Source organism: Leuciscus leuciscus, assembly GCF_965113295.1.
Source record: "Leuciscus leuciscus genome assembly, chromosome: 18".
Lineage (NCBI taxonomy): Eukaryota > Metazoa > Chordata > Actinopteri > Cypriniformes > Leuciscidae > Leuciscus > Leuciscus leuciscus.
The window spans coordinates 31,787,736-31,899,836 of NC_138742.1; the positions used below are offsets into that span (position 1 = coordinate 31,787,736).

Consider the following 112,101-nt stretch of genomic DNA (forward strand, 5'->3'; position numbering starts at 1 on the left):
TACTTTTTTTATGAAGTAATTTGTAACTGTAACGGAATACATTTTTAAAGTAACCCTCCCAAGCCTGATGACTGCATATTAACAATGACACTACAACGAGGTCCAACACTGTCGGATCATGCCACGATGATTACCTGTATTGCAGCCCAGAATCATAATCTTACCATATTCCTTCATTTGGCCGGAGGAGAACTGAGGAGAAAGTAAGCAGATGCTTTCATCCAAAACATTAAACACGTTTTGACCTTGAAAACACGATGTGTTCATGGTTCATTGTATGCTGTTTTTAACTGTTTTCGATATGCGTCGTAAATGACTAGATAATAAGGAGGGGAAAGTAATTACCTTAACCTTATTGTTAAAGGTGCATTGCGCAACTTTTCATGTTAAAAATACCCGTTTTCTAACCCATACATGCTTAAACAATTGCCTGATGGGCTGAATGAGCCCTTCTCTGATCACTGCGATTGTCTCTATAATCCTGTACAGTAAAATAAATAAGAGGGATTCGGGTCGGAATTTGAGACTGGGCGTGACGTCATGCGCGTTCACGGCACGCTCACCTGGCTATGTCTGGCAGGTTTGTGTATTCGCCGCCATTCTCCGTAGAAGATGGATTCTAAGAGACCGGCTTGTAGTTCATTTCAAACACCAACGCAAACTCCACGTAAGATAAAAAAAAGAAAACTTTTGTCTAGTGCAACCAAAAGGGCCAAATTGGAGTCAGACAGGCGTCGGACTAAGACGCAAGTAAACATAGGGAAGGCTTTCAACAAATGGAGAGATCTCCGGTCTGCTCTAGGGCTCAAACGGGATCCTCAGTTGGCTTTTTTCTTGATAAAACGGTAAGATATATCCCATTCTCTAATGTCTGATACGGCCAATATATGACAATAAATGACGTGAGCGTGCACACCTCTGGTTGCAGTTTCGCTTGCCACCAGAGGGGGCATAGTTCTGCAAAAACTCAGAGACTTGCGCAATGCACCTTTAAGGTAATACTGAACAATAAAGCAAACTTGGAGAAACTGTGACAAGACTGTTGACAATATCAATAGATTTCTCTCCCAAGCTTTTAATGGCGGTTGGAAAATCTACTTGCGTGACAGCTGATGTAAACCAAAGGATCTGGCATAAATTTGAGATACCGATCAAAATGCTTAATTGGCCCATAGAACCCATTATAATCACTGATTCTGTCTACACTTGATACAGTATACAGATGCCGATCACTTTCTGGCTTACTCCACACGCTTGACTCTAAACAAATGCTTTGACACGTCCTGTTTAAACAGGATTAGGATTATATGTTTGTTCAGAGAATTTGCCCGCGGATTGTTTTGTAAACGAGGCACAGTGTATTGAAGAGTTTGTATAATACAGATGTACTGGGACTGGATCAGCTGCATCACAAACCGTAAGTAAATGATTTCATAATGCTTTGTCTGTAAATTACAAAACACTCGTGTGCAATAGCCAGCGGGCGATGATACTGTTTCCTATGACATTAGCCAATTACAGTGACCATTTACTAAAAGGAGTCGCCCTTTACAAACCGATCATTTCAGTCAGAATGAGGGGTTGAAAATAATTATTTTTCCACATGTTTATTTGTTGTTTTTTCCCATGTCATGACCCCTTTAAATGGCTTTGCATTTCCAAAGGTCAGTTGTACTCTTCAAAATCTTGTTAATCCTCTTCAGTGTATTGTCTTTTAATGGCTGCCAGGGTGAAAAAGCTCCTCATCCTTTCTGAGACAAATCAATTGCTCACTAACCTCTCTTTCCCAGACTATTCAAAATGTCTTGGAGTTGGACAAAGAAACGTATTACTTTCAATGTTTCTGATCTGATTCCAGATTCCAGATGGCAGTATTTACAGCCTTTTTCACAGAGATAATGAACATCTAATAATCGTCAATGGGAAATACGTGCTTTGAAATGATACCAATTAAACTACTGGAAACTTAAAGGGGTGGTTGATAATGATTTCACTTTTCTAACTTTAGTTAGTGTGTAATGTTGCTGTTTGAGCATAAACAACATCTGCAAAGTTACAAAGCTCAAAGTTCAAAGCAAAGGGAGAGATTTACTTTTAAAGAAAAGGCTGGTAGAGACTACACCACATTCCTCCCGGGTTAGTGACATCACCAACCCTAAAATGTACATAAACCCCGCCCCCTGAAAATGATTTAAAGATTATCAAGACAGAATATGCTAATCAATGACTAGAAGATAACCACACATAGGCTACATAAATTCATCAACTAACCATTCAGAAATGTCCTGTTGCTTCTACATGTTGTCACTTCTTCTTGAGTCTCTCCATCATTGTCTGACTCCAGTTTGAACATAAAAGGCTATACGTTTTTGAAATTTTCAGTGCATGTCTGTGCGAGTGCAAGCTGTTGAAGCTCCGGCCCCTGTGCCGGGAGCAGCAGCTGATTTGGATTTAAAGGAACAGACACAAAACGATGCGTTTTTGCTCACCCTCAAAAATTGACAACTTTAACATAATATCTGTGGGGTATTTTGAGCTAAAACTTCACATACACACTCTGGGGACATCAGAGACTTATTTTACATCTTGTGAAAAGGGCATTATACCACCCCTTTAAGAAGCCACTAAAAAGCATTCAAAACACAAACAATTTCTTAGCAAATACTGTGAAAGTTTAAACAATGTGTTTCCTGCTTGTTCAATGAACCATACCCTTACGAACATTAACCATGGTTTTACTACAAATAAAATCATAAAACCATGGTTATTCCCACATAGCAAGCGATCTTGGCCCGAATGTGGCCTCAAGCTGCCACTGCTGGCCTCCTGTAGGCAATGGCATGTGTCATTTCAGCCAGAGCTGGGCCATATGTCTCAATTATAGCACAGCATGAACACGGCAAACAACATGAGGGCCGATTGTTGCTAGGAGGACGAGGAGTGTGGCCCAGATCAATCCAGTGATCATCTGCTCCAAATCACGATTCTGTCCTTGGGCCAATTAAGTGCACTTTAATGCAGTTGACTTGACTGATTTACAATGTACTTCATTTGAAATGAAGACATTTCATTCTGTTATGACTTGGCATTTCAAAGATAAATTTTAAACAATACAACCTTTTAAAATATTGAATTCAATAAAATTTCTGTGACCATTTAACCATAATAATGCTATATTTCATTAAGTTTGTTTATCATGGGGCATACTCTTATTAATATGCTGTCATAAAACACACCGTATTTTATTCCTGTGCTACAATCCAAATCTTGAGGATATGATGCTTTGTGTGAGGAACTGTTGCAGAGTGAGATTTATTGTTAAACAGTCAAGGGTCAAGAGCCCAACTAAAGCAAACACTAATCACCATAATGGTGACATTAAACTTTATTATTGTTTAGGATTTAAAGGGTTTCTGTTGAGTTTTGTGGGTCACCACTGTGCTGAAGAGTAGAGCCTGTACTTTAGTCCAGGAGAAGACCAACATTGATGATTTGTTACATGTTGCTTTATTTAAAGAGGCATTAACTGGGGTAGTTGCTGATTCAGTGACATATAGTTACATTAATTAACGTATGTAGTTCACTGCAAGAGATTCACATTTTACAGTGAATTTGTTTGTTAGTAATAATTCAGGAAATACCTGTTAAAGGTTTTTGCATTTTACTTCAATTAGGATATTTTACGTTTTTTGTTTGGCAACCGTAGTGTGGATAAGGCTCAGGTGTGGCTCAGTTTTGGGGGTTTCTGGTTTACTTAAGGCTGAGAATCGGTACCAACACTGAAACCTATCCAGGCCCAGTCCAGTTATGGGTTAGTAATTGGCTGAGACTCAGGTCAGTTGTGGCACATGTGTGGCCAATGTCTTTAATCCAGATGTGGGCCACTCCAGAGCCGTCATTCTTTGTGGCATGTGGGATGTGGGAAAAGGGGCTGTGTGGACCAGAGCTGGGGGTTGTAGTTAAACCATGGTAACCACAAATTAACCATGGGTTTCAGTGCATTTTTTAGGTTGTAATTAAATGTGCAAAAAATTTGATATTATTTATCTTTGTTTCAGTTTTTTACATCACACAATTTTTATATCCACTGTAATTGCAACTTTTTCACACTTTTCATTTTGACACCCCTTATTGCTGATTGGCTGCAAGGGTGTTGTGCTGTTCCGTCTGAACGGTCTGATCCACTTTTAGTTTCTCCTATTTACATAGCCAGGACTTATGTACAAACACAATATTTCAACACAAACACAGAGCAAATATCTAGCAAATATTCACAGAATAGTTTGTTTGGGTGTTGATTTAAATTTTCAGCAGTGTTTCTCAGGAATCACTGAATGCACCAGTGTACAGAATGTTTTGACTCTACATGCTTTTACTTTTTCTTTTGCTCCTTAATTTGATATGTGTAACCGTGATTTGCCTCGCCGGTCGTCCTGCTGCAGGGTAAATACAGCTTCATTTCACACCTCTTAATCCAATTTCACACTGTTCACGGGGTCATGAAGAGAAAGACTGTTGTGCCACAATCTCTCTTTCCCCCATTACATTTTCTCTTTCGCCCTCTCCACTCTTCCACCAAACTAGTTTCCATCCTGCGGCAAGAGGTTAGTGTATTTTGGAGACACGGGGCGGGTTGTGTGGTTTGGAGCACACGTGTGGGAAACTCGAGAAAGTAAACACTTAAATGAAGGTCAAGTGAGCAGGATACTGGTGAGGCCAAAGCAGGTTAGTTCTCAGATTTAACATGCTCTCACATGTAATGAACACACATGACACTTACAATATAATACTGATTGTATATAATGTCCCTTGAACTGGCCTTCAACCCTGTAATATTCAACCATTGAAACACACACACACACACACACACACACACAAACATGTGGGAAAATATGATTTCACTTGAAGTTAAGCACTGACCCCTTGAAGTGAAATTAATAACATGAAGAATCCTGTAATTTCCAGGCATGAATGGCAGTTTCCTGAGAATGGGCCAAAAGTTACCCAAAGTCCTTAACACCATTAATTTACTACTCACAAAATACAACACAATTACTTATTGCCTCAAAAAAACTGCACTGTGTGTAGCCGAGGGATATATCTTTTGGCCGATAGGCTGAAAATATAATTTAAGCATTTAACGTTAGCAGTAATGAATAATGATATGGACAGGAGAGCAGAGGTCAACACAGGAGCGTAGAAGCTAGAGGAATGCTAGCAATACTAATTGAACATGTAATTCACCTTGACACCCCAACTGTCTAAAGCAGTAACAATAAATGTGAAAATCATTGTTGATCGTTTAAACAGTTGTTTAAACAACTGGGATTTTTACTTAATTTTCAATATTAGGACAGCAACAGATGTAGTCATTTATGTTGTTCAGTCTGCAAAATGGAAGATTGCTGTATAAAAATAAAGTTCATAAAAACAGTGTTCTGCCTCTTTAACTTAATTCTCAAAGGTGCTTATTATGATTGATTTATAATTTGTGCTATCGGGTCAGATTTCAGACAACACAGTCACAGTGACTTTTATTTATAGCAACCTATAAAAACATGAAATGTGCTCAGCAAATTTTAAGCTTCAACTGGAATGTAGATGTAGGTATAGAGTGTGTTGGATAAAATTTAACTGAAACAAACAGTACTTAATCAACAGAGGCATTCGAACTACTGGAAACACAGCACACCAATGCTGATTTCACATGTACTGTGTGTGTAATCCAAAAGAGAGAAGTGGGACGCAGAATGAAGAATACTTTTAATAGAGGATCAAGAACATGAACACTACACATTAAATGTTTACAACGCAGAACAAGGAACTGAGGAAAACTGAAGGCTTAAATGTAAAAGGAAATGTAGGTGGGGGGAGTGAATGAACTGCGCTTTCTTCTACTCTCATTAAACACAACTGAGGTGCTCTTCAGCCAGGCATCTAACCCCCAGTCGCTCCCTGGCGTTACAGCAAAAATGGCTGCCCACTGCTCCGGGTGTGTGTTCATGGTATGTGTGTGTTCAAAACTCACTACTGTGTGTGTGCACTTGGATGGGTGAAATGCAGAGCACAAATTCCAAGTATGGGACACCATATTTGGCAACACATCACGTCACTTTTTTCAATTTAAATACTCTGAGAAGGATCATCAACAAAATAGGGAACAGGTGTGAACTAATAAGAAACCATGACAACAAATTAATTAACTAGAACTCATGCAAATGGAGGCAATGACAGAAGGATGGGCTCTGGAGGAGGATTATGAGCAGGCAGAGGGAGACCCCAAGGAGATGACCAGGGAAAAGATGAAGGTGGGAGGAGCCAGAGGATGACATGATGAAGGCCCACGGTGGAACTGATGGAGGGGGAGCCAGGATGGAGTCAGGAGCCCGAGCCAGAGAGGTGGAAACGTGACCATAGGGCCGAGGAGATGTAGAGCCAGGGTGACGCTGAAGGTCTGTAGGGCCACGGGGGAGCTGCGGGCGGACGTGACAGAGCCAGAGCGATGATGGACCAAGATGGAGCCAGAGAGATGAGGGAGTCCAGCGGATCCTGAGGGATTACAGACTATGGTGGGAACCGAGGGAGCGTTGAGCCAAGGTGGAGCCGATGGGTCGGGAGGGTCGAGGTGGAATCTGGGGCTAGGAAGCTTGAGATGAAGCTGAGGGATCCACAGGACAAGGCAGAGCTGATGACTGGGACTGGACGATGAATACTTTGTGCTGGGCTGAACCTGTAGAGACAAAGCTGTTGCCACACACCTGGTCAGACTCCACATTGTGCTCGGGCTCCGGGACCAAATTGGCCAAAAAGGTCTGGCTCTTGCTTCGTGGCCTTCTCATGCTCAAAGTCTGCGGTGGGCTCTGGCTGTTCCACTGCAGGCATGTCTGAAGGGTGGCTGGGCTCTGGGTCCAGAGTGGGACTGGTGTTGTCCTCATTAATGGGGCAGACAGCGAATGGAGTTCCACATTGAACCAGCACCAACTCCACAGTGTTATAGAAAATGCAAAGCAAGTGGTAGGGATAGTGGTTTAGGCACACCAGATCTAGGAAGTCCCGTTGTTTGATCCTCAAGGGTGTGATCGCCCTGTACCAGCAGGAGACAAACAGCAGGAATATCCATTGCTATTTACGCCGTTTCAATCTTCTCTAGGTTCTGTCATGTGTATATAATCCAAAAGAAAGAAGGATTTAAATACACTGAGAATGATCATTGACAAAATGGAGAACAGGTGAAAACTAATCAGAAAGCATGACAACAAATGAATGAACTAGAACTCAGGCAAATGGACACAATGAGAACAAACAGAACAAGATAATGCAACTAAACAGAACAAGACATGAACGTGACAGCTGAAGGACTGGCTGGCCGGCTAGTTTTGAAAGACCACGTGAGACCGTTTCAAGCGGGATTCAATGGGGTCTCCGCCGAGGGAAGCGGGTGCGCTAACAAGGACACTAAAGACCGCAGCTACTAGCATCAGTCGCTAGCGCACCTCTTGAGGCCAGGGGAGTAAGGTTTACAACCACAGCTCTTACTGGCCTATGTCCGTTACACATACTAACGCAAGACATAAAGTAATGTTATCATCATGTTAGCTTAACACAGTTTACAGTTGACCTACTACTTCCAGTGAGATTCTGAAGTGTGCATGTTCTTTACTATCCCATCAGGCATAGTGAAAGGGGATTTGTTTTCCTTGACGAGAAGGTATTTAACCCAGTAGTGCTTTCTGGTGGTCTGGAGCCAAGAAACATAACTAAGACTATCAGTTATTAGTACACTTATTCATCCTGACTGTGACCAGGATTGCCAACACTCATGCACTTGGTGTGAGACACGCTTTCAGGCTCTGTCTCATACCCTCACACTGCCCAACTAAATTTCATGCCAAATAGCAACAGCAAAATAAATCCATAAGTGTGCTCATAGGATTTTACCACCAGCAAGTGGCTTGATTGGTCTAAAACAGATAGTTTGACTGGTCCGATGATAAAGCAATGAGATTATACACCAATCAAACTTCTTGACTAAATAGCAAACCTAATGATTATAACATAAACTTCAAGGACACATATTCATAGAGTCTTATTTGAGCTGGTTATGGCATCAAGTGCAGGGAGAATTCATATTGTGTGAATAAGGTACTTGAGAGATACAGTCCCTGTATTCGTATTTGTGTATTTCCATCTTTCAAAACAGTTTGGCATAATAGCAAGGGAGTCCCAGATCAAATTCATCTATGCATGTGAATGCATGTCAAAGAGAGAAATGCGCAACAGAGAACAATAGCACAATCATTTAGACTAGAAAATGCATTTTCATGCATCATTTCATGCATCAAATTATGCAAGAAATGATATCTTAAATAACTGTAATGGGATCTTAAAAAAGATTCACTTACATTCTATAGGAAAAAGTAAACAACACTGCGTTCCTGTTAACACTGCATTTGATTTTGTTCTTAATATATCATAATACATCATTTAGTTATTTTTATATACACCTTTTTCCCACACAATAAATCTGACTGATTGGTAAATTGTCAGAGCGTTAATATTAGGTAGCTACAGCTAACCAGTGCAAGTTTCTAAAAAGTGCATCAAATACAATATTAAGCTTAAGCATTTGGGTTAATTGCAGTGTAGAGTTTGAGAACTTAAAAATGAAGTGTTGGATCCTTAATCCTCAAACAGGGGCATGTGATTAATATGGCCCATGTCATCAAAATCTCACTCCAGCTAGGTCACCAAATCTGGCAACCCTGCGGCACACAGGACAAGGCTCATGAACTCATCACCCTACTGAGAGGCACTTGTGCATATTTCTCAAGGTGAGAAATCCATTATAGTCTGTTTGAACCTGAAAAAAGACAGGAAAGTATAGATTACAAGATGATAAATACTCAGAACTGACAGATAATATGAGTATCTTAACAAAAACTACAGCATTGTTTTCACAGGTGAGGTCCTGTTTGTTTAGCTGAGAGGTTTATGTTACACTATATACACACTATATACACACTATCGATTTATCCATGAAATTATATAACTATGTTGCAATAAAATGTGGAATGTAAACAAGCAGAATACAAATGCAAGAAGATTATCAAACACATGAGTAATCAAGTGACAAGTTATGCTTGAGACTTTCCCAGAGTCTAAACATAAAAGCCTGATAATTTTTTTAACTTGCTTATTGAAAATGTGGCAATGTTTAAATGGTCCTATATTAATAAAGGATAAACCAAAATAAAGGCTTGTCAGGAACCAATCCTGGTTTTCTGAATTATTCCTCAGGAATACATACACAGGAATGCACCCAGAAGTACTGGGATAGGGGGCCGGGGGCTTGAGTTTGGGCCCTACCTACGCTACAAATGACCTCAACTAGAATATTATTATGGAGTAGCATACACAAAAATGTAAATATGCTTTGAAGTTCCTAGAACAATTAATATGCAACATGTCTAGCATAGTCAAAGTTTAGAGGTAATATTAAATAGTCATTATAACACAATTAAATACAGGATGTGTTCTCTTTCGATTGAGAGAAGATCAAAACCCTGAAATAACAATAAGTTGCATGCTCTTGATTGCTGATCGATCACTCAGCACACATTTGGATCAAGGCATAAATATTTAATTTGTTCTTTGTGATTTATATTATTTAAATGTTTAATTATATTCATTCGATACATTTACTTTATAGACATCCTTCTCTGATTCTGCACTCTGCTCTGTTGTTGGTGTTTCTTTGTCACAAGCACTGTTGTAAACGGTAAATGGTATAGGAGCTTTGTAATGAGTGCGAGTATAAGTAAACGAGCGCAGTGCATCCCTATTCAACAAATATAATGAACAGTTATTGAGCAAGTACATAAGAAATCAGTTTTCAAAACTGTTTTCCTACTTTACCCTGATTCGCAATGTTAAAGATACAATATGTAATTTTTTCGGCGCTAGGGGTCGCTAACCTCTTACAATAACAAAGGCGTAGGTTGATGACGCAAAATTTCCTGCGGAATTATGGAACTTGTCAAGCTGAAGGATCTAATAATGTTTATGGATGAGTGAATACATTGATGTTTTTATCATGACTGTGGTTTGAAGCAGGGCACGATTGCTAATAAGAGACAGGTATCAGCGCCACACGCGCGTCCCGCGAGCCTCGCGGATAAAGGAATAAGGACATTTCATTTCACCAAACTACCCGCAAGTGCTGAATTAATACTCACACAGGTTAGTTTATTAGACAAATTAAACTTGTGAGGTAACGCAGCACTGTTTCTACACTATCACACTAAACTGCATTTGAGTGTGTTGAAAGTTATAATGTTATTCTATGTGTTAGTTTGGCTGTATGAAACTAGCAGTGAGCTAGATCAACATTAGAATAACATACTGATCATATTCTAACATTTCATCATGTTGAGCTGTATAACATTGATTAGTTTTATGTACATTTGCTCACCTGTCTAATAAAATACATGTAAGAGCTCTGTCAAGTCGAAGTTAGTTGCAGACGTGGAGCTCTCGGCATCTCGAAAACGCCACGCTGATATTGATCCTTGCTTTAGTTCTCCTTTTTTCCCAAAGTCTGCTTGCCATGATCCATAATGTTTGAACGAAACAACAACAACAGCGTGAGCGTGCCGCTAAACATAACGCTGTTGTCCACGTCTGTCGCCATGGTTACTATGGCAGTACGAGCGGAAACCAGGGATAACGCGGATATTACGTCAGTGACAGGCGACAAGTGAACAGGTTTTCCGGGACGGCCAATTATTTAAAATTGGAATTTCTCTGAAATTAAAAATCTTTGGGAACTTTTGGGATATTGTAAGTACACAACTGCAGGAAAAATATCACACTGTGCAAGTGATTTTGGGATATTTTATTATAAAATTCTTACATATTGTACCTTTAAGCTTCTAAAAATTATAATTTGAGCTGTTGGGTCTAATTTTATTCTAATCATTCGTCTTTGTGTGGTTACGTCACATCTGTAAACATGAAGAAGATTTGGCTAATATATGGTGTGTGTTGTATTGTATTTATAGTGCTGTCTAGTATAAAATACTCAGGCTTTTGTGTATTTCCTTGGCATCTAAACCATATAAACATAAGGAAACCCGATTTCTGGCCACTCAATGTCCATGGACCACGGTTCTTTGGTAAGTTGATAACTGTCGCGTTTAACTTTCTTAAGTAGATAAATGTTTGTTCTCTTACGAGAGGTCTCTCGTACTGCGTAAGATATCTTACGCTAGGGGAAAATCCTTTTCCGCGAGATATTGAAGCCAAAAATTATCCTTAATTTTGTAATAATGCAAAACGCGTTGCAGCAGCAATGCAGACATAGGCGAGACAGCTCGCGCGCCTATTGGCTGCTCTGCGGCAACTGCAGCAGCCTATCGAGCGAGGCCTGGCGTGACGTCAGACCCAATCAGGGCACTTCGCGCCCGCTGCGTCACGTCCCGCCGAAATGGGCGTGGTCTAGGCCTATAAATATCGCTCGCAGGCAGCTATTATCTGATTTTTCATCCTTCAAGCGAAGCACACGCATCGCTGGAGCTGGATTAGAAGCCGCGCCGTCTGACAGAGAGCACCTTCAGCGGGACGAGTCACTGAAGTCGCTGGCCGCGCCGCCTTCCTTGCCTTCCTGCTGCGCTTTCCGGCATTATATCCTTTCTCTGCTACTGTGTTTATGTATGTGTGTGTGCTCGCCGCCGCGACACACACTCCCATTGCACTAAAAGAGCTGGGCGTCTTTTTCAAGACGCCCCTTTTCCTGATCACGCAGCTCTCGCACTCGCTGACGGCGACTGCCCTCACTGCGAGTTAGGTACTGCCTATGGTGACTCTGAGGACTCACCTGGCATCCTTCTCCGAGACTGCTCCTCCGCCCCCCCCCCCAACCCGCAAAGCTTGCCGGTTCGCCCGCTTGCCTTGCCTGCTTGGGGGACGATACCTGTTCTCCCTCTGTTCGAGCCGCGCACACCGCGCCGCTCACAGAGGATGTCAGGAGCGGGCGGTCACGGGGCTAGCTTTCTCTCTCCCTCTGTTCAAGCCGCGCAAACTGCGCCGCTCACAAGGGAGGCTGGAAGCGGACGGTCGGGGTTAGTTTTTCTTTACGTTATAAGAAAGCTACCCTTCCTTCTGCGCCCCATTCATGCATCACTCACCGGCGAAAGGAGAAAGATGTGTTTTTTAGTCCCTCCGAGGATGGACTGACCTTCAATTTCTCATACATATTCCCAGTTCCCTGATCATGCGACTGGAAATATCAATATTGCAGCAGGCGAGCCTGTTTTAATACAAGCGCGCCTGCAAGCATACGCCGAAGAAAGCATGTGACGCTCTTATATGCTCGTGCATTCAAAAACCTTTGCGTTCCCCCCTGTGGCTCAGTGGCGGAATCATTGTTTTTTCTCACGAGAGACCGGAGTTCGAATCCCGGTCTAGCGGCAGTTTAAATTATGCCGCCAATGCTTCGCTCTGTCAGTTCCCTGAAAAGCGACTGCAGACGTGCATTTTGCAGCCAACGAGCGCGTTGCACAACCCGCTCGCCTGCACCCAAACACCGTTTCTATGGTTTCCGTGCGTCACTGGCGAAAGGAGAAAAGAGCGTTTTCTGGTCCCCCCGCGGACGGACCGACCTCCTCTTTCTCGTACATTTCTCATTCCCCTCTGAAGTTCGGGCGACTGGAAATGTCAGTATTGCAGTGAGCAAGCCTGTTGTATTACACGCATGCCTGCAAACAAACGCCAGCACGTTGACGCTCTCTTATAATACTCGCGCTAACTGAGTTACAATGTGTCTCCCCCTTTGGCCCAGTGGCAGACTCTCAGGTTTTTGCACGCGAGAGACCCGCGTTCGATCCCCGGGTCTACCGGCAGATAAAATTATGCCGTCAATGCTCGCTCTGTCAGTTCCCTGAAAAGGCGACTGCAGATGTGTATTTTGCAGCCAACGAGCGCGTTGTACAACCCGCTCGCCTGCACCCAAACACCGTTTCTATGGTGTTCCGTGCGTCACTGGCGTAAGGAAAAAAGGGAGTTTTTCTGGTCCCGCTGCGGACGGACCAACCTCCTTTTTCCTATACATTTCCCATTCCCCTCTGGAATTCAGGCGACTGGAAATGTCGATATTGCAGTGAACAAGCCTGTTGTAATGCACGCAGGCCTGCAATAAACGCCAGCATGTTGACGCTCTCTGTTTCTATGGCAACTTCTCGCTCGTTCAGTTCCAGTAAATGTGACTGTTCCAGTGTATCCTGCAGTAAACAAGTCGGTTCTGTCACCCGCTTGCCTGCACACAAACGCCGTTTTTACGGCTACCCAGATAAATCCCATAAGTGTGTATTTTTCTGGTGTCCCGGCCACGGCCGATGGTGCTTTATGTGTAAGAAGAATGCCCACTGCCCAGTGCCCATCTCTACACACAAGCACAGCCCGTCACACAGGGCTCGCGCACATGAATCGGCTCAGACCGATTGCGCTTCAAACATGGTGAATGTGCCCACTAACACCACGTTATGCATGTCTCACGGTTTCTGTAAAAACGAAACCAACGTGCACTCGCTTTCACGCAAGCGAACGATGCTTTCGGTGTGATAAATGTGCCCGCTGTCCCGCGCCCACATCCACACATAGACATGACAGTTCCCACGGGAACCGCCCAGCCCTCCCCCTCGCGGTTAACCACCGCAGAGGAGTCGAGCGCGGGCAATCTGCCCGCTGTCATCAGCGCGCCCCATGCCTCAAATGTCACGAGCGACACGCTTGTGTTACAGCACACCGAAGCTTCCCCATCGCTGAGCGAGCGGAGCGCGCTTCGTATTCGACCCCTAGCTATCCATGCAGACGCATGGGCAAAGCTACCCGGGGTTTTCGGAGTGGGTGCTGAACATTATAGAAAGAGGCTATTCGCTGCAGTTTCGCCGACGCCCTCGCCGCTATGTGGCGCGCGTCGAGACCACGGTAAAAACAGAAGTAGCACATCTACTTCGAGCCGAAGTGACGAAACTATTGAGCAAAGGGGCCATAGGACCTCTCTCTCAAGATCAGAGCGAGGGAGGGCTATACAGCAGATACTTCCTGGTACCGAAAAAAGACGGGGGTCTCAGACCCATACTAGATCTAAGGCAACTGAACAAAGTGCTTGTGAAGCGACAGTTCAGGATGCTCACGACCAGGCAAATCCTTGTGCAGATTCGCCAAGGAGATTGGTTTGTGTCAATAGATCTGAAAGACGTGTATTTTCAAATACAGATAGCGTCACGTCACAGGCGATATTTGAGATTCGCCTTCGAGGGCCAGGCATATCAGTACACAGTCCTGCCGTTCGGTTTGTCCCTAGCACCCCGTACATTTACGAAGTGCATGGATGCGGCGCTCGCACCCCTCAGAATGAGAGGCATGCGAGTGCTGAACTATTTGAACGATTGGCTGATTCTAGCGCAATCTCGCGCAGTGCTCATAGAACACACGACCATTTTACTCGATCACCTCGAGGATTTGGGTCTGAGTGTCAATTGGGCAAAGAGCTCCCTGTCACCCAGTCAGAAAATATCTTTCCTGGGCACAGAACTGAACTCACTATCCATGATAGCGCGACTATCACAACAGCGCGCGGTAGACATTCGACGCACAGCGAACTCTTTTCGCTGCGGCGCGTCTGTCCCGCTCAAGAAATTTCAGAAGATGCTAGGTCTCATGGCCTCAGCATCGTCAGTGCTCCAGCTGGGTCTGCTCCGCATGCGCCCGCTGCAGTTTTGGCTGAAAGCGCGAGTCCCACGCGAAGCGTGGGCACCCGGTTTGCTTCGCCTCAGGGTCAATCAGAAATGCGTTACAGCTCTGAAACCCTGGAAAGCGAACGACTGGTACCAATCAGGTGTAAGCCTGGGGACTTCCTCGAGGGTGAAAGTGGTGTCCACGGACGCGTCCACCTCGAGATGGGGAGCGCTGCTCGAGGGCAGACCGTTCTTCGGCCAGTGGTCAGAACGGGAGAAGCTCCTGCACATAAACTGCCTCGAAATGCTGGCAGTAGACAACGCGCTGACGCGTTTTTGTCCCCAAATAAATGGTCACCACGTCTTGGTCCGTTCGGACAACATGTCTGTGGTGTCCTACATAGATCGCCAGGGCGGCATCAGATCCGAGAAACTGTACAGGCTGGCAGAACGCCTCCTGGTATGGGCTCAGTGCAACCTGCGCTCGCTCAGAGCAGCGCACGTGCCAGGGATCTTGAATTTAGGACCGGACAGACTGTCCAGGAACAATGTTCCGGCAGGCGAATGGTCTCTACACCCACAGACAGTCCAACTGCTGTGGAAGAAATTCGGCAGAGCGGAAGTGGACCTGTTTGCGTCTCAAGAAAACGCTCATTGTCAAGAATTTTTCTCCAAGAGCAGGAGCGCGCTGGCCCATGTGTGGCCCCGCCGCCCGCTCTATGCTTTTCCCCCCGTCTCTCTCCTGCCTCAGGGGATAGAACGGATCAGGGAAGAAGGATGCTCAGTACTGCTGGTAGCACCGTTCTGGAAAAACCAACCTTGGTTCCCAGCCGTGATGCAGTTAGCAAGTACTGCCCCGTGGCCAGTACCAGTGAGGAGAGATCTCCTCTCACAGGCCCGCGGCTCGATCTGGCATCCTCACCCGGAACTATGGTCCCTTCATGTCTGGGCCATCAACGGGTACATGTTGGACTCCCTAAAGGAGTATTAAACACGATCACGCAGGCTAGAGCTCCGTCTACAAGACGACTCTATTCTTCGAAATGGTCAGTGTTTTCGGGCTGGTGCACAGCCCGTGGTGTGTCACCCACAAATTGTGATGTGACGGAGGTGCTTTCCTTCCTACAAGAGCTATTGGATGGGGGCAGGGCCCCCTCCACGCTCAAAGTTTATGTGGCGGCTATAGCAGCGTTCTCAGAAACAACGCTTGGTCAGTCAATAGGAAGGAACGATTTAGTCATCCGCTTCCTTAAAGGAGCTAAGAGACTGAATCCTCCCAGACCTCCCTCAGTCCCCGTATGGGACCTTTCTACGGTTCTGGAAGCCATGAAAGGTGCGCCATTTGAGCCTTTACAGTCAATCGATTTGAAACACCTGTCTTTCAAAACGGTGTTTTTGCTGGCTCTCGCTTCGGTGAAGCGCATAGGGGATCTGCACGCGCTCTCTGTGAGCGCGGCGTGCATGGAGTTTGGGCCCAATGACTCAAAAGTTATACTCAAACCTAAGCACGGTTATGTTCCAAAATCCCTCAACACACCGTTTAGGGCGCAGATTATCTCTCTGTCAGCCCTACCGGTCCCTGATGAGGAAAGAGACGCGAGCCTCCTTTGCCCGGTCAGGGCATTACGAGCTTATGTGTCTCGCTCGTCTGTTTTCAGACAGACGGAACAGCTCTTTGTTTTCGTTTAGCGGACGTTCTAAGGGACTAGCCGCGTCGAAACAGAGCCTATCCAGATGGATAGTTGATGCTATAGCGCTGGCATACGCCTCCCTAACCCAGTGCCCTTTGGGTGTCAGAGCGCATTCCACAAGAGGCATGGCCTCTTCGTGGGCTTGGTCAAGTGGGATTGCCTTGCAAGATATTTGTATGGCGGCAGGCTGGGCCTCCCCGTCTACATTTATAAGGTTTTATAACCTAGAGGTTCCCGCCCTGCAGGCCAGGCTGCTGTCGGTCTAAACTACCAGTATTATCTGACCTGATGCGTTCAGCTCAGAATGCTGCGTTTGCTGAGCACAGCTCAATTTTCGACAGTTTAAAGCTGGGCAAACTGTGTAAGACCCACATTTTTTCCCATCAGTTCAGGCCGTACCCCGCCCTGTCTGTATGATGAAATTTGCGTCCCTTCGACGCTACTTTATGTGGAAAAGTGAGGCTGCACCCCTCCTTCCCGGACTCTCTGTGAGTTCACTGAGTGATTGTGCACTATATGTACCCCGGGCTTTCGCCCTTGGGTCTTTGGTGTCAGATCTCAGCATGCACGGCGTTTTACACTGGGTCCCCTAGCGTAAGATATCTTACGCAGTACGAGAGACCTCTCGTAAGAGAACGTACTCGGTTACTAACGTAACCTCGGTTCTCTCTAGAAGAGGGAACGAGTACTGCGTATCTTGCCGTGCATCCACACGCTCTGGTTGCTTCGATGATGAAAAACCAGATAATAGCTGCCTGCGAGCGATATTTATAGGCCTAGACCACGCCCATTTCGGCGGGACGTGACGCAGCGGGCGCGAAGTGCCCTGATTGGGTCTGACGTCACGCCAGGCCTCGCTCGATAGGCTGCTGCAGTTGCCGCAGAGCAGCCAATAGGCGCGCGAGCTGTCTCGCCTATGTCTGCATTGCTGCTGCAACGCGTTTTGCATTATTACAAAATTAAGGATAATTTTTGGCTTCAATATCTCGCGGAAAAGGATTTTCCCCTAGCGTAAGATATCTTACGCAGTACTCGTTCCCTCTTCTAGAGAGAACCGAGGTTACGTTAGTAACCGAGTACGTTTTACTCCTGTTTTCACAGTTAGTGCCAGCCGAGCTACAGAATGCTCTGACTGACTGGGTGTTATCCAGCGGGAAAGTGACGTCAATGTATACCCTCTTTAAAGACGCTAATAATTTCAAGAATGGAACGATAAGATTCAACTATTTGTTTTCTTTGAATATGAAAATAAAGAGGGTTACCTTGCCTTCCACGTGTCTGTTTTCTTTTCATAATGTAAAGACTCAGAGGCTTCATCGTACCAACAGTGAACTAATAAACCTTCTCATCTTGTAAATCTCCCAGATGAAAATGATGGAATCGTACAGATGTCTGCTCTAGTACCACCACAGGAGCACATGCTCATGGCTTCAGAGACAGACGTCCCAAGACCCTTTCTAATCTCAGGGCATCAGTGCGATTTGTGTCCGGAAGGGAAAGGAAATCAAAGTCCCACACTGTAAAAAATAAAATCTTTAAAAAACAGTCAAATGACTGTAAGCAATTGCTGCCATTCAAAAACCGTAAAATTAATGTAAAATATCCCCATTTAAATAAAGTCAAGTCACCTTTATTTATATATTAACAGATTGTATCAAAGCAGCTTCACAGTAATAACATGAAAATAATAAAACAAAGTTTGTTTCTAGAAGAAAATTGCGTCATCGTCCACCTTAAAGGGACGGTTCGGAGTAAAATCAATCTAGGGTCGTTTTTTACATACATTTTTATGTAATTTAAGAAAACAGAAAAATACTGTATGAAAAATACAGTACATTTTCTGTATAAAAACTGTGAATTACTGCAATTTGTCATTTATGTCACATAACCTTAAATAACAGCTGAATTTTTATTTTACAGAAATTATTTGTAATTTTACAGAGTTTTGAGTCAAATTTTAAATTAAAGAAAATTAATGTAAAAAAATCACAGTTATTTTCTGTAAAATTCTTTTTTTATTATTATTTTTTACAGTGCAGGTTTTTCCAAATTACTTAAAAATGCATGCACTCTATATTGGGGGAATTTGACCTCAGCTTGAATTCACAGTGCTGGAATTACTGAGTAACAGCCTTATCCAAGGAAGAGATATAATTCAAGAAAAACTAGGTAATCTAGTGCTCTTCCAGTGTGGAAATATGTGATGACTTTATCTCTAACGTTAATTAAAAAAAGGGAAACTTTTATGTTTTGAGCGGCCCTGACAGTTCACTGTTCATTCAGAATCACTCAAGACAACCATGACTTTTTGCTATATTACACCAACAGATAAACATGTATTAACACCAACACTGGTTTATCTGAAATATTGGTGAGATTGCTAACTTGTAGAGCCTCTTCTGTATTATCGGCACAAGGAAGACACGAGTGTAATAAAATATTTTTTTATTAACAAAAGATAAACAAGAATAACTAACACAACTTCTAAATGAGTACCATGAATGATAAAGGAATAAAGTGCATACGACTCTGAACTGTTGTTTCTCTAAGGTGAATAAGGTAAAGAAGTTAATAAGGTGAAGAAGTTCATTATGCATCAAACAAATAAATTAATGATTATTTGTTATCCACTATCATCAGCTATATTACCTCTAATGTAAATGAGAAAATCATATACTGATAAGAACTTGGTCAATCTGCTTTTGTCTCTCTGGCATGGAGACTCGGGACACGCTGTAGTCATCACTGTCTCGCTGGACGAAAACAAACAAATAACCACATTTGGTAAGGGATTTGGTTTACTTTGCAGAAAACTATATCCCCTGATCATTTTTGTTTCTGGCTTTCTTTGCAACAAATTATGTGTTTTGGTAAACACTGTTACAAAGACTACAAACACACTTTAAAAGCCAAGAGTCAAACTGGCCAACGAAAGGAAAAACTGATCACCATAATGGTGACCAAACATTTTCAATAAAACATCAACACCTAAACCTTTGTTAATTCTCAATTAGATCTTCTATAGCCGTATGACCAAAATAAAGTCAGTCTGGTTAGTAATAAGTGAAGCTGGGGGGTATTCCAGAAAGCAGGTTATGTGACATACGTATGTTTAAGAGTAAGTAAGCGGATAACCTCAACTTTCGGTTCCAAAACCAGAGGTAACTTTCAGGGTATGTTAGTAGTCATAGCAACTCACTCTCTGAACTTAACCTGCTCCGGAGCAGGTTATGTTCCAGGGTTAGTTTGTTTCAGAGAGGTGACGGAGCATGGCGTGCCCTTTTGAAGACGATCCAGTGGATGTGGAAGCACAGATAATACGGAATCTTTTCCGCCGTGAGAGGGTGATACGACCACGTATCAATGTGTTTTCGTATCCAAATGAATATTTGCGGGAACGTTACCGTTTTTCAAAAGAATCGTTAATTTATTTAACGAAGATTTTGAAACCATACATAGCAAACGTGACACATCGCGGATTAGCGCTTAACACGGAGCCCATTTTGTGCATTGCCCTTCGCTTTTTTGCGACGGGGAGTTTTTTGTATAATAGGCGATGCAGAGCATGTGGGAAAGGCAACTGTGTGTAGGGCTGTTCGTACAGTATGCATTGCACTCAAACGGTTCCTACACACTTTTGTGCAGTTCCCTGGCCATAAACCACTGAGGGTCATTAAAGAGGAATTCCACAGAGTGGCGGGTTTGTCCGTTCTATGATATTCTATGACAGACCATTTTAGTTACATAGCACTACTTAATCTATCCATACTGTATACAGTCACAATAATTTTAAATGTTTCTAATTATATAACTTTCAATTTCAGGGTTCCCTATTGATGGAACCCACATTCCCATTAAAGCTCCTTCAGTCAATGAAGGAGACTATGTTAATAGGAAGTCAATCCATAGCATCAATGTGCAGGTGACAATAGATTTTTTGGGTGCTAAATGTTTGGGTGTTTAAACCATTAAATCACCCTCATTACTGGTCCCCACTAACTAGGTAATATGTTATGCAACCAACCTCATCACTAATGTTGAAGCCAAATGGCCAGGGTCTGTACATGATGCCAGAATGTTTAGGGAGTCATCATTGTGCCACAATTTCAACAGGGTATGTTTTGCCTTACACAATGTTTTTATATATATATATATATATATATATATATATATATATATATATATATATATGTGTGTGTGTGTGTGTGTGTGTGTGTGTGTTTTTATGCAATTATACACTTTAACTACCTTTATAGGACACTTCAGTGGTTACTTACTGGGGGACAGAGGGTACCCTTGTCTGCCCTATATGATGACACCCTACCCTGAACCTGAGCCTGGACCACAGGCACAATTCAACCTGGCCCACAGCAGAACACAGGTCAAGGTGGAAATGACCATAGGCATCCTGAAGGCAAGGTTTCAGTGCCTGCGTGGGCTCAGGGTCAGCCCAGAAAGGTCATGTGACATCACAGCTGCTTGTGTTGTTCTTCACAACATTGCCACACTGAGAGGTGAGAAGGCCCCCCCCCCTTCTCTTGATGAAGATGGCCAAGAGGAACCCCCAGTGAACCCAGTAGACCAAAGAGATGGCAGGGTGGTACGAGACATGATTTGCCAAAATCACTTCAATTTAAACCAGTTAACAGACAAGTGTTGTTCATTGTTTCTTTATTTCCTGTAACAAAAGACATTTGTATTTATTGCTTTAGATTTCATTCAACAACAAATGACAGATTAATGTTCACATACTGTTTCCCACCTTAAGCTGGTGCTCCAGCAATTTCAAGTCTGGCCTTTTTTAGGTTAAGCCTTTTCTCCTCCATTTGAAGCTGTATAAGGTCCATCTCCATGTCACTTTTTCTGATTTGCTTTTGAAGGTGGACCTTATACAGCTCTTTGGCAGGCAACTAGAAAGACAGAATAATTAAACATGACTGATAAAGTCTGTAATACAAACACAGACCAAATATTTATATGAGGAAGGAGAACTGCAGAACATTTCTTACACTGCTAAGATTCTGTGTGGAGGTAGATGGACACTCATCTGTATTAAAATCTCCTCCCATATTCTGTAAAATGACAATGACAATTTATTTATTCTCTTATGTAAAAAAGGGGGGATGCATTCTATGCATCATACCTCTAATGGGCCTCCCCACATTTTCTGTTTCTGTCACAGCAGAAGTGGTCTCTTCATCGTCATCCTACAGTGAAAATAAGAAAGGATGCTTGGTCTAACAAACAGAAACCTAAAGACAATAATCACTTACAACTGTGACAGAGTGTGGTGTTGCAGGAGGATCCAATAATACAATGTGGCCATCAGCAACTACAAGATAATTAAAGCAATAAGATAATCATGCATATTCAATACTCAATGTATATTCTTAAACAAATACAACTAATAAAGAAGGACATTAGGAACATCTAAGAGTACTAGTAATAAGATTACAGTACACAGCATATGCAGTCAAAGCAGCATGCATACTGAACAAGTGAATCAATGACTGTAAAATGCATTCAAAATGCCTTTTTAAAATGGTGACAGTGTTGATGATTTTCTTTATTAAAACACTGACAAAAACAGTGAAAACATCAATAAATCATAAGTATTAATATGGTACACCTACATTTTACTAAGCCACTTGTCTTGGTAGCTGAGTCTGACGAAATGCCCCCTTGAATCCCATCGACCACAGGTCGCCCTTTATTAAGGGACAGTGCCAGCTCCTCAGCTGGGGTGAGGGAAGGTGGAGGTGGACCCCCACCTGTTTTACGGGCCTCAGCCTTCTTTCTATTGGCTACATAGAAAACTAAATTACATGAAATACTAAATTACATGGCGTCAGTAACAAGTTTAGTAAGTTTAGAAAATATTACCTTGCTGGAGAATGTTTTTGTGTTTCATTTTGACTTGGCTCACACTTCTTCTGGCTCCAGAAGGATTAAACCTGATAAAACAAGAAGCCAACATATTACTAGCCAATTATGTGCATTACTACTGTAATATTAAGAAATGTATGGAGGCCAACAAGTAAATACTTGTCTATTTTTACTACATGCCCCAAAGAATTTTTGCGTCACAATGAAAGGGGGAAATAGGCCATTTATAATTTTATAAACTCACGCATTTACTCTGTCCGTTATTTTTTGCCAAGCCAACTCTCTTTCTTTTGCTGATGCAGCAGTATTGCTTTTTTTAGTTATAATGGGCTTATAGTCTTCATAAGCAAGCATTAAAACCTCCAACTCAGTTTCGCCGAAGTATGTAGCTCGCTTTTTTTCTCCCTGGGTTTCCATGGTGACTCCAGAAATCGGCGATCCATTGAAAATGTCGGTAACGCTTTAGATTACAGCCCGGAAAGTACTGCGTAATTACAATGAAATTACAGTGTAACTTTCGGTAATTACAGTGTACCTATAAAGTACTTACGTGTAAGTATAGGGGAATAATATGTAAAATCTTGGGAATAAAGGTGTAACAACCAGGAAAATACTGCGTAATTAAAATGAAATTACAGTGTAACTTTCGGTAATTACAGTGTACCTATAAAGTACTTACGTGTAAGTATAGGGGAATAATATGTAAAGTTTTGGGAATAAAGGGGTAACAACCAGGAAAATAACAAATTATTTAGGCAAATTATTTAGACTAAGTATTCCATGTAGTTACAGGGTAAGTATGACATTGCGGGCTGTAAATTAAAGTGGTGCTTCTTACCCTCTTGTTTCATGTAGTTACAGGGTAAGTATGACATTGCGGGCTGTAAATTAAAGTGGTGCTTCTTACCCTCTTGTTTCATGTAGTTACAGGGTAAGTATGACATTGCGGGCTGTAAATTAAAGTGGTGCTTCTTACCCTCTTGTTTCATGTAGTTACGGGGTAAGTACAATAAAAACACATGTACACACACAATCTGATATCACTTTGAAAACTTTATTTGAAAAACAACTTATTTCAAAACGGATTTACAGCACTTTGTTTCTCTTGCTTGGTTTCCTCCTCCTCTTGTTCCTCTTCTTCTTTTTCTTTCTTTCCACTGATGAATCTTAAGAAGGAATCCCATGACATGTCTCTTGCTATTCTGTATTATGTGTTAAAAGAAAATACAGTACAGAAATGTCCTCACCATTTACTCATCTTTTACCCTCATGACATCCGAGATGTATACGAATTTCCTTCTTCAGATTAACACCAACAAACATTTTTTGAAAAATAAAATAATCTCTGTGAATGCATATAATGCAAGCTCATGTGTTCCTAAAAGTTGACAACAGCACATATAACAATAACTACAGTAATCCATACGACCCCAATGGATGAATCAATGTCTTCTGAAGTGAAACGATAAGCGTTTGTAAGAAAAATACCAAATATTTTACATTTTTAAACTGTAGACTATCGCTTCCGACCAACTGTCACCTGCGCGTTCATGAGAGGGTTGAGTACGTTTATGCTTGAAAATTTAAAGCGTGACGTAAGCGCACCGAAAAACCGAATGTCGAATTTTTTTTTTTTTTTATGTTTTCATTATTGCTTACAACAAAATACAAACAATAACAGATAATAATAATAATGAAAAACAAACCATGCAGAAGAACAGACACCAGTTCTCGCGCGAGTTTCACATCAAACTCCCGTGAGAATGCAATGAACCCTTAAAGCTTCACCAAACGCGAAGCCATTCAAGCCGACCCTATGAAGCCGACTCTCATGCACTCGCTGGTGACAGTTGATCGGTAGCGAAAAGATGAGTAAATTATGAGAACATTTCTGGGTGTACTGTATTTTCTTTTAATACATAATACAGAATAGAAAAAGACTCCTTCTTAAGATTAGGCTAATCAGTGGAACGATAGAAAAAGAAGAGGAGGACCAAGAGGGACAAAAAAGGACAAAACATGCTACTTTCTGTCAGGACTTTAGTATTTGAAATGAAAAGTTGATTTTTTAAAAATAATAAAGAATAAGAAGTGTAATATGTTGTAAATCTGTTTTGAAATAAGTTGTTTTTCAAATAAAGGTTTTCCAAGTGATGTCAGATTGTGTGTGTACATGTGTTTTTATTGTACTTACCCTGTAACTACATGAAACAAGAGGGTAAGAAGCACCACTTTAATTTACAGCCCGCAATGTCATACTTACCCCGTAACTACATGAAACAAGAGGGTAAGAAGCACCACTTTAATTTACAGCCCGCAATGTCACACTTACCCTGTAACTACATGGAACAAGAGTATATTTTCCTAGCATTTAAAAAAAATTTAAAGTTGCAATAGTTTTACTTGCCTTGAAACTTAATCAGTGCACCTTTGCAATAATAACAAATTAGCCTACTTTATAAATGCACTGATATGTACCCCGCAATTTAAAAAAAGCCTTTATGTATTTTTATACACTATTATTACAAAAAGGTGCAGTGTATGTAGCCTACTCGCTAAATTGCTCCCAAAAGTAAGATTCTAAAATACTCAAATAATCTAAATAATTTGCCTAAATAATTTGTTATTTTCCTGGTTGTTACCCCTTTATTCACAAAACTTTACATATAATTCCCCTATACTTACACGTACATACTTTATAGGTACACTGTAATTACCGAAAGTTACACCTTAATTTCGTTTTAATTACGCAGTATTTTCCTGGTTGTTACACCTTTATTCCCAAGACTTAACATATTGTTCCCCTATACTTACACGTAAGTACTTTATAGGTACACTTTAATTACCGAAAGTTATACTGTACTTTCATTTTAATTACGCAGTACTTTCCGGGCTGTAATCTAAAGCGTTACCAAAATGTCTTTATGTACTCGCCGTGCGCGCGCATTAACTCTGGGTAACCAGTAGGAGGTTGATTAAACTAACTCTCCACAGGTGTTTTGGAACCGACATACCCAGAGTAAGCAAGTTTGGGGTTAACCAACCAAGAGTTCAAGGTTTATCTGACGGTAAGTTAACCTTGCTTTCTGGAATACACCCCTGGTTATGCTGTTTGTGGAGTTGTTTAATCCTCCTCTGCTGAGATCTTCAGAGATTTAATGTCTTTTTTTATCTTCAGTTCATCTAAGGCTGTGGCTGGAAGTTAGTTGTAGTTCTTGTGTTTCTCTTTCCTTCATTGATTCTGCTTGTTGACAGCAGGCGTTCATCACTAATGCTCAATCAACACTTAATTAATCACTTTATTATCTCATTAACCTTAACACGGATTCAGAGTTACTTTAACTCTCTGTAGAGTAGGACCAAATGTTCTCTGAGCAGAGTTAATTTAACTCTGGGGATTTTGCTGTGCATGTTAAATATTAGCCTGCACTAAATATTAGCACTAAATATTAGCATGAATTTCACGTGCATTTCACAGCAAGACTGTGAAATGGTATGTCAAAGATGCCTGGATGGTATACTCTTTCCAGTGGATTATGGAAGTGTTTATCCCTACATCGTCCACGACGGAAGAGAAGTTTACAACAGTTCTCTTTCAATATTTTCAGTTTCAATGAGATGAGCCACCAAAACTATAAACTAGCATCTAGATCAATTCCAAAAACTTTCAAATTCATAGTGTTTACATGTTAAGTGAAGCAGCATCACTCCACCCATCATCCGTAAACACTGAGGTCATCTCGTTCATACAGCACAAGCAAACACACATGTGAAGAAGTATATAAATACAAGAGTTTATAAGACCGGCAGAGAATATCCTGAGGTTTTCTCTATGAAAGAAACTTCTGATTTAATACTGAATTAATATTGTGTTCCTGTAGCTCATCTGGTGACTGATTAAACAAATATGGTTCAACTGATTTGACTGACAGAAACATCACATCACTGTAACCAAAGTTAGTTTGTGAACATATGTTAACATAAAAAAGTAATAAAATGTTGTGTCTTTATGCCATCACAAGCTTTAAAGTGCATATAATGTATATATGTTATTACTTATTATTAGTTAATATTATTAGTTTATGGTCATAATGTGAAGTAATTATGAAGAGACCATTGGTGTTCAGTGATGTATATTCTGAACATATGGCTACAGTCCTTCTTCTGAAATGCAGGTGAGATTGCAGTATTATTATTATTATTATTATTGATATATTCACAGACCGATTATACCTTGTGTAGCAGCTGATGTTGATATAGACATGTGACTGTTGTTACAGGTTGAGAAAACGGATGACTAGAAGTAAACACCTTCAGTCCGTTGACTCTGTCATCATTTGCTTACCCTCATGTTGTTCCAAACATGTATTACTTTATTTCTTCTATGGAATATAAAATAGATTTTGAGAAATGTCTCAGTGTTTTATGTCCATACAATAGAAGTCAATGGCCACCAAAACTATTGTGTGTTCTGCAGAAGAAAGACAATGTCTGGGTTCATGGGTCTGTGTGTTCATCCTTGCATGTGTTGTGTTTCTGTCAGTGGCCAACCTCACCTGACACTCATTATCTCTCTTTACCTTGTGTTGGAGTCTGTTCCTCACAGTCTGTCATCTACCACCTGCTATTGCAACATCTGACCTTCACTCTACTGTGTTTTCTGAGTTTAGTTGTACTTTAAATAAACTCTCATTTATTCACTCAAAAAGCAGGGTTTTTTAATTAAAAAATGTATCCCATCTGATGGGTTTGTCCATATTTGACCCAAATTTGGGTTGAAACAACCCAGCATTTGTTAGTGTTGCATTCGCTACTGGATCCCACGTGTTAGAAAATCATACAGGTTGGGAATGTCATACAGTGAAGTAAGTGAAGAGAGTCATACAGACCCTCATGTCATTCCAAACCTGTATGATTTTCTAACACGTGGGATCCAGTAGCTATATAAATGAAGAAGAATCTTTGTAACAATTTAGCTTTCTCTCCCAACGAGTCGGTATATTTCTTTCAAGACGTTGCGTCTCCTTCCGGTCGGTATATAGTGATCCACAGAGCCTCTGATGGCCTGACCAGCTCTGCGGGTAAGTCACTAGGCTTCAGCAGCTCCTTCCAATGTCTAATGTCTATGTCTCACACTGTTCGCTGCATTACTTACAAATAAAAACAATACACAAAAAGTAAAAAATAAAAAAATAAATTCTGAGTCGCTGCATCAGAACGTTTGCCGGAACGCTTATCTTGGGGGCCATCTTTTCAATGGAAGAGAATTAAATGAATGAAAGCTATAAAAGAGGGATATGAATAAAAACAAACTATTCATAGTGCTTTACATTAATGTGTCAGGCCAATGGAAAGATGAAAGTAGAGGTCAGTGAATCCAGATGAGTTAGATAACGCTGCTGCTAACCTCTTATGAAAGATGTTTGTTTACTGCTCTGATACTGGTCAGATACGGAAGTGAAGTGGAAAATTCCTAACTGAGTAAGAGAGTCAGTAAAGCAACCAGGAACTTGCTCAAATTTCTGTTATGTAAACAGAGTAACAGGCGAATGCTTTTTCGACAGCTTTTTGGAACCCAAGATCTTTGTGACCTCCAAGTTCTCCAGCCCAGTCACACAGCTCTCATATAAAAATCCCAACCAGGCCGTCAAATCGAGAGAGGCATGTTTGTTTTTCTTCCATGTGAGTTTTAAACGCATCCCAACGTAACCATGAGCTCAGACAAAAGGGACTGGGAAATTTTAAACCTCTATAAATTATTTTCTATAAAATAAATCAACGATGGCATTTTACTTGCAAATTTAATACAAATACAGGCATAAATCCATACACAGACATACACAAGTTCCATACACCTGAATCAATCATCAATCAAGTAAAAGTTTAGTTAGCGTTTAACATTTAGTTCAGCGTTTTAAACTTAAAGGGATAGTTCACCCAAAAATGAAAATTAGCCCAAGATTTACTCACCCTGAAGTCATCCTAGGTGTATATGACATTCTTCTTTCAGACGGATACAATCGGAGTTGTATTAATAAAATGTCCTAGCTCTTCTGAGCTTTATAACGGGAGTGAATGGGTATATTTTTTTTGGAAGTCCATCTATCCATCATAAAAGTGCTTGAAACAGCTCTGCGGGGGTTAATAAAGGCCTTCTGAAGTGAAGCGACGCGTTCGTGTAAGAAAAATATCCATATTTAAAACTTTATAGACTAAAATAACACAAATAACGGCCGTACACAAGTCGACTTTCGCCACAAGAGTAACACTTGAACTTGACGCACAACGTAATGAGGAACACGATATATGACGTAGATGCATGGGTGTCAGAAGAAAAAAAAAAGTGAGTGGGAAAAGCGAACAGACAAATGCGCTGAATTAGAAACAGTAAAAGTGAGTGGGTATAATATCATTGGTCTTAAAAAGTGGGTGGGATTATGTAATATCATACATAAAAAGTATGTCCCACCCATATACAATGGTTCCGACGCCCATGCGTAGATGTAGGAGTAGCGTAAGCTTTGACGCCTCTCGCAGTTCAAACACACAGAGCTGGGCAACCGCGTTCTTCATTACGTTGTGCGTCAAGTTCAAGTGTTACTCTTGTGGCGTAAGTCGACTTGTGTATGACCGTCTGCCAAAAGATAGTTATTTTAGTCGATAAAGTTTTAAATATGGATTTTTTTCTTACACCAACGCTTCGCTTCGCTTCAGAAGGACTTATTAACCCCCGCAGAGCTATTTCAAGCACTTTTATCATGGATGGATATAGGCTCTGATGGACTTCCAAAAAAATATACCCATTCACTGCCATTATAAGGCTTGGAAGAGCCAGACATTTTTTTAATATAACTCAGATTGTATTCAGTCATATACACCTATAGGATGGCTTCAGGGTGAGTAAATCATTGGCTAATTTTCATTTTTGGGTGAACTATCCCTGTAACAGGATTTATAGGTTCACAAAGATTTAATCCTGACATGCTTTCCAGGTATTTTAGTCTAGAAATGACCTTCAGCTCTAGGCTCTAGTCTGACCTTCGAATGACCTTCAGCTCTTGGCTCTGGTCTAAACACTTTTTATGCACTTTGGCCGTTTTGGGGGACTGAAAACGCAAACTTTTGAAAACGTGTTTCAAAGTGGAAGTTTTTAAAAACCGTCTCCGTCTAAACAGCAAAAACGCGAAGACGATGACGTCATGCACATGCGTATTACGTGTTCAGTCTATAATGTTTCATCGCCATCTAATGGCCTGACAGCAGAATACAGCGTTTTTTTGTCGTTTTCGTGGATCCGTGTGAATGGGGATTGTGTTGACAATGTCGTCTGTACCTGGAAACTCATAGGAAAAACCGGATCTCGTGCAGATTTTTGTGTTTATACGTGCAACAAAAGTCAGATGTGAGTAAAAAATGGGATATTTTGTGCCAGTGTAAACGCAGCAAAATAATTAAAAAACCCTTGTCACAGGAAAGTAAGGAGTGGAATAAAACAATGTCTTAAATGACACTCGACAACATGGTATTGCTTCCTACCTTTTGGTTTAGTTGGGGAAGTGTCTATGATGCCTATTCTGTCTAGGTTGCGCACAAGGCTTTGGAGAGAGTTAATATGTGCTGAGTATATTGACACAAGAAAAAAAAAACAAGAGCTGGACAGGATAAGGCATCCTGATGGAAAATAGTGAGATAGTGAAAGATAGAGAAGGGTGGAGGGTGGAAGGAAATTGTAAAAAAAAAAAAAAAAAAAAAAAAAAGGAGGACTAGGAAAATCGATGCCAAAATATGATATACGCAGTGAAAAATATCCAAATGTCTGTTATTGCATCAAAGAATTGGGAACAAGAACACTAATCACATTGTATCCAACCAATGATCCACAGCACAGTTTCTCTTTTCTCTTTTAAAGCCATTGTCCGTTTCTCCTGCATGGGTCCATGGCCAGAGAGGTGCGGCTTTGCCGTGACAAAAAGAAAATCATGTTGGATCTGACAACTTTTCCAGCACAGGGAGGATGGCTAACTTTTGCTTTTCACTTTCTAGAGCTCATAGAGCCAAAACAAGAAGTGAAATAGTATCTAACTCTCGAAGTTCTTCAGATCTTCCAGGCGTTGACAGGGTCTGCCAAAGTTTAGAGAGGGTTGCCAAAAGCAATAGCAGGCACCGTGGCAAACAGATCTCCCCTCCAACCAGACCGTTTGCCTGACGGACAAGTGGAGAAACTGGAGGAGAGAAAGAGAAAGGGAGAGTTTCCTCTTCTAAGTGCACTAAAGTCAGATTAATGTGATTACCTTTCACAGAGTGCAGCGAGAACTCACCAGAACATCAATTTACCTGCAGAAGGATGAAAGATCCTCCATTAAAGGAGTAAAATAAGAGGCCTTTTTACACACCCCTCAAAAAACGAGTCTCTTTTCCAGCTTCTGACATCACCTTACCAGGCAGCACCTGGAAGCATTTACCGTCAGATATGCGCTTCTATACAAAATTCATTTACACACTCAAATGCCGGGCCAACACATCACGCCAGTATCATCAAGGGCACAATTTATCAGAAGAATTAATGTAAACAAAGCAAAAACGACACCCTTTGCCCTGTCGGAGCAGGAGTTCTCCCGTTATCCACACAATAGGGCTCTTTGTTTGGCTTTGGAGCAGAGCTCTGAGAAGCTGCTGCTTTGAATGCCGTCATCACAATAATGCTGTTGTGTTAGAGACCATAAAGTCTCTGGTAACGTCATGTCAACTAACAAGCATAAAGTTTAGTTGCTACCATGCTGTATTTCTCGTGATAATTAGAAATGATTATGCTCTTAAACAAGCAATCAGCAGATTGCTGATCTCTTGCTTGGTCCAAAAAGTTGATGCTACTCCAACGACCCTTGAATCCTTCTCGTCATTATTGGTTCTGGTAGTGTGTTTAAAGGCCCACGGAAGTGCCTTGGAACGACCAGCTTTGTTTGATACGTTGACGTAATTTCCACTGAAACAGAAGCTGAGGCGGGAGATATTGAATGGCTCCTCCCCCTTTTCAAATAGTCAATAGCGTTTAGTTTAGTTTACCTCACAGACTGACCCCGAGCGCTGATGATTCGTTAGATTCAATAGTAGAGATGTGAATAAATTCTAGCCATTTCATTCTTAACCAACTTACAGTTGGAAAACTGGAGCGTTTGATCAACCAAACACACATCTCCAACACATATTGCTCCGTGACGTGTCAACGCTCGCTTCGGCCAGGTGGTGTTTATAGCACAGGGGGCGGAGCTTTAGATTCTAGAGAACATTTGATTGGACAGAAGATGCGATGAGGAGCTGAAGTCCGTGGTGACGTCATAAAAATCCCTGATTCATCTTAGCGGAAGTGAGAGACTGTAAGTTTGCTTATATCTCCTAAATGCGAATTTGGTCATTGTTTTGGAACACACCAGCTTATTCATAATCTTAATGCTTAAATAGTCATACTAAAAGCTAAAAAAATTAAATTTTGATGTCAAGGGGCCTTTAACTTTTTCCTACTCTTATTAAGTAAATGGCGTATAAAACAACGTTTAAGAGATAAGGTCTTAAATGCATCACAAGCTAATACTGCCAATACAATGAGAATCAAATCTGATGTCATTAGATATGGCAATAATATTATAATATCCAATAGCGTTATCAGCACCCAGACACTAGCAGACAATATCAGGCTTCCTTATATAAACACTGCCCGTTTCGTTCCATCTATACACAGGGCTCGACAATAAGGAGCGTTGACGGAATTACATCGTCGCGAAAGTTTATCAGTTGTTTTTAAGTCTTGTCAATTTAACAATTCAAGAGATTTTAAACCATTCAGACTCAAGCACGCACGCACAGAGAGAGTCATCTGAGCTCACGAGTGCTGGACTGAGTTCTCCTTCACGTCTTCTTGTGCTTGAACACACACAACAAAAGTATGTTTCCTGCCTAGTGGGCCGGTAAAAAATACTATATAATTATTAATATAATTTTGGCAGGGCAAGTAAAACTTGAAAAAATCCTTAGCACTGAGCATTGATACATGTCCATTGCACATGTTTGAATAAAAATGCAGTGACTTGACTTAAAATGCATTTAACTTTCTGATAAAACATGTAAAAATAATAAAAAATAATAATACATTTTAAAAAAAATTAAAAAAATTATGAGCTGTGGTACATATTCTAAGACGCCACAAAAAAACAGGCGTCATCATAATAAGTCACAACCCAAGTGAAAGTTATATAGTCTCAACAGAAATACATTTGTGGATATGTCTGCAGACTTTGTGATGAAAATGTCTGTAATAATCAGATTATTTTACTGATGTACTGATGTAACTGCATTCCTCCGCTGCAATGACACCAAAGGCCGTCACAATTTGAAAGATCATTTGAAAACACCCTTCATTTCACACTCTTTTGAGCAGGCGTGTATCCATCATGTGAGATGTGAGGGGACACAATGCCAAGAGTAGAGCCAGTTTTTCCTGACCTTTGTCTAAATGACGGGTTTTATTTTTTATAATGTACATAAAGGGAATAGCAGGTGTTTTTTTTTTAAAAGCCACTCGATCACTACACTACATACTATGGAAGATTTCGTTTCAGCTCTTTGTCTTATTTATTGAATCATATAATGTAAAAATGGCAGGGTTAAACATTATCTTCTTATGGACAAAGGTTATTATAGCAGCCTGCTGTGACTGAGTCAATCATTTCATTTATACACTGAAAATGGTCAATACTTCTATTAATATTAAAGCTACAATATGTAAGATTTTTGTAATAATCCAAAAATCACATGCACAGTGTGATATATTTCCTACAGTTGTGTACTTATAATATCATTTCAATTTTAAATAATGGTTCGTCCATGTTCACTTGTCGCCTGTCAATGACGTAATATCCGCGTTATCCCTGGTTTCCGCTCGTACTGCTATAGTAACCATGGCGACAGACGTGGACAACTACGTTACGTCTAGCGGCACGCTCACGCTGTTGTTGTTTCGTTCAGACATTATGGATCATGACAAGCAGACTTTGGGACAAAAGGAGAAATAAAACGAGGATCAATATCAGCGAGGCGTTTTCGAGATGCCGAGAGCTAGCGTCCGCGACTAACTTCGACTTCGCCACTCTTGCATGTACTTTATTAGACAGGTGAGCAAATGTATATAAAACTAATCAATGTTATATAGCTCAACATGATGAAATGTGAAATACTGAAATATGATCAGAATGTTATTCTGATGTTGATCTAGCTCACTGCTAGTCTCATACAGACAAACTAACACATAGAATAACATTATAACTTTAACACACTCAAATGTAGTTTAGTGTGATAGTGTAGAGCAAGTGAAACAGCGCTGCGTTACCTCACAAGTTTCATTCGTCTAATAAACTGACCTGTGAGTATTATTCAGCACTTAAGGGTAAGTTAGTTCGGTAGAATGAAATGTCCTCATTCCTTTATATCCGCGTGACTCGCGTGTGGCGCTGAGATCTGTCTCTCATTAGCACTCGCGCCCTGCTTCATCCCACAGTCATGTTAAAAACATCAGTGTATTCACTCATCCATGAACATTATTAGATCCTTCGGCATGACGACAAGATCCATAATTCCACTTATGTGTCATCAACCTACGCCTTTGCTATTGTAAGGGGTTAGCGACCCCTATTGCCGAAAAAAATAACATATTGTAGCTTTAAGATTCAACATTTACTAAAACGAATTTACGTTTCATTTAATCTACGTCCATGTTTTGAAGGATGTGTCAAGTGTATCTTTCGCATCCCCCAATCACCCACAATCCTTTGCACACATTCAAATCCATTAAAAGAACTGGTGGACAATCAATTGACACTGAGCTTGTTCAATTTCATAACATAATACAAGACAAAAAAGTATGCTATTTTGATTAAAGATTACAAGGGCACATTAATTTAAATAATAATGATGTGCAAAATCATTTATAACAAAACAATGGAATATTCCATGAAAATAAGAATTGTCCATTTTGATTTGATGGTTGACTCGGACTGGTCAAAGAAGGACACAGGACTGGGATTCATCCTTCTGTATGAGAAGTATCCATTCACTTCTGATCAAGCAGGAATAGTTTAGATTACTCTGTCAATTATTCATAGAAACATTATGTAATCTCCCTCCCCGTCTTCATTACGTCCTTCCTAGATAACAAGTGGTACATTTGAAAAAAAAAACTACCAAGTGAAAAGCAAATGGTCATGAATCCAGCAGTCAAATCCTGCATATTCCCACACATCTGAAGATCCTGCGGACCAGCACTGCTAAAGACATCACCTTTAGATGTGGCACACAGAGACCAAACTCAAATCATGTTAAAGCTCCACTTCCCAATGTACTGTGTGTTTTTATGTATTTTGGGGAAATAACACAGCTTAATGAATAATCCAGACACCTATCAACCTTTTTTATAGGTTTATATCAGGAAAGGCATGCAGCTGGCACTATAGTTTCTGGGATGGAGGGCAAGGCTATAGAAAGAAACAGCCATTAAACCCCACCCGTCTATTATAATCACAGGGATTGTGGGAAATGAGAGGGACAGAGGCGTTCGTCTGGATTACGAGCTGAGCTCTGCATGCAGGCGGTGATGGCTTTTCTTGCTCTTAAAGTGAGACTAAAGACTGCTGACTGACTGACACACTTCAGACCTTTAACCTGTTCACTCACATGACTGAATTACTGGCACTCACAAAGCAAGCCATGATTCAAAAACAACCCTTGTAAAAGCGTACCTGGAGTCAGGGGTGCAACTCTGGTTTGACAAGTGCATGGCAGGATCAACCTTTATTTGGTCGGTAATTCATTGTTTGGCAATATCTAGAAAGTCCACAAACATTTGCATTATAATGCAGCACTAGGACTCCAAATATTGCCATTTTTTATCTTCATTGCACTTGTTATTATGCCTGTAATTGAAATCAGTAATCTAGCAATAGTAACTATGAAGTTTAAAATCAGTAAAGGGAGACAGAAACACAACCTAAACGTCATTAAAGGGATACTCCACTTTTTTTGGAAATAGGCTCATTTTACAACTCCCCCAGAGTTAAACAGTTGAGTTTTACCGTTTTCAAATCCATTCAGCCGATCTCCGATTCTGGCGGTACCACTTAGCTTAGCATAGATCATTGAATCGGACAGGACCATTAGCATCTCTCTCAAAAAAATGACCAAAGAGTTTCTATATTTTTCCTATTCAAAACTTGACTCTTCTGTAGTTACATCGTGTACTAAGACCGACCTAGGCTGATATGGCTAGGAACTATACTCTCATTCCTGCGTAATAATCAAGAAACGTTGCTGCTGTACCATGAGTCCAGCAGGCGTAATGATATGACACAGCGCCTGAAAATAGTCCCCAGCTCGGTAACTTCCAACGTGACCGGGACTAAGTTTGTCTAACCTATTAGACCTATTTTCAGGCGCTGTGTCATATCATTACGCCTGCTGGACTCATGGTACAGCAGCAACGTTTCTTGATTATCTTGATTAACGTTACTACTCCGCCCAAGTAGCTGTGCTTCACCTTCTGAGAATATAGTTCCCAGTATGTATACGGTTAGAAGATGGCTGTGTCTCATGTGACCTTGTTATTTGTACACGCTGTGACTATACAAATCACAAATCACAACATGTAAATAGGAAAATGTTGGTGTTATTTTGTCACTTATTGGGAGCAGTGTGCTAGCTGGAGCCGTTTACCTCCAGTCTTTGTGCTAAGCTAGGCTAGCGGTGGGTGCGTCAGACAGAGTTACGGCACGCACGGAGATGAGAAGAGTATGTATGGACTTATCTAACTCTGGGGGATACGGTGAATAAGCTAAAGTCCCAAAAAGTCGGCATGTTCCTTTAAGTGTCCCACCGGTGGGCCCACAGCCATCACATATTTAAAACAGTAGTATCCTATACTAAACCTAAACTAATCTTGACAAACTATATATCATCTATATATCATTTGAAAGCTTACAATCTCTAGTTTTCATATTTGCAACAAGAATATTTTCATACGCTATAGAAATAGAGATGAACATGAAAAATCATGAAAGAATGGTAGAAACCTCAGTTCAAAAGATAACATCCATTCTATTTTTTTAGAAGAAATGGTCTGAAAATGTTTTAAATATAAAGAAAAAAATAAGAGTCACCATTTGTGATGTGGCAGCGAGCTATTACGCACATACGTGTTCGTTTTATGTTTATTAGAGGTTGAATTCATATCAAAATCTACCAAACTTCCCATACTACTTCTGAATAGGATGTCTACTTCATAAATTGTATCAAAATTGTGGGAATAATGGTTCAGATCACTCAAACCACTTATGGAAATGGAAGCGCCCTTATATGGGCAGTGATGGAGTCCGGTTGTCTCCTAGTGGAAGCGTTCGGGACTGCGCCCAAACAGAGTCTTACTGAAAGCTCATTTTTTGAGATATAAACCTAAAATTTTAAACACAACTTGTTCAGATTTTTGCCTTTCATTTTCTTGCAGTTTTAGAGTCCAACATGTTTTGAAAATATACATTTTATATAAAATATGAATAATAAAACATTTTCATTGTACATTTTCATAAACTCAAATATATAACTTTTTTTCTGTTTCACTTTCTTAATTTATTTCACTTCTACAAAAATGTAAAATGTCTTCTTTAAAACAAGACCAATCTTACGTCTATATTCCCAAAATAATTCTTGAATTACAACCATTTAAGTTCGGAATGTGCATTTTCATGTCCATTAACTTAAAAAAAATATGTTTTTTTAGGTTTTATTTGTAGTAAAACCATGGTTCATTTCATAAGGGATAGCTCTAGTATTTGAATGTGGATGGCATAACATGAGAAGTGTTAGGTTCATGTCATTTATTGCATCTTGTCTAATCCGAGCACAGTTTGAGACAGCAAAAAAACAAAACAAAGAAATGTATTTTATTAGGGGACACAAGATTATAGAGTTATAGAAGCATCTGAGAACCAGGACACTTCAGTCTATTTAATCTTTATTTAATCTCATTGCTGTCTAAAAGAGACAAAACTGAGAAATAAGGGGAGAAAAGGCACTGATCCAGCACTGAAAACTTTGGCACTAATTTCAATAAAATTCCACAGGACAGACATCATCTGACTAACCCGAGAAACCTGGAGCAAGCCACACCTGACCGGAACAGTGTGGTACAGATACACTCCAAAGACAGCTGTCATTGACCAATCAACTATTTAAATCAAAACTCATCTCTTCCATGAGCACTAAAAACTCATCACAAAGAAATCTGTGCTTTCACTTTCCTCTAATCCCTCCTCATTATATCTTGTGCTGCTCCGAGCAATGTCTGAAACTGTATTTTGAGCACTTCCTGTTTGTCTCTTCACGATGAATCGCTTGCTGTATTCCTCATTTGGAAGTCGCTTTGGATAAAAGCGTCTGCAAAATGAATAAATGTAAATGTACATAATTTAAACAGCATAAAGCAATATCAGTGATGATGTTTAAGTGTCAGTGCTTTGATATGAATCTAGTGACGATAGTATTATTATATGATTGATATTCCAGGGTGTTTTTATCATGATGGTCAGTGGTCTGATGGAGACTGAGGGGTGTGTGTTTGCTTTGGCAAACCCTGTGTGATGAAGATGAACGCCTCATGTTTACTCAGTTAACCAAACAGAAAACCTGATTCAAATACATGTGAATGATTAAATACATAATTGCTGCAAACTCATGCCAAGAAAATATTACGTTGAGGGAAGTGCCTAAAAAAAAAAAAAGATCATAAAAAACTATAATAAAACTGAAGCTTTTTTTCTTTTTTTAATAGCATGAATTTGTTGGCAACTGCTAGGAAAGTGATTGAAAAATGTCCATGAACGATTAATAGTCTATATTGCGTAATATCCTCTAGTTTTGCACCAAATTCTAGTCCTGAAATGGTTCTAAATCCGATTCTTTGTCCATATGATTTGTTCATCCAGCTGGATAATCTGGATGCACATCTCTTCCACGTCACATGACTCGAGGAACCACTCATGTCCAGAGCACAGACGTGTGGGACGAGTTACACGCGGACACTTAAGATTCTGGGTTTGTTTTAATCTACTATACATGTGAGCATTAATAATAGTAATGTGTATCTTGGCAAACACCTTTAATAAACAGGAAGACTTTGAAAGGAGTGACAGGTTTCTTGTTCCGATGATATTGCAAATACACACCATGAATGACAACATAATATGTGACCTGATCCAGCAAAATGAGTCACAGTGACCCAAAATGTGGTATTAATGGAAAGCTTTCAAATGATATCTTAGTCAAAGTCATACCTTGAATGGTTGTAAAGATATACACATTTGAATTATGGTCGTCTGCCCTCTTTTTCCAATTGAAAACCTGAGAAAATCGCTTTTAAAGTTTTTTGCCCGTTTTTTGTTGATATCTTTCAAAATCCATTGCATTTAAAGGGATAAACTATTTATTTTACAGCTTAATTTGACCAAAGATATATATAAAAAGGAACAACAATTATAAACAGCACGTTTCACAAAATATAAGACTGTTCGGTATTCTGGGTCAAGACAGCAAAATATGTGTACTAGCCTGCCCTCTAGTGGCTGTATATGGTGTTCAGGGACGTAAAAACACAAATCAAGAACAATGACGTGAAAGAAAGCTTTAATAAAAAATTAAATGGTCAAAGAAAAATGACTTCAGAAGAACAGGGGAATATCCAGATGCTGTAGTATGTGATGAATGTAGTCTGAAAAGATCCTGAACTGTGGTTCTGAATCCCTCGGGAAGCTCCTCAGTCCAGGGCGAGTCCCTCGGGAAGTCCAGGGCGAGTCCCTCGGGAAGCTCCTCAGTCCAGGGCGAGTCCCTCGGGGAGCTCCTCAGTCCAGGGCGAGTCCCTCGGGAAGCTCCACCACCACTGGAGCACATTCATCAGGATCCGCATCGAAGTCCCAACGGAATTTTTTGGTCAGATGGACTTTAAATTTTTCAGCTCTTTTCCGTAATGTGCTGTCGACCCCGGGACCGCTGGCAAACTGGAAGAAGTCCTGGAACGCACCAACAGGAGAAAAAGAGATGATTAGTTAGTTACATTAAAACACACACTCTGTTTGGCAAAAGCATCATGAAAGAGAGCTGACCAGTCCAGCTCCACATCGCCCATTCACAAATTATTATTTTTTTTGGTCAGCTGAACCCATTTTACCTCAAATATTTACTTGAAAGTAATATTTCAAAAAATGTACCGAACAATTATTAATAATTAAACGTTCACACCTTTACAGTTCTCTGATGTCGGTAATGGCCACTGAAGTGAAAGTAAACATAATTATTATTTTTTTTATTATTATTTTGATTGTTTTATTTTAAATATATAGTGTCACACACCCACGTCATCCGTAGGTGCGTCGGATAGAAGTTAAAGGGATGGTTCGGAGTAATTTCAACCTAGGGTCGTCAGCACCATGACCTCGAGCCAAACACCCGCACTAAATTACCGCACTAATAATGTCCAGAATGGTACCAAACTTCTACACTAGTATAGGTTCTACTCATAAAACGAGGCATTGGAGAGTTTGTAAGTACATCAGGAGTTTATTTAAATAACACTTGTCTGATGGCTAATGCTACCACTAGCCCGGACACCGACGTCACTTCCGTTATTTGGGAAAAGCCTGTAGAAGTCCTGGCAGAAAGCGATGCATAAGGATGTAGTGTAACGACGCCCAGTTCCAGGAATGCACTAATATTTTGTTGGCAATACCAGTTTGCAACAATTATTAGTTAACACTAAGTTGTCCACATTTCGGAAAAAATTATAAAAAAGTTTGGATATATTTCTATGGAGTGTTTCTAAATTCACTAGCTTTTCCCTTACACTTGTGTGAGTTTTGCAAAGGACTTTTACGTGCTTTTCCCAAACCACTGAAGTGATGTCGACGTCCGGGCTAGCGGTAGCATTAGCCGTCAGGCAAGTGTTATTTAAGTAAACTCCTGATGTACTTACAAACTTTCCAATGCCTCATTTTATGAGTACAGAACCTATTTGTACTAGTGTAGAAGTTTGGTACCATTCTGGACATTATTAGTGGAGTAATTTACCAGATACATCATTAGCGCCTGCACTAAGCCATTCGGCTGATATCTCTAAATAAGCTCTAACTTTAATAATGTTCAACCAAGGGGAAAAAGGCTTCTGGGGGGGGTGCTGAAGTCACTATATGAAGAAATATCCTGGCATGTTTTCCTTAATTTCTTTTTGACTGAAAAAAGAAACACATGAACATCTTGGATGACGTGGGGGTGAGGAAATTATCAGGAAATTTTAATTCTGAAGTGAACTAATCCTTTAACAAGTAAAAAGGGTTTATTTTGATTTAAAGGGGTCATATAATGGTACATGCACTTTTACAAGTTGATTGTACTGAAATGTGTGTTGGCAGTGCCTGTACACAACCATCATAAAATGATAAAAATCCATCCAGTGGGTTTTTTTTAATCTTCTTTTATGTTTCCCCTCATTTCAAATCAAGCTGTTCGATTTTGTGACATCACAAAATCGACGTCCCTCCCACGACTGTTGATTGACAGTAGCGTTTCAACACAGCCCCGCCCTCGTGCCCTCGTGAGCAAGCTGTCAATCATAACCCGCGCGGACCGGCGCGTCATTGTTGATAGCTGGAGCACTGAGCAGAATGGCGTCTAAGCGAGTGTGGTGTTCTGTTCTTGGGTGTAATAAAGAACACAGCATCATTTTGATGTTCCCTAAATCCGTACAGCTGAAGACGCAGTGCCTGAGTTTGTTTTCAAAAGGAATATTCCCCACGATCAACGTCAATGCTTTCATGTTTGCGCGAATCATTTCACCAGACTGCTTTACAAACGAGGATCAGTATAAATCTGGTTTTGCTAAAAGCTGTTCCTGAAAAAAGGATCGGTACCAACTTCGTGTTCCTGCTGCACCTCCAGAAGAACTGAAGTAAGTGTAACGTTTTATTAAGCTTTATATTAATATTTATATTAATCTTTGTAAATCACTTGCACGCTTCACGATGAATGCGGCTGTTTACACTCAGGGTACATTACGGCATGTTTTCTATGTACGACGTTCCCAATATAATGAATAATCCCACGTTTATAATGAACAACGCGTTATGGTTATTGTGTTATTATTACAAACGGTGTATGCACAGAACAGAGGGGCGGGGTCAGCATAGCTCATTATCATTTAAAGACACATGCACTTAAACGGCGTGCTGAAAACAGAGCTGTTTTTGACCAGGTTAAAGGAGTGTTTTCTTACAATACTAATGAGAATTTTCAATTAAAGTATATTCCAAACTTTTAATTTAGACCCTAAAGAATCATATTAGCTTGTACAAAAATGGCATTATATGACCCCTTTAATGTTGACTTTAAGACGACCTTGAATGGCTTTGCTCATGTTCCTCTTCTGTTCTAGCTGAAACAAGGATTGGGAGAGGGAAAGCATGTGAACCGCACCTGAAGTGTGGAGGTGAGGAAGTTGTTCTGGGACACGATGTCCACGAAGAAGTCGGGTGGGATTTCTCCCAGTTGGTGGTAGAGCACAGCGATGAGGCCGAGGTACAGGTCCCTGCGCTCCCTCAGGGCCTCCTCGCAGCGGCACAGCAGGGCCAGCAGGCTCTTCCAGTGCTCGAACGCCTCGTACACGTTCCCCACCAGGAAACACACGAACGCAAACTGCAGCTCGCCTACACACAGCAACACACACCACCACGCTTTCACCACAGTACTTAACACTTAGAGTTTTATATTTGTGTTATCGGGTCATTTTTGACTAAAAACACCACAAGTCAAAATGACCGGTCTACAAAAACCTACTTATAAATCTCTCATTATGCTGTTATTGCAAACTATTGGATTCAATCTTTTGTTTTCAACTAGAAAACTACTTTTCTACTACTTTTTTTTTAACCTAATTTGGTAAAAAATAACCATCCTTTTAAATAGCTTGTAAATCTCACCAAATACTGGATTCTATTTTTAATGCAAATTTTGGGATATTATATATAAAAACATTTATATAAAGAAATGCTGGATGGAAATGCCAAGATGTGCATAAATTCTAAAAATGCTCATTAAAAACATGTGAGCTCAATTGAGGTGGACACATTTTTCATCCGATAAGAAGACATGTGTATAAACTGTGATAGAAACACATTTACTGAATAAATCCCTCAATGCACTACAAAAAAGAACTTAGCCTCAGCAGAGGCTGTTAATTGGTTAATCGCAGCATCCCAAATGTTGGTTTGGTGGATCAGAGTCAAAGTCTGTGATCAGAATGATTTGGTTTAATTCCCACCAGAAGCGTCTCACACGATTGTGTTCACAAACATCCCGTTTCGGAAGCCAGTTTCTTCCCAGATTGCAGCAACATCCAGATATTTTGCGCCACTTTCCCAGGAAGTGACGATTTTGTTCTCTTGAACACATGGGATGGAAACGCTGCTTTATTCGAAAATGTTTAATGCGATATTGTACAACTTAAATGTGCAACTTTGTACGGAAGCACAGCTATTACTTCAGCTGGACTGTGACACTATTTTCTTCTGGAAACAAACTTTGTTGCATTATTTCCCTGTTATCTCTGTAAAGCTGCTTTGAAACAATCTGTATTGTAGAAAGCGCTGTATAAATAAAGGTGACTTGACTGACTACTGAGGTGAATAAGCTCAGATCAACAAGGCCTACGATCAATCAGATCCAAATAGAAATACAAAACTTGTGCCAAATGAAAGAAAACAAGTTGACAAAAAGACTGAATCCAGTATTTGGTGATAGTAAAGCCTAACGAGAGATTTACAAGCTATTTTAAAGGATGGTTATTTTTGACCAAATTAGGACAAGGATTTTCAGCACAGCACAAGGAAAAGTGGTGCGTGCATCAATACAAACTAGGGCTGTAACAATATACCGTGTCACAATCTATCGCAATACAAAAATACAACAGTATGTATCGTGGATAGTTCACCCAAAATAATAATTATGAAAATCAAGTTTTCAGAGTTTTAGTGTCAGTACTACATTAAACTACTGTACTGTATATAATGTTGAGTATAATGTATAATAATGCAATGGAGGAATGTGGGTGTGTCCTGATAATGTCAAATGTCTGATGTTGAAAGATGTATTAAGAAAAGATATCATCAAAAGATGATAATTCTGTATTTTCAGCTTCAGAATCATGAATATTGTTATTCTGGTGTCTCTATTGTCCTGTGCTTTGGGTTTCCAGCACCAAGTACAAGTCTATTCATTTACACACTCAATGTAAAACCAAATTTACCATTTTAATCAACAGTAAATTTTTTGTTAAACTTTTATCATTTGTCCTGGAGTATCGCAATAATATTGTATTGAGAGTTCAATATCGTGATATGTATCGAATCATGAGAGTATCGTTACACCCCTAATAAAAACCAATGACAACACATTATATTACAGGACAACAAGACCTAATCACAACCACATGTCATGGGCTTTTATGGCCATTCCTGAAAGTTTAACAACATGATGTCCGGTTAGGAAACTGAACAGCAACCAATGCTCACCTAGTACATCGAGCGGTTGCTCTTTATAATGTCTCTCCAGCATGCAGTTGAGGGAGTAGGTCCAGTCCATGCTGTACTGTGTGATCTGAGCCGGGGTCGCCCCGGGAGGGTACGCCTGTTCGGGGATTTGGGAGAAGCGCAGCGCTGTGCCTTCCCTGTGCTTCATCCGGGGCAGTCGCTCCAGGCCCTCCTTCATGCTCTGGCACTCCTGATCGTGTCGGGGCAGGTTCTGCTCGGCCCGGTCTTTAGTGTGGGTCAGCTGTAGTTCTGGGATCACGTCGCTGAAGGCACACACGCGCCCGCTGAGGGGCTGAAGAGCGCTGGCCACCTCCTGACTGAGTCGGTCCGTCAGCGAGACCCACTTCCGGAGGGTGTCGTAGGGATACGGGCCCAGATACCCATCCAGCTCCCGGAGATTGGCCCTTACGCGCTCCACCTCCTCCGTGCTCTGGGAGATCTCCAGGTCATCTTCAGTCTGGTTCCAGTGGGCCACGAGCACCTCACGGGGTTTCAGGGACAGGAACAGGCCTGTTTTGGGGCTGATTTCGCCACAGGCCCCACTCGTGCTGACGGAGCAGTAGTGGAGGAAGTGGAGCCCGGGAGGAATCATCTTCACCCCGCGGAACCGGGGGCCCAAAGTCCAGGTTTTGTAGTCGAGCCCCAACTCTGTTCCCTCAGGAACACCGAGTAAGACAAGAGTGGCTCCTTCTTCAAATAAGCCCCGCGCCACTTCAGGGTCCATCTCTGTTCCTGCCATATCTGTGTACAATAGTGATCACACACAAAATGACTGTACATATAGTTACATGTGACTGGACTCACATTACAATGAATGATAATAACTATTTCAGATATTGTCATTTGTCTATGTCATAAGAGATCACTGTGTCCGCTCTAGAAAGTTGTGCATTAAAAACTAATCAATTTTATGGATGTACAGAAAGTTCATTATCGATGACTCTTTGGCAAGAAATATATTCAGTTGACAAAATATGGACTAATTTATGGCAGATTTAGCATCAGAAGTCAATGAGTATGAATACAAAGTTCAAGATTTAGCTTTAGCTTCTTAAATGCAATGTAAAAGACATTATAATTAATACAATATTAAGGCAAGGCACTGTGTGAGTAAGCAAGCTAGAAAATATGTTTCCATAATAATGTAAATAATTAAATAACCACCAATAGCAAAACTAGGGTAAAACATGAATATGTCGTAAACATAAGAGCAAAACAGAAAACTCATAATACCAAAACAACCGCGCTCAGTCACAAATCCAGCATTTCTGCGTAAAAGCCATGTGTGAATCAACAAGAGAGAAACTTCCGTTTAAAAGGCAAAATAAAAGCCCTACTTTACAGTTTAACACAAAATCCTTCTGCAGTTGTTTATAGTGGAAAAATGTGTCATCCTACAAGTTTAATGGGGCATTAAACGCGTTTTTTCCCCTCGTCCTCCGTTAAAGTGTGATATATAAGTCTATCAAGTTTGTATCCAACTGCTATTTCTCAAGAAAAGAAGACATGTTTGTTGTAGACTTTTACAGTGACACTCTTCGTCGGACACTTCACAGCTTCCGGCGTCCATCGCGAGCGGGTGTGAGTGAGAGTAGTGGGGCTTTTATGACTGAATAGTGTGTATTTAGCCTTGATCTGCTTGTTCTGCGAGTGTCTGCAGTGATCAGGAGTGTGTTTTCCTGCGACAGAAGAGCGATGGGCTTCCGCAAGAAGAACAAGAGTCCGCCCGTGCTGAGCCACGAGTTTGTCATCCAGAATCACGCGGATATGGTGTCGTGTGTGGCCATGGTCGTCCTGCTGGGACTCATGTTCGAGGTCTGAGTTTACTCCGAAACACACACCATAACATCTGTAATCAGTGTTAAATCACACCATAACATCTGTAATCAGTGTTACATCTGTATCATACACACCATAACATCTTCAGTCAGTGTTACATCTGTATCACACACACCATAACATCTGTAATCAGTGTTACATCTGTGTCACACACACATAACATCTGTAATCAGTGTTACATCTGTATCACACACACCATAATATCTGTAATCAGTGTTACATCTGTATCACACACACCATAACATCTGTAATCAGTGTTACATCTGTATCATACACACCATAACATCTGTAATCAGTGTTACATCTGTATCATACACACCATAACATCTGTAATCAGTGTTACATCTGTATCACACACACACACACACACACACACACACCATAACATCTGTAATCAGTGTTACATCTGTATCACACACACACACACACACACACACACACACACACACACACACACACACACACACACACACACACCATAACATCTGTAATCAGTGTTACATCTGTATCTCACACACCATAACATCTTCAGTCAGTGTTACATCTGTATCATACACACCATAACATCTGTAATCAGTGTTACATCTGTATCACACACACCATAACATCTGTAATCAGTGTTACATCTGTATCACACACACACCATAACATCTGTAATCAGTGTTACATCTGTATCACACACACCATCACATCTGTAATCAGTGTTACATCTGTATCACACACACCATAACATCTGTAATCAGTGTTACATCTGTATCACACACACCATAACATCTTCAGTCAGTTACATCTGTATCACACACACACCATAACATCTGTAATCAGTGTTACATCTGTATCACAATCACACACACCATAACATCTGTAATCAGTGTTACATTTGTATCACACACACCATAACATCTTCAGTCAGTGTTACATCTGTATCACACACACCTAGGGCTGGGATAAACGATTATTTTTTAAACGATTAATCTAGCGATTATTTTTTTCGATGCATCGATTAATCTAACGATTAATTTTTCAGACCGATTCGATTTCGATTCGATTATCGATTATCTCCCCATTAATTGACTACTAACAATTTATACATGTTGATTTACATATCTGAATGAAAAAACATGAATTCCTTAACATTGCAATATGTTTATTGCTCTTAAAATGACAAAATAAAAGACTATACAAGTGCAAAGTAATGCATTCTTAGTCAGAGATAGCATTCAATAAAACCTTAAAGCCTTGAAAACACATAGCTTACTGAAACAAGCTTACTGAACACATAGGGCCTAGCTTACTGAAAAAAAGTTCTTTCAGATGAAAATAACAACAACTTGATGACTAGCATTCAATAAAAAAATAAAAAAGGTCACCCAAAATACTTGTTTAGAGCAACTGAAAGAATACAGTAACCAATGTAAACTTGAGGGCTTTAAGCTAATACAGAGAGTGCTTTTCCAACAAAAAAAAAAAATACAAATTAATAGTGGGAGCCAGCAGCCTGTCATGGAGAAAAAAAAAATCTCCGAATGCTCCACGTGAAACTTTGGTGTTCCGCCCTTTTTCTATCGTGTCTAATGATTTTGGTTAATATGCACGAGGGAGAGAGAGAGCAAGACAGCGCTAGTGTTGTCACGATACCAAAATTATTGTTTCGATACCGATACCAAGTCAAGTATTGCGATTTCGATACTTTTCCTGAAAAGGGAGAAACACTCAAATATCATTGCTGTGCTTTATTTTAAAACCGGGACAACATACTAATCATATAACACACTAATAAATGAACATATGAACAGCAGATATATTAAACATTTGAACGAAATATGAAATATAAAAATATAAAAAGTAAATTAGAGCACTGACATTCAAGGTAAAATTTTTTATAAATTTAGCAGCATTATCTCATTTATCATAAGAAACATAAGAGCTTTATCTTGATTCTGAACTTTGAATAACAATATGAACAGCGATTATATTAAACAATGTTTAATATTGGTAACATATGATAAGCCTCATTGGTGATATATTTGACATGTGGGGAGAGAGAGATGTGTGGAAGGCCTATACTTCATGTTAAACATAAATATATAGCAGCAAAGACAACGTCGGCAGTGTTGACGGCAAAATAGGCTACAGAATAATTCGTTCTGTATTGAGAGGTGCAATATTTGAAAATCGATAATATTTTTTTTAATTACATTGATATTGTATTTATGTCAAAACTTTCAAACATCAAAATGTCATTTATCAATATGTATTCGTGTCAAAATGACATAGAAACATCTTTTCCTATTCTATTTTGCCTGGAAACGCTTCCAACAGCCAGTGTGTGACCGGCCTTACAAATCTGGAACGCGGTCATTCTTAGAAGTATCGATACTAATAAATTAAGGAATCGTGACGTTTTTCATTTCCGATTTACTTTTGAAGTATCGGTGCACCGTGCAACAGAGCAAGGTAGGCAACGTACTTCCATATATCACTCCTTGCGTCATCTTTTTCTACGAGTCGTGGACCACTTGTGCTCGCACATGCAGCCATCTCGCTGTAGTGTTTTGTCACATGACACTGACAGCGGCAGGTTCTTTGCTGCGTGCGTCAGGAAAAAAACAGACGTCCATAGGGAGGCGATTTTTTTTTTTTTTTTTTTAAGTATCGATACTGATAAATGTAGGTATCGTGACGTTTTTAATTTCCGAGTATCGCGATACTTTTGAAGTATCGGTACACCGTGCAACACTAGACAGCGCTCGTGTAGTTTGAAGACTGTGAGTGCGCGAGCGCGCGTGAAACTTTGGTGTTTCGCCCTTTTTCTATCGTGTTTAATGATTTTGATTAATATGCACGAGGGAGAGAGAGAGCAAGCAGCGCTGGTGTTGTTTGAAGACTGTGAGTGCGCGCGCGCGGCCGGGGCTCTCTCTCGTACGCGCCCCAGCAGTCATTCTATTCTACATCACTCACCGATCAAATAAGGATTTGACAGCCGGCAAAAAAAAGATCAATGCAGAAAAACCCCTGGATTGGTTATATAACGTTGGACAGAATGTTGATCCGGCCATCGCGTATATTCAGCGCACATAAGGTTAACGTTTTGCAAACGTTTTTTGGAGAAATAAAAACAGGTCGACGAATCGATGCGCATATTTTGCGTCGACGTATTTTTTGCGTCGACGTATTTTTTGCGTCGACGTCATCGATGACCTCGACGCGTTGTCCCAGCCCTACACACACCATAACATCTGTAATCAGTGTTACATCTGTATCATACACACCATAACATCTGTAATCAGTGTTACATCTGTATCACAATCACACACACCATAACATCTTCAGTCAGTGTTACATCTGTATCACACACACCATAACATCTGTAATCAGTGTTACATCTGTATCACACACACCATAACATCTGTAATCAGTGTTACATCTGTATCACACACACACACACACACACACACACACACACACACACACACACCATAACATCTGTAATCAGTGTTACATCTGTATCACACACACCATAACATCTGTAATCAGTGTTACATCTGTATCACACACACCATGTAATCAGTGTTACATCTGTATCACACACACCATAACATCTGTAATCAGTGTTACATCTGTATCACACACACCATAACATCTGTAATCAGTGTTACATCTGTATCACACACACCATAACATCTTCAGTCAGTTACATCTGTATCACACACACACCATAACATCTGTAATCAGTGTTACATCTGTATCACAATCACACACACCATAACATCTGTAATCAGTGTTACATTTGTATCACACACACCATAACATCTTCAGTCAGTGTTACATCTGTATCACACACACACACCATAACATCTGTAATCAGTGTTACATCTGTATCACAATCACACACACCATAACATCTGTAATCAGTGTTACATTTGTATCACACACACCATAACATCTTCAGTCAGTTACATCTGTATCACACACACACCATAACATCTGTAATCAGTGTTACATCTGTATCACAATCACACACACCATAACATCTGTAATCAGTGTTACATTTGTATCACACACACCATAACTTCTTCAGTCAGTGTTACATCTGTATCACACACACACACACCATAACATCTGTAATCAGTGTTACATCTGTATCACAATCACACACACCATAACATCTGTAATCAGTGTTACATTTGTATCACACACACCATAACATCTTCAGTCAGTGTTACATCTGTATCACACACACCATAACATCTTTAATCAGTGTTACATCTGTATCATACACACCATAACATCTGTAATCAGTGTTACATCTGTATCACAATCACACACACCATAACATCTGTAATCAGTGTTACATCTGTATCACACACACACCATAACATCTGTAATCAGTGTTACATCTGTATCACACACACCATAACATCTGTAATCAGTGTTACATCTGTATCATACACACCATAACATCTGTAATCAGTGTTACATCTGTATCACACACACCATGTAATCAGTGTTACATCTGTATCACACACACCATAACATCTGTAATCAGTGTTACATCTGTATCACACACACCATAACATCTTCAGTCAGTGTTACATCTGTATTACACACACCATAACATCTGTAATCAGTGTTACATCTGTATCATACAATGATTGACCATATGACCATCATGTTTGAAGTTATCATTTCCTATTAAACTCGTATAATATCATGATCGTCACGTTAATTTGACTCTTATTATTTATCATTCACATATCATAACCTGTTTTGATCAGTAATAAATCTATGACATGAACGTCATGTTTGAGGTTATTTACTATAAAACTCAAATAACAGCAGGATTATTCTTGAGGTTGTTGTTGAGTGAATATTAAGAAGAGCATGTTTGTGTATTGTGTATTATACTATTAAACTCCACATTGTCATCATGTTCGACATATTTATTTATTATCAAACCTTTAGAAATCATGCTATTGAAATTTGTAATCATATAATAACACGAGTGTCACATTTTAGACTAATATTACACTCAAATAACAACATGACCATCATATAATGTTATGTAAAAATGCATTCGTTTTATTAAGTTACAATTAATAAGTGGGCTGAATATTTCAGTATTTCCAGTGAAGACATAAAATCTTAATTCGTTGTTCTTAACAATAATTGCTTTATTAGAAGTATGTGTCCACATGCCACTGAATGCAAGTGAAAGTTATTTTAATATTTGAGCTAAATGCACTAAAAATGCTAACTGGTCTAAAAGCAAGTACGTCAGATAACGAGAAGACGACTGACTTTGCTTCCTCATTACAGTCGAGATATTTGACCTGTTCAATGTTCTCAACTTCCTCTCAACTTAAACTTCCTTGAAAAACTATATTCTAAACTATAAAAACTTTTTTTTTTTAATCTGATCTCTGTTTCTGTACTAATATTGCTGCAGTTTGTTCTAGAATGGCAGGATATATTTGATGTGGTGTTGTTAATGTTGTGGCTTTTGCTGTTTGTTTGTGTATACGTGTATTCATATGATTTGTATTATTTTATTGCAGGTGACAGCAAAGTTTGCCATCATGTTCATCACAGTCCAGTATAATGTCACACAAAGCCCGGATACAGGTACGGCCTAGATCTTTCAGTAATGCTAAGCTACAGTCATCAGGGTCCAAGCTGAAACACATGTGACCACGACTGACAGACTGAAATGAAAGACCCAGTTGTTTTTCCATGAAATGGCTGTGGGTGAACAATTTCCACCCATTTAGTCCATCATTTAGAGTCTAGTTCCTGAGATTAGAAGTCTTTAACAGGTCCACTTTCATCTGAAAACCCGAGACCGGAGCGGGTTCAGGTACAAAACTCGGACACGGGTCGAGGGTGATATTGTAAAATATTGATTATAATAAAAAACGGAAGAAAAAAAAACTTGCTTTTGCCATATGGACCTGAAAAGACCTGATTTTTTTATTTATTTTTTACATATGCTTGTAAACCTAAAAAGAAACGTATTTTTCGTTTAAAGATATCTTATTATTTAAAACAAATATACATTAATTAATTTTGTGACAGTGTTTTGATGCCCATTCTTCCCTCTTCTCTGTCAGTCTGTGCTTCAGTGTGCAATTCTGGATGAATTGAAAATGATTTCTTTGTTTCAAACCGAGATCATGAAGCTATGGAAGCTTGTCCCCGCCTCATGAAAAATAAAAAAAGTAATTGCGACTTTTTATCTCACAATTCTGACTTTTTTCTCACAATTGCGATTTACATCCCAGAATTGCGTGATATAAATTCGCAATTTTGTGTTATAAAAGTAAAGTTGTGAGATATAAACTGGAAAAAGTCTTTTTTTTTTCTTAGAATTGTACTTTATAACTCGCAATTGCGATTGGGAGAAAAGATGTCAGAATTGTGAGATATAAACTCGTAATTTCGCGTTATAAAGTCAGAATTGTGAGATGAAAAAGTCGCATTTAAAATGTTTTATTGTGTGGTGGAAACAAGCTTCTGTACGAATCTTCCACGATTCTGAATAGACGACTAAACTAAATAAATTTACTAGAGGCTCTGACAAAATATTAAGAGCTGAAATGCTTAATTAATTTCAATGAATTATTTTAAAAGCATCGGTTTAAATGAATGATTCATAAATACTTCACTTGTTTCGTTACTGGATGAATCGTTTTTGAATGAATCTCTTGGAAAAGAAAATGATTTATTTCTCATTTTAAATTAGCTTTAGATCCGTGTGAATGGGTATCGTTTAGACAATGTCATCTTCACACGAGCAAGTGTTTAGTACATCGTTGTCGTGTAATTAGTGAAAGTGTAAATTCACACGACACAGTTATTCTAGTCAACTGAGTGTGTTTCCTGCCGCTCATGACCTTTCAGCACTCACCCAGATGGCTTTATCATGAGAAATGTCATTGTGTGTGTGATGAGGACGTCACAGCTCTTGCTTGTTAGTGAGAAGTGTGTGTAGATGAGCTGCACCCTAGTGAGTGCGTATGAATGTGCGGAGGTGTAAAGCCGCACACGTTCACGGTGTCGTCTTGCTTGATTCAGATGCCGAGGACAAGCCTGAACCTGTGAACCTCTACAAGTACGGGCCCAAGGACATCGCCACGGTGTTCTTCTACCTGCTCATCGCCATCATTCTCCATGCCCTGATTCAGGAGTACGTCCTCGACGTGAGTAATGCACTCAGCCCGTGAAAAGAGGAGATGTGTAACACCGTGATCACTGATCAGATGTTCATTTGTGACGCTGAGCATGTGTACTCTTCTGTATAAAAGCTCAGTTTCTTCTGAAAGCATGCAGGACACCAGGGCTCGTCTGGTCCATTACAGTAAAGGGGATGTTCATGTTCCTGTTTTCATCCCAAATGTTCACGCATTACACTAATAATGCAATCTCTAATAGAAAAAAAAAATAGAAAAGAGTGTGTGTGTGTGTGTGTGTGTGTGTGTGTGTGTGTGTGTGTGTGTGTGTGTGTGTGTGTGTGTGCGAGAGTGTGAGTGAGAGTGAGTGTGTGTGTGTGTGAGTGAGTGTGTGAGTGCGAGAGTGAGTGTGTGTGTGTGTGTGTGTGTGTGTGTGTGTGTGTGTGTGTGTGTGTGTGTGTGTGTGTGAGTGTGCGAGAGTGAGTGTGAGTGTGTGTGTGTGAGTGTGCGAGAGTGTGAGTGAGAGTGTGTGTGTGTGTGTGTGTGTGTGTGTGTGTGTGTGTGTGTGTGTGTGTGTGTGTGTGTGTGTGTGTGTGTGTGTGTGTGTGTGTGTGTGTGTGTGTGTGAGTGAGTGTGTGTGTGAGTGCGAGAGTGAGTGTGTAGTGGGGTGGTAGTGGCGCAGTGGATAAGACACATGCCTTTGGTGTGAGAGACCCGGGTTCGAATCCACTGTGAGACACCAATGTGTCCCTGAGCAAGACACTTAACCCCTAGTTGCTCCAGAGGCGTGCGACCTCTGACATATATAGCAATTGTAAGTCGCTTTGGATAAAAAGCGTCAGCTAAATGAATAAATGTAAATGTAAAATGTGTGTGTGTGTGTGTGTGTGTGTGTGTGCGAGAGTGTGAGTGAGAGTGTGTGTGTGTGTGTGTGTGTGTGTGAGTGTGTGTGTGAGTGCGAGAGTGTGAGTGAGAGTGTGTGTGTGTGTGTGTGTGTGTGTGTGTGTGAGTGCGAGAGTGAGTGAGTGTGTGTGTGTGTGTGTGTGTGTGTGTGTGTGTGTGTGTGTGTGTGTGTGTGTGTGTGTGTGTGTGTGTGTGTGTGTGTGTGCGAGAGTGAGTGTGCGAGAGTGAGTGTGCGAGAGTGAGTGTGCGAGAGTGTGTGTGTGTGTGTGTGTGCGAGAATGAGTGTGAGTGTGTCTATGTGGAGAGAGATTTACTCAACCATTCTAACCTAAAACAGTAATATTGTGACTTATTCAAATAAAAAAAATAAAAAAATCATTCAAAAAAGCTGATTTTCTCAGGAAACATTTATTATTATTAATGATGAAAACCGTTGTGCTGCTTTATTTGTGTGTGTGTGTATGTGGAAACTTAATTATTTCAGGAATGTTTGATGAATAGAAAGTTTAAAACCACATTTATATGGAAGAGAATCTTTTGTAGCATCTATAATTGTCAATTTAATGTGTCCTTGCAAAAAAAAAAAAAAAAATTTTTTATTTAATGTGGTAGTTTATGTATATGCGTGAAAGTAAGGGATAATCCATGTCAAGGTGTGCGTTACACAGTTTTAAAGGATTAGTTCACTTTTTCACATTTCCTCACCCCCACGTCATCCAAGATGTTCATGTCTGTCTTTCCTCAGTCAAAAAGAAGTTTTTTGAGGAAAACATTCCAGGATTTTTCTCCATATAGTGACTTCAATGGGGTCCAACGGTTTGAAGGTCCAAATGTGAGTTTCAGTGCAGCTTCAAAGTCTCGACACGATCCCAGACGAGGAATAAGAGTCTTATCTAGACTAACCAGCCGACATTTTCCAACAAAAATAAACATTTATATACTTTTTAACCACAAATGCTGGTCTTGCACGTCCACGACTTCACGTAATCACGATGGAAAGGTGTGACTTTGGTCTCTGCACGTTGGCTTTGTGAACACTAGGTCTGCTCTTACGCCTGCGTCACACGTGACCTTTCTTTTCAACTGAAGAAAGACAGACATGAAGATCTTGGATGACGTGGGTGTGAGGAAATGATCAGGACATGTTAATTCTGAAGTGAACTACTCCTTTGATGCACGACGTGGAGGTCAAGAACGTTGTGCACACTTATATAAAAATATTGTGTTTTTGCCCATGACTTCTTGCCATTTCAGGCCTTACGCCTTTGTCTGACTTATTTTATTCAAAGAATCTTGGAACAAACTCGAATGGCCGTAACTTGATTCCTTTCCCATAGAAAATCAATCGCCGGCTACACTTGTCCAAAACGAAACACAGCAAGTTCAACGAGTCAGGACAGCTGGCCTCCTTCTACCTGTTCTCCTTCGTCTGGGGCGTCAGCATCCTCACCAACGTGAGACATCGGGACACCACGACTCATTTATCCTGCACACACACACACACACACACACACACACACACACACACTCTAACTCACTGTGGTTTTCTGTCCACAGGAGGAATTTGTGACAAATCCAACCTTTCTTTGGGAAGGTTATCCTCATATTCAAATGGCGTGAGTGTTGAATCAACATCCTTTTCTTCATTTTGACCCGAATAAAAAATAAAAACATTGAGTGTTCATTAGAGGGGTCCAAGACCCTAGAACTTTTGTCGCACTTGAACCACGAATAAAAAAAAAAAAAATTAAATGGATTAATTCGAAGAGTTTTATGGTTGAAATTTTAAAAAGTAACACATCCTTCTCTCGCGGGTCAATTTGACCCACTTAGGAATGAATGTAAATCGAGGAATGCTTCAGTACACATAGAAAAACCTAAAAATGCTCAAAATTCAAACTAAAAATGCTAAAACTTTACCAAATAATTATTTTATAATATCTACATGTGTATCTGAATGCATACTGAAGGACTATATATGCATGCTATAAGGCCATCTAGTGGCAAGAGTCACGAAATATCATGTTATATATGTTTTTTCCACAAGAGGTCGGCAAAGACACCCAATGTAAGATATTTTGAGCTGAATTAAAAGGGTTATGCATGAAATTGTGAGTTATTTTGAATTAAATTACAATTTATTTATTATTTATTGATCAAATCTAGTAATTTAAAGGTAAATAAAACAAACAAACAAAAAAAAAATTGCATTGAAACAGAGAAAAAATATTATCAAAATTAAATTAAATAAGCTTTCTGGACAAAAAAAATAAGTATAATTTTAGGGCTTCGGGTCATTATGACCCGCGAGGGAAAGATGTGTTACAAAGTGCGAGAGAAGGAAATGTTCAGCGTCGGTTAATTCCTATACACTATTCAGAAATACATTTCTCGTCAGCTTTAGTAGAAGATATGCACATTTGAAATGTTCAGTGTTGAAATCAGATTGTAACCTGTTTGTGTGAGTATTTGACACATGATGTGCCCCGTCGAGGCTCACATGCTGATCCACAATCCTCTCTCGTGTCTTTTAGTTTCCAAGTGAAGTTTTTCTACATCTGTCAGATCGCCTACTGGTTCCACGCTCTTCCTGAACTGTATTTCCAGAAAGTACGAAAGGTAAGGCTTCGTTCAGGCCGTATGTAGTTGAAGCTGAGAGCAGTTTTCTATGCAATATGGGGTAACACTTTACAATAAGGTTCTTTAGTTAACATTAGTAAATGTATTAACTAACATGAACTAACGGTGAGCAATATATTTGTTATTGTATTGATTAATCTTTCTTAATGTTAGTTAATAAAAATATTGCTGTTCATTGTTTGTTCATGTTAGTTCACGGCGCATTAACTAATGTTAACAAATGCAACCTTTGATTTTAATAATCCAATGGTAAATGTTGCAATTAATATTAATAAATGCATAATATTAATTCTTAGCTCATGTTGACAAAGGTAGTTAAATAATGTTAACTAATAATACTTATTGTAAAGTGTTATCAAATATGGTTCTTGAAATATGCAATTAAATTGAAATTGGGTTTATTTTTGTTTTCAGGAAGATATTCCACGTCAACTCTACTATATTTGCCTTTATATATTTCACATCACTGGTGCCTATGTCCTCAAGTGAGTGTTTTCTTATTTCAAGGTGAATCTGCTGTTGTGATGAGGATAGAGACAGACACCGAGACCCAAACCTGTAGTTCTGTCCTCCTTTAAAGAGACAGTGCTGACTTTATTGCATGAAGTTATGAAGTTATTTAGAGCAGTTCTTCTAAATCGTCTGTAATGGTGAGAATTATTACCTTTAGAAGGTCGGAAATGAGTCTGTACATCAGAACGGGACCCAGAAAAAGACCAACTCAGACTCTTACACTAAGAAACCAATATGAATTCATATGTTTTATATTTGATCATTATGTTTTCTGTTTGTACAGCACATGGTAGATGAGTGCAGCAATAGGGGTTAATTCGTAGTTTATAGACGTGTATTTTTGACTGGTTGAACAGTGAATCTTACTCGTGTGTGTGTGTGTGTGTGTGTGTGTGTGTGGTCTCTCAGTCTCCACCGTTTAGGTCTGGTTCTTCTGGTGCCACATTACCTGGTAGAGCTGCTGTTTCACGCCTCACGCCTCTTCTACTTCAGTGATGAAAACAAGCAGAAAGGGTTCGTTCACTTCCTATCTTGAGCCCTCAAGTCATTGTGCTTATTTCCACATGTTTCTTGTCTTATAATCTTATAATCATGTTTTTTATAACGTTATATAACGCCTACTTCCTTTCCCCACACACGCTTCCTCTGCAGAGACCTTCTTTGAACTGTTAAAGTCCCCCTGTAGTCAACAGTTGTATCCCTTAGACCTCATCTTTGTTCACCTAAATAACATATTTAAACGTTTTTTCCTTGGAAAAAAATCTTCATGCCTTATAAAATATCTTGTAATATGTAATTCGACACCCTTGCCTCATTCAGTATACACGGTTCTATGAATATGCAAATGAGCCCCGCCTCCACTCACTCACTCAGCTCAGAGATCCACTGGTTGACGATCACACGTTGATCTGATTGGTTACGAGGTCGTTTGTGACGTCAGAAACACCAGCGATTTCAAACCGTGCTTTTGAGACTGTCTTAAATACTTAAATGCATTTTAAAAACACCACATAGACACATAAACAACATTAAAAGCTTAAAATGTCCTGTGCTGTGTTTCTCTCTTAGGTTCACACTGTGGGCTCTGCTGTTTGTCGTCACCCGCCTCCTGACACTCACTGTTTCTGTTCTGACGTTCGGATTCGGCCTGTCCCGCACAGATAATCAGGGATTTTCCTTAGCGGATGGAAACTTCAATGTGCTCACTGTCAGGTAGGTAATTTCCCACGTGTTTGCTTGCTCTGTGTAATTCACTTTTATTAATTTAGTAGACAGATATAATATTCTAACAGAACAATGAAGTGACTGTAAGACTGGATGCATGCTGGGTAATATCTTAATCAATTAATCTTATGTATGTTGACGATCTGGTCATTCTTTTCTGCAAGGCTTTCAACAGCTGCTAAATGTATGCTCTGCTTATGGGATTAAATATGATGTAAGAATGAAGAAGAGTGTTGCCATGATATGTAGAACAAAAGGGGATAAGGAGCATTTTCCCGATTTTTTTCAGTCAGGGCAAGTACTAAAACGAAACATTTGGGGCATATGATTAATGATGAAATGTGTGTGTGATGATGGTGATATGTATAGGCAGTGCTGAATGTTTTATGCTCAAGTTTAGATGTTGGTGAGAACATTTTAAATGTGTCTGGATCAGGTTAAGATAAACCTAGAGCATACTGTACTACTTTTTATACTGCTCCCTTGTGGGTTAAGTTTAAAAAAGTGAGCCTCTGCAAGCTTCAGGTTGCCTACAATGATTGTGTGAGGATTATATTTAAAAAAATTAAATTGAAAAAAATGAGGTGGAGCAGTGCAATAATCTAGTTTGTATGTTAAAAGTAAAAACCTTTATGGCTTTAATGAGGAATTATATGTATACGTTTATTTGTCGGCTGGATAATGGAAATAATGCTGTTATTATGCTGTTGTCAATAGGGCTGTGACGGTATGGGATTTTTTCTTACCGCGGTAAAGAAGCAACAAATCTCGCGGTTTGGCGGTTAACCGACCCCCCACCCACCCCCCAAAAAAATAAAAAATAAAAAAAAAATCACCCGCGGCCGCGTCACACACTGCAGACGCGATCTAGAACGCATGTAGCTTGTAAATGACAATGGAAATGAATAACATAAAGCAGTATTCTTTATTAACAAATAAACAAATTAACATTTATATTAAATTGTAAATATGAATAATTAACTATTAATTAAGGCCGGCGACACACTGGCTGCGTGGTGAGTGTGGCGTTTCTGTTGCGTGTCAGCTGCGTGGCTTTTTTTATGTCTTTGCACACCAGAAACAGCGCTGCTGCTGCTAGGTGACATATAAGCCTCATTGGTGATATATTCGACATATGGGGAGAGAGTTGTGGAAGGCCTATACATACTTAATGTTAAACATAAATATATAACAGCAAAGACAGCGTCGGCAGTATTGACGGCAAAATAGGCTACAGAATATTTCGTTCTGTATTGACAGGTGCAATATTTGAAAATCGATAATATTTTTTTTAATTACATTTATATCTGCATTTATGTCAAAACCTAAACTTTCAAACACCAAAATGTAATTTATTAATATGTATTCATGTCAAAATGACATACACATTTTTTTTTTCCTCTTCTATTTAGCCAGGAAACGCTTCCAACAGGCTTGCGTGAAAAATAGGCGTCGGTTCTATTTCTAGCATGCACGCTTTTTTTCCGCGCGGCTCGTGCCGCAACTGAGACGCGCGTCTCACGCAGGCAGTGTGCAAGCTCTAACCTGTTAACATGGGAGCCGAAATAAAAACGGACACGCCACGCAGCCAGTGTGTCGCCGACCTAAGGTAGGTGTGCTGCACTTAAGTCCAGCAAACGCCACGGGATGGTTAATTTTTCTAAGATGTGGTCTTAAGTTAGTGGTATTTCCTCGCGAGACAGATACTTTTGTGCGACAAATACGGCATATTGCCTTGTCCAAATTCACCGGCTTCCCCTTAATTGTCACCTGCCTCAAAGGCGACACAGTATTTGGCTTAGACACTAGATTCGTGGCTATTTTTTAAATCATTCGGCTAGCGCCGTCAACTGTTATTGCCTATACCACATAAGAGAGATCGCTACTTGCAATTAAAATCTAACAACTGTTTACGTTATGCTTGTCTTTTATGCCTGTGTTTGTTTGTATTTAATTGAACATTATCTGTAAACATCACAAGTACTGAAACCTATCAGTTAATTAATAATAATCAGAAACACACAAAAAAATAAATCCCCCATATGTTTAACGGACTGTCCCTCCCTTGCGCAGGAAGCGTTTTTTTTTTTCTCCAGAAGCACTTGAACATGGGACTCGCAGAATACAGTAAATTATAAGCAAAAATGAATGTGTTTATAGTTCATATCACACACCATATGCACTCCTGTAACTTTCAAAAAAAAAAAAAAAAAAAAAGGTGCGGTGATGACCTCACACCGCGGTAGGCATCTCATTAACGCGATATTGCGGTGATGCGGTTATCGTCACACCCCTAGTTGTCAAACGTTAGTGCGATACCAGCCATTTATGAGAAAGTATTGGCATAATTGTCTATTTATGGTGTACAGGGCTCCAGACTAACTTTTTGCCTTGGTTGCACTGGTGCGCCTAACTTTTTTATTTAGGTGCACCAGCACAAAATTTGGGTGCACCCAAATTTTTCCTCAGTTTGCGTCACCTTTAAAGCAGCACTCAGTAACTTCGGGACTTCTTCGCTGTATTCTCGCTTTTTGCTCGCAGGTTTCTCTCTAGAGCTCCCCCCACAGCTTCGGAATAGATATTTGACAACAATGTCGTAAAAACTCGTTGTTGATTCTCAGACACCAGAGGCTATAGATCAACGACATCAAAGTTGATGGGACGTTCTTTAAAACGTCTTCTTCATTCGGGTTCGGACAGCGTGAGGGAGCGCAATAATGACAGCATTTTAGCAGATTTCTTTTGGCCGTAAAGCAATTGTTTACATCGCGAGACCTGATATCACGCGAGACTTCCTGACGCGGCGGCCGGCTCAAAGTTGCAAGTGCGTATTTTCCGCTCACGGGCACCAGGGGGGTGCGAAACGACCACCATTCAACCCGAAATAGGTAAAATAACCATTCCAATGACTCCGAAGCTGTTCAGTTAAGGTAAAAAAAGTTACTTAGTTCACCTTTAACGCCACAAATTCAAGGTCACCTTTTTATCACGCTCTATATACATTCATATTATGTAAATGATTTTAAACAAGAATAAGGTGTAGGTAAATACTTTTTTTATTTGAAGCACAATTTTACTGTAGCCTATATAAAAATAAAAATCTTTTTTTTTAAATATAAAATGTTTAAAGTGTTTCACTGAGCTGCCAAACAAACTATTTTGAGTCTCTAGCTCAGACGCGGTACGCTCTACCTCCGTCTCTGAGTCGGATGCCATCTCCGACGAAGGACCAGGGCTTGGCATCTTACCAGGGACTGGAGAGAATGGTGGCTGAAGTAGCTCCATGTCTGGGCTGTTGTCGGAGCATTGACCGGGGAGTAAAGGGTTTTAACGGTATTCCTACTCTTACCGATACTGCTTATCGATCCGGTACTTTAACTGTATTCTTATCGGTTCTTTTTGTTTTATATATATATATATATATATAATATTAAACAAAGATAAACAATAGATAAAAAAAAGATAAACAATTAAACAAAGATACACATTATATAGGCCTACACAGTACTTTAATTTCAGTAAGGTCTACTAACATTACTCTTCAGGTATGGCCTAAAAAGAAATCTAATAAAGTAATCAAATGAAAAATAACACTGCGTAATTTTTCATAAATAAATTAAAGGAGAACTCTGTAACTCTAGCGAACTCTAGTCACTTCTTCGCTGATTTTCCCTTTTGTTGTCGCATGTTTTCCCCACGAGCTCCCCCTACAGCTGTGGGGGGGCGTATATTTCACAACACAGTCGTAAAAAACTCACTTGCGGCGGCCTCCTCCCCCTCTCTACCGCTGCTCATGTGCGTTTGTTTTGATCGGAGCAAGCCAACTGTATCGCGTGGAGCTATGTCTACCGAGGTGAGTAATCTGGTAATACATCATAAATGCGTGTGTGTTTATGTCGAATTGCCGTAAAAGCAATTTGTGTTTCGCGCTCGTTCTCGTTCTAGTTCTCGCTTCTCACGAGACTTCCAATTTCACTTTGCCGGGACGGCAGTGCGCAAGTTGCAAGGTTGGTTTTCCTCCTGGGAACGCTGGGGGGAGCGGGGAAAGTCACCAATATCACCAGAACAGGTTGTTTAACCATCCAAATGATTTCTAGACAGTTTTATTAAGTTAAAAAAGTTACCAAGTTCTCCTTTAATGCTTAATAAAGCTGAAGTTATTCTTTCAAGAGCTTTGTAGTGATTTTTCTCTTGTTGTTTGATTCGCAGCAATGGCGCAATCGTCCGCATGTTTACTAGACTGCGGCCCCTTTAAGACCGAGTGCAGATCTGCTACGTCTGATGCATCATATTCTCCCAACTATTTCGATAAACTGTTTTTAGTGAATCTCCAAGCCGGTCATTTGACATACTTTTGTGTACATTTGATCGTTTAGACGCGCACATGAAACCCAAAGTAGGCTATAATTTGCTTGTCTTGGTCTCGGTTTCGGAGCGCGCGCCGCCTTGCGAACATACATCTCTTATGCAGATTTTTGTGCTTTTAATAGCTCTTTTAATTATTTAACGCGTCCCACAAGTTAGCAACAGTAACTAGACTGCATTTTACAACAATCACCGATCGTGCTGATTCTTTCTGTCGTTAGGTTTGAGTTTTAGGGAGAAATGACAGTGTAATGCTGCGAAGGGAAGAAGTTGCACTAGATAGAATGCGGCTATAGTTTTTAATGGTTTTACCTCAATATATTATTTTTTATAATCTTTGGAAGCCGAAATCTAAAATAAAATCAGACTAATATCACAGACCTTAAGTGTAACCAGGCTTAGGCTACGTTTGAATGTTTAATTCTGTCCTCCGTCATCACTCATTAAGCGTGAGAGAAGAGTGTGAGTTCCCAACTTCCCATGAGTGTGAGTTCCGTCAAAGGAGAAGTTGGAGAACAAACGATTAGTTCGTGGAGAGGCAGCGGATGCGAGGACGTTAGGTGCACCGGTGCGACCTAGGAAAAATGTTAGTCGCACCCTTACAAAATTTGGTCGCATGTGCGACCAAATTGGTCGCACTCTAGAGCCCTGGTGTAGATTGTTGTATGTTTTCTTTCTAATGGACCTTGAGTCTGGAAATAAAGTTTAATTGAAATCAAATAAGCATTTCATCCGAAGGATACGGCTATGCCAGTACGAGATGGTGGTTTCAGAGTTTAGAAGTGTGAATCTACATGACCAGTGGCATGTGCTCTGTGAAGTTAGGCTGGTCATCATCTACAGCCCCAAGGAGTCTGGCTGACTTGTGTTAATGATGTCAGGGGTTTGAATTTTGATGTTGTGTTGAATAACTGGGTGGGGTGATGTGGAGGTGATGTATTCTTTGATCCAGGTCCACCAGAATTGTATTGGCATCGTGGGTCATCAGGCTTAAACAACAGATAGAGCTGAAAGTCATTACTATAGCAGGTTGAAAAAGCCATCAGGGCTGAATGATTGGTCTCAGTGTAGTTGTGTATAGTGAGAACAGGAGAGGGCCAAACACCGACCCCTGAGGCATTCAAGGGTTCGCTGATGTGATTTGACGGTCCTCCACGACACCTTCAATGATCTAACAGTGAGGGTAGACCTCAAACTGCAGTTATTCTGGTGTTAAATGCTGAATTGGAGTATTTGTGAGTGTTGGACTGTCCTCTTTCAGGATGACCTGTCTGTCGGCCATCTGCCTGACCCAGGCCTGGATGATGTGGAAATTCATAAACTTCCAGCTAAAGAAGTGGAGAGAACAATCTCAAATCCAGGCCAGTAAGAAGAAAACTGTCAGCCCAAAAAGCAGACCCAGCAAGAAGGACTCCAGGGGTGAGTCTTTCCCGATAGCCATTTTTTCATGTAAATTATAATGATAAATTACAATAATCTTACTGTTTATATCATTTGCACGACATTGGCGTTTTGGGGACATGAACATGCAAAATGTTGAAAAAAAATACCGTTATCATCTTTGTGTAAACTACAAAACTGCAAATTTGTGACATGTTCAGTCTATATGCGTGGTGGTGCTTTACAAAGTGTCATCGCCAACTAGTGGCCGGGCAGCAGAATACAGCGTTTGTAGTCTTTTTTACGGACCATGTGAACGGGGATCGTTGTGACAACATTGACGTCTGTACACAAACTTTTAAAAAATGATAAGGAAAAATGCTTCCGTTTTTAGTTCACTGTTGCCGTGTAAATGAGTTCACTAAGACAGTTCACTTTAAATTGACTAATTTAAGTAAATAGAGACCATTTTGGAAATGACATTTTTATTCTTGCAAATGTAAAGTTAGTTGTCAGTTAGTTTTCTATAAAAACACTTTTTTTTTTATTATTATTATTGGCGTAAATACTCACAATTCATACTGTGAAAACTTGGACAATGATTTACAATGGAAACGGCCATTTAAAACCTCCTTGTCACAATGCTGTCACATTTACTGCACTATTTTATAATCAAATCTCTTTCTAATCTTGTCAAAAAACGTATCATTGGAAAGACTCAAGGTTCCATATTTGGCCTCTGATTTGTGATAGAAGTGATATTGTGACAGAAATTTATTAATTTGTGACACAGGATAACACGTCAGCAATATTCAGTGGAATGTGTGTGTGTCACCTGGTGGCTGTTTTTGGTAAAGCTCCATAACAAATTCTCACTGGAACCTGCATTTTTGTGAACCTACATTTTCGAGAAGTGAAATTTGGGACACATCTTGGCTTTATTTATTTTTTTATAGCAATTTCAGAGTTTAAAAAGCATGTACAATCATTTTGTTTTGACAAAATGCCACTACCAGGAAATGCTGCAGATCCAGACATGCACAGTGGCGTTTTCCTTCCTAAACGCTGTAATTTCTTGTTGGCAGGGGGTTCAGTGAATGGAGTCATGAAACCAGACGACAAGACTTCACCAAGAGCAAGAAAATCTAAAGCCTCGTAAGAGGGAAGAGAAGACCGCAGGTGCCCGAAATGTGATGCTCTGTTTCCACCCTGAACTTTAGGACAGAAACAGATTGATAACTGCGAAACGAACCACAAACTAAGGAACTAAGTTGTACGGCATGGTTCAGGTGTAATTTTTCATTTTCAAAAAAGATCTATAGATTTATAAGCATTCATTATATCCATTTGCTCGTGACTTTTTGGTAAGAGTGGGAGGTTTTCTGAGTGGTTTGTGATGGAGTTGCTCAGTTGCCTGATCCGTGGGCATCCTCACTTTCAACTCCTGAATCTGCACAATGGAAATATCTCTGTCTGTCTTGCCTAGAAGTGAATCTGACCCTGAGCTTAACACAGTTAACCCCTATTCGACATCATCTCTGTGCTTCTCATGAAACACACCGTGTGGATAGAAGCATCTGAGTCCCAGTTGTTAACCTTTATCCCCTCAGTGCTCGAGCTACGATGAAGCTCAGTCAGATACTCCAGTGTAGGAGGCTGAGGTGGCGAAGGACTGGTCACCTGACACACAACACGTCGTTTTCATGTAGCTTTTTAAATGACCTTCGCTGTGTAATTTTACATTTAAACACTGAAAGCAGGACCCACTGATTTTCGGCTCCGGTTTCAGTGCTTTGCTGAGTGTGAATGTCGTTTAAGGCGAATCTTTTTGTGATTGTTAGTAGTGACATCAGTTGAGTTAGAGCTGTTTGTAAGGGCTCCCCCTGATGGAAACCGGTCTGTGGGGTGGGGTGGGGGGGGGGGGGGCAGTTCTTCGTTGCGTTTGTGGACAGTTGTTGAGGTGGTTGGATGAAGGCTCCCCCTGCAGGCTTGGGTGATTTATATCTTTAAGGGTTGTAATGCCTTTTTTTTCTGTTTTGCTTTTTGCCACAGGAAGGGTTCCCATGCTAACCCAGGACTATTGAAGAGCCTAAATTCGGTTTCTTGGTGCTTATCATTGCTAACATATATGGTTATCGATATAATCCATACTTTACGCCTAATGATATCCCTCCTAGTTTCAGTTGTGATGCCAATTTGATCTGGGGCCACACTAAAGCCTGGCTCTATCTGGAGGAGTTTTAGGCCCATCTGTGCCCGATTCACCTCTCCGACAAACTGAGAAATAATCTTGTCCATGATATTGTCCAATGTTCGGCCCGTAATGTGAGGCTTTTACAGATCAAATCTTAAAGGAGTCATAACCTAGTATTACATTGGACACCCACGCTCTATTATAGTCTTTCAGGCCCTTCCAAAAAAGAAAAGTGGCAAAAAAGTGGGAAAAAAAATAACCACAGAGCTCCTCTGACCCTTATTTCTGAAGGCATTATTGTCTCGCGAGATCTGATGCGATATTTTGGCTGTCGTGGACGGTCATTGTAATAATGCAAATGAGGGGCGCGTTGATTGGTGGCAGGAAGGAGGGGGGTTGACACCGCAGGTAACGCTTCAGCATATCATTCCAAAATGACATCATGGCGCAAGTTGTGAATGAACCCGACCTGGCCGCGACCTACGGAATTCAACCGTATATGCACGAGCCAGACTCTGAACCTGAGCTGGAAAGGGAACTCAGCAACTCACGTGTGCACCACGTTTCTGCATCTTTCACGGTCGAGTGCGTACTTCGAATCGGAATTCAGTAATGGCGGCGCTCGACTGAATATGAGGGGGAGAGGGGCAGGGCGGGCTTCCTGCAGCATAGGTCTGCGGTGTCCATATATGGTATATCCTGCGCCGACTTGACGTCAAGTCGGTGCAGAAATTACCATCACGTATTGAGTGTGCGTGCACGTGGGCTGGTTGACGAACCCAGGGGTAAACAAACGCTTCACTTTTAAATATCGGCTTCCCGGCCAGTGTATAATCGTTAGGCAATCATAACATACATTTTTTCTCGTGGAAAAGTGAAAATTACAGGTCATGACTCCTTTAAACCTCCCGATCAGGGGTGTGTTTCCCGTACACCACTGTAACTCGCTGCTTCACTACCAGAGTACATCGTTGAAGAAATCAACTAGCTAGTCACGACTGTTTCCCGAAAACGTATTGTCGCAAATTGGTCGTTCAACCACGTTGGTTAAAGATGTCACGCACGTGTTGGAGTGATGATTTAATTTAATGAATCTGTTTGAGATCTAATTAACGCTAGATGTTTTGCTATAAATTACGGACATGTCATCTGAGGACTAATTCTCATTTTTCTCAGATATTTTGCTTTATTTCCAGATTCAATCATAGGCTCGTTCTTACGCACTAGAGCACGTTCACACATCCGCACTCTTCAGAAACAACGCTTTAAATCAGATGAAGTCGTGGAGTCGGTGTGAACGTGGACTTTGCATGTCACAGCGCGAGATGGAGGCGAGTCTTCTGTCAGCTCGCTTTCTGATTGGGTATCGTTTCGTTTCACGTGATAAGTCTTCTGTCAGCTAACAAACAACATGTTGAATATTTTCGATTCACGATCGGGGCGGCTCCGACGTTCTTCCGAGCAGGTTCAGTCACTCTTAACTATGGAAGCTTGTTTCCATCACAGAATAAAAAAGGTAATTGCGACTTTTTATCTCACATTTATGACTTTTTTTTCTCAGAATTGCATGTTATATCTTGCAATTCTGACTTTATAAAACACAATTGCGAAATATAAACTTACAATTGCGTGTTATAAAGTCAGAATTGCGAGATATAAACGTACAATTGCGTGTTATAAAGTCAGAATTGCGAGATATAAACGTACAATTGCGTGTTATAAAGTCAGAATTGTGCGATAAAACATGCAATTCTGAGGAAAAAAGTAATTTTCCTTAGAATTAGACTTTATAACATGCAATTGCGACTTTATATCACACAATTGTGAGAAATAATAATAATAATAATATAATAATAAATTTTATTTATAATGCGCCTTTCACATACTCAAAGCGCTAAATAATGTCCGAATTTTGAGATGTAAACTCGCAATTGTGAGATAAAAAGTCGCAATTATCTTCAAATAAATAAATAAATAAAAGTATTCTGTGTTGGAAACAAGCTTCCACACATAACACACCTCACACCACAGGAAACTGATAAGATAATCTGTAGAGCCATCAAGATAACCGGGACTTTACCCAGGATTGTCGGAAGAGGAGAAATCGGTCGGCTGATGTGTGGCTGGCTGAAAGACTTTACTATGACTTTGTGTAAGTGTGGGTTTATCTTTAACGCAATGAAAGCCAGTTTTGTGGGAAATGTTTCAAATTATTAAAAAATTGGAAGAGGTTTTGGGTGCAAAATGTTTTAATGTGCATGTGGAGTGTTTCTGTGAGTTACACCGAAACAATGAAGCCCCAGAAGCTCTGTTCTGATATGAGGAGACTCTCTTCCAACACTGTGGCCTTTTCCCGTCAGTCTGAGTGATGTTCTGTGTCACCTCTAACTCTGTGATGATGTCCATGCTTCACTGTGTCTGTGATGTCCATATGAAACCATACGATTCTCTAAGTGTCCTTAAGCTAACAAGAGTAGAAGTTGCGGTCTTTCTCGGTTTAAGCACTGTTGAGTTCTCTTCACGTCTTTGTTATGTGTTTATTAGTGTGATGAGAGATTTTGATCATCTTTATCCTTGTTGAAATGCCGTGAACGTGTGCATGTTGCGATCTTTGAAAGAATTGCCTCATTGAGAGCGTTTAATGCCTAATAGCAGAAATAAAACCACAGGCCTGGAATCAAAAGTGCTGTTCTGTTAAACTTCTTTTCTTTTGTATAATCAAGCATGTAAGCAAGACACAAGCTGCCAGTTCACTTCATTTATTGTGTGAACCCTGCCTTTACACACACATACTATTGGATTATTACACAGTTTCACACACACACTGTGGTGTATATTAGTTGCCAAATTGATTATAAGGGGCTTTCTCCAATGATTGTGTCTGTTCACATTAGAAATCATGCTTGGTTTGGCTTTAGTTTAGTAGATTTGTGAAAACCAGACTCAAAGCAGACAGTTTTCTTGAGCAAAGATTACATAGAAACTTTCATAGTGACCTTGGTGACTCTCAGAGGTCATTCTCAATTCAGGGTTTTAAACTGCGATCTGTAATTGTCAGTGATGTTTTGAAATAACACTCCTGTATGGATACGCCTCACACGTGTGCAAAGCTTTGTTTGTAATGCAAAGCTGATTCCTGAAATTCAAGCTGGTGCTGGTTCTTGTCTAACAGATTTTGTGTTTGAGGTCAGGAGGTTTGAGAAGATAATAAAATCTCCCATGATTACACAGAAGGGTTTGGTTTTTGTCCCAAACCTCCAACTAAACCCCCCTCATTCAAACTCTTGTTCTGCCTTGTGTGGGTCAGGATTTTTCAGAGGAAACTTTTTATTTATTTTAGTTTACAAATCTTTTTTTCTTTTTTTTTTTCTTTTTTTTTGCAAACTAAAGACAAACTTACTAAATAAAGTAATTCACTACTGAATAATTGTCAGATTTGTAAACTATTTTTATAGCGTTGAAATGTTGAGAGATGAACATTTATTTAGAGCATATCGATATTTTACTGCTTTATGGGTTTATTATTTTTATACTGTGTGGGAGAAGCTTTCTACCATTTCAGTGGGACTGCAAAATCATAAATACTTCTAGTGACTATAGATATTGTGAAAAGATGCATACGTTACTGCCGCATTCCCTGATGTGTCACTGTTTTTAATTTGGGGAATAAACAGTTATTAAGAGCCTGTAATCTGTATGATAAAGTCTTCATTTTGTTTCTGTTTGAGTGATGGGATAAACACTGAAAATAAATGTCACACCCTCTCATTGTTCGGTCACTAATGGAGAACTGTGCTGTTTTTGATGTGACTTAATTGTTTTCATTTTGTGTATATAAATGTCAATGGACAACAAATCTAATTCACAAAATAAGTTTTTACAATATTTGCAGTGATCATTCATCATCACCACAATTATTCTGATATCTGTTAAATTAAAAGATGCACCAAAGCCTTCTGGAATATCAGACACACAGAAGCTAAATTATTTTCCACCATGCTTTACATTTACTTTTCTAATGCTTGCCTGTATGTTGAGATATATAGGTTTTTTTATACATATAAAATGTTATTAATATATATATATAAATGTATTTATGCAAGTCTGTGTGATGCTTTTTGTATGTTTGTTCTTTGATTAAACCTTTTGCTTAACCCTAGTTTTGATCATTTTGACCCCATGTACTTCTGTTGTACTGTCGAGTGGTTATTACAAATACAGCTTTAAATCTCTAGATGCCAACATGAAGTTTTGAAGAAGTCAGCAGAATATAACAGTATATAAAGTGTACCGTTGTCTCAAAATAACATGCGAAACATTTTTTCCTTAATACTACACACAAATTGATTGATTGTCATTTTAATAAGTGAGGTTGGTAGGCTACATATCTAACACAACCATGAGCTTTAACTAACAACACGTTCAGTTTCTTTTCAAATGACTGAATGAAGTTTAACTCAGTCCTAATGTCCTTATTTCTAGATATCTTGATGCCATATTTATTTTATCTCAACAACTGTGACGCACAGTTTCTAAACCGGATGTGACGCTAGGATTGGAGGCATCTTGACAGCACGAAGAAAAGTATCCAAACTGCTGAACTGTGTAATAATTAATACATTATGAATAATGACACTGAGAAACGTTAACAGCTACTTACTGTATTGGAAATCCACAATATGGGACAAGGATAATTATTATCATTATTTTTGATCCATTGTACTTGACCAATCACAGACATCTCTCGCGCCGGTAACTCCGCCCACTTGTGTTCCCCGGATCGATGCGTTCTTCCCACACACGTGACGTCATTGCTCGGTCCCGTTGGCATCCGAGCTGTCAATGATCAGATCATCCGCTCATCATCATGGCAGGGATGGAGGTCGCACCGCTGAGACCGTGGCAGGACTTTTACCCTGGCCTTGACCGATTCTCCAAACCCGATGTGAAAGATTTAAGCAAGTGGAACAACAGAGTCATCAACAACCTGCTTTATTTCCAGACGAATTACTTTGCTGTCGCCATCGTCGTTATTCTGATTGTCGGGTAAGTAAATATCTTCAACATATTAATTATTTATATTTATTAGTGAATGCATCATTTAATCTGTGTATACATTACATCATTTCAGAAGCTTGCATAAATGGCGCAGTCAGCTCGGCTAGAGCAAGATATCCTCCATTTAATGCACCATTATTTCAACTCAGAACGTTAAAGATAGGATTCAAAATCGTAAATCAGAAAAATACCGTATTGTTATCAACAAGACATGTGAAATATGTCTTGTTCGTATGTGGAATGTGTTTGACACGGACCCACCCTGGTGTGTGTGTGTGTGTGTGTGTGTGTGTGTGTGTGTATAGTCATGTCAGCCTCGCGCTGGCCTTGTGTTTCCCAGCTTTCTGGAATTGGTGAGTCACTTTCTGTAACAAAAAAGGGGAAAAAAGGATTAGAAAATATTATAGACGTGGAACAGACTGGATTTATTCAATGAAGGCACATTATTAATAATATTAGATTGAGACTAGATATATGGTAGACTACAATGAATATGGTTGAGATGATAGTTTTATCTTATTTGTTGATAGAACTGAAATATATATATATATATATATATATATTTTTTTTTTTAAGTTGGCTTTTGGCTTGCTTAGTTGAACACTTAATATTCAACAATAATATTGATCTGCCTGCATTGACATTATTATATGAGAACTGAAGTGAGCTGGACGATGACATCACCGTTTTCTCCAGAGTGGCTATATATAAATGAACTAAATTAATAACGTTTTTACAACAAAAATGAACCATCACTGAACTTACTTAAACTGGACTGTGACACTCTTTTCTTCTAGATCTGCAGTACAGCAGAAACAAACTTTATTGCATTATTTTCCTGTTATAATTGTAAAGCTGCTTTGAAACAATCTGTATTGTAAAAAGTGCTATATAAATAAAGGTGACTTGACTTAAAACAATAACATTTGAGGGGTTTTGCAGTTATTTTCAAAAAAACGATCAAAACCCTGTACAAAGGATGTACCAGTTCTGTAAAATTAGCCAGGGGAAGATTTGAATTTGTTTTTGTTAGCAACACAAATAATTGCCCTTCACATTAAAAAACCAACAACTCGACGGGAAAGGTTGAGACCGCCATTGCTAAAAACACAGCGCTAGCTAGTAGAAAGAATGATTGAAGAAAGATGGATTCTAAACGTCTTCTTCTGACCCCAATATAGGATCGCAAAGCCAGGAGAAACATTTGCAGAAAGACGATGTAGTCCGCCATTGTAATTGTTATGCTTGAAGCATTGTGCAAGCGTTTCTGGGAAAGCTAAGACGTATGGCAACGTACACAGTGATGTAACGTCGTCGTTCGCTGGGCTCTCTAGTCAGTGGAAAAACAAACAGGTTCTGAGAAGGTTCGCAAGTTGAACCAACTTTGAACCAGCACCAGTTTTGAAACAGTTATTTTTTTGGTCGAAATGGGGTATCAGTCCATCACATTCCTGGGAATGATTTTAGACTTTCGATCGATGGTCGCGCGGCTGTCACCGGAACCAGTTCAGATTGTTTTCAATGCTCTGGCTGCATTTCGGGTGGTTAGAACAAGCCATGCCTCTGAGGTCTTTCCAGAGACTGATGGGATTGATGGCAGCTGCAGCCTCGGCTTGCCGCTCAGGACATCAGCATGTAAAGCACGGAGAACACAAGCACATGCCGTGACAAGCTGCCACCCTGGTTCGACAGGACCATGTACGATCAGGGGATCAGTATAGGCAGGGTGTCAGATCTGCTTCTGTGTCTTGCGCTCTTAGGACTTTTATTTTGAAGTTTTTCTGTGCCTAGTTTCTGTATTCTTTCCGGTTTCCTGTGGCCAGGTTGTACTTTTGTAGTTTTTTTCCATTTTTATTACCCTGCTCCAGGTGTGTCAGTTTCCCTTGTTAAGCTCATTTACCCCTCTGTTTAAATAGCCCTTGTATTCTCTGGTTCTCTGTCCGGTCGTTGTGTGATGTCATGCAGGTGTCTTCCTAGTGTTTTCTTTGTTTTTCTCAGTGTTGTTTTGTTTCTGATTTATGTTATGATTGTTTATTTCCATTAAAATCTCCCTGCATTTGGATCCTTCATCTCTGCCTGCCGTCTTTGATTCCCCCGTCCCGTGACAGAGGGTGGTCAGACTGTGTGATGGCAGACCGGCTTTATGGGGTTTGGTCGGATGCCCAGAGTCAGTGGCATATAAACCTCCTGGAAATGAAGGCTGTTCATTTAGCCCTGCAGGTATTTCTGCTGTTTGTGAGAGCATTCGAACGGACAACACAGCGGCGGTGGCGGCATTCATCAATCACCAGGGAGGCGCTTTACAGGCTGGAGGTTTTTGCATGTTAAAAAATAAATACGACCTCGTGTTTTGTCAATCACGTTTACGCCTCCGAAACTTTCGTCCGTCATAAAAAAATTCGGACTGGATTCGATTTTCTGCGTTTTTCGCATCCGTAGCAGGCATTTTGAATGGTGTTTTGACAAGTCAGAGCCACCGAATGACGAATACAAAATAACACATACGAAAACTTCGGACTCAGTGTGCAAGGACCTTTACTATTGAGGATAGACCAGAGGCTGCTTTGGACAAGGGCAGTTGATACACCGGGCAGGGTGACCCATCCAGAGAGGGTGTGGTGCACGGAGAATAGAGGCTACACCCTCAGACGGGTGCCTGATGTGGACCTTGTTTGCCGAAGCGGAGGTCGACCTTTTCACCACGGAGTAGTATACTCACTGCCCTCTCTTCTCTGTCGGACACCTCTGGACGGGGAGCAGCTGGCCCACGAAACAGAAGTATGCTTTCCCTCCAGTAAATATATTGAAGCTAGTGCTGCAGAAAATCAGGGAGGAAAGGGCGATCTTGTTACTGGTTGCGCCGAAATGGCCCAACCAACCGTGGTTTCCGGAGCTGATGGACCAGTTTGTGGCCCAATCCGCTGACAAAGGACCTCCTATCCCAGGGCGAGGGGCAGCATCTGCATCCCGGGCCGGAGAGGTGGGATTAGCATGTGTGGCAGGTCAGTGCAGCGTGAGTCCGCTAGGTGTTTCGCAGAGAGTGCTGAACATGATAGCGGAGGCAAGAGCGGCATCAACTCTTCGCTCTCAGATGGAAAGTGTTCTCTACCTGGTCGAAAGCCCTGACACACTCCAGGGATCTGCCAGTCTGGGACCTGTCTTTGGTGCTCAGAGCGATGAACAGCCTTCCTCTTGAACCGCGTCATGCAAGCGAACTGAAAGTGCTCTCATTTAAGACCGCGCTACTACTACATAGTAGGGGATATGCAAGCTCTCTCTATTAATGGTGCTTGTATGCAGTTTGGGGCGAAAGACTGGCTGACACCTAGACAAGGTTATACGCTCTTAACTCAGACCGCAGGTTGTAACACTTCAACAGCTTTTCGTCTGGTATGGGAGTGTTAAGAAAGGCTATCCGGTGTCGAAGCAGAGGCTTTCGCTCTGGATATTGGAAGCCATCCGCTTAGCTCATGTTTCTCAGGAGGCTGAATGCCCTGTTGGTGTGTGCGGCCACTCCACTAGGAATTTGGCCTCATCTTGGGCTTGGGCAAGAGGAATGCCTATTCAGGACATTTGCTTAGCAGCTGGATGGTCTTCACAGAATACTTTCCATAAAGTTTTATAATCTTGAAATTCCTTCTTTTGCACCGCATGTTATGTCTGGGCAACGAGAGTTTCAGATTTCATGATATATATTAAATGCAGCATATTGCGCAGAATCTGCTCATATCTGGCTTACTTGAACACGCCCGCCACTACGCAACAAATAATCTGCTTGCCTAAGCTGATATGGGGATTTTATATGTTCCCCATCATCTTCAACGCAATGTCTCATTCCATACTCTCTGGGAACCATGGTTACACGAGGAACCCGAGACGTTTTCTCTAACTGATCATATTTCATACCTGTTGAATTTACATTTTTAAATGAATTTGACTGATAAACACCCTTACGAAAATTAACCATGGTTTTATTATAGTAAAATTGTTGTAACCATGTTTTTTTGTGGATTGATTACCATTTATAATACAGTTTTACTGCAAATACCATGACAACTAGGTGATTAAAGCGCATTTTTTAGGGCTGGGCACTGGGCTGTGTATATACATTTTGAGTTGAATTGACATATAAATGGTCATTTAAATATCTAGAAACCTAGAATAAATGGTGATCAGTCACATCATCTAAAACACTTTCTGGTAAGGCCAGACTGCTCTGTGCTGCTCAGTTGCTGTGTAAATGCATTCATCCTCTGAGCAGCATTAAACATTCTGTGTGCGGACACTAATTGCCACATCAGAAGCGCTTCAGTGCCACCTGAGTGTAAATTTGCAGTGAAAATTTGGCACAGAATATGTAACCAACAAATATTGAAACGCGCATTATTTGTCACCTACCCTATATCTGTTTTTGGGTCTGAGCTGTTACTATTTATTATTTAACAGCCACATTTCTTACTTTGTGTTAAAACAGAGGGTTAAAGGCCCTTTCACACCAGGAATGATAACTACAGCTTCCATACCAACAGATTTGTGCTGCAGTTTTGACGTCTGTCGCTTTAAATACAAATTGTTTTTAAAGTGTTTCAAATTAGATCGTTCCTCTGTGTTGTTATTGGTATGGCTTGGGTGTAGCCTTCACTATTCTCATAGAAATATGATGATTATTAAAACTTTATAGTTATCATCCGCGGTGTGAACAACCCTTAACACAGTCTCCTACTCTTACGGAACAAAAATATATGGGAATATACTGCAAAATGTAATGGGATATATTACATAATACATTTCCATATATGGTGCTTATATTTTTCAATATACTGCAATATATGCATTGACCATGTATGGCCATATATTAATATATATAAAATATATATAAATGAAGACAAAAATATCATTACATGTAATATTCACAAAGTTTTATCTCTTATTGTGTACATATATTGCACATACATGTTCCCATATAAATGTGAATGTATGTTCACGCATACATATACACACACATTCACGGAATGAGTTACAACAGATTTAGTTCCCAGCATACTTTGCTTTTGACTGTTAAAGAAGAGCAAATGTAAAATTAAGCCGCAAAAAAAGCGTAAATATTGTAATATATTAACACAATATATTATTCTGTATATTTTTAAATATACTGTTAAACCGTTTAATACATTGATCATTCGTTTATATTAGGGAAATATATGGTAACGAGTTGTCTGTCCACACCAAATGTGAATATCACAGTCCGTCTCTTGTTGTCAATACTTGCGGATTAATACACATGAGGTAAGGAGCAGTGCATCGGCCCAATGAGATTTTAGGTGGAGAGGCTAGAAAACAAGCAGCCGGCAAAATGTAGACAAAAAATTGCATACAGCACATTTTAACACAATGTAATAATAGCAATAATATTGATTAATTAATGTCATTGCTGTGCATTAAATGACTTGTGTGTGTTTTCCAGTTTCCTGAACCCGTTGGGCATGTTTCTCGGTGGGGCAGTCGTGGCTCTGGTCTTCACGGGCTCTGTGTGGGCTGGAGAGAATAAAGCCGTGATCAAGAACTTCAAGAAGAAAAATCCCGCCCTGTTTGTCGTGGGTGTGATGGGAATCAGCTACTTCCTGTTGTCCTTGTGTGGAGGAGTGATGGTGTTTCTCTTTGGCATCACATTCCCAATGCTCTGTGAGTACTAGTATTAGATCTCCTGGATTTGCACTGCCTTATCACAGGTGCACTATCATGTCATTTCTGTTTATGTCTTGTTTATGTCATTGTAGGAACAATCTTTACGTATTTGTCACCCACTCTAAAAATAAAGGTTCCTAAAGAGAACCAAAGCAATGGCACTGAAGTTCCACAGAGAACCTTTCAGTTATTTTTCTTAGTGTAAATCCTTATATCCTTATAAAGAACATTTTGTGCAATGGAAAGGTTCCATGGATGTTAAAGGTTCTTCATGGAACCATCAATAATAATAATAATTATTATTCTTTTCTCGGCACTCAAAGCTCTATTCATAGAGGGGGGAATCTCCTCAACCACCACCAATCAATACCAGTAAAGCACATTTATGTTCAAGTGTGAAGAATTTGTTTATTTTGCTAAAGTGTTGGAGTTTACCCAGATCAAGTGAGTGGTGTTTATGTAGAATAATACAGCTCTTTTCTACACCAGTAATGCCTGTTGGCATCTCATCGTGTTTGACAAAAGTAACTAATTTTACTATCAAATTTGCTATGAAAAACAGAAAATGGCTTCCATTTTGGGTTTTTCACCCAAAACTAAAAAATTCTGTCATCATTTACTCACTCATGTCATTCCGAAGGGCCGTTCACACCAAGGACGAAAACTAAAATGTTTACGATAAAGTTCTAAAAAGCATATAAAAGAATAGCAGTGTTCACACCACAACTATAACAGCAACGGCACAGAGAAACAATATCGTTGGAATCATAAAAACATTGACAGCCAATCAGAATCCATTCTGCTTTAAAGGGCTCGAGCATTTAAAGCAGCAGACAACAAAACTGCATCGCGCTTAGAGTAAACAGAATGATATTGTCCGCTGGTGTGAACACTAAATTATGTTTCATTAACAAAGTTCGGGAGGAGTACGTTGAAATGATCTAGGAGGGTGAGTAAATGATGACAGAATTGTCATTGTTGTGTGAACTATCCCTTTAATGTTGGAGGACCTGAGCTACTACATTATATCAGTGAGTGACATTCATAATAACAGACCTAACATGATTATTATTCACTCAGGATAGACTCGTGCTGCGTAAGTATTTTGTGTTACTATGGAAAACAGGAAGAGATTTAGTAGAGTGTTTTGCATGTTGCTATGGCAACACAAAACACCATTAGCTAATTACAGTATATACCATTTTAGCACTTGCTGACAGTCGCCGATCAGATTCTTGGCAACAACCCTGCCTAAAACCACTACAGGAGCCTTTTACAGCAGTAAACATGTAATGGGATCTTAAAAATAACTCTGTACAAACTAAAGACAAAAAAATAACCAAAAATTTGTAAGACTGGTAAGACTTTCATTCATCTTTGGAACACAAATGAAGATATTTTTCATGAAATCTGAGAGCTTTCACACGATCGCACTCTCCCTAACAGATTTAATTTAGGCTTTTATTCACATATAAACATTGATCAGCAAACATAAAAGGAAGCTCGACCGAACATGCTGGACCCACAAGAATGAACCTCATTGGTTCTTGCTGAAGCTCAAACGTGCTGCGTAACACGAGAATGAACCTCATTGGTTCTTGAGAATGAATCTCATTGGTTCTTGCTGAAGCTCAAATGTGCATGTTCAGTTGAGCTTCTTTTTATGTTTGCTGAATAAATGGCTGAATTAAATCTGTTCATCATATAAAACGATTGAGTCTCTACAGAAAATTTTAACTAAACCGCTCAATTCATATGGACTAGTTTTATGATCTCTTTATGAACTTTTTGCATCAAAGTGACAGTGGTCAGAGGGTCAGAAAGCTCTCAGATTTCATTAAAAAGATCTTCATTTGTGTTCCGAAGATGAACGAAAGTGTTAGAGGTTTGGAAAGACGTGAGGGTGAGTAATTACTGGCAGAATTTTCCATTTTGGGTGAACTATCCCTTTAAGCAGCTTCCAATTTATGTGTTGTAAATTTATTTAAAAGGAAATTTTAAATTTCAAGTAAAATTGAATTTTAATCAATTAAAATCAGTCGCCCTATACTATACAACAGCGTTAAATACAGAGTAGTCGTCTTTCTCTGTTGGCTTTGTTGAGTGCACAGCCTCATAGCATGTAATGTATTACCATGAGTCCAGTTTCTGTTCATCAAGAGAGGTATTGTTGCTCAAGATTCAGTAGAAGTCTTGTGTTTCGCCCCTTCAGTGATCCTTATCCACGCTTCTCTGAGACTTCGCAGCATAAAGAACAAGTTGGAGAACAAGATTGAGGGTGTTGGCCTAAAGAAGACGCCCATGGGAGTCATACTGGATCTCCTGGATCAACAAGAAGAAAAAATCAACAAAATTCAAGATTTCTTGGAGAGCAAGCTGAAAGATTGAGCATGAAACTCATCAGTGTCAACGATATTCAGCCACTGGTTTTTTTTTTTTTTTTTTTTTTTTGGTATTGGTTTGACAACCAAATTCCAGAAATGGAAATATCTTTTAAATGCCAAAGTATGACACAATTCCAAAACAATATGTTTGTCACGTCAAATCACCAAAACGAATGATTGGAACTATTTAAAATTATGTGTATAGTTCTTGCTAAGACTGCCTATCAAACTATTGTCTTAGCTAGATATCCTAAACTCGTTTCCTTTGTACATGCAGCTTCCATTGACATTTAGTCTGTTTTTGTTTTTATACCAAAGGAATCTGCATAAAAGTGTATGATTTGTAAAGCTTCAATAGACTTCTATAGACAGTCACTTAAGGCACTTTGAAATATTTATCATCATAGAAAATATAGGTTACCTAATGTTTCCCCTATGGTGAAAGCAATCATCTATTGCACATTAATAATTAAAATTAAATGTTTTCACATGAGCTATGATATCTGAAGGAGTGTATTTATTGCTGAAAAATACAGTTTTGCATGTTTTGTTTATTTTTTTTGGGCTAACAACCTCAGCAGTGAACAAACCTTTATGCTTCTGATATCATATTAATGCACATTTATTGGTAGCGCACTGGTTTGAAGAGATTAAATGAATGTGGAAAAGTTTGGGCATGATACGAGTCAGTAATAAAGTAAACGAGCGCTTTTGCAGAAATCAGATTTCAGGTAGTAGTCTTTTCTTTCAAAGTAATGCATGGTTGAATTCAGATACAGTATGTTTGGTATTGGGATTGGGATTTTTTACTCATTAACATACAGATATTTCAAGTGCTTAAAGAGTTCTTCTCTTCTGCACAGTTTTGGCAGAAGGTATCGAAGGCAGTGTTACCCTTTTATGGTGTCTATGCAGGTTACATTCATTCACTTCCGATTGTGCAGTGAAACCTTATAGAGGGCCTCTAGTTAGATCTTTTTTTTTTTCTTCTTTTTTTTTTTAAAGCTCATTTGATAATTGCAGATAATGCATGATCAAGTGTTGGTCGCCTAGATAATATCTGGAGTGTGGATTGCTAAACTCTGTTTGTTTTTTAGTTTTTTGTTGTATTTTTCCTACATAAGCATGCAATCTCAAGCTGCAGAGCAATTTAAGATGTTTAGCCTAGTGCTAATTTTGAATAAAGGCTTATTTTTCACAGAGAAATATTCTTATTTATTATGCTTAAAACTAATTGTGGTGTGTGTGTGTTCAGGTTTATATTACAGGTTTACATGCATAACTTTGTTAGTGGTTAAAGTGAGAAAACAACAATGCACATAATTCCAAATATAATATTTCAAGGAGATGTTGAGAATCAATGAGAATATGAGAATATATGGGAAACAAGGAGTCAACGAGAATATATGGGAAATTCAAGATAGTGTTCTTTGGCCAGAAATATGTTCAGTAGGTCAAATATGGACTACTCTATTGCTGATGTGACATCAGAAGGGGTTAATGAATGTTTAAAGAATGTTCTTGAATGAGGACTCTTGGGCCAGAAATATTTTGATGAGGTCAAATATCGACTACTGTGTGCCTGAAGTAACATCAGAAGGAGTCAATGAGTTTGTGTAGTAAATTCAAGATCTCTTTGGACAGTATACTGAAATTATGCATTAAAAAATACCTTTTTTTTTTACTCATTTGGCTAGAAAGATGTTCACTAGGTCAAAAATGGACTTCTGTATGGGTGATGTAACTTTAAAAAGAGTCAATGAGTTTGTATAGACAGTACGTGATCAACGGGGGGGGGGGGCAGAAATGATGGTTCGAGACATTTGCAAACGCCGTAATTTGCGGCGTTTGTACCACAGAAAAAAACGCGAATGAAAGGCGTTTGGTTAGTGGCAAAATTTGACCCTTTTGGCGTTCCATACAGTCGAGGCTGCAGGAGCTGCGGTCAAGACGTGCAGCTGAAATGGAGGTTTGTTTATTATTGGTCAAGACGTCATTTTAGATACATTCAGCCTTTCCCCCAATATATATATATACTAACAAATTGTTTTGCGTTGTAGGTAAAACTGCATTCCCTGGAGTCTGTGCAGAAGGACAGGCTGTTGAATACAATCCAAGGTTGCCAGGTCTTATATTTGATGTGATGGCCATGTTTGAGGTATCCCAGAGCCCTAACCCTGTTGGAGATGTCCTGCATTGGTGCACTTGCACCAATTGCAGACAGAAAAATGGACACAGACCTGGAAAGGCTTTGCTGTCACCAGATACCTGCAAATTGCATAAGCAACATGGCACACATGGAGTTCTATGTTGCGGCTGGCCCGTGCAGCCTGGAATAAAATTTTTGCTGTTGATGACAGCCAGTAGCCGGGTGTAGAACAGCGTCAATATAGACATGCCGCCTACAGACAGTTTGTGCTGTGGCAGCATGGCCAGAGTGTGAATTACCCCACCATAATTGGGGGGTACTGCTCCTTCACTTCTTCTATGACCATCATGGTCCACTACCATATCAATCCCCACCGTGATCGCCAAGTGCAACACACATACAAGGTCTAAACATGCGACAAACTGATAATCAGTAGGCTACAGAATATCTCATTGTTATTATATATCCAAAAGAGAACTGTTTTGATCAACTCCCAAAAGTTAGAAGTTAAGTGCACTGAAATACCATTCTAATTACTAGTAAATAGTAATACCTTTACAAGAAGTCTATTGCCTATTTCAGGTTTTTTTCCTGGCTCAAAATGTGGCGCAGGTGGTAAAATCATAATAATGTATTTTAATAATAAGATAATAAAAATGTGTATTTTTTTGTAGATCATCATATAGCCTAATGTGTTTTCCAGAATTTTTTCTGTTGGTGGAGCTTGGTACCTCTAGGGGGGTCCGGGGGCATGCCCCCCCGGAAGAAAATGTTGTACATTTTAAAGATAAATTCATTAATCTGGTGCACTTTGAGTCACCCGAATCCACTATTAAGGCGAGACACGGCAGGCAAAAACAACGATTTTTCATGCAGTGCTCAGTTTTGAGATTTTGGGCTAGTTTACTCCTTCAATATGTGTTCTTTCAAGCTGCTATAAAGAAAACGTTGAAAATATACATTAAGATGTTTATTTTATTACATTTTGTTTACTTGCGGCAGCAAGTTTCTCCCGAATTTACCAAGAAGTTAGCATTCCCACGGGACACGCCGAGATCCGTCTGTTTACTGAAGACTGTCATGACCAGTATGGTTGTAAAGCTCTGAGTCTCCTGCACAACACTATGTAACCCAAATATGGGCATTTCCTTTCTATCAGTAACCAATCGTGAATGTCCAAAGGGGGATTTAAAGCTAACGACGAAATCACATTTAGAGCTATTTAACTCTTTAACTGCCGTTTTCTCAAAATTAGTTTTTTGTCATTCTCCAGTAGAAACATCTCAGCCTGTGTAGCACCTGTGTACACCAAACTTTCCAGTTATACACTTAGCAGTATTCTGAAGATATTTTCAGAGGGATTTGTTAATAAATCATTCCTGGCCTGATTTATGTGACATTTTAATAAAAAAAATATGGTGAAAATCGATTTTTTAAGGCTATGGGCAGTATATTTTAATTTCCTAGGTAATGAAAGCATATATCCTGAAATCCCTCTGAGTTTTTATTTTCATCTTGTGTGTAAACAAAATGAAAAAATTATTTTGCATCTGGCTTTATCATATGTTCAGATCTATCTACCGAAAATATATGCAAAATCGTACATATTTAATGAGATAATGCCTAATTTGCATAATTAAACATATACATTTCTAAAACTTGTAATACATTTTTTTAATATACTTGTGTAAGTAATCAACTGAGGAAGTTTCATGGTGATATCTATTATTTCAACATTTTACCCTATTCACCTGTAGTGTCTCGCCTTAAAAATAAAAAATCCACCCGCAAACCGCCTATATTCTTTGATTTAGATATCTGCATCTGATCATCACATTACAATTATTCAAATTCTTAGTGTTAAGCATGATAATATGGTAACATCACACTGAAGTAGGCTGATTTAAAATGAACATTCTTTTGGCAAAATTACATTTCCTTAATAGCATAAACAGAGGCTTTACTCCCTTCAAGCTTAAATTGTCAATGTTTCATTACAACACTGTTTGAAAACACTCAGAATCATTTGTTGTACCTTTATAAAGGGCATTTTCCCCTAATTTTATTAAATGTATGCTCCATCTTTCATTTCAAATTCTTAAATTTGATAAATATATTCAATTAAAATAATTAGACACTAGGCTGTTACCAATAAAATTAAATCATTTACATTGAAAAATTATAATTGTATTAAATTAGATTATTTTAAATATTTTTGAATATACAAATAAGGAATGTTGAAAAGAATGATACTTTATGAAACTAGCGTTTTGTCATTCAACGTTGACACTTGCTTGAGAAGGTGAAGTCGTTCTCTATCTCCGTTGCTTCTAGCCACGGTGGTTAAAAATGGAACGGTCCACAATAGGGGTGTCTGAAATCGCTTTACATTAAAATGTTCCTACAGTGAAAATAGGAGTTGACTTGTATTGTAACTGTAATTATATTTTTTCACAATATCAGAAAAATTATCTGACCCCCCCAAAACTGATATTTCTGTCCCCTACTGGGTCTTCATTGGGGGGTATAGTACCCCCCAGTACCCCCTGTAATTCGAACTATGCTCTGAGGTACTTTTGTATTTGTGGGTGGCGGTCAATTACAATACACTCCAGAGTAACACCACGAGCTTCCAACAGGGCAAGGCTCCTCTGTAATCCTTTTTCCATGTGGTAGCTTTCCTCCCACTTCGTTACTCTAAAATAGACAAGTATAGGGAACGAAACAATCATCTTAGACAAACCAGAAGTTTTAAACTTCTCAAAATGTAATTTTTTTAAATACTGATATTTCTTCTCTCCCACCTAAACCAGCTGTGTGTCCACAACGGTGTTGGTCTGAAGGTCCATCAATGTATAGCTTCCAAACTTTGCAGAGTGGCCTTTGAAAGTAATATTACACAAAGCATTATTACCACGAGTGCATTGAATTCAGTTAGATACTACCTATGCATGTTATGCTTCATGATCCGGAAAATACCTGAGCATCCATGCATCCTTCTTATTTACAACTATGTACCTGGTGAGTCAGCCCTCATGTCACCTCCAACGATGACCCTTTCCCTTTCACTCAGGCGATCTAGCGTCTCATTTTGCCATTTTGCTTGAGCACTAAGAAACAAAAACTCGTACTGGTTAACAAATATTAAATACAAAAGTAACAAAATATAATAATAATAAAAATAATACAATTCTGAACCAGGGGTGTTAAACTCAGTTCCAGAAGGATCAACAGGCATACTTGAACTTTTTTAATGAGCCTTAGAGAGTTGATTAGCTGCCTCAGGTGTGTTTAATAATGATTAGAGGTAAACTCTGCAGTGCTGTGGCCAACAAGGAACTCAGTTTGACACCCCTGTTCTAAAACAAATGCACAGTTTTGAAACTTACGACATGTCTGCTGTCTCCATTAAAGTTGTGTCCGTCTCTGCTGGATCAAATGTATAATCTTGCTCTTCAGGTGCTACTACAGATGATGTGTCCATTAGGGTTTCTTCGTCATCCTCTTCCTCCAGTTCCACACGAGGTCTCTTTGATGGCCACTTTATAGGTGTAGAGGTCCTAAATATTAAACCAGCTGCTGGTGACAAACTGTCAATGTCTGAAACTGTATCTGTCGTCTGGACACCTGTAATATACAAAGTAGTTGTGTGTTACTGTTATGTGACACTTATTGTGTAACAAGACTAGTTATAGGTCCTCTGTATAAGCAGTATCATGTAATACATAAACATACCTGAACTCCTGTAGCGAACATGAAACGTCTTCATTGATGACTGAGTACCAACAGACTTGGTCAGCGGTTTTGCGTCTGTCTGGCAAGCAACATCTCTGGTTTGGCTGCTCTGTTCTGATGTGCTGTCCTTAACAAATAAAGATTCCACTATCAGCGCGATAAAAAAATAACAACATAGCTGGACTCATGGTGCTATCACATGCTATCACAAACTTTATAAGTCTAACATGTTATTATGAACTTGACAAATTCAAAGGCAATTTGGAAAACCAACGCGTAATACATACTTCTAGATGTGTAGCTGGATCACGAACAGTTGGCACTGCTACATCCTTCAGGAGCCATTTTTTTGCAAAACCTGCTTTATATTGAGCCTCATTCAAAAAGCTGTCCGGTGTAAAATGATTCGAGCAGACATAAACGAATTTTGGTAGAGTTGAGAGAGCATTTTCTTCAAAAACAAACTTAATCTACCTCGTCTTCAGCGGTTCAGATTTCGGGAGTAAATAGAGAGAGGCTATGTGGATTATTACATCCAGCCCAACGCTTGGGAGACATTCTCGTCAGTGCAGCGATGGCGGATGTGATGCCCGGAGAAAAATCTGTGGAAGCAGTTTTCCAGGATCTGGAGCGGCCTGAGGATGGAACATTTCAGATATCAAAAACTGTTTTTTTTTTATTTTATTTTTTATAATATTAATGATCAATGTCAGTGGTCACATCAAATTGTTACTTTGGTTTCACTTTATTTTGGTCCCTTTAAGACATTCTATAAGTCTATAAGTAACACTGCACATGTCTACTAACTCTCATTAGAGTATTAGTAGAGTATTAGGTGTTTTATTTATTATTTATTAGTGAGTATTATTTGGTGCCTCTAGGCTTATTTGTTGATCACATTTATACCTAATGCTTCCTACGGGTGTATTAAGTACAGTAATCTGCACTTAAACAACTCAATACACATTCAGGTTTTGGCCAACTTACAATATAAAGATAACGATCATTGTCACTCTTGCGCATCCGCTTGATGGCAACCTGCACAAAAACAAAACAAAAAAACAGTTTCAATAACAGTAACAGTTTTCAAGCACCTGGCCTTGTATTAAGTATTAAACCATCTGTAAATTGTTTTAAATGTGTTTTGATGCATGCAAGAGCAAAATGTTTGTACAATTCAGTAAGATTTACCTTTTTGCCATCAAATTTGCGTGTTCCCAGGAAAACCCTGCCAAATACTCCGGATCCAATTAACTTTTCCACGTTATAGAGAGACTCAAAGGACTCTGAAAAACAAACAGAAAAATATGAGACAATTATTAGCTTGCTAGATCCATTGTTTTATTTAAAAAATATCAGTGCTGGTCGAGCAACAGTAAATGTGATCGGACGTGTTAAAAACTTGACTCAGTTATGCATGAAATAGCTAAATCTCTTTCTGTAGACTTTGCACTGCCAAGCCTTATTTCAGTCTCACCTGTTGAGCTCTCGTTCACAGGAGAAGCCTCCACGGCACCCTGAGCAGTTCGGCCAGTTGATGTCTCTGTTGGCTCGACAGGAACTTGACCCGGCAGCGGAGGACACAGAAACCCTTCGAAGCTGTTGGACCTGGACAAACCCTTTTCGCTTGGGCTCTCCGATCCATCGCCACTCCAGCTCCCCTCGACGCTGTCCGAGCCTCGGCTGCACAGATTCAACGACTCTCTACTTCCTCTCTCGACATGGGCCTCAGGGGGGGGTGAGGACCAGGGTGAGGACCAAGCTGAGGATGACGTGATGCCCGGAGAGGAATCTATGGAAACAGTTCTCCAGGATCTGGAGCGGCCTGAGGATGGAACATTTCAGATATCAAAAACTGTTTTTATTTATTTTTTTATTTTTTATTATATTAATTATCAATGTCAGTGGTCACATCAAATTGTTACTTTGGTTTCACTTTATTTTGGTCCCTTTAAGACATTCTATAAGTCTATCAGTAACATTGCACCTACATGTCGACTAACTCTCATTAGAGTATTAGTAGAGTATTAGTAGAGGGTTAGAATAAGTTGACATGTAGTTGAAAAGTTACTTATAGTCAGTAGAGTGTCTGTTGCTAGATCCATTGTTTTATTAAAAAAATGTCAGCGCTGGTCGAGAAAATAATATTATAATGGGGGAAATCATTTTAATATTCTGTAAAAACAAGCCTTATTTTTTAGTGGAAAACAAGATAATACTTTTTAAAATAATGTTGGAGAAATAATGATTTACCATTATTATATAGTATCAAGCGCTATATAAATGAAGGTGATTTGACTATAACAAGAACATTACAATGAACACAAATTTGAAAATCTCACTACAAATAATCCAGAATTTAAGACAAAAGATAATAATCCTACTCTGCTTGTTACACTTCCACACACCTGAAACTGATCGAGTGAATCTCCTCAGCTTCTCCAATCTAGCGTAGTGTACGAACAAACCATGGATGTTGTAACATCTGCTCTAAGCTGGGGCGTTCAGTTGGATCGCGAGCTAGACACTGTCCAATCAGATCCCTGCAGTCTGTACACATTTTAATAAGGAGAGAGCTGGTTAGTCATGACCATGTGACCTGGCATTTTTGAAAACAGCGATGCTCTCGGTGTACGTTGAGTTACAGTATATATAAAAATTCTGACACACTACAACCTTTAACTTTCTGTACAACTCGTTTGCTTTATGTGTGTTTATCCATGTTATCATCATTATTCACTCACGTTTGGATAAGTTGGGGTTCTGAAATGTAACTTCGGCTTGTGTGATTTCCGTTCTATTACGAAAAGGAAGACATGCGCTCGACAACTCGTACAGCACCACTCCTAGAGACCAGACATTTGCTGGGACAGCGTGGAATCGAGGTTCTGTAAAGACTTCAGGTGGGCAGTAATCCGGAACTCCTGTAAGGAAGACATTTGCACATTGTTGAGCTTTTTTTTTAAAGCATCATCAAAAAATTTGTAAGTCACTACCTTCAGGTTTCCACACTCCCAAAATGCTCACCCCTGTATCTGTTGCTCTCGTAGCCTTCACTACTAAATAGCTGACCGCAGCCAAAGTCTATCAGCTTGAGATCTAGCGTGTCTTTCTCAAACAGGAAATTCTGTGAATGAATGTCACTATGGAAAACACCATGATGGATGCAGTGTAGCACTGCCCGCACAGCCTGTCTCATGACGACCCGTGAGAACCAGTCACTCCAAGGTTGACGATAGATTATGTCAAACAAGCTCTCGCAGTGCCCCGGATACTCCATAACCAGAGTGAATTCTTTAGGATGTTCAAACCACTCGTACAGTTGTATGACGAAGGGGCTTATGGGTTCTTGCCTCATCATCATCAGCAGCGCCACTTCTGTAACGAGAGGTTTGGGATTCCCAGGCTAGAGAGAAGAAGCAGACAGAAGGTTAGCTGGGTAAAAATCTGAAGAAAACATCATTTTGAAATGTACTATTCTTTGATCTTTTTAGATGCGTTCAAAAGAGCCTTTTCAGCTCAAAGTTATTTGGTGCCTCTAGGCTTATTTGTTGATCACATTTATACCTAATGCTTCCTACGGGTGTATTAACTACAGTAATCTGCACTTAAACAACTCAATACACATTCAGGTTTTGGCCAACTTACAATATAAAGATAACGATCATTGTCACTCTTGCGCATCCGCTTGATGGCAACCTGCACAAAAACAAAACAAAAAAACAGTTTCAATAACAGTAACAGTTTTCAAGCACCTGGCCTTGAATTAAGTATTAAACCATCTGTAAATTGTTTTAAATGTGTTTTGATGCATGCAAGCGCAAAATGTTTGTGCAATTCAGTAAGATTTACCTTTTTGCCATCAAATTTGCGTGTTCCCAGGAACACTCTGCCAAATACTCCGGATCCAATTAACTGTTCCACGTTATAGAGAGACTCAAAGGACTCTGAAAAACAAACAGAAAAATATGAGACAATTATTAGCTTGCTAGATCCATTGTTTTATTTAAAAAATATCAGTGCTGGTCGAGCAACAGTAAATGTGATCGGACGTGTTAAAAACTTGACTCAGTTATGCATGAAATAGCTAAATCTCTTTCTGTAGACTTTACACTGCCAAGCCTTATTTCAGTCTCACCTGTTGAGCTCTCGTTCACAGGAGAAGCCTCCACGGCACCCTGAGCAGTTCGGCCAGTTGATGTCTCTGTTGGCTCGACAGGAACTTGACCCGGCAGCGGAGGACACAGAAACCCTTCGAGGCTGTTGGACCTGGACAAACCCTTTTCGCTTGGGCTCTCCGATCCATCGCCACTCCAGCTCCCCTCGACGCTGTCCGAGCCTCGGCTGCACAGATTCAACGACTCTCTACTTCCTCTCTCGACATGGGCCTCAGGGAGGGAACAAGCTGAGGATGATGTGATGCCCGGAGAGGAATCTATGGAAACAGTTCTCCAGGATCTGGAGCGGCCTGAGGATGGAACATTTCAGATATCAAAAACTGTTTTTATTTATTTTTTTATTTTTTATTATATTAATTATCAATGTCAGTGGTCACATCAAATTGTTACTTTGGTTTCACTTTATTTTGGTCCCTTTAAGACATTCTATAAGTCTATCAGTAACATTGCACCTACATGTCGACTAACTCTCATTAGAGTATTAGTAGAGTATTAGTAGAGGGTTAGAATAAGTTGACATGTAGTTGAAAAGTTACTTATAGTCAGTAGAGTGTCTGTTGCTAGATCCATTGTTTTATATAAAAAATGTCAGTGCTGGTCGAGAAAATAATTTTATAATGGGGGAAATAATTTTAATATTCTGTAAAAACAAGCCTTATTTTGAGTGGAAAACAAGATAATACTGTTTAAAATAATGATGGAGAAATAATGATTTACCATTATTTGGCTTGACGCCGGAGTGATCTGAAGCAGGTGACGATGATGGTTCAGGAACAGGATCTGCTGGAGGAATAAAAGGCTCCACAACATTTCTTGAGCTGCTGAAAAAACCCTTCCAGCGCTTCTGGAAACGACCAGGTTTCTTCATACGTTCTGGAGCTTTTTCTGAAAAGAAGAAAAAACAAATTAAAACAACTATTAAACCCATCTCTGACGTCAAATTAAGCAATGACATAATGATATAACTTACATTTTACTATTCAAATCTTATCTGTAAAGTTACAAATCTAAAGTAATGGGAATTGTTCACGCTATCCACCTGACTTCTGCTTAATGCCTGCATAAATGTCCCAACATATTATTTCACAATATTAATATTAATTTTATTTCACTATTATCACGATTACGAGGTGATTCCGATTCAACGCTAAAGTTATTTTTCTTATTTTATCTGATCTTTAATTAAAAAGAAAACATACATTTCCAGGCTTCATTTGGCCAACTCTGGCACATGTGGCTCAGTTCTTGTAATGGTAGATCATATGGGCCATATCTAAATATAGATTTATTTTATTAAACACATTTATTAAATGCATAGCAATGTCTTATTTATGACATAACTGACTCTGTAATACTCGGCACGACAGCCATTTTGACAATTTTGCATGTTTTTGACAATTCAAGAGAAATAAGTGGTGAAATTGAATTCTTTTCTGGATCGTATGCGGTCTGTGAAGTGGCTTTCTGGTGTGTGTCAGACAGCCATCAAGCTCATGACTTATTGAGAACGTTTTGCTAACATTCCCATTCAATTAAGAAAACATTATTTCTAAATGTTCCCTGAACGTTCAAAACGTCCAGTTTTTTCAACGTTTCAAAAATGTTTTATCTTGGTTAATAGGCCGCTGTACGTGAGCTGTATCGTTCAGTTTCGTTCCGACAAACGGGGCACTGATTTTTCTTTTGCTCAATATGTTCAACGTAAATTAAAGGTATCCAAGCAAAAAGTTCTCCACGCATTATCCTGCAGTTAATGAGAAATTGTAATTTATTGGCGCACTATATTGACTGCGTATTGAGACATGTAAAACTGTTGAGCTAGATTTTCAACAAATCAGCATCGAAAATGTAAGTAGGTCACAGCCGAAATCAAGCCAATATCACTACGCACATGTAAACATGGAGGAGGACGTAAGCAGCGCATCTTCATCTGATAGCGGCGATCAAGCTCGATTAACACCCGTAAAGTGTATTCTTCATGTCGGAAAAGATGGTGGGAAAGGTCCGCAGCCCTTTACTGAAGTCCGATGGGAAAAAATCAAGCATAGGAATGGCTCAAAACGTTGGACACTACGGAGCTAACGTTAGCTATTGCTAATAAACATGTTGCCCTCCTGGACAAACCGGTCTCTGATGTCCCAACAACTAAGGGTTTCACCCGGCCTGCTATCGGCGTTTTATAGACAAAAAACACTTGACTTGTGTATGTGTGTGATGGGTAGGTTTAGGGGTCGGGTTAGTGTGTGTGTGTGTGAGAGAGAGAGAGGTGGGTAGGTAAATAAATATATCAAAATTAAATCTTGTTTACAATAATCATTCCTGTGAATATGTACATGTAGTGCAGTTACTGCTCGTGTATGCACATTAACAATTCACTATTAAATGTGTTATTTTTAAAAGTGTTTTTTTTTTTTTTTGTATACTTTTGAGTTTAACTTGGAGTGAGATTGGGGGGGGGGGGGTTTGCAAAAAAAACTTGCATCACAATAAGTGTATTGTGATTGTCAAAACATTTTAGTAAATAAACTGAATTGTATTAGGTTTAATGACAACATGTTACACTGTTTATATGGTACATAAAAAAAATAATAATTATACATGCCATGGGATTAATCAATGCATGCTGATGAATGATGTATAATAATAATAATTAATCTGCATACCCTAGTTTTTCACTGATGTAACAAGACTGACAGTGACACAATAAGACCTCATGTTAGCATCTTTTTACTCTTAAAAAAAAATATAAAAAAACATGTATGTTCTTTAATGTTTGATTATAATTTTACTGTCTTCACATAGGGATGGGATTTGATAAGATTTTATCAATAATAATGCCACTGACGATTCTGATTATCGATCCAATTCTTTAACGATTCTCTTATCGATTCTTGATAGCACTGTGTGGAAAAATGTTATTTTAAAGTTTAAGCTTGAGTTAGCAAACTGTACTTTTTATATAATGTATGTAATAAATAGAACCTTATTGTAAAGTGTTACTGATTAGTTATACACCGATTCAGACGTCTCCTGAGTTCACTGTTGGAAAGATCAGTTGTTTTAACGATTCATTAAAATGAATCGGTTCAAATGAGTCATTATTAGTTATCGAATTGGACGTGTCGTGCGCGTTGTGTGATTATCCCAGCAGTTAGGACATGGACATCCAAGATTTGTGTCAAGTTGTCAACATAGAAAACATTTCATCACTGTATAGTTTTATTTCGTTTAATTAAAGTGTTGTTTTATGTCAGCTGAATGTCCGGAACGCTTTTCAGAGAAGATAAGGAAACTTATTTAGCACAATTCACACCCAGCAGTATAATTCAGGGGAAAAAAATCCTCACTATGAGCCTTGTCAGTGAGGCACAGTCTGCAGTAATGTTTCGCAGAAAAAGATTCAACGTAACCAAGAATACCATTTAGACCAAGGTTATCGCCGGTAAATTGCGCAATAGTACCAAAGATGGGCTCCTCAGAAAATGACACCTTCATTCCCTCCTGCTCAAGTATTTTCACATCATCAACCAATGGGCCAAGTATTTTGTCCATGCCATACTTTTTTCCATCCTCAGAATGGAACAAAGAAATTAGATGTATGTTCATTAAGGAAGAATTTATGTGTGCTGGCAGGTTACGAAGCACAAAATATAAACAGCCAAGTTTATGAATCCCATGTTGAGATCCTAATGGGTTTGCCGTTTCGAAATCATCGTAGTCAATTTGGATCTGAAGGGCATTGCTATGGATGGAGTACAAAGGATGGTTTTTGTAATACTGTCCGTCACACAAATCTCGATACGTGTCACTTTGCCGTTTCTCTTGAATAAGATTACACACCTCATTATTCCTAAAAATTAATTCAAGAGTCTTCAGAAGAGGGATATATATGAAAGTGTCATTAACTGGAATCTGTTCATACATTCCAGAGATCTTATTCTTTCTTGTATCGTATCTGACACCTAAGTGTATTTCAGTAGGTTCAACAACCCCCCATTTCTCACTGAAATATTTTCTCCATTTTGTATCTGTATTAAAATCGGAGAATGGATTATGAAAACTATTAAAAACATCTTCAACTGAACTTCTACTTGTGCTGTCAACAGGCACAACATTTAAAATGTTTTCCCTTAAACTTGTATGGAAATCAGTGACAAAATCCTCCATGCTTTCAACAACTGACATAATAACACTGTTTGCAACACCGTTACCCTGCAATTTAGCTATTATGGATGCACACATTTCTTTGGAACAATCCCTTGAAACAGAAGAACATTCATGCAAAATTGCATCATTATCTGAACTTTGCTCTGTGTTAGACACAACAAGTGATGCTGCTTCACCGGGATTTGGAGCTTGTTGATTTTGTAGTGATACATTCTCACTGCTTGATGCTACACCACTAAAATGAAATCTAGTTAAATGTTTTTTAAAACCTGCATAACTTTTAAATTGCAAGCAACAACCATCCTGAGCACAAACCAGCTCAAATTTCTTGCCAGGATACAAACCATGTACAAGTTTAAGGTGCTGAATTAATTTTACTGTTGTAGCAAGCAGCGTTTTACAGATTTAGCATCTAAACATCATTCAATAACTTAGCTCTGAGCTCCTTTACCCTTGGGCTCTCACTTGTGGTGCCAACATCAATTCCGTAGATTGTAGTCTGGAGAAAAGTGTACATATTTTTGAGTGGAAGATCATAACTGATGCTGAAAACAAAATGGACCTTGAAGAGTTCATCAATTGCTGCAAGTGAAGAGGATTATTGACAGGGGATGAGCTTTTTATCAACCACAATGAAGAACTGACTGATAGCTTCCTTGCTGCTCCCTGTGGCAAGAATGTATGGTTGACGATTCTCTTCCGCCTCAAGATGTTCCTGTATACTCCGGCATGCCTGAATGAAGAAAACAAACAAACAAAAACACAAATTTGATTAATAGTAATGACAAACAAGTGCAGGTTTATCAGTTAGCATCAATTTTAGTCTTTTTAGCTTGATTGAACATTGTACAAAACAAGAGACACTCCAGAAGAAAACAGTATATGCACCAACTAGCTGTTAAAGGTGATTTTTAAGCATGACATTTTATTTTTATTTTTTGTAAGCCATGAAATGACTTGAGACTCGACTCGGACTTCAGCTTAAAGACTTGTGAACATCTCTGGTTAAGATCATTTACATTTAGATAACTTACTATATTTACCCCCATTTACAGTTCATCTAATAGTGAATTATAAGATGGAGAAATTAACGGAGCAAATCTAAGTATAACGCTTATAGCCCTTGTATTTTGTCACCAATAACCTACTTTTTGAAATACCACCACGTGGTCAACAGCCTGAGAAATACTGATCTTGTGGGGTTTTTTTCTTCCTGAAGCCTGGGGTGACAAGATGTGGCAAACAAGAGAATCTGTCCCACAACGTTGGTTACTTTCACTTTCATTTTTAGCGTGTTTTTGGGTGGAGTGTGTCAATTAACGACGGAAGGGAGTTGTATTTAAAGGGAGCGTGTCGTTCCTGAATCAGAAGCGTCATCCGTTTGTTTGCACATGAGGTTGCCAGTATGAGTGAGGTTTTATGATGGAAAGACGGCTGCGTGTCAATCAGCTGTTTCATGTGTATGTCGGGTGCGTGACTAAAGCATCGCACTTCCAGACCAACTGTCGTGAGCTGTCCTGAAGACAAGGCAAAAACCGCTTATCCACCTATCTTGGTGTCTGGTGACCCGCGATACTCATTGGTGCCTTAAATTCCTGCAAACGTGCGTGACGCGGTTGGTTTCCGGCACGGGGCTCGGATCTTGAAGACCAGAGACCGCTAATGTGAACGTGTGAACTTCATTTCTTATTTTGTTTTGATTTATTTTTTGACCATTTAGTTTTTTCTGTGCGATTATGATTTTGGAACCTATGTGGAAGAATAAATATCCCTTGTGAAATGACCTTTTGTCTGGGATTATTATTATAATTTGTTGTGTAACAGGTGGTTACCTTTCCTGCTATCCTGGGTTAAGTTAATTTTTGACAGGTTTAATCCTGTCTGGCGCACGAAGTTTTTTTTTAAAATAATTGATTTAAGTTAGGGCGGCCACCACCGTTACAAAGAGATGCAGAAGTAGAAGGAAGGATGATAGGTCACTGTCCCATTCTGAAAAACACAAAACATATGTTAAATGTCTACACTACAATAACTAAGTTAAGCAGATTTTAAACCATTGCAAGTTAGTTCTGTACAACTCTACCTGGGGAATCCTGTTCCTCCCTTTTCTCTTTGGCAGATGACAGTAATCTTTTCAGCAGTGGAGTGGAAGTCAAGGTTTCTGCTAGCCTGATAACCTTTGCTTTGAAGACAGTTGGCCACCTTTCAAAAAGTCTGGAAGCAGATTCTGACCCAAAGAGGAGCGTGAAGTCCTGAAGAATCTGAAGCAGTTTGCAGAAAACATGTAAAGAAATTACCATAAAATATTACATTTCTTAACAAGCTAAATGTGTTTTCAACAAAGCAGACTATTTGACAATTCTCTGAAACTAGCATTTCAATTTGGTCAAAAAAAAGGAAAGACAAAATCCATACCAATCCTTTAGTATCCAGGAATTGAGGAAAAACTGAGAGAATGGTGGTGGATTTCTCTGGATCATGGATAAGGTGCTGTCTGTATTCAAACGTGGTCCTCATCTTCTGCACGATGACCTCACGGTCACTTGTATGATTCATCAAGGAGATAGCCTCTAAACTTTGGTCATTATCTAGCTGATCTTCACGGTGACACAGCTGTCTGTCAAGCAAAGGTCCTCCATTTTCCTCTGTTTTTGGATCATCCTTATTTGCAGAAGGTTTTGTCCCCTGTTGTACTGTTTTGAGGCGCCATGACAAGAACCCAGTATTTTTTTGGCCATCATAAAAATGTTCCTAATGAAATGACACAAATTAAAACTCAAAATTGTAACCCTCCATCGAAAATGACAACTTCTTAGAAAGACATTTCTAAATGATCACAAAAATACTGAATGTTCTAATCTCACATAGTGACTTACATATCCAGTCCTCCCTTGGGGATCTCTGAGTGAGGGAAACAAGGTGATAATTCCCAAACCATAGTTCTGTTTGGTAAGTCGATGTGGGACTCTCCTGAAAAATGGAAACACTCAATGTTACTTCACAATGATGAGAATTGTTTAAAAATATATAACTAAACTACTCTTATTTTCAGAACAATCAACAGCTTATTACTTAAAATTTGTAGCACCCAACTAATATAGTTCACAATTTATATACTATCATAATCACTAACAAATTAAATAACCCAAGACTATTAAATTTTGATAATTACCCTTCTGTCTCAATCATGTGTGCAACCAAGATGTTCACCATCAGTTTTCTCATGTCATCGCTAATTGTCCCTGTATCTTCATACTCCTTCAGCACATTTGCTCCACCTGGTCTTGTGTGTAGAATTTCTTTTATCAACTATAAAAAGAGGAACATTAACCAATTATGTAAGGGATGAAATACATCCAGCCAGTTGTTATAGCAGAATAAACTCCGACAGGCTGATCAGGACATGAAGCGGTGGGTTCTTGAAAATTTAAAATATGAAGGGGTTTTACTTTAGCTCACCTGCCCTCCATCTCTCAATTACCATGACAAAAAAAAATATATATATATATATATATATATATATATATTTGCACAGATTAACTGTTCACCAAAAGACTAGTAATGTGCGCTAACGAAGTAAATAGGGTCAATTGACCAATCAGAATCAAATGTTCCACAGAGCTATGTAATAAGAGAGTAGAAAATGCAGGAATATTTAAATGCCCTGAACGATGGTCCTGAACTGGAAAATTACTATTGTGTATAAAAAATAAAAAATAAAAAATAAAAAAAAAGATCTGAATTAAACTTTTAGCATGTAAAGCTCAAGGTTATGATAAGTAAATCCCCCAATGTCTGTGCAAGGCTACTGGGACTCACATCTCTGGCCTGTAAGCTTTGAGAAGCCTCATTATCATCCTTCCTGAATCGTTTTGGACTAAACCAGTCACTGTCCTCACTGCTTTTTGAAGTTAGAGACAGTGTATCTGTATCCAAGCTGACTGAAGATTGAGGTGTGGAAGGTCCTGTTAATGTTCAAACTAGGGTTAATAGACATATTTGGAATACATTTATCCACACATCATCAACACTAGCTACAACATTTAAAATACTGTACATATTAAACACTACCAGCATTCATTCAGATATTGGGATTTGATATCATTCAATAGCTCCTGTTATCACTCACCAATGTCATTCAATTAATTTATGACAAAAACCAACCCATTAGATCAGGAAACACATCTTTATCCACCTCTGTGCCAGTGTCATCTGTAACTGTAACTGCAAGATCTTCCGGAATTGAGAACTTCTCTTTCACTGCACAACATAAGTTTTATCAAATTTAGGCAATGCTTTATTCACAATTTGACACATAAGGATAGCTATATATATATATATATATATATATATATATATATATATATATATATATATATATATATATATATATATATATATATATATATATATATATATATTAGTTTTAGGTTGGTAAGATTTTTAATGTTTTTTTTTTAAGTCTCTTTTGCTAATCAAGGCTGCATTTATTTGATTAAAAAAGAATAATAATAATATTGTGAAATATTATTACAATTTAAAACAGTTATTTTCTGTGTAATATACAGTAATAGTGTAATTTATTCCTGTGATCGCTGAATTTTCAGCATCATTACTCCTGTCTTCAGTGTCACATGATCCTTCAGAAAACATTCTAATATGATGATTTGATGCACACCAAACATTTCTGGTTATTATCAGTGTTGAAAACAGTTTTTTACATTTTTATTTCAGGATTTTTTTGAAAAGAAAGTTCAAAAGAACAGCATTTATCTGAAACGGAAAGCTTTTGTAACATTAAACACTACCGTTCAAAAGTTTGGGGTCAGTAATAATTTAAATTTTATTTTTTGGGGGAAAATAAATAACATAAATCAATAATTTTATTCATCAAGGCAAGGGTGAGTTAAATTGATCAAACGTTACAGTAAAGACATTTATAATATTAGAAAATATTCTATTTTAAATAAATACTGTTCTTTTGAACTTTCTATTCATCAAATAATTCTGAGAAAAAAATTGTACACAACTGTTTTCAACATTGAAAATAATAGGTAATGAATGTTTGAGCATCATATTAGAATGATTTCTGAAGGATCATGTGACACTGAAGACTGGAGTAATGATGCTGAAAATTCAGCTTTGATCACAGGAATGAATTACACTTTACTATATATTACATAGAAAACAATAATTTTACATTGTCATATAATTTTACAATATTAATGTTTTTTATTAATTTTTTTATCAAATAAATGCAGCCTTGGTGAGCAGAAGAGACTTCTTTTAAAAACATAAAAAATCGTACCGATCTAAAACTTTTGACCGGTAATGAATATATACACATAATTATTAATAACGACTTCATTACTTACCTTCTGCTATAAATATATCAAAGCAAGCCTCTGCGATTTTTATGAACTTCTTCTGATGTCTAAATTGTGCTTTGACTATCATAGTGATTTTACCTCTAAACTCCTGTGGGAGAGGAATAAACATCTTACTGGGTTGCTAACTTGCTATAAATAAAATTTGATTCAATATGAAACCATTTTTTTTTTTAAAGTGATAAAATAAATTACATTTCAAAATATCAAAACATCAAAGATGCCATTTTCATTTTCTCCATGTAAACGCAAATTTGTGAAACCGACGTCTTACGCATACACATTACGAGATCAATATATCGATTGACTACTGTCCACGTCTGACTTTGCTCCATTAAATATGAGTAAAATGTACAAATAAACAAAAATAAATCAGCTGCATGTGAACAAATCTATATATATATATTTTTTTTTTCTGTCCGTCGACTCTCTTTTTTTTTTTTTTTTTTGCAGAACTTACACATAATTACAAGCTCAGGGAAGTGAAGCAAGGTTGTATCTCTTACAATGAACAAACAATGAAACGAGAAAAAAAAAAAAAAAAAAACATAAATATCCTGGATTTGCATGAAGCACATTATGTAATTATACATACAAAAAAAGAAAAAGAAAAGAAAAGCATAACAACAAGGTTAAGTCATATATTTGAATAAATCATCATAATGCATCAAAAATGTTGCACTTTTTTTGTTATTTATAAGTCTAAGGGAAGAAATAAAATAAGGTCAGCAAGAAAAAGTGTCACGAACTGCTCGGAGACACGAAGGTTCAGATCCAAATGCAGCTTTTATTTAAGGCGCAATCCAAAGGCGTAATCCAAAGTACAGGCAATGGGTCAAAACACAGGTAGGCAGTCCAAACAAACAAATAAACAAACAAACAAAACAGGCAGGGGTCAGAGGCAAAAGAGTAATCCAGGGAACAGGCAAGAAATCCAAAAAACCAAGAGACATGAAAACAGGGAAAACGCTCAGAAATGCAGTGTGACACAAACAAGACTTCGCGGTGAGTGACTGAATAAACATGGTATAAATAGACTGAGACTAACAGGATGATGTGACACAGGTGAATGCAATCAGTGAATGAGGTACAGGTGAATGTGATCAGTGATAAGTGATGATGAGTCCGAGCAGTGAGTTATGGGAAATGTAGTTTGTGAGTGATAAAAGTCTTATGTGGAGTGCCCTCTGGTGGCTCTCAAGGGCACTCCAGCTGGAGACCGTTACATAGCCCCCCCTTTAAGGAGCGGATTCCAGACGCTCCTAAAACTGTCCAGGAGGGAGGTGGAGCGGAGGCGGACCCGGGGGCGGGATGGAGGGCCAGGCCCGTGCAGCGGAAGAAGACCTGAAGACTCCGGCAGGGCGGAAGGCCAGGGCGGAGCAGGCTGTGCAAGCGACCAGGGCGGAGTAGGCTGTGCAGGCGACCAGGGCGGAGTAGGCTGTGCAGGCGACCAGGGCGGAGCAGGCTGTGCAGGCGACCAGGGCGAAGCAGGCTGTGCAGGCGGCCAGGGCGGAGCAGGCTGTGCAGGCGGCCCTTCAGGCGGCCAGGGCGGAGACGACCCTTCAGGCGGCCAGGGCGGAGACGACCCTTTAGGCGGCCAGGGCACAGGAACAGACACCGGCTCAGGAACAGACACAGGGACAGGAACAGACACAGACACCGGCTCAAGGACAGGAACAGACACCGGCTCAGGAACAGACAGCGTGACAGCGGCCATCTCTGTTGAGGGCTCAGGTTCAGGCATGTCAGCGGCTATCTCTGCAGAGGGCTCAGTCGACGTGGCAGCGGCCATTTTGACCAGAGACACTGGCTCGGTGGCGGCCATCTTGTCTGGAGACACTGGTTTGGCGGCGGCCATCTTGTCCGGAGACACTGGTTCAGCATACGTGACTTGAACAGACTCTGGATCGGCGGCGACCATCTTGTCTGGAGTCACTGGCACGGCGGCGACCATCTTGTCCGGAGACACTGGCTCGGCAGACGTGACTTGAACAGACACTGGATCGGTGGAGGCCATCTTGTCCGGAGACACTGGCTCGGCGGCGGCCATCTTGTCCGGAGACACTGGCTCGGCGGCGGCCATCTTGTCCGGAGACACGGCTCGGCGGCGGCCATCTTGTCCGGAGACACAGGCATGGATTCGGCCATCTTGTCCGAAGACACAGGCGTGGAGTTGGCCATCTTGTCCGAAGACACAGGCTTGGAGCCGGCCATCTTGTCCGAAGACACAGGCGTGGAGTCGGCCATCTTGTCCGAAGACACAGGCGTGGAGTCGGCCATCTTGTCCGAAGACACAGGCGTAGAAAGAGGAAGAGGAACAGATTCAGGCTCAGGCTCAGGCTCAGGATCAGATTCGGTCTCAGCGGGACGAGACTCTGGACGGGCGGACGTGACGTGGAACTCTGGCTCGGGCTCGGCAGGACTGTCGTGAAGCTCTGGCTCTGGCTCGGCAGGACTGACGTGAAGCTCTGGCTCTGGCTCGGCAGGACTGACGTGAAGCTCTGGCTCTGGCTCGGCAGGACTGACGTGAAGCTCTGGCTCAGCGCGCTCTGAGCTTGACGGGACCAGCATCAGCGAGGGCTTTGAGCTGGGTAGGACCAGCGGCGAAGAGGACTTTGAGCTGGACAGGACCAGCGATGAAGAGGGCTCTGAACTGGACGGAACCAGCGGCGAAGAGGGCTCTGAGCTGGGCAGGACCAGCGGCGAAGAGGGCTCTGAGCTGGACGGGACCAGCGGTGAAGGCTCTGTGCTGGACGGGACCAGCGGTGAAGAGGGCTCTGTGCTGGACGGGACCAGCGGTGAAGAGGGCTCTAGCTTGGCGGGCATGTCGCTTGCTGTCTCAGGTGCGGCGGGCATGACGCTCTCAGTCTCAGGGGCGGTGGGCATGACGCATACTGCCTTGGCTTCGGCAGATTTGGCGTGAAGTGCGGGCTCGGCTGGACTGGCGTGAAGTGCGGGCTCGGATGGACTGGCGTGAAGTGCGGGCTCGGCTGGACTGGCGTGAAGTGCGGGCTCGGCTGGACTGGCGTGAAGTGCAGACGGTGACATGGCGTGCCACGGAAGGAAGCTCTCCAGACATCTGGAGAGTGCCTCTCTCCAATCCAGACCGGAGAGATCAGGGAGCTCCCTCGGGTCGACCTCCTTAGCCCCCAGCCGGTAACACAACTTAATAGCCTCGTCACCCAGAGAGCAAGAGGTAGCGAGAGGAACAAACCCCCAGGTGTACTGGAACAGATCGAGGCTATCCAGGGCCAAGGCCGCGATCTGTCCAGCGAACTCCCGGCTCATGCTGGGAAGATCAGGCGAGATCCGTACTGCTGGATTTCTGGAGGTCATAGCTGCTGGATCTGGGTGTGGCGAAGTCTTCTGTCACGAACTGCTCGGAGACACGAAGGTTCAGATCCAAATGCAGCTTTTATTTAAGGCGCAATCCAAAGGCGTAATCCAAAGTACAGGCAATGGGTCAAAACACAGGTAGGCAGTCCAAACAAACAAATAAACAAACAAACAATCAAAACAGGCAGGGGTCAGAGGCAAAAGAGTAATCCAGGGAACAGGCAAGAAATCCAAAAAACCAAGAGACATGAAAACAGGGAAAACGCTCAGAAATGCAGTGTGACACAAACAAGACTTTGCGGTGAGTGACTGAATAAACATGGTATAAATAGACTGAGACTAACAGGATGATGTGACACAGGTGAATGCAATCAGTGAATGAGGTACAGGTGAATGTGATCAGTGATAAGTGATGATGAGTCCGAGCACTTAAATTAGCCCAAAATCGATTGGTTACATTACACTCACAAAATAAATGGGGGACAGTTTCCTCAACAAAACCACAAAAAGAGCAAGTCTCATCAATATCAGAATATTTAGAAATGGAAGAGTTAACAGGATAGATTTTATGAAGGATTTTATAATGAATTTCCTTAACTTTGTTGGATACACAAAATTTACTAGGCAAAAGCCAGGCCTTTCTCCAAATTACCTTTGTTACAAGGGATCCCCAATAGAATTTACCCCTTGGAGTAACCTTTCTCTTCATTTGAAAAATTGAGCGAATATGTCTGTTGTTGCATTTTTGATCTAAAAAATCTATCTCGCCCAAGCGTAAAGCCGGATAAACACTATTACCTTTACTGAAGTTAAGGTGATTTTTAATTAGCTCAATTAAGCCTGCTGGGATAGCTTTTATCAAGGTATTATATTCCTTTGGTGGAACTGGAAAGTTATGGTGATTCAAAAATTGCTTGTAAGCTTGAATATGACCAGAATCATCAAAGACAGATAGAATGCAATTAAAATTATTGTTAAACCATCTAGGGAAAAAGAGAGATTTATTTCTAACGGTTATATCCGCGTTATTCCAAAGGAGAACTTTGTGGGGGGAAAAGCAATGGACAAAACACAATTTCCACGAGAGAAGGCATTGCTGATGAAAGTTAGATAAGGAGATGGGTAACTTGCTAGGTAAAAAGTTACACTTTAATAGGAAAGACAGGCCACCGAGTTTGTTGAAGATATTATTAGGAATGAAAAACCATAACGACACTGGATTCACAAGGCATCTTTTCAGCCAGTTTACTTTAAAGGTGTTTATAGTATCAGCAAAATCTAAAAAGTCAAGGCCACCTTCACCTCTGGAATTAGAGAGTACTTCTTTTTTCAATTTGTGAGGCCTATTTTTCCAAATAAAATCCAAAAATATTTTGTTAATTTCCCTTATAGCTTTATCATTGATAAACAAAGAAAGAGCAGGGTATACAAAGCGAGAGAGCCCTTCCACCTTAGATAAAAGGACTCTACCGTATAATGAAAGATCTCTCTGAAGCCAGATGTTAAAGACGTTTTTAGTTTTTGTCATTTTATCCGAAAAGTTTAAAAGATGTCTGGTAACTGGATTTTTAGTGATATGGATACCTAGATATTTTACACAGTTTTTAACAGGGATCCCCTCCAATGATGTCTCATCTATATCATGAATTGAGATAATTTCGAAATATTAAGTTTTAGACCCGAAGCACAAGAAAATTGTTCCACCAATTCCAGAGCATTAGGTAACTGTTTTTTTATCCTCCAAGAATAGTGTGGTGTCGTCAGCTAACTGTGCAATTTTAAACTCTCGATCAAATATAGAGATTCCTGTCAAACTTTCATTTTGGTTAATCCTTAGACAAAGTAGTTCAGTGGCTAAAAGAAATAAAAACAGCCCTGTCTGACTCCACGATGGATGTCAAACCTTTTGGATGTATCAAAGTTAACGATCACTGAGCTGTTAATATCTCTATAAAACATGGTTACAGTATCAATAAATGATTTACCGAATCCAAATAACTCTAGAGTGCGAAAAAGAAATTTGTGTTCTAAGGAATCAAAAGCTTTTTGAAAATCAAGAAAAAGTATGAGACCGTCTGAGTGAATTAAATTGAGTAATCTAGCACATCTAATACTAACCTTATATTATTAGATATGTGACGGCCTTTCATGAAGCCCGACTGAGATTCTGAAATAATGTTATTTAGACCAGTACGTAATCTTTTAGCATAAACAGAGGCTAACATTTTATAATCTAATGTTAAAAGAGTAATAGGCCGCCAATTGTCAATTAATAAAGGGTCCTTGCTTGACTTGGGTATAAGGGATATAACTCCCTGTTTCATTGTAGAGGTCATCTCTCCCTGACTGATGCATTCCTTATACATATGAAATAAAGGCAATTTAATAAACTCCCAAAAGTGAAGATAGAATTCTACTGAAAGCCCATCAATACCAGGGGATTTACCTATTTTCATTGAGTGCAGAGCTTGATTAATTTCCTCTATTGACAAATCAGCGTCACAAATTCGACTAAACTCACGATCAATAATTGGTATACGGTGTTTAATTGTATTAATACATTTTTCACAGCTGTCATAGTTAAATTCAGATGTATAAAGATTGCTGTAAAATTTGCTAACAAATTCTGATATTTCTTTAGGGTCTTTAGAGGTAACTCCATCGATGTTAAGCGCTGAAAGAGCTTTTCTCTGACCGTTTCTTTTTTCCAGGGCAAAAAAAATTGTTAGAATTCTTCTCCCCCTCCTCAAGCCATTTCACTCGAGATCTAATATATGCACCTTTGGCCATCTCTAAATAAGCTCTGTCGAATTCCAGATTTAATTTTTTTTATTTCCATATCTTCTTCTTCTGTAATCTTATCTTTAGCTAGTAAAACATTAAGTCTATTAACCAACTCTGAATCGGTTTTATGTTTAATATTTTTAAGTTCCTTACTTCTTTTAACTGCAATATATCTAGCTTTATATTTAAAGAACTCCCAGTTTTTTTTTATAATCTCTGGTTGATCCGGTAAATAATTCTTTGGTAAGATTGATGATACTATTATTAAATTGTTTGTCTTGTAACAAGGTATTATTAAGTTTCCAATAGCCCCTCATTCTCGGGTTATCATTGATGTCACTCAATTTTATTGCAACTAATTTATGATCTGATAAGGGGGCAGTGACATGAGAAACATCTTTTACATATTTAAGGATAGAAGATGAAATTAGAAAAAAGTCAATCCTAGATCTAAGAGATAAACTTCTATTGGACCAGGTAAAATCTTTTGTAGAAGGATTAAAGAACCGCCATGCATCAGTAAGAGAGAGATCGGAGCACAGGGAAAAAATTAGATCATTATTCATCCTGCTATCAAGTCTAGGGGGGGTATCTATCCAGGTGATCGTCCATACATTCATTAAAATCTCCCCCCAAAATAAAATAAACATTATTATATTTTTTGTGTAACTTTTTAAGCTTGTCCACTAGATGAGAGAACATTACTCTATTGGATGCACGAGAGATGTGTCCATATACACAACAAGCTATAAAGGTGGCGTTATCTTGTTTAATTACAGCACAAACCCATCTGCCTTCATCAGAACATACAGTTTCTAATACAGTCCCTTTAAATCTATGTAACATTATAGCAGTCCCAGCCGAGTGGCTGCTGCCATGGCTAAAGAAAATTGAGCTTCCCCATTGCGTTCTCCAAAATTTAACATCTGTTTCCCCTGAATGAATTTCTTGAAGAAAGATGAGATCAGCTGCACTTCTTTTACAAAACAAAAAAATTGCTTTTCTTTTCAGATTGTCCCGCAAACCTCTAACATTTAAAGTTACAACCGACAAGGAGTTAAACGAATACTCCATAACAAGAACCCCTAAACAAAATGAGAAAAAACAACAAAAAAGTTACTTTCTTTAGACTAGCTACCAGAATGTAAAGGGAGAGGTGGATAATAACCAAAGCACATGTTATCGAGGTGATAAACAAATAAGGAGATTAATAGTAAAGGTAACAATAATTAAAGAACAACAAAAATAGTTCCTATTTGTGCACAACTTAAAAGTTTTTGCACAGTTTATATTGTTAGTCGTCAAGTTTCATCTTTTCGATTTTTGCATGAGAAAAGTGTTCTGTAATGGGAACTATGTTTAAAGGAACTGTTGTAGTACCGGGAGATATAAGGGGGGAGGCACTGTTATGATGGGGGTTCCGGAGTAAAGAGTTATACTGAGCATCACGTGGATTCCTGGTCTGTTATTGTGAATATCTAACGTAACATGGTGTCAGAAGCAAACCGAACCTAAAAGGGGAAAATGGATGGAGAAGCGCCAGCCCCACCAATGTTAGCCTCACAGCTAGTAATGCCCGGCAAGTTCGACTTTACTAATACAAGCGAATGGCCACGATGGATGAAGCGTTTCGAGCGCTACAGAATCGCATCCGGTTTGGATAAACAGACAGAGGAATATCAGGTGAACACTTTCATGTATGCGGCGGGAGATGATGCCGAAGATATACTTTATGTGTTACCATTGACTGATGCTCAGAAGAGATCATATGCTGCCGTTACGGAGGCTTTTAACAAGCACTGCGTTAGCAAGAGGAATGTTATCTTTGAACGCGCGCGATTCAACAAGCGAAATCAAGAGCCGGGAGAGAGCGTTGAGTCGTTTATTACAGCTGTTCATTCACTCGCGGAGCAATGTGATTTCGGCGCTCTAAAAGAAGATCTGATAAGGGACCGTATCGTGGTCGGCATACGCGATGCCAAACTGTCAGAAAGCTTGCAGTTGGACGCGGATTTGACGCTAGAGAAAGCGATAACGCGAGTGAGACAAAGTGCGGCGGTGAAAAAACAACAGCCAATACTGCGCGGAGCAGAGCAGCCGATTGGACACATTGAAGCTATACACAAAAAGGAAAGGAGATCACAAAAGCCACCTAAAATGAAAGTAGAAAACTCACGTGGATGTGGTAGATGTGGAAACATTAAAAATCACCTCTGGAAAGACTGCCCAGCTAGAGATGCAGACTGCAGGAGATGTCATCGCAAGGGACATTTTGCAAAAAAATGTAAGTCAGCTGGTGGAGTTCATAACATAACAGAGGGGCAGTCAGAGTGTAAGGAGGAGGGGGATTTTGCTTTCCTTGGTGAGGTGTATAAACAAGAAACTGATGGATGGAATGAACTGATTGTACTGAATGGGGAAAACACGGTTTTCAAATTAGACACAGGGGCAGCAGTTACAGCAATTCCAAGCAGCAGTTTCTCCACGGAAAAATATGGGGTTTTACATCCACCGGGGAAAGTGCTGTTTGGGCCAGGAAATCAAAGGCTGGATGTGAAGGGACGGTTTAAAGGGCGATTAAGCATAAAAGAGAAAACTACAGAACAGGACATTTATGTAGTCGCTGGACTGTCCAAGCCCTTGTTAGGGCTCCCTGCAATTGAAGCCCTCACTCTAATACAGCGTCTCCACACAGTACAAGAGCGAAAGGAGGACATTGTAGCCGAATACCCCTCAGTGTTCTCTGGCTTAGGCAAATTAAAGGAGCCATACAAAATTGAGTTGGAGCCAGCTGCTGTCCCATATGCTCTGTCTTCTCCACGCCGTGTGCCCCTGCCAATGAGAGATAAAGTGCAAGCGGAATTAAAACGAATGGAGGATATGGGAGTGATTTCGAAAGTGACTCAGCCCACTCCATGGTGTGCGGGCATGGTGGTTGTGCCCAAGGCCCAAGGGAAGATACGACTGTGTGTGGATTTGACGCACCTAAATAAATGGGTGCGGAGAGAACGTCACATCCTCCCTGCTGTTGACCAGACACTTGCAATGCTTGCTGGGGCCAAAGTATTCACAAAGCTGGACGCTACGTCCGGTTTTTGGCAAATTCCGTTGTCCAACGAAAGTTCACTTTTAACCACATTTATCACCCCATTTGGCAGATATGCATTCAACCGTCTACCATTCGGGATCTCGTCGGCCCCAGAGCATTTTCAGCGTCGTATGTCGCAAATGCTGGAAGATTGTGAAGGAGTTGTGTGTCATGCTGACGACATATTAGTTTATGGTGAGGACATGCAGCAACACAATGAGCGACTGCATCGGGTCCTTAAGAGACTGAGAGATGAAGGCTTGACGCTTAACGAGAAATGTGTGTTTGCAACGGACAAAATGATGTTTCTGGGGCACAGAATCGGAGCAGATGGTGTGGCACCAGATCCAGACAAAGTCAGGGCGATCTTGGAGATGCCGGAACCAACGGGAGTGGATGGAGTACGGAGAGTGATGGGAATGGCTAATTATCTGGGTAAATTTTTACCCCATCTTGCATCTTACACCCGCCCACTCAAAGATTTGCTCAGTGAGAAAAATGAATGGTGCTGGGGATCACCACAACGAGAGGCTTTTGGAAAACTAAAGTCAGAACTGAGTTCTCAGCACGTGTTGGCATCATACTCCCCAAAATTAGAGACATGTGTTTCTGCTGACGCCTCTTCCTTTGGTTTGGGGGGTGTCCTGAATCAAAAGCAGACAGATGGAACATGGAAACCGGTTGTGTTCATCTCACGGAGCCTGTCTGAGGCGGAAAAACATTATGCCCAGATTGAAAAGGAGGCCTTAGCAGCCACGTGGGCATGTGAACGGCTGTCATCTTACCTCCTGGGCCTGAGGTTTCGACTGGAGACAGATCACAAACCATTGCTCTCGCTGCTAAGCACCAAAGCGCTAGAGGAACTCCCACCACGAATACTGCGGTTCCGTTTGAGGTTGATGAAGTTCACTTTTGATATAGTTCATGTGCCGGGAAAGCAATTGATAACCGCTGACACATTATCAAGAGCTCCAGTGAAACACACATTCACAGAGGTAGAGAAGGAGAATGAGAGTGATGTTAAGGTGTTTGTGGATTCTGTAATACAAACCCTCCCAGCTACAGAGACGAGGTTGAATACGATAATCAAGAACCAGAAAGATGATCCCATCTGCGCTAAACTCATCCAATACTGTGAGACTGGGTGGCCGGAGAAACATGTTCTTCCACCAGAGCTGGGACCATACTGGCCTGAAAGAGAAAATATCACAGTAGCAGGAGAGCTGCTCTTACGGGGACAGAGAATCGTGATTCCTCGCAGCATGAGGCAAGAAATCCTCCACAGTATACACGAGGGTCACCAGGGTATAGTCAAGTGTCGCGCTAGAGCTCGCCAGGCCATCTGGTGGCCGGGACTGTCTGTGCACATCAATCAGCTCGTGGAAAACTGCAGCACATGCTCACAGCATAGGGCTGAGCATAGAGAGCCTCTGTTAACCACTTCAGTGCCAGAGAGACCTTGGCAGCGGGTGGGCACAGACTTATTTTTCTGGGAGAAAAATACATATATTCTGGTTGTAGACTACTTTTCACGTTACATTGAAGTAGCGCGCCTCAATGTAGCCACGGCCAGCACTGCCATTGCCGCTTTAAGGGATGTGTTCAGCCGCCATGGCATTCCAGAGACGGTTATGTCTGATAATGGACCACAATACAGCTGTGCACTCTTTAAGAACTTTGCCAGTGAATACGGGTTCACACACATTACCAGCAGCCCGGGATACCCGCAAGCAAACGGGGAGGCAGAGCGCGCAGTGGCTACAGTAAAAGGACTCTGGAAAGGGGGAGGTGAGAAAACAAAAGCTTTGCTGACATATCGCTCTACCCCTCTGGAGAACGGGTACTCTCCAGCACAACTTTTAATGGGGAGACAGCTGCGTACTACCATACCACAGCTTCCAACTGTTTTGACCCCAAGATGGCCAAACATTAAGAGATTCAGAGAATCTGACAAGTGGGCAAAAGAGAGACAGCGACGCAGGTACAATATGCGTTACAAGACACGTCCCTCACCAACTTTGCAGCCTGGACAGAGCGTGTGGCTGCAGAAAGAGAAATCACAAGGGACTGTCATACGCCAGGGAGAAACGCCTAGGTCTTATTTAGTGCACACTGAGGGAGGTCTGATCAGGAGAAACCGCACTCACATGCGGCCGGTTCTTTCGCCGTGTGTTCGGGAACCTGTGGAAAAGACTGAAACAGCCCTTGAACATAGTGACATTGACATTTCTATGCACACTACTAAGGGAGTGAATGTGTCCAGGGACACAGAGTTGAGTAGAGCACCTTACGTGACCAGTTCTGGCCGAGTATCACGGGCTCCTGAACGTTTGAATTTGTGAGACAGAGAGAAAAAAAAAAAAAAGAGAGTAAAATGTTAACTGTTGGTTCATAAGAAGATGTAACTTGTAACTGAATGCTTAAAGGTTCTGTAAAGAGATATTTAATATGTTACAATTGGAAAATTGTCTTTCCTTTCTTAAAAGGGGGAGGTGTTCTGTAATGGGAACTATGTTTAAAGGAACTGTTGTAGTACCGGGAGATATAAGGGGGGAGGCACTGTTATGATGGGGGTTCCGGAGTAAAGAGTTATACTGAGCATCACGTGGATTCCTGGTCTGTTATTGTGAATATCTAACGTAACAAAAAGTAACCAGTGCAAGCAGCAGCTTGGCTTACACGACATCAGAATAGAAGATTTGTTTCCCATCAATCAAAGCAAATGAGTTGTGAAAGGTTGCCTTCTTGCCCTCCTCCCTTGCCTTCTTCACAAGAGGCCACAGCTTATCCCGCGCTGCTCTATCTTCAGGAGACAGCGGCTCCGAGAGACGCAGTTTATTGTCAGTTAGAAACTTGCAACCTTTAGCAGCACTCCAAATGATGTCACGAATGCGGCGCTGTGAGAAGAGAATTATGATCGATCTGGTCTTTCCATCCGTCCGCTTCGGACCCAGACGATGAACGACATCGACACTGTCCTGTAGCCCGTCTCCGACTCCAGGAGCAATCTTCCCTAAGATGTTGAGGACCACACTTCGGACATCCTCATTGTCTTTTTCCGCAACGCAGTGCAACTTTAGAAACCATCGCCAACTGTAACGTCTACACTCCTGTACACTTGCTTTCAGTGATTTGTTTTCCTTTCTCAGAGCGTGGACCTCAGATTCCATATGATCGAGAGCCTCTTTATGCACGCCAACATCCAAAATAAGCTGTTGTACCGTCGCTGTTAGACTTTTGACTTGTTTGGAAGTTGCTTCGGTGGTAGTTTCAATCGCCGAAATCTTCTGGAACGTTTTGTCTAATTTAGAATCAAGCTCACGAATAGCCACCAAGACATTCTCATTCCCGTTTCCACTAACGTTAGATTCTGCGCGTTTAGTTTTTTTAGCAGCTGGCCTCTGAGGAGTATCCGAGAGGGATGTGACAACAACCTCATTGTCGAAATTTGGACATGTGTCAAACCACTGTGATTCGGTATCTTTCTTAAGTTTAAATCCAGCACTACTCGAGGCTGATGCTGAATTCTCAAATTGATCAGTTGAGCCAGATGCGTCGGAAGACATGGTGTCAAGCCAAACTTGTTTAACTTTCTTCTTGCCTCTTTTTCCCATGCATAAAGATGTCAAATCAGAATCATATAACGTTTTCACGTATTTTTTTCACGTTATCACCAGTCCGATTAATAGGTTATATCACCACTTCACCTTTATTTCCCTGAAGAGCAAAGAAACACTACCACCTACACCGCCGCCATCTTGGCCTCACAAATCTATATTAAATAAAGCAGCACCATTAAAAGCTTCAACCGCCATCTTCTATTGCATCAGCTGCAATACAGCCTTGCACTACAGCGTACCAATGGTTGAACCGCGTTATTGCAGGCGTTATTAGTTGAAAATATCTGTCGACAATATCTGTTTTGACGTTTATCGATAATGTCGAC

At 39.9% G+C, this 112,101-nt stretch overlaps 3 protein-coding genes and 3 long non-coding RNA genes across 7 annotated transcripts; 2 read left to right on the top strand and 4 right to left on the bottom strand.

Annotated features, from left to right (window-relative positions):
* Nucleotides 1-39,011: 39,011 nt before the first annotated feature.
* Nucleotides 39,012-45,309, bottom strand: aar2 (AAR2 splicing factor). Of its 2 annotated transcripts, XM_082145215.1 has the most exons (5): nucleotides 45,211-45,309; nucleotides 43,960-44,718; nucleotides 41,867-42,096; nucleotides 39,238-39,411; nucleotides 39,012-39,152 (listed from the first exon to the last, which is right to left on the bottom strand). In XM_082145215.1, the coding sequence occupies exons 2-4, from the start codon at nucleotides 44,714-44,716 to the stop codon at nucleotides 39,244-39,246; spliced, it is 1,155 nt and encodes a 384-aa protein (XP_082001341.1). In that variant the 5' UTR covers nucleotides 44,717-44,718; nucleotides 45,211-45,309; the 3' UTR covers nucleotides 39,012-39,152; nucleotides 39,238-39,243. The 2 variants fall into 2 exon arrangements, with proteins under 2 accessions (XP_082001341.1, XP_082001340.1); XM_082145214.1 differs by having other exon boundaries at nucleotides 39,012-39,411.
* A 207-nt stretch (nucleotides 45,310-45,516) lies between these two features.
* LOC309480613 (translocating chain-associated membrane protein 1) lies at nucleotides 45,517-70,358 on the top strand. Its single transcript, XM_082145219.1, has 11 exons — nucleotides 45,517-45,792; nucleotides 51,375-51,441; nucleotides 52,891-53,015; nucleotides 55,226-55,342; nucleotides 55,446-55,504; nucleotides 56,423-56,507; nucleotides 56,943-57,013; nucleotides 57,450-57,554; nucleotides 58,110-58,253; nucleotides 63,892-64,049; nucleotides 65,096-70,358. Exons 1-11 carry the CDS (start codon nucleotides 45,673-45,675, stop codon nucleotides 65,167-65,169), a joined length of 1,125 nt encoding a protein of 374 aa, XP_082001345.1. The 5' UTR covers nucleotides 45,517-45,672; the 3' UTR covers nucleotides 65,170-70,358.
* A 641-nt stretch (nucleotides 70,359-70,999) lies between these two features.
* On the top strand, nucleotides 71,000-80,537 carry arl6ip5b (ADP-ribosylation factor-like 6 interacting protein 5b). The gene is made up of 3 exons (XM_082145297.1): nucleotides 71,000-71,250; nucleotides 76,727-76,944; nucleotides 79,160-80,537. The coding sequence occupies exons 1-3, from the start codon at nucleotides 71,072-71,074 to the stop codon at nucleotides 79,333-79,335; spliced, it is 573 nt and encodes a 190-aa protein (XP_082001423.1). The 5' UTR covers nucleotides 71,000-71,071; the 3' UTR covers nucleotides 79,336-80,537.
* A 3,172-nt stretch (nucleotides 80,538-83,709) lies between these two features.
* On the bottom strand, nucleotides 83,710-85,616 carry LOC309481284. Its single transcript, XR_014199972.1, has 5 exons — nucleotides 85,503-85,616; nucleotides 84,870-85,342; nucleotides 84,499-84,590; nucleotides 84,265-84,361; nucleotides 83,710-84,156 (listed from the first exon to the last, which is right to left on the bottom strand). It is a non-coding gene; the product is annotated as an uncharacterized lncRNA (long non-coding RNA).
* Nucleotides 85,617-86,405: 789 nt separating this feature from the next.
* LOC309481303 lies at nucleotides 86,406-88,095 on the bottom strand. The gene is made up of 4 exons (XR_014199977.1): nucleotides 87,960-88,095; nucleotides 87,624-87,765; nucleotides 86,693-87,040; nucleotides 86,406-86,501 (listed from the first exon to the last, which is right to left on the bottom strand). It is a non-coding gene; the product is annotated as an uncharacterized lncRNA (long non-coding RNA).
* Nucleotides 88,096-96,435: 8,340 nt separating this feature from the next.
* On the bottom strand, nucleotides 96,436-97,717 carry LOC309480066. The gene is made up of 3 exons (XR_014199527.1): nucleotides 97,380-97,717; nucleotides 96,733-96,869; nucleotides 96,436-96,530 (listed from the first exon to the last, which is right to left on the bottom strand). It is a non-coding gene; the product is annotated as an uncharacterized lncRNA (long non-coding RNA).
* Nucleotides 97,718-112,101: the final 14,384 nt, after the last annotated feature.

Bases quoted from the DNA above. Each gene is read 5' to 3' on its own strand.
- aar2 (XM_082145215.1), bottom strand. From the start codon at position 44,716: ATGGCAGGAACAGAGATGGACCCTGAAGTGGCGCGGGGCTTATTTGAA. The intron at 42,097-43,959 runs GTGAGCATTGGT...TGCTGTGTGTAG, and splicing joins GCAACCGCTCGATGTACTAG to GCGAGCTGCAGTTTGCGTTC. The intron at 39,412-41,866 runs GTGCGGTTCACA...GGTGCGTTCCAG, and splicing joins TCCTCACCTCCACACTTCAG to GACTTCTTCCAGTTTGCCAG.
- LOC309480613 (XM_082145219.1), top strand. From the start codon at position 45,673: ATGGGCTTCCGCAAGAAGAACAAGAGTCCGCCCGTGCTGAGCCACGAG. The intron at 53,016-55,225 runs GTGAGTAATGCA...CCTTTCCCATAG, and splicing joins TTCAGGAGTACGTCCTCGAC to AAAATCAATCGCCGGCTACA. The intron at 56,508-56,942 runs GTAAGGCTTCGT...TTTTGTTTTCAG, and splicing joins ATTTCCAGAAAGTACGAAAG to GAAGATATTCCACGTCAACT.
- arl6ip5b (XM_082145297.1), top strand. From the start codon at position 71,072: ATGGCAGGGATGGAGGTCGCACCGCTGAGACCGTGGCAGGACTTTTAC. The intron at 71,251-76,726 runs GTAAGTAAATAT...TGTGTTTTCCAG, and splicing joins GTCGTTATTCTGATTGTCGG to TTTCCTGAACCCGTTGGGCA. The intron at 76,945-79,159 runs GTGAGTACTAGT...TCGCCCCTTCAG, and splicing joins CATCACATTCCCAATGCTCT to TGATCCTTATCCACGCTTCT.